The sequence below is a fragment of the Physella acuta genome, unplaced genomic scaffold (genome assembly GCF_028476545.2).
Source record: "Physella acuta isolate Inbredline_101_S28 unplaced genomic scaffold, ASM2847654v3 ptg000602l, whole genome shotgun sequence".
Lineage (NCBI taxonomy): Eukaryota > Metazoa > Mollusca > Gastropoda > Physidae > Physella > Physella acuta.
Genome location: NW_026732121.1, coordinates 59981 through 178554, shown reverse-complemented (window position 1 = coordinate 178554; position 118574 = coordinate 59981). Strand labels below are relative to the sequence as shown.

Sequence of the window (118574 nt, the reverse complement as noted above, 5' to 3'; positions counted from 1 at the left end):
GTACCAATTTTGTTGAAAACAAAGACCGTCCCACTCTAGTGTAAACTCTACCCCGACCAACTCCGAAACAGAGATGGTCCCCGTTTGAAACCTGTCTTGTTGAAAACAAAGACCGTCCCACTCTAGTGTAAACTCTACCCCGACCAACTCCGAAACATGGATTTGAAACACGCCTCGGTGAAACCCAAACTCCCCCGACGCTAGTTTAAACTCTTCCCTCATCACTTCAAAAACATCCCTGTACCAACTTTGAAACACGCCTCGGTGAAACCCAAACTCCCCCGACGCTAGTTTAAACTCTACACCAATCGATTCCAAAACATGCCTGTAACAACTTTGAAACCGGCCTCGGTGAAAACAAAAACCATCCCACCGTAGTATAGACTCGGCCCCTAACACTTCCAAAACATGCATGTACTAACTTTGAAACCACCCTCGGTGAAAACTTCACCGACCCTAGTATGGACTCTACACCTACCGATTCCAAAACACGCATGTTCCGAGTTCAAAACCAACCTTCACCGACACTAGTATGAACTCGACTACCAACAATTCCTAAACATGCATGTTCCGATTTCAAAACCAACCTTCACCGACACTAGTATGAACTCGGCTACCAACAATTCCCAAACATGCATGTACCAACTTTGCAACCTGCCTCAGTGTTAACAAAACTCCCGACCCTAGTATGAACTCGAATGCCAACAATTCCTAAACATGCATGTCCCAACTTTGTAACCTGCCTCGGTGAAAACTTCACCGACCCTAGTATGGACTCTACACCTACCGATTCCAAAACATGCATGTTCCGAGTTCAAAACCAACCTTCACCGACCCTAGTATGAACTCGGCTACCAACAATTCCAAAACACACATGTTCCGAGTTCAAAACCAACCTCGGTGAAAACTTCACCGACCCTAGTATGAAGACGGCCCCTAACAATTCCAAGGATGCATGTACGACCTTCGAAACCACCCTCGGTGTAACCAAAACACCTCCGTCCCTAGTGTAAACTCTGCCGCATCCAACTCCTAAACATCCATGGTCCGAGTTCAAAACCAACCTTCACCGACACTAGTATGAACTCGGTTACCAACAATTCTAAAACATAGATGTACTAACTTCGAAACATCCCTCTGTGTTAACAAAACTCCCCCGACCCTACTATAGGCTCGACCCCTAACAATTCCAAAACATGTATGGTCTAGCTTCGAACCCTGCCTCGGTGAAAACGTCACAGACTCGTGTATAAAATCTGTCCCAACCAACTCCAAACCTTCCCTGGGCACCCGAATAAAAATACCTCACCCAGCCCCTTAATCAATAAAAATTATTGATTTGTACTTTAGAGTGATTAGATTGTATGATATGTATGCTAACGTCATATCATATTTAGTTTTTACGTCATTATATTGGTGAACTTTAAATGTAGACATTTTAAACGGTGTGTCATTTGACACGACGTACTATAACGTTGTTGTTTTTTAAAACTCGAAGTTTATAATCTTAAGCAAATTTTTACTAAGGTGATCAAAAATTAAGATGACAATGTAAGATATAGAAAAAGAAAATACATTGAGTGGTGAAAATAAAAAATTGTAATTAGACATAACGTCTTATGTATAAGTAAACTTTCTTAAAAATTAAAGAAGTTCAAGTCAAAAAGAAGTTTGATGAAAACTGTAATACTAAAGCGAACATGGGAAGGTAATCTGCTTGAGGTTAAACATCGCCATGTTTTCAAATATCGCGATGCAAGTCACGTTCTCTCCCCTCTTACTTAGTAATCGCCTCCTCTACCCATTGTTTACAAGACTCTTACAAAGAAAAAATATCCCACCCCTCTACTTGAGACATAAACTACAAAAGTGTATTGTGCCTTGTCGTCACATGAAACAAAAATGGTGGCGTCTAATGTTGTTAACCCTTGTCTTCCTAAATTATTTTTAACTTGTTAAAGAAATTGACTGTTTAGTTAAGGATTCTGACGCGCAATTTTTTTCACAAGGGATGATACTCGTGGCTGTAAACAAGTCTGTTCTAATTTTAGAACAGTTGTCTTTCCTCTCGTTTCTCTATTAGGGAAGACATGTGGGGAAGACACGCGATACGTCTTTTAAAATGTAAACAAACGTGCACAAGGTGCACTTAAAATAAACCCCGCTGTGAAAATGGCAACGGCCTGGTGACACTTTTTGGAAAACACGCTTTCATGTTAATAAAATAAGGGTTGCTTTTGTTGTCGCCATGATAATGTATACCTATAAGTTCTCTCCGCCTTTACCGACCTAGTATGAATTTCGCGCGCGCGCGCGCGCGTGTGTGTGTGTGTGTGTGTGTGTGTGTGTACGTGTATCTCAAAAAAAGTGTATCATGTCAACACCTGGACAACCAGTCATAGTCAACAAGGCCTACTTCATTACAGATCTATAGGAAATCCCTCTTTACCTGTACTTACATTAGGAAAAGTAAACTCGTTTGAATCAAAAAAATGTATTTAAATATATAGAGTTATAGAACCTTAAAGTTAACAGATGCTGCAAAAATAAAATAAAAAATTAAAATTAAAATCCACCTCCTCACCCACCTCACTCAGGTGGTAGAGTCTTTTAGTATATATCCTTTACTCCTACTCGTGTTCCCCCCTTCACCCACCTTCTCCACCTTCACCCACCTTTCACCCTTCACCCACCTGATAAGACCGTCACCCGTCTGCTTACACCCCTTCACCCATGTTACTATAAGCGAGTATGTATTGAACATTTGTTAATATTTCCCCCTTCACCCACCTGTTCACACCGTCACCCGCCTGCTTACACCCCTCACCCATGTTACTATAAGCGACTATGTATTGAACATTTGTTAAATTTATCTGGCTCAGGGTGGTCAAATGGTGGTCAGATCAAAAGAAAATCGGAACGGTCATAAAAAACTTAATTACTTTTCCAGACTTGTAAAAAACATGTCTACCCCCGCATACCTTACGTACCAACGCACTAAGTCGCCCATGTCGCCCATTAAAAAGCACGAACCTACCGAGACCTCGTTTCGTCTCAAAACCTGATTTAACGGTGGTTGAAAGAAAATTCCGACCCTTAAATATATTTTGTTTTCGTTGACCCTCGCTATAAGCGAATAGTTACAACCATTAATCTTTCATACATAGCAAGGGACGGTTCGTAGGACATGTGGAATCAAAAATTTTTAATTTGATCAAAGAATGACCGGGCGTACGATATGTGAACATAGTTCATGGACAGTTGTAATCTAATGAAAAAAGCCGAGAGCCATGACTAATTACAGCACCAGCTGTTACCTAAGGGCTTCACGGAGCTGACAAATCGATCGGTTTTCGCTGACCTCGCTATAAGCGAATAGTTACCGATGTCGCTACACTTAACGCGGAGAGGCACTTAATGTACGTCGTAAATTACCATGACCTTTCAAACCGAGCGGGGGAAACTCGGTGAAGCATAACAAAAATTTAATTAGGTGGGACATCATGCTGTGATGGCCCCGTGGGTGCGATCAATACATTCCCATTAAAACGGGCAGCGCCGAGAAAACTTCGCGGGCGGTCGATACGTAACAGGTGTTACATGTCTGGTTAATGGATGTTATTCACAAAGTACACGCTAACGCACCCCTACCCTCAAACCCCATCATTACTCCCCCTCTCATCCACCAACACCCCTATCCGTTTAAAATCAAATAAACAGTGTCTTTTATTTTAAATACCATACATCAAAGAAAAGAAATATATCAAATAAATAAATAAACAAAAGTAATTAAAATCAAATTACGTAACTAGTTAATAATAATTTAACTAATTATAAAATAAAATAAAATTAAAAATAAACAAAATAAAAATAATTAAAAAGTAAACAAATAATCAAATTACGTAACTCGTTAATAAAAATTACACAATATAAACAAAGTAATTAAATTAAACAACAAGTAAACAAACAAATTAAACAAAATAAAAATACAATCAAAGTAATTAAATTACGTAACTAGTCAATAAAAAATTAATTAAAATTTAAAAAACTCATTAAAACTCATTAAAATGCATTAAAATTACGTAACTAGGTCAATGATTACGTCACAAGGTCACTAATTACGTCACAAGGTCACCGGAGATTACGTCACAAGGTCACCCCCACCACCTCTCCCACCCTAGGGTGGGGGAGTATTTTACTATATCTCGTTGTACCTGCGGCTCCACCACCCTCACCCACCTGCTCCCCCAGGTGGGTTAGTATTTTACTATATCTCATTGTACCTCCGGCTCACCCACCCTCACCCAGTTGGGTGAGTATTTTGCTATATGTCGATGTACCTCCACCTCCCCCAGGGAGTATTTTACTATATCTCGTTGTACCTCCGGTTCACCCGCCTCACCCAGGTGGGTGAGTATTTTGCTATATGTCATTGTACCAGGCTGGGGGAGTATTTTCCTATATAGCCTTTGTTCCACCTCCACCTCCACCTCCACCACCACCACCCCCATGCGACCCAAAAGTGACCTAATATACTACTGCTGTTGGCACAATTCTAGAGCTGTTGGCACAATTCTAGAGCTGTTGGCACAATTCTAAAGCTGTTGTGTTGGCACAATTCTAGAGCTGTTGACACAATTCTAGAGCTGTTGGCACAATTCTAGAGCTATTGGCACAATTCTAGAGCTGTTGGCACAATTCTAGAGCTTCTGGCACAATTCTAGAGCTTTTGGCACAATTCTAGAGCTTTTGGCACAATTCTGGAGTAAAGTAAATGATGGAGTAAAGTTCCCTTTCAAACTTGGCGGTCTACGGGGCAAGTGAAGTAGTGTTTCTGAGTCCACCCAACTCTGATGGGTACCTAATTCATATTCTTATGTTGAGGTCACAGAAAAAAGTGAACATTCCAGAAAATCTAAGCCAACCTCCTTGCAGTGACATTACCTGGGACATTGACGTCATTAAACTTGGAATGACGTCAACACAGGCTAGATGTTTACGTCACGTTGGTCGACACTGACGTCACACTCGACTGGACATTCACGTTATGCCTAGTCTCACGAGGCCTGCATAAGTCGCACATTGTGACGTCACTGCCTCAGGATAAAAATATAAACCAAGATTTGAAACAATGTGTGGGTCTGACGTCACTTCCCTGACAACGGTTGGTCTGACGTCACTTCCCTGACAACGGCTGTCATTAGTTCCGCCCGCCCGCATGTACAGACCAGATGAGATGAATTGTGTTGGATAAAGGCATTAATTAACGTCAGCAACATTCACAGCTGCTGGTGGAAGGGTGGCACGGTGGATGGGTGGATGGGTGGATGGGTGGCACGGTGGATGGGTGGATGGGTGGCACGTTGGCTGCGTTGCTGTTTTTAATCAACCACGTTTGTGTTGTTTGTGGGGCCTTAAAATTATGGTGTAATTGGGGCCTAAAGACTATGTAAAGTGTAGTGTGTGAGGCCTTGAGATTTAAACTCTATAGTTCTTCCCCGTTTGGTATTTGTTTACATTGTTTAACCGAGGATTAACCTCATTCATATTTTTTAATCTACAAAAAACCATATCATGAAGTACCTCGCTACTTCCAGCATTGAACCAGGAAGGTACCGATAAGTTTCCAATTAAAGCCATAGAAAATCCATTTCAAACTCGGAATAGTTTTCTGGGATATGCACACTTATAATGACGTCATGAGTCATCAACATCCGGTCAAATCATCGTGGATGTGTCCGAATGATGTTGTAATTGGTATGTGTCCATGTGATGTTGTAATTGGTATGTGTCCATGTGATGTTGTAATTGGTATGTGTCCAAATGATGTTGTAATTGGTATGTGTCCGAATGATGTTGTAATTGGTATGTGTCCATGTGATGTTGTAATTGGTATGTGTCCAAATGATGTTGTAATTGGTATGTGTCAGAATGATGTTGTAATTGGTATGTGTCCATGTGATGTTGTAATTGGTATGTGTCCAAATGATGTTGTAATTGGTATGTGTCCTAATGATGTTGTAATTGGTATGTGTCCATGTGGTGTTGTAATTGGTATGTGTCAGAATGATGTTGTAATTGGTATGTGTCCAAATGATGTTGTAATTGGTATGTGTCCAAATGATGTTGTAATTGGTATGTGTCCAAATGATGTTGTAATTGGTATGTGTCCATGTGATGTTGTAATTGGTATGTGTCCAAATGATGCTGTAATTGGTATGTGTCAGAATGATGTTCTAATTGGTATGTGTCCATGTGATGTTGTAATTGGTATGTGTCCAAATGATGTTGTAATTGGTATGTGTCCAAATGATGTTGTAATTGGTATGTGTCAGAATGATGTTGTTTGGTGTTGTAATTGGTATGTGTCCATGTGATGTTGTAATTGGTAATGTGATGTTGTAATTGGTATGTGTCCAAATGATGTTGTAATTGGTATGTGTCCATGTGATGTTGTAATTGGTATGTGTCCAAATGATGTTGTAATTGGTATGTGTCCATGTGATGTTGTAATTGGTATGTGTCCAAATGATGTTGTAATTGGTATGTGTCCATGTGGTGTTGTAATTGGTATGTGTCCGAATGATCTTGTAATTGGTATGTGTCCATGTGATGTTGTAATTGGTATGTGTCCATGTGATGTTGTAATTGGTATGTGTCCGAATGATGTTGTAATTGGTATGTGTCCGAATGATGTTGTAATTGGTATGTGTCCGAATGATGTTGTAATTGGTATGTGTCCAAATGATGTTGTAATTGGTATGTGTCAGAATGATGTTGTAATTGGTATGTGTCCGAATAATGTTGTAATTGGTATGTGTCCATAGGATGTTGTAATTGGTATGTGACCATGTGATGTTGTAATTGGTATGTGTCTAAATGATGTTGTAATTGGTATGTGTCCGAATGATGTTGTAATTGGTATGTGTCCATGTGATGTTGTAATTGGTATGTGTCCAAATGATGTTGTAATTGGTATGTGTCAGAATGATGTTGTAATTGGTATGTGTCCATGTGATGTTGTAATTGGTATGTGTCCAAATGATGTTGTAATTGGTATGTGGCCAAATGATGTTGTAATTGGTATGTGTCCATGTGGTGTTGTAATTGGTATGTGTCAGAATGATGTTGTAATTAGTATGTGTCCATGTGATGTTGTAATTGGTATGTGTCCAACTGATGTTGTAATTGGTATGTATCAGAAAGATGTTGTAATTGGTATGTGTCCGAATAATGTTGTAATTGGTATGTGTCCATGTGATGTTGTAATTGGTATGTGTCCATGTGATGTTGTAATTGGTATGTATCTAAATGATGTTGTAATTGGTATGTGTCCGAATGATGTTGTAATTGGTATGTGTCCATGTGATGTTGTAATTGGTATGTGTCCAAATGATGTTGTAATTGGTATGTGTCAGAATGATGTTGTAATTGGTATGTGTCCATGTGATGTTGTAATTGGTATGTGTCCAAATGATGTTGTAATTGGTATGTGTCCAAATGATGTTGTAATTGGTATGTGTCCAAATGATGTTGTAATTGGTATGTGTCAGAATGATGTTGTAATTGGTATGTGTCCAAATGATGTTGTAATTGGTATGTGTCCAAATGATGTTGTAATTGGTATGTGTCAGAATGATGTTGTAATTGGTATGTGTCCATGTGATGTTGTAATTGGTATGTGTCCAAATGATGTTGTAATTGGTATGTGTCCAAATGATGTTGTAATTGGTATGTGTCCAAATGATGTTGTAATTGGTATGTGTCCAAATGATGTTGTAATTGGTATGTGTCCAAATGATGTTGTAATTGGTATGTGTCCAAATGATGTTGTAATTGGTATGTGTCCAAATGATGTTGTAATGGGTATGTGTCAGAATGATGTTGTAATTGGTATGTGTCCGAATGATGTTGTAATTGGTATGTGTCCAAATGATGTTGTAATTGGTATGTGTCAGAATGATGTTGTAATTGGTATGTGTCCATGTGATGTTGTAATTGGTATGTGTCCAAATGATGTTGTAATTGGTATGTGTCCAAATGATGTTGTAATTGGTATGTGGCCAAATGATGTTGTAATTGGTATGTGTCAGAATGATGTTGTAATTGGTATGTGTCCAAATGATGTTGTAATTGGTATGTGTCCAAATGATGTTGTAATTGGTATGTGTCCAAATGATGTTGTAATTGGTATGTGTCAGAATGATGTTGTAATTGGTATGTGTCCAAATGATGTTGTAATTGGTATGTGTCCAAATGATGTTGTAATAGGTATGTGTCCATGTGGTGTTGTAATTGGTATGTGTCAGAATGATGTTGTAATTAGTATGTGTCCATGTGATGTTGTAATTGGTATGTGTCCAAATGATGTTGTAATTGGTATGTGTCAGAATGATGTTGTAATTGGTATGTGTCCATGTGATGTTGTAATTGGTATGTGTCCATGTGATGTTGTAATTGGTATGTGTCAGAATGATGTTGTAATTGGTATGTGTCCATGTGATGTTGTAATTGATATGTGTCCAAATGATGTTGTAATTGGTATGTGTCCAAATGATGTTGTAATTGGTATGTGTCCAAATGATGTTGTAATTGGTATGTGTCAGAATGATGTTGTAATTGGTATGTGTCCAAATGATGTTGTAATTGGTATGTGTCCAAATGATGTTGTAATTGGTATGTGTCCAAATGATGTTGTAATTGGTATGTGTCCAAATGATGTTGTAATTGGTATGTGTCCAAATGATGTTGTAATTGGTATGTGTCCAAATGATGTTGTAATTGGTATGTGTCAGAATGATGATGTAATTGGTATGTGTCCAAATGATGTTGCAATTGGTATGTGTCCAAATGATGTTGTAATTGGTATGTGTCAGAATGATGTTGTAATTGGTATGTGTCCATGTGATGTTGTAATTGGTATGTGTCCAAATGATGTTGTAATTGGTATGTGTCCAAATGATGTTGTAATTGGTATGTGTCCAAATGATGTTGTAATTGGTATGTGTCAGAATGATGTTGTAATTGGTATGTGTCAGAATGATGTTGTAATTGGTATGTGTCCAAATGATGTTGTAATTGGTATGTGTCAAAATGATGTTGTAATTGGTATGTGTCCAAATGATGTTGTAATTGGTATGTGTCCAAATGATGTTGTAATTGGTATGTGTCCAAATGATGTTGTAATTGGTATGTGTCCAAATGATGTTGTAATTGGTATGTGTCAGAATGATGTTGTAATTGGTATGTGTCCAAATGATGTTGTAATTGGTATGTGTCCAAATGATGTTGTAATTGGTATGTGTCAGAATGATGTTGTAATTGGTATGTGTCCATGTGATGTTGTAATTGGTATGTGTCAGAATGATGTTGTAATTGGTATGTGTCCATGTGATGTTGTAATTGGTATGTGTCCAAATGATGTTGTAATTGGTATGTGTCCAAATGATGTTGTAATTGGTATGTGTCAGAATGATGTTGTTTGGTGTTGTAATTGGTATGTGTCCATGTGATGTTGTAATTGGTAATGTGATGTTGTAATTGGTATGTGTCCAAATGATGTTGTAATTGGTATGTGTCCATGTGATGTTGTAATTGGTATGTGTCCAAATGATGTTGTAATTGGTATGTGTCCATGTGGTGTTGTAATTGGTATGTGTCCGAATGATCTTGTAATTGGTATGTGTCCATGTGATGTTGTAATTGGTATGTGTCCATGTGATGTTGTAATTGGTATGTGTCCGAATGATGTTGTAATTGGTATGTGTCCGAATGATGTTGTAATTGGTATGTGTCCGAATGATGTTGTAATTGGTATGTGTCCAAATGATGTTGTAATTGGTATGTGTCAGAATGATGTTGTAATTGGTATGTGTCCGAATAATGTTGTAATTGGTATGTGTCCATAGGATGTTGTAATTGGTATGTGTCCATGTGATGTTGTAATTGGTATGTGTCTAAATGATGTTGTAATTGGTATGTGTCCGAATGATGTTGTAATTGGTATGTGTCCATGTGATGTTGTAATTGGTATGTGTCCAAATGATGTTGTAATTGGTATGTGTCAGAATGATGTTGTAATTGGTATGTGTCCATGTGATGTTGTAATTGGTATGTGTCCAAATGATGTTGTAATTGGTATGTGGCCAAATGATGTTGTAATTGGTATGTGTCCATGTGGTGTTGTAATTGGTATGTGTCAGAATGATGTTGTAATTAGTATGTGTCCATGTGATGTTGTAATTGGTATGTGTCCAAATGATGTTGTAATTGGTATGTATCAAAAAGATGTTGTAATTGGTATGTGTCCGAATAATGTTGTAATTGGTATGTGTCCATGTGATGTTGTAATTGGTATGTGTCCATGTGATGTTGTAATTGGTATGTATCTAAATGATGTTGTAATTGGTATGTGTCCGAATGATGTTGTAATTGGTATGTGTCCATGTGATGTTGTAATTAGTATGTGTCCAAATGATGTTGTAATTGGTATGTGTCAGAATGATGTTGTAATTGGTATGTGTCCATGTGATGTTGTAATTGGTATGTGTCCAAATGATGTTGTAATTGGTATGTGTCTAAATGATGTTGTAATTGGTATGTGTCCAAATGATGTTGTAATTGGTATGTGTCAGAATGATGTTGTAATTGGTATGTGTCCAAATGATGTTGTAATTGGTATGTGTCCAAATGATGTTGTAATTGGTATGTGTCAGAATGATGTTGTAATTGGTATGTGTCCATGTGATGTTGTAATTGGTATGTGTCCAAATGATGTTGTAATTGGTATGTGTCCAAATGATGTTGTAATTGGTATGTGTCCAAATGATGTTGTAATTGGTATGTGTCCAAATGATGTTGTAATTGGTATGTGTCCAAATGATGTTGTAATTGGTATGTGTCCAAATGATGTTGTAATTGGTATGTGTCCAAATGATGTTGTAATTGGTATGTGTCAGAATGATGTTGTAATTGGTATGTGTCCAAATGATGTTGTAATTGGTATGTGTCCAAATGATGTTGTAATTGGTATGTGTCAGAATGATGTTGTAATTGGTATGTGTCCATGTGATGTTGTAATTGGTATGTGTCCAAATGATGTTGTAATTGGTATGTGTCCAAATGATGTTGTAATTGGTATGTGGCCAAATGATGTTGTAATTGGTATGTGTCAGAATGATGTTGTAATTGGTATGTGTCCAAATGATGTTGTAATTGGTATGTGTCCAAATGATGTTGTAATTGGTATGTGTCCAAATGATGTTGTAATTGGTATGTGTCAGAATGATGTTGTAATTGGTATGTGTCCAAATGATGTTGTAATTGGTATGTGTCCAAATGATGTTGTAATAGGTATGTGTCCATGTGGTGTTGTAATTGGTATGTGTCAGAATGATGTTGTAATTAGTATGTGTCCATGTGATGTTGTAATTGGTATGTGTCCAAATGATGTTGTAATTGGTATGTGTCAGAATGATGTTGTAATTGGTATGTGTCCATGTGATGTTGTAATTGGTATGTGTCCATGTGATGTTGTAATTGGTATGTGTCAGAATGATGTTGTAATTGGTATGTGTCCATGTGATGTTGTAATTGATATGTGTCCAAATGATGTTGTAATTGGTATGTGTCCAAATGATGTTGTAATTGGTATGTGTCCAAATGATGTTGTAATTGGTATGTGTCAGAATGATGTTGTAATTGGTATGTGTCCAAATGATGTTGTAATTGGTATGTGTCCAAATGATGTTGTAATTGGTATGTGTCCAAATGATGTTGTAATTGGTATGTGTCCAAATGATGTTGTAATTGGTATGTGTCCAAATGATGTTGTAATTGGTATGTGTCCAAATGATGTTGTAATTGGTATGTGTCAGAATGATGTTGTAATTGGTATGTGTCCAAATGATGTTGCAATTGGTATGTGTCCAAATGATGTTGTAATTGGTATGTGTCAGAATGATGTTGTAATTGGTATGTGTCCATGTGATGTTGTAATTGGTATGTGTCCAAATGATGTTGTAATTGGTATGTGTCCAAATGATGTTGTAATTGGTATGTGTCCAAATGATGTTGTAATTGGTATGTGTCAGAATGATGTTGTAATTGGTATGTGTCCAAATGATGTTGTAATTGGTATGTGTCAAAATGATGTTGTAATTGGTATGTGTCCAAATGATGTTGTAATTGGTATGTGTCCAAATGATGTTGTAATTGGTATGTGTCCAAATGATGTTGTAATTGGTATGTGTCAGAATGATGTTGTAATTGGTATGTGTCCAAATGATGTTGTAATTGGTATGTGTCCAAATGATGTTGTAATTGGTATGTGTCAGAATGATGTTGTAATTGGTATGTGTCCATGTGATGTTGTAATTGGTATGTGTCAGAATGATGTTGTAATTGGTATGTGTCCATGTGATGTTGTATTTGGTATGTGTCCAAATGATGTTGTAATTGGTAAGTGTCCAAATGATGTTGTAATTGGTATGTGTCCAAATGATGTTGTAATTGGTATGTGTCAGAATGATGTTGTAATTGGTATGTGTCCAAATGATGTTGTAATTGGTATGTGTCCAAATGATGTTGTAATTGGTATGTGTCCAAATGATGTTGTAATTGGTATGTGTCCAAATGATGTTGTAATTGGTATGTGTCAGAATGATGTTGTAATTGGTATGTGTCCAAATGATGTTGTAATTGGTATGTGTCCAAATGATGTTGTAATTGGTATGTGTCAGAATGATGTTGTAATTGGTATGTGTCCAAATGATGTTGTAATTGGTATGTGTCAGAATGATGTTGTAATTGGTATGTGTCCAAATGATGTTGTAATTGGTATGTGTCCAAATGATGTTGTAATTGGTATGTGTCCAAATGATGTTGTAATTGGTATGTGTCAGAATGATGTTGTAATTGGTATGTGTCCAAATGATGTTGTAATTGGTATGTGTCCAAATGATGTTGTAATTGGTATGTGTCAGAATGATGTTGTAATTGGTATGTATCCATGTGATGTTGTAATTGGTATGTGTCCAAATGATGTTGTAATTGGTATGTGTCCAAATGATGTTGTAATTGGTATGTGTCCAAATGATGTTGTAATTGGTATGTGTCAGAATGATGTTGTAATTGGTATGTGTCCAAATGATGTTGTAATTGGTATGTGTCAGAATGATGTTGTAATTGGTATGTGTCCAAATGATGTTGTAATTGGTATGTTTCAGAATGATGTTGTAATTGGTATGTGTCCAAATGATGTTGTAATTGGTATGTGTCCAAATGATGTTGTAATTGGTATGTGTCAGAATGATGTTGTAATTGGTATGTGTCCATGTGATGTTGTAATTGGTATGTGTCCAAATGATGTTGTAATTGGTATGTGTCCAAATGATGTTGTAATTCGTATGTGGCCAAATGATGTTGTAATTGGTATGTGTCAGAATGATGTTGTAATTGGTATGTGTCCAAATGATGTTGTAATTGGTATGTGTCCAAATGATGTTGTAATTGGTATGTGTCCAAATGATGTTGTAATTGGTATGTGTCCAAATGATGTTGTAATTGGTATGTGTCAGAATGATGTTGTAATTGGTATGTGTCCAAATGATGTTGTAATTGGTATGTGTCCAAATGATGTTGTAATTGGTATGTGTCAGAATGATGTTGTAATTGGTATGTGTCCAAATGATGTTGTAATTGGTATGTGTCAGAATGATGTTGTAATTGGTATGTGTCCAAATGATGTTGTAATTGGTATGTGTCCAAATGATGTTGTAATTGGTATGTGTCCAAATGATGTTGTAATTGGTATGTGTCAGAATGATGTTGTAATTGGTATGTGTCCAAATGATGTTGTAATTGGTATGTGTCCAAATGATGTTGTAATTGGTATGTGTCAGAATGATGTTGTAATTGGTATGTGTCCATGTGATGTTGTAATTGGTATGTGTCAGAATGATGTTGTAATTGGTATGTGTCCATGTGATGTTGTAATTGATATGTGTCCAAATGATGTTGTAATTGGTATGTGTCCAAATGATGTTGTAATTGGTATGTGTCCAAATGATGTTGTAATTGGTATGTGTCAGAATGATGTTGTAATTGGTATGTGTCCAAATGATGTTGTAATTGGTATGTGTCCAAATGATGTTGTAATTGGTATGTGTCCAAATGATGTTGTAATTGGTATGTGTCCAAATGATGTTGTAATTGGTATGTGTCCAAATGATGTTGTAATTGGTATGTGTCCAAATGATGTTGTAATTGGTATGTGTCAGAATGATGTTGTAATTGGTATGTGTCCAAATGATGTTGCAATTGGTATTTGTCCAAATGATGTTGTAATTGGTATGTGTCAGAATGATGTTGTAATTGGTATGTGTCCATGTGATGTTGTAATTGGTATGTGTCCAAATGATGTTGTAATTGGTATGTGTCCAAATGATGTTGTAATTGGTATGTGTCCAAATGATGTTGTAATTGGTATGTGTCAGAATGATGTTGTAATTGGTATGTGTCCAAATGATGTTGTAATTGGTATGTGTCCAAATGATGTTGTAATTGGTATGTGTCCAAATGATGTTGTAATTGGTATGTGTCCAAATGATGTTGTAATTGGTATGTGTCAGAATGATGTTGTAATTGGTATGTGTCCAAATGATGTTGTAATTGGTATGTGTCCAAATGATGTTGTAATTGGTATGTGTCAGAATGATGTTGTAATTGGTATGTGTCCAAATGATGTTGTAATTGGTATGTGTCAGAATGATGTTGTAATTGGTATGTGTCCAAATGATGTTGTAATTGGTATGTGTCCAAATGATGTTGTAATTGGTATGTGTCCAAATGATGTTGTAATTGGTATGTGTCAGAATGATGTTGTAATTGGTATGTGTCCAAATGATGTTGTAATTGGTATGTGTCCAAATGATGTTGTAATTGGTATGTGTCAGAATGATGTTGTAATTGGTATGTGTCCATGTGATGTTGTAATTGGTATGTGTCAGAATGATGTTGTAATTGGTATGTGTCCATGTGATGTTGTAATTGGTATGTGTCCAAATGATGTTGTAATTGGTATGTGTCCAAATGATGTTGTAATTGGTATGTGTCCAAATGATGTTGTAATTGGTATGTGTCAGAATGATGTTGTAATTGGTATGTGTCCAAATGATGTTGTAATTGGTATGTGTCCAAATGATGTTGTAATTGGTATGTGTCCAAATGATGTTGTAATTGGTATGTGTCCAAATGATGTTGTAATTGGTATGTGTCAGAATGATGTTGTAATTGGTATGTGTCCAAATGATGTTGTAATTGGTATGTGTCAAAATGATGTTGTAATTGGTATGTGTCAGAATGATGTTGTAATTGGTATGTGTCCAAATGATGTTGTAATTGGTATGTGTCAGAATGATGTTGTAATTGGTATGTGTCCAAATGATGTTGTAATTGGTATGTGTCCAAATGATGTTGTAATTGGTATGTGTCCAAATGATGTTGTAATTTGTATGTGTCAGAATGATGTTGTAATTGGTATGTGTCCAAATGATGTTGTAATTGGTATGTGTCCAAATGATGTTGTAATTGGTATGTGTCAGAATGATGTTGTAATTGGTATGTGTCCATGTGATGTTGTAATTGGTATGTGTCCAAATGATGTTGTAATTGGTATGTGTCCAAATGATGTTGTAATTGGTATGTGTCCAAATGATGTTGTAATTGGTATGTGTCAGAATGATGTTGTAATTGGTATGTGTCCAAATGATGTTGTAATTGGTATGTGTCCAAATGATGTTGTAATTGGTATGTGTCTAAATGATGTTGTAATTGGTATGTGTCAGAATGATGTTGTAATTGGTATGTGTCTAAATGATGTTGTAATTGGTATGTGTCAGAATGATGTTGTAATTGGTATGTGTCTAAATGATGTTGTAATTGGTATGTGTCAGAATGATGTTGTAATTGGTATACGTACGAATGATCTTGTAATTGGTATGTGTCAGAATGATGTTGTAATTGGTATGTGTCTAAATGATGTTGTAATTGGTATGTGTCCAAATGATGTTGTAATTGGTATGTGTCCTAATGATGTTGTAATTGGTATGTGTCCAAATGATGTTGTAATTGGTATGTGTCCAAATGATGTTGTAATTGGTATGTGTCCAAATGATGTTGTAATTGGTATGTGTCCAAATGATGTTGTAATTGGTATGTGTCCAAATGATGTTGTAATTGGTATGTGTCCAAATGATGTTGTAATTGGTATGTGTCCAAATGATGTTGTAATTGGTATGTGTCCAAATGATGTTGTAATTGGTATGTGTCTAAATGATGTTGTAATTGGTATGTGTCAGAATGATGTTGTAATTGGTATGTGTCTAAATGATGTTGTAATTGGTATGTGTCAGAATGATGTTGTAATTGGTATGTGTCCGAATGATCTTGTAATTGGTATGTGTCAGAATGATGTTGTAATTGGTATGTGTCTAAATGATGTTGTAATTGGTATGTGTCCAAATGATGTTGTAATTGGTATGTGTCCAAATGATGTTGTAATTGGTATGTGCTACCGTGTGGTGCTATTGTGTGGTGCTATCGTGTGGTGCTATCGTGTGGTGCTATCGTGTGGTGCTAGCTTGTGGTGCTATCGAAGAAAAAGTGCTCATATATTTGTGGGAAAACACAATCCGTGTGGCCGTCTCAATCATCGATGGTCATCAAAGTGTCGTCCAGTTAATCGTTGAAGTACAATCTTGTGACGTCCAGTAAACCGTTGAAGTACTATTTTGTGACGTCCAATTAACCGTTGAAGTACAATTTTGTGACGTCCAGTTAATCGTTGAAGTACAATTTTGTGACGTCCAGTAAACCGTTGAAGTACAATCTTGTGACGTCCAGTTAACCGTTAAAGTACAATTTTGTGACGTCCAATTAACCGTTGAAGTACAATTTTGTGACGTCCAGTAAACCGTTGAAGTACAATCTTGTGACGTTCATTAAACTCAAAGTGCGGGTTGCCTTTACGTGACCTTGAATGTTCTAGTTGATTGGATCTAATTAAAGCAATTAGTAAACGTCAAAGGACCGACAAGACCAGTGACCATACAAACAATGTGACCAAGGTCAACACACCAAGGTCAACACACCAAGGTCAACATACAAAGGTCAACACGGCTGCGACACACCCAGCACACCACAGTTAACAAAAACCTTACAACTCATCCAGGTGTATTAACAAACACGTTTATTTTTTCATTTATTTTTCCAGTTATGTTAGTGATTTATGAACAAAAAAACGATAACATTTATACAGCCACACTTGTTTGTGGAATGTTTGACTAAATCACTGAAACAAAATGGCGGCCAAAACTTTTATTTGTAATAACTTTTACATTTTCATAATCTAATTAGAAAATCGATAAATAAGTTTACAAATCAATCCTTTCAGTGGCTATAAATATTGGCTTTAAAATCCGATCAATAAATGGCGGTCACAACTCTGAACCAAAATTATCTGCCCCCTTTTCAGTGGGCTCTCGGACATGTGAGTATTTAAACTCTGTTCACTAAGGCGCACCGCGGCCCACCACAGTTCACCACAGTTCACCACTGCCCACCACAGTTCACCACAGTTCACCACTGCCCACCACAGTTCACCACAGTTCACCACTGCCCACCACAGTTCACCACTGCCCACCAAAGTTTACAACTGCCCACCATAGTTTACCACTGCCCACCACTGCCCTCCAAAGTTTACAACTGCCCACCAAAGTTTACAACTGCCCACCAAAGTTTACCACTGCCCACCACGGCCCACCACGGCCCACCACTGCCCACCACTGCCCACCAAAGTTTACAACTGCCCACCAAAGTTTACAACTGCCCACCAAAGTTTACAACTGCCCACCATAGTTCACCACTGCCCACCACTGCCCACCACAGTTCACCACTGCCCACCACGGCCCACCACGGCCCACCACGGCCCACCACGGCCCACCACTGCCCACCACTGCCCACCAAAGTTTACAACTGCCCACCATAGTTCACCACTGCCCACCACTGCCCACCAAAGTTTACCACTGCCCACCACTGCCCACCACGGCCCACCAAAGTTTACCACTGCCCACCACAGTTCACCACTGCCCACCACTGCCCACCATAGTTCACCACTGCCCACCACTGCCCACCACGGCCCACCAAAGTTTACCACTGCCCACCAAAGTTTACCACTGCCCACCAAAGTTTACCACTGCCCACCACAGTTCACCACTGCCCACCACTGCCCACCATAGTTCACCACTGCCCACCACTGCCCACCAAAGTTCACCACTGCCCACCAAAGTTTACCACTGCCCACCACTGCCCACCAAAGTTTACCACTGCCCACCACTGCCCACCACGGCCCACCACTGCCCACCAAAGTTTACCACTGCCCACCACTGCCCACCACGGCCCACCACTGCCCACCACGGCCCACCAAAGTTTACCACTGCCCACCAAAGTTTACCACTGCCCACCACTGCCCACCACGGCCCACCACTGCCCACCAAAGTTTACAACTGCCCACCACGGCCCACCACTGCCCACCACTGCCCACCACTGCCCACCACGGCCCACCAAAGTTTACCACTGCCCACCAAAGTTTACCACTGCCCACCAAAGTTTACCACTGCCCACCACAGTTCACCACTGCCCACCACTGCCCACCATAGTTCACCACTGCCCACCACTGCCCACCACGGCCCACCAAAGTTTACCACTGCCCACCAAAGTTTACCACTGCCCACCAAAGTTTACCACTGCCCACCACAGTTCACCACTGCCCACCACTGCCCACCATAGTTCACCACTGCCCACCAAAGTTCACCACTGCCCACCAAAGTTTACCACTGCCCACCACTGCCCACCAAAGTTTACCACTGCCCACCACTGCCCACCACGGCCCACCACTGCCCACCAAAGTTTACCACTGCCCACCACTGCCCACCACGGCCCATCACAGTTAACATGAGTTTACCAAGCTGAGAGAGCGACCACTAAAACCTAATCGTGTTGTCGATTCGTTCATTATTGGATTTAGTCATCTTTTAATTAATCTTAACGTCGTATTTAATATCAAATCAGGTTTTTAGAAATTATAGATTCTTGCGTTGCAGTCAGTTACGAATACGTGTGTAACGAATCGCTTGATTTTAAGGGGAGAGAATTGAGTTACAAGAGTTGACACAAAACAGAGAAAGCTAAATTAAAGCTTAGAAAAATCAGGTGAAAAAATGTCGGCAGAAGGGTTAGAAAATCAGTTCAAATGTCGGTCGAAAGGTTGACAAAAATGTAAACAAAATTTCTATCTCATAATTAAACAAAAAGCGTTTAAATTAAATTCAAACTGTTTGTAAATAGTTTCATATTTTTATACAGCGATGGTACCAAAATATCGGGCAAACATTTTGTTTACTAATTTAACAAAATGTTTGCCAGATTTTTCGATCAAATAATTGAAACGAAATGGCGTCATAAAATCCCGCGTCAGACGTAGAGGCGAGTCAGTGCCGCGTCAGACGTAGAGGCGAGTCAGTGCCGCGTCAGACGTAGAGGCGAGTCAGTGCCGCGTCAGACGTAGAGGCGAGTCAGTGCCGCGTCAGACGTAGAGGCGAGTCAGTGCCACGTCAGACGTAGAGGCGAGTCAGTGCTGCGTCAGACGTAGAGGCGAGTCAGTGCCGCGTCAGACGTAGAGGCGAGTCAGTGCTGCGTCAGACGTAGAGGCGAGTCAGTGCCGCGTCAGACGTAGAGGCGAGTCAGTGCCGCATCAGACGTAGAGGCGAGTCAGTGAGCGGGGCCTCAAGATTCACAGAGACAGGGGGGGGGGGGGGGGGGCAATCAACGAGAAACCATCAAGATATTTACAGGAAACATTTTCTAACATCTATCTCCGCGTGTGTCCGGGCAGGACAATCTAATGTCCGCGTGTGTCCGGGCAGGACAATCAACTATACAAAATCATAAGTCAGACATATATACGACACACTGTGGATACCCAGGGTAAACGACACAGTGTTAAAAAAGAATTGCTAGACGCCACTGACAATAATAAATATATCAAGACAAGTGGAGTCCATGACTCAATATGTACACGCCACTAGTAGGTTTTCTGGTTTTATGACTTCTGACTCCCGAAGTCATGTAAACAGACCTGTATAATATTCTCCCTCTGTTAGAGACGCCGGGGTACTGGCGCCCCTCTGTGAGAGACGCCGGGGTACTGGCGCCCCTCTGTGAGAGACGCCGGGGTACTGGCGCCCCTCTGTGAGAGACGTCAAATACTGGCGCCCCTCTGTGAGACGCCTCGGCTACTGCTGTAGAAGGTTGTCAAAAAAAACACATGTTGTTGTATTGTAATTACAAACCGCTGGCTTATCTTTCATGAAAGGTTAATTAAGAATCGTTAATTGGTTGGTTGACCAGGTCAGTTGATTAGCTAATCGATTCAAGCAGTTTTCTCACGGGACGTTTGGCGGGAGTCACGCACATTGGTAGATCATAGTGGGCTCACACCTGCTATAGCACGTCCAGGTGAGATGACACCTGCTATAGCACGTCCAGGTGAGATGACACCTGCTATAGCAATATCCAGGTGAGATGACACCTGCTATAGCACACGTCCAGGTGAGATGACACCTGCTATAGCACGTCCAGGTGAGATGACACCTGCTATAACAATATCCAGGTGAGATGACACCTGCTATAGCACACGTCCAGGTGAGATGACACCTGCTATAGCACGTCCAGGTGAGATGACACCTGCTATAGCAATATCCAGGTGAGATGACACCTGCTATAGCAATATCCAGGTGAGATGACACCTGCTATAGCAATATCCAGGTGAGATGACACCTGCTATAGCACGTCCAGGTGAGATGACACCTGCTATAGCACATCCAGGTGAGATGACACCTGCTATAGCAATATCCAGGTGAGATGACACCTGCTATAGCACGTCCAGGTGAGATGACACCTGCTATAGCAATATCCAGGTGAGATGACACCTGCTATAGCAATATCCAGGTGAGATGACACCTGCTATAGCACGTCCAGGTGAGATGACACCTGCTATAGCACACGTCCAGGTGAGATGACACCTGCTATAGCAATATCCAGGTGAGACGACACCTGCTATAGCACGTCCAGGTGAGATGACACCTGCTATAGCACATCCAGGTGAGATGACACCTGCTATAGCAATATCCAGGTGAGATGACACCTGCTATAGCACACGTCCAGGTGAGATGACACCTGCTAAAGCACGAGCGTGCAGATTATGGGAGCTTCTGGACCTTACAGGTGATCACACCTGACTTTCAAGCAAGATGGGTACGGCTAACCAATTTCCGGTGTGCCCGTGTTGCTCTTGAAGCTCGATGTCACGTGTTGCGGGTAGGTCCAGAGGCTCCCTTGGCCGTCAGACCTGACTCTCCTCGCTGGTGGCCGACTTCTGGCCGTCCAGCCGCTTCCTGGAGCAGAAGAGGTGGTGGCTGTGGTCCAGGGTGGGCACCGTGCGGGGCCGGATGATCTTGGAGCAGAAGCAGCGCGTGACCATGGCCCGGAACCTGCGGCCCGTGGCGCAGTAGAGGATGAAGTTGACGGAGTGGTTGAGGTACATGAGCAGCGAGCTGACGGCCGTCATCAGCACGGCCTTGGTCTGAGTCAGCTGGCTGCCGTTGATGTTGACCCAGTAGGAGACGATGTTGGAGAGGTTCGAGGGCAGCGTGGTCAGCAGGAAGCTGAAGGAGATGGTCAGCAGCATGACGGTGATGCGGATGTTCCCCGCCTCGACGGGAGAAGAGTTTCTCTGGACCCGCCCCTGGACAAGCTGGGCCCTCGAGTTGTTGGCCTTGCAGATCTGAAACAAAAACAGGGGAAACAATCCATCAAAATACTTCTAGCTGTGTCTTAGCACTTTCTAAAAAACAAAAACAAATAATGAGATGCGGGGGTGATCTCGTCTAAACTTTCTCGTATATTCTAACATAACAGTAAAGGGGAGCCACTTCCAGTGCGATAGGGCTAATGAAATACAGAAGTGTGCGGAAAAACAATTTTTTTTTAGAAAGTGAAAATGTCTTACAATATATTGAGAGTATAAAATTCTGAAGGTCTTTGAGTAATCGGAAAAAAAGCGAAATACCCAATTATAAAGCACTAATTTTCCGCTCTATTATACACACTTTAAATAGAAAAGAATCGCAAAAAAAAGAAAGCGGGAGTGATCTCCCCTAAACTTTCTCGAATATTCTTATACAAACATAATTTTTAATCAATTTTTAATTACTTAGCCTTTTTAAAATAGAATAGAATCTGGTAGAAAACACGATTGCGCATCAAGTCAACAGCAAACAATGTGTGTATAATAGTGCGGAATATTTATTAGTACTTTTAAATTCATATTCGTTTTTTTAGCAATCGAATATAGAGCTGAAACACAACTTCCGGTCAACGGAAATTACTCAAATTAGAATTAGATATTTTTACTTATATGTAAAATTTCGTTTATTTATCTGAAACAGTACTTTTGAAAAACCAAAAGTAGAATCATTTCCACTTCCGGTTACCGGAAATCGCCGAAAAGTTGAAATAGAATTAAGCTTTTGATATAAAATATATATGAAATTTCATCAATCTAGCTGTTACGGTATTCAAGTTATCATTTTAACAGACAAGGCACTCATACATACATACATACATACACACAGACATACGGACTAAATTGCAAAACTATGTTTTTCCGACTCAGGGAGGTGTAAAACGTCGAGATTTTGTGTTTTTGTACGATTACAATACTTCCTCTATACTTCGTAAACGAGAAAGTAAAAATTGCGGGCCAAAATTAATTTTTTAAAAATGATCACATTCTTATAATTTTTGTGAAATCGGAAATCTCGTGCAGTATTACTTCCGGAAACCGGAAATCACTCAAAATTTAACAGTATCAAGAGCATAAAAAGTTTTACCCATTTATAAAATTTCGCTTACCAAACCGAAATGGTAATCGAGTTATTGGTATTTTTTAAAAAGAAAAATAGAGTTAAGTACCCTTCTTGTTATTGGAGGTCATTCAAAAATCGAAAGTAATCAGTTCATGATCTTATACTTATGTATGATCTTTCGTCAACTTAACTCAAACTACTCAAGTTATCATTTTTACACGGAAATATAGTAAAGTAATACTTCCAGTTACCGGAAACAGTTCACAAAATGACAGAAACCTGCGCTTAGAATCTAAAACTTAATGTGGAATCTCGTTGATATAACGTAAATGGTACGCAAGTTATCTGGTTTTGAGAAACTGGAAGTAGAGTGAGTACCACTTCACTTACTTAACATCGCTCAAAAGTTGAAAGAAAAAACCACCAATTTCGTATACTAATAGTATATCAAATTGCGTCAAGAAAACCGAAAATGCACTCAAGTTATCGTATTCACAGACAGACACGCAGACGTACAGACCAATTGCAAATACGTTTTTCCGACTCAAGTGATTTAAAATTCCAAGATGTCAAAATGTCGATTTTCAGCACGATTACAATACTCCTCTAGACGTTGTATGATTGACGTCTCAGGTATAATGTTTCTTTAGATTTTTTATTAAACAAATGTGGGAGAGAGAGGGGGGGGAGGGGGGAAGAGAGAGGGCGAGAGAGAGGGGAGGGAGAGAGAGAGAGGGGAGGGAGAGAGATGGGGAGGGAGAGGGGAGGGAGGGAGAGAGAGCGGGAGGGAGCGAGAGAGAGAGATGGGGAGGGAGAGGGGAGGGAGGGAGAGAGAGCGGGAGGGAGCGAGAGAGAGAGAGAGATGTTTTATGTATGTACGTCACAGAAGAATGTATTTCTCTGATGTTCTGACGTTCTATGTTCTGGTGTTCTGGTGTTGTATGTTCTATGTTCTGATGTTCTATGTTCCTATGTTTATTTATTCTGATGTTTTGATGTTCTAATGTTGTATGTTCTATGTTCTGATGTTCTAATGTTGTATGTTCTGATGTTCTGATGTTCGATGTTCTAATGTTCTAATGTTCTGATGTTCTGATGTTCTAATATTCTGCTGTTCTGGTGTTCTGGTATTTTATGTTCTGATGTTCGATTGTTTTGACGGCACACGTTAGTCAATCTACCTCCAATGTTCTGTTTACCAACCACACGTCACAGACTGGGGTGGGCGCCCCCCTACACCCCCCCCCCCCCCCACCGTGGAGCGGATCTAATATGAAGCCATCAAATTCTGTTCTGATTGTGAAATGTCTAATTGTTTCCATTTTTCCCTGTCCGTATTTTTGAAAATACAATTTGATTTCGTTCAGGTTGCAAAATGAACATCTGTTACATTGTTGTGGCTATAGCCTGCTCTTATTCTCCCCCCCCCCCCCCCCCGCCCCCGCCTAAGGTTTAACATTATCAAACATTTCTACACACATTTCTAACATTATTAAAAAAAATAGTTTTACAAAATTTCTTTTATTGCGAGAGATTTTTGAATCAATAATTTAGAGTTATTTTTTTGTACTGAACAGTGAGCAATAAATGTTAGCTTTGTGAATTGGGTTGGACTAGACGACATAGCGCCATTTGTGTTCTCAAATTGATTACGTGATTTCAAATGGAAAACCTCAAATTTAAAATCACGAGTTTGTATTTTTAAAGTCATCATTTGACTTGACACATTCGGTAAGTCATAAGTTGACTTGACACATTCGGTAAGTCAATAATTAAATGAGAGAAGGTGGAGTTTTGAGGGTTGAATTAGAGAGGGGGTGGAGTTTTGGGAGTTGAATGAGAGGGGCGGAGTTATAGGAGTTGAATGAGAGGGGGTGGAGTTTTGGGAGTTGAATTGGAGGGGCGGAGTTTTGGGAGTTGAATAAGAGAAGGCGGAGTTATAGGAGTTGAATGAGAGGGGGTGGAGTTTGGGGAGTTGAATGAGAGGGGCGGAGTTATAGGAGTTGAATGAGAGGGGGTGGAGTTTTGGGAGTTGAATTGGAGGGGCGGAGTTTTGGGAGTTGAATAAGAGAAGGCGGAGTTATAGGAGTTGAATGAGAGGGGGTGGAGTTTGGGGAGTTGAATGAGAGGGGCGGAGTTATAGGAGTTAAATGAGAGGAGGTGGAGTTTTGGGATTTGAATGCGAGGGGTGGAGTTTTGGGAGTTGATTGAGAGGGGCGGAGTTTTGGGATTCGAATTAGAGGGGGTGGAGTTTTGGGATTTGAATGCGAGCGGGTGGAGTTTTGGGAGTTGAATGAGAGAAGGTGGAGTTTTCGAAGTTGAATTAGACGGGTGGAGGTTTGGGATTTGAATGAGAGGAGTTTTGAGAGTTGAATAGGAGGGGGGGGGGAGTTTTGGGAGTTGATAAGGAGGGGCTGGAGTTTGGGGAGTTGAAGAGAGGGGCGGAGTTTCGACAGTTGAATGAGAGGGGGTGGAGTTTTGGGAGTTGAAGAGAGGGGCGGAGTTTTGACAGTTGAATGAGAGAAGGCGGAGTTTTCGGAGTTGAATGAGCTCATTGCATTATGACCCTCATGACGAGATGTGCCGGATGTTCGTCACTCTGACCTCTGACCTCTGACCTCTGACCTCTGACCTGATTCAGCTCGGGACAGATTTGCATTGCGTGGGGGAAATTAAAGATAATCAGAATACTAAGAGGGGGAGGGGGAGCAGGGTGGGGGGGGGGGTGGGAGACACTACAATCTATTCTTGGTTGCGGTTGTTTATTACGATGGTCCCAATGTTGGCCGTCTAAGGGTGGCCGCACTTTCAACGGGTGATGTAAAGCGGCAGTTGAATGAACAGGTGATGTAAAGCAGCAGTTGAATGAACGGGTGATGTAAAGCGGCAGTTGAATGAACGGGTGATGTAAAGCGGCAGTTGAATGAACGGGTGATGTAAAGCGGCAGTTGAATGAACGGGTGATGTAAAGCGGCAGTTGAATGCACATAAGGTCACCCTTGAGACTTGCCACGGATGACGTTTGGCTGACCACATACATCGTTGGTTATATTCATAATGGCCAAGTTTTTGTTGGCCGTATAATTTGTAGGCCACATTCTAAAACTACTTCCCTTACCTTGTATAAAACTAATCCACCCCTTCTATCCACTGGGCCCCCTGTATCCTCTGGGCCCCCCTGTATCCACTGGGCCCCCTATATCCACTGCCCCCCTGTATCCACTGGGCCCCTATATCCACTGCCCCCCTGTATTCACTGGGCCCCCTGTATCCACTGCCCCCTGTATCCACTGGGCGCCCCCCCCTGTATCCACTGCCCCCCTGTATTCACTGGGCCCCCTGTATCCACTGCCCCCTGTATCCACTGGGCGCCCCCCCCCCCTGTATCCACTGCCCCCCTGTATCCACCGGGCCTCCCTGTATCCACTGCCCCCCTGTATCCACTGGGCCCCCTGTATCCACTGGGCCCCCTGTATCCACTGCTCCCCTGTATCCACTGGGCCCCCTGTATCCACTGGGCCCCCTCTATCCACTGGGCCCCCTGTATCCACTGGGCCCCCTGTATCCACTGGGCCCCCTCTATCCACTGGGCCCCCTGTATCCACTGGGCCCCCTCTATCCACTGGGCCCCCTGTATCCACCGGGCCTCCCTGTATCCACTGCCCCCCTGTATCCACTGGGCCCCCTGTATCCACTGGGCCCCCTGTATCCACTGGGCCCCCTGTATCCACTGGGCCCCCTGTATTCACTGGGCCCCCTGTATTCACTGGGCCCCCTGTATCCACTGGGCCCCCTGTATCCACTGGGCCCCCTCTATCCACTGCCCCCCCTGTATCCACTGGGCCCCCTGTATCCACTGGGCCCCCTGTATCCACTGGGCCCCTCTATTGATGGAGTGTGGGGACTGACCTCTAGGAGCCGTATAAAATAACGAATGCACGCGCTAGATGAACCACGTGACAAGGGTAAACTGGGCCGTCTCGTTTTGAAACCAAGTCTCGCGGTAAATTGAAGCAGTTCCGGAGCATGAGAATACTCTAAGGAAGATCTTGTCAGATCTCGTCAGATCTCGTCAGATCTCGTTCCATTGCCAGAAGTCAATGCCAGGCTGACCTCCCTTTTTAGGCTAGCCAGCAGACGCGAAAAAATCAGCAAAGTTTTTAATTGGGATCAACAGGGGTCCCACGTAGGTTGGGGTCGGCCTTTAGTGTGGAGGGGACCAGGAGGGGTTCTGTGCTTTGTTCACCTTTATCTAAACGTGCCATCATTTCTCTACACGCATGCTTGTCTGGCGGTCATTTCTTTACACGCATACTAGTCTTGGGGGTCATTTCTTTACACGCATGCTAGTCTTTGGGGTCATTTCTTTACACGCATGCTTGTCTTGGGGGTCATTTCTTTACACGCATGCTAGTCTTTGGGGTCATTTCTTTACACGTATGCTTGTCTTGGGGGTCATTTCTTATAAGAATGTAAGTCAACGTTTAAAAAAACAACTTTCAAGTTAATTTCAGCCATAACGCAAGAACCTTTACATTTTAAATGTAATTAATATACTTAATTAGTCATTCAAATGTATTTTCAGATCACTAAGTTCAACAACAACGGAAGTCGGTGAGGAAGAAGTGGACCAGGAGGCCACGAGTGACACCCCAACAGCCCCCAACCGTCCACCCCAAATGTCCAGGTTATAGATAGAGACTGAAAGCTAACACACTCAACTTTTAAAAAAATAGGCTAGCGTGAAATATTAAGTTGACTTGATAACACTAGCATGAAATATAGAACTGGATAACGTTGGCATGAAATATAAAACTCGATAACACTATTATAAAATATGAAACTGAACTTAATATCTCTAGCATGAAATATGAAATCTAAAACTAACTTTTCTCTATATCTCTAGCATGAAATATGAAATCTAAAACTAACTTTTCTCTATTTCTCTAGCATGAAATATGAAATCTAAAACTAACTTTTCTCTATATCTCTAGCATGAAATATGAAATCTAAAACTAACTTTTCTCTATTTCTCTAGCATGAAATATGAAATCTAAAACTAACTTTTCCCTAAATCTCTAGCATGAGACGAGACGTAAATCATACACTGGCGATTGACACGTGACACGCGGCTTCACATACCAGCCAATCAAATAGCAGCTGCCAACACCAGCCAATCAAACGCTTCTTATTCTTCAATGTCATCAAGTGTAAAAACAAAGATGGCCGTCTATATTTAGCTTAGTTCAATAGCGGACGGGTGTCATTTGAAGGTCTGGGTCAGTCCCTGACCTGTGTGGGAGGGGGAGGGGGAGGACATTTAAATAACTGGACGTGACTGTGTAAACATTTTGTCTGTGATCACGTGATCCGCGTGATCACTAACGTGACCACACGTGAAAGTTCACGTTGTCAGTAGACACAAGTTGACAGCGTGAGGCCAGGTGTCTAGTCAACAACAAAATCACGTGATTAAAAGATGTTTAGAGTTCCGTTATAAACTAGGTCAGGACAAATGGTCTCAGGACAAATGGTCTCAGGACAAAAGATCTCAGGACAAAAGATCTCAGGACAAATGATCTTGAGGACAAATGATTTAGGACTAGTATATTTCTGTAGGCTGTATTTAACAAAATCTAGGCCTGTCCTTTCAGCCAATCAGACGATGACGCAGCAGACGACAGCACCGTTGGTGAGCGCGTGCCAGAGGTGGGTGAGTTGCTGTCGCTACCAGCGGTTGCTGTTGTTTACCACATTAATCTAATTTTAACAACATGTTTATTTACCCCGCTCACCCCCCCCCCCCCCCCGCCCCCATGTTGTTGTCGGCTGGCTGCGGTCGTGACGGACGAACATCTCGGAGTTGGGGGGGGGGGGGGGGGGGAGTGGCAGACTTGCGGGCATCGCCTGGTCAGTGGGTGGGAGGTGGGTGGAGGGTGGGGGACTGGGGGATGACCTGATATTGGCGCTGATATTCCCAGTGATTGAGTCAGGGGCCATTAGATGGCCAAGGTCTGGGCCAGCTAATGTGGCCACGGCCAGGATATCGTTTATTTACTTACAGGCTTTCTACGCTCAATAAATCTTACCGGCACATGTTTGCACTGTACAGGTCGGCAAGACGCAGTTTCTGCTTGTTTTGCCAACACACGTATCAGGCAATATTTGCTTGTTTTACTATCACACTGCAGCAAGCAATATTTGCTTTGTTTCGTTATTTTAAGAGATAGGACTTTTCCCAAAGCACAATATTTGCTTGCTTTATGATCGTCAGGTATTGGGCAATATTTGCTTGTTTTGGTACCTCACGTTGAGATGTTGATCAAGCTCCAGAGGAAAGTGTTTGTCTAGCAGACGATAAGAGTAACCTACATTCGGTGTAAAGGTCACGTGTCCTGCTGGCGTCACGCTATGGCGCGAGACGTCGTGTGACACGTGGTGGCTGGCCTAGAGAGCTCGATGACCTTAACATGTGACCTAATGACCAGGCAAAGACCTACACCATTAAAACAACCCAAAGACCTCCACCACTAAAACAACCCAAAAACCTCCACCATTAAAACAACCCAAAGACCTCCACCATTAAAACAACCCAAAGACCTCCACCAATTCGACAACCCAAAGATCTCCGCCAACTGGACAACCCAAAGACCTCCACCAACTGGACCACCCAAAGACCTCCACCATTAAAACAACCCAAAGACCTCCACCATTAAAACAACCCAAAGACCTCCACCAACTGGACAACCCAAAGACCTCCACCATTAAAACAACCCAAAGACCTCCACCATTAAAACAACCCAAAGACCTCCACCAACTGGACAACCCAAAGACCTCCACCATTAAAACAACCCAAAGACCTCCACCAACTGGACAACCCAAAGACCTCCACCAACTGGACAACCTGAAGACCTCCACCAACTGGACAACCTGAAGACCTCCACCAACTGGACAACCTGAAGACCTCCACCAACTGGACAACCCAAAGACCTCCACCAACTCGACAACCCAAAGACCTCCACCATTAAAACAACCCAAAGACCTCCACCAACTGGACAACCCAAAGACCTCCACCAACTCGACAACCCAAAGACCTCCACCATTAAAACAACCCAAAGACCTCCACCAACTGGACAACCCGAAGACCTCCACCAACTCGACAACCCAAAGACCTCCACCAACTGGACAACCCAAAGACCTCCACCATTAAAACAACCCAAAGACCTCCACCATTAAAACAACCCAAAGACCTCCACAAACTCGACAACCCAAAGACCTCCACCATTAAAACAACCTGAAGACCTCCACCAACCCGACAACCTGAAGACCTCCACCAACCCGACAACCCAAAGACCTCCACCATTAAAACAACCCGAAGACCTCCACCAACTCGACAACCCAAAGACCTCCACCAACTGGACAACCCAAAGACCTCCACCAACTCGACAACCCAAAGACCTCCACCATTAAAACAACCCGAAGACCTCCACCAACTCGACAACCCAAAGACCTCCACCAACTCGACAACCCAAAGACCTCCACCATTAAAACAACCCGAAGACCTCCACCAACTCGACAACCCAAAGACCTCCACCAACTCGACAACCCAAAGACCTCCACCATTAAAACAACCCGAAGACCTCCACCAACTCGACAACCCAAAGACCTCCACCAACCCGACAACCTGAAGACCAGCCATAAATATAAGATTAAGGCACGGATATAACTACTAGAGAAAAAAATGCTGACCATAAGTCGATAATTACCTCACCCCTACCCCCCCCCACACCCTACTCCTCCCAATCCCCTCCCCACAGGCAGTAAATTACTTGTAACAACTTTCAAACAAATAATTAAAGTCGTTCTTGGCGAGTCTTTTTTTTACCCGTAGACTGTAAGCCTTTAAACCTTAACTCTACGGATGCTGAGTTTTCTTTCGGGGGGGGGGGGGGGGGGGGGGGCAAATGTAATCACCCAGTGACGTCACATCGGAAGTGGCATTTGTGCCAGTATAAAGAACAGACTTACAGACAGCTAGTGGTAACTTTGTGGTAACTTGTAGAAGTGACGTGGCCTCTGCTCTGCTGACGACATGTTGTGTGCAAGAAAAAAAAAGATTTACTACCGTGCCGGTTCTACCTGTTCAATTTCAGCAAGTCATGTTTTTTAACGAATCAATTTATGTCATTCATGTTTTTTTTAACGAATTAATTTAAGTCAGCAACGTTTTTTAACCACTCAGGTCAGCAAGTCATGTTTTAAGTCACCTATATATACAGAGGTAAACGCATAATACACCTACACACAAAAGATTTTTAAATAGCTACCCGGCTATACAGAAATAAAAGATCTTACAATAGCAACCCGGCTATACAGAAATAAAAGATCTTACAATAGCTACCCGGCTACACAGAGATAAAATATCTTACAATAGCTACCTGGCTATACAAAGATAAAATATCTTACAATAGCTACCCGACTATACAGAAATACAAGATCTTACAATAGCTACCCGGCTATACAGAAATACAAGATCTTACAATAGCTACCCGGCTATACAGAGCTGTAAGGAGAAGAGCCGCCAGGGGTCGCCTTCCCGTCACAGTTGAGAAAAGTAACCGTCATGCACCGCTCCAACACGTCCGCTGTCCACGCCTCGGTGGAAATATTTTGTACACACATTTGAAACTGTCCCTTGCGTTCTACAATACCAGATGCATGCCTTGTTTTTGACGGAAGGTTACTAGCGCATTTGTCCCACCCACCCTACCATCACACCCACCCCACCCCCACCAACACACCCACCCTACCTCACCTTACTCATCACACGCATACTACCCATCCCTTGTATGACCTTGGTCAGCTTATGATTATTGTATGACCTTGGTCAGATTATTGTAAGCTGCATGTTGTACAATGAAAGACATGGATATTTCATGGTGTAGATTTCACTAAGAAAGCAACGCATTAAATTTTATTGCGTGAAAAGTTCATGTGTACGTTCAGATTTCTATGAACTGAGACCCTTTTAACTGAGACCCTTTTAAATGAGACCCTTTTCACTGAGACCCTTTTAACTGAGACCTTTTTAACTGAGACCCTTAAAACTCGGACCCTTTTAACTGAGACCCTTTTAACTGAGACCTTTTTAACTGAGACCCTTAAAACTCGGACCCTTTTAACTGAGACCCTTTTAACTGAGACCCTTTTCACTCAGACTCTTATACCTCAGCCCTTTAGCTCATTTGCCTGTTTATGTCTCCCCGACCCCCTGAAAAGTACAGTCGAACTTTAGCCATGTTCACCACCCAAGTCAGCATCACACGACAACAGCATTGGCCGGAACTTGGGTTTTAATATTCACAAAAAACACATTGTTTTCGTTTCCGTTCGAAGGCAGGAAAAAGTGCTCGTGTTTCTTTCCAAAAATTTCACGGTCATGTTTTACCGCTTGGCTCTTGGATGGAATAATTGCTGTCGGTTATTGGATAAACGCGCTAGTGGCCAAATTTGTGAGACTCCTGGACATAGGGCAGTGGTGCCCGAATTTGTGAGATTCCTGGAGATAGGGCAGAAGTGCCCTAATTTGTGAGACTCGCCAGGGCATAGGGCAGTGGTGCCCGAATTTGTGAGATTCCTGGAGATAGGGCAGTGGTGCCCTAATTTTTGAGACTCGCCAGGACATAGGGCAGAAGTGCCCTAATTTGTGAGACTCGCCAGGATATAGGGCAGAAGTGCCCTAATTTGTGAGACTCGCCAGGGCATAGGGCAGTGGTGCCCAAATTTGTGAGACTCGCCAGGACATAGGGCAGAAGTGCCCAAATCTTTCATACTGTCGGAGCCATTATTGAGTCCAGAATGTTAGGCACAAACACGTAGACAGCCACAACGTGACTTTTTGTCCGTAGTGTGTGGTTTGTGTGTCCGTAGTGTGTGGTTTGTGTGTCCGTAGTGTGTGGTTTGTGTGTCCGTAGCTGTGTGGTTTGTGTGTCCGTAGTGTGTGGTTTGTGTGTCCGTAGTGTGTGGTTTGTGTGTCCGTAGCTGTGTGGTTTGTGTGTCCGTAGCTGTGTAGTTTGTGTGTCCGTAGTGTGTGGTTTGTGTGTCCGTAGCTGTGTGGTTTGTGTGTCCGTAGCTGTGTAGTTTGTGTGTCCATAGTGTGTGGTTTGTGTGTCTGTAGTGTGTGGTTTGTGTGTCCGTAGCTGTGTGGTTTGTGTGTCCGTAGTGTGTGGTTTGTGTGTCCGTAGCTGTGTGGTTTGTGTGTCCGTAGCTGTGTAGTTTGTGTGTCCGTAGTGTGTGGTTTGTGTGTCCGTAGCTGTGTGGTTTGTGTGTCCGTAGCTGTGTGATTTGTGTGTCCGTAGTGTGTGGTTTGTGTGTCCGTAGTGTGTGGTTTGTGTGTCTGTTGTGTGGGTGTGTCAATTATTGTGTGGGTGTGTCAATTATTGTGTGGGTGTGTCAATTATTGTGTGGGTGTGTCAATTATTGTGTGGGTGTGTTGATTGTTGTGTGGGTGTGTTGATTGTTGTGTGGGTGTGTTGATTGTTGTGTGGGTGTGTCAATTATTGTGTGGGTGTGTTGTGTGGGTGTGTTGGTTGTTGTGTGGGTGTGTTGATTGTTGTGTGGGTGTGTCAATTATTGTGTGGGTGTGTCAATTATTGTGTGGGTGTGTCAATTATTGTGTGGGTGTGTCAATTATTGTGTGGGTGTGTTGATTGTTGTGTGGGTGTGTTGATTGTTGTGTGGGTGTGTTGATTGTTGTGTGGGTGTGTCAATTATTGTGTGGGTGTGTCAATTATTGTGTGGGTGTGTCAATTATTGTGTGGGTGTGTCAATTATTGTGTGGGTGTGTTGATTGTTGTGTGGGTTGTGTGTCTGTTGTGTGGGTGTGTCAATTATTGTGTGGGTGTGTCGGTTGTTGTGTGGGTGTGTCGGTTGTTGTGTGGGTGTGTCGGTCGTTGTGTGGGTGTGTCGATTGTTGTGTGGGTAAGTGTGTCGGATATTGCGAGGGTAGTGTGTCTGTAACTGTGTTAGCTCTACCTTTATAGCCAGATCAACTAATTAATTAACGAGATTATTTAATGACTTAATGAACCTGACCTTAGTCACCCCCACAGAGTGTGACGTCAGCATTAATGGTCGTATGGCGGATAATGGGAGGCGGCGGTGTTAAAGAGCTACAGCATTCAGCAGGTCGTGTTACACGATTCTCTCCCCTGGGTAACATGATTCTCTCCCCTGGGTAACATGATTCTTTCCCCCTGTATGTCAGGATTTATCTCCCCCTGTGCTGTGCTTTACTTGTTTAATGAGCTGGACAAAAGGTAATGGGTTGATGACGTCATGAAGGTCATAACCGGTGTTGACGTCCTGAGAGGATCCTGGGGGGGGGGTAGTACAGTCAGTAACATGGGGGGGTGCGTAGTACAGTCAGTTACATGGGGGGTGGCGTAGTACAGTCAGTTACTGCGGTTTTGTCTGCGGTTAAAGAGGATGATTTCAAACAGCTGATTGAGTACATTGTCTCGACATCCTAAGTTGATCATCTGTCTCAACTAGCGACATCCTAAGTTGATCATCTGTCTCAACTAGCGACATCCTAAGTTGATCATCTGTCTCAACTAGCGACATCCTAAGTTGATCATCTGTCTCAACTAGCGACATCCTACGTTGATCATTTGTCTCAACTAACGACATCCTAAGTTGATCATCTGTCTCAACTAGCGACATCCTAAGTTGATCATCTGTCTCAACTAGCGACATCCTACGTTGATCATCTGTCTCAACTAGCGACATCCTAAGTTGATCATCCAGTGAGGTTGATTAGAAAAAACATCGTTATTTATCAACCTGTGTGATCTGCCACCGTTGTTGTAGTCTCAGATATTCAGGGTACGGTTTGGCGGGGTGGGGGAGGCGGGGTTGGGAGGTGGAGGTCGGGCCATGGGTGGTGGGGGAGGCGGGGTTGGGAGGTGGAGGTCGGGCCATGGGTGGTGGGGGAGGCGGGGTTGGGAGGTGGAGGTCGGGCCATGGGTGGTGGGGGACGGGGGTGAAGCTCAAATGTCTGTTAAATCCATCTTCCATTAATCACAGCAGAGATGATCCCCCCCCCCCAATCGAGTATTTGGTAAACAACTGGCCACTACCCACCCACTACCCACTAACCACCTCAGTACCCCCTCTCTGCCAGTGGAAAGTGCACGGCTCCTGACCGTTAGACTAGGTGATGTGCGGCAAGACAGCAAACATCACATGACAGACAGCAAACATCACATGACAGACAGCAAACATCACCACATCCCATGACAGACAGCAAACATCCCATGACAGACAGCAAACATCACATGACAGACAGCAAACATCACATGACAGACAGCAAACATCACATCCCATGACAGACAGCAAACATCACATCCCATGACAGACAGCAAACATCACATCCCATGACAGACAGCAAACATCCCATGACAGACAGCAAACATCACATGACAGACAGCAAACATCACCACATCCCATGACAGACAGCAAACATCCCATGACAGACAGCAAACATCACCACATCCCATGACAGACAGCAAACATCCCATGACAGACAGCAAACATCCCATGACAGACAGCAAACATCCCATGACAGACAGCAAACATCACCACATCCCATGACAGACAGGAAACATCACATCCCATGACAGACAGCAAACATCACCACAAGCCATGACAGACAGCAAACATCACATCCCATGACAGACAGGAAACATCACATGACAGACAGCAAACATCACATCCCATGACAGACAGGAAACATCACATGACAGACAGCAAACATCACATCCCATGACAGACAGGAAACATCACATCCCATGACAGACAGGAAACATCACATGACAGACAGCAAACATCACATGACAGACAGCAAACATCACCACAAGCCATGACAGACAGCAAACATCACAAGCCATGACAGACAGGAAACATCACAAGCCATGACAGACAGCAAACATCACAAGCCATGACAGACAGGAAACATCACCACATCCCATGATAGACAGCAAACATCACATGACAGACAGCAAACATCACCACAAGCCATGACAGACAGCAAACATCACATCCCATGACAGACAGGAAACATCACCACATCCCATGATAGACAGCAAACATCACATCCCATGACAGCAAACATCACATCCCATGACAGCAAACATCACATCCCATGACAGACAGCAAACATCACCACAAGCCACGACAGACAGCAAACATCACATGACAGACAACAAACATCACATCCCACGACAGCAGACATCAAAAAGCTCGACCAAAACATCACATACGGCATCCTGTGCGCCGTAAATTCTCGACACTGGCAAAAATTAAAAAGCGCCTGTCTGATGAATGGGCTGAGAGCAAATAAAAAGCTGTAGAGAGAGCAGGAGGAGAATTTATGTTCTCTGTCACTCACCCGAGGCTCACCACATGTGGTTTTACATCAACAACATCAATAAGGAGCGTGTCGGTAGGGTGGAGGTGGGGGTTGGAGGTGGGGGTTGGAGGGGGTGGAGGTGGGGGTTGGAGGGGGTGGAGGTGGGGGTTGGAGGGGGTGGAGGTGGGAGGGGATGGAGGTGGGAGGTGGTGGATGCGGCTGTAGAGGGGAGGGATGTCAAATATCACAACTGAGCTTACAGCTTTACAGCTAATATCGGCCGTGCTTACAGCTGCTAGGAAATGCTTACAGCTGCTTACAGAGAGGCCATGCTTACAGCTGCTTACAGAGAGGCCATGCTTACAGCTGCTTACAGAGAGGCCATGTTTACAGCTGCTTACAGAGAGTCCATGCTTACAGCTGCTTACAGAGAGGCCATGCTTACATCTATAACCGATTGAGAAAAATTTCACGCAAGTGTCCAAAACGGTTTCCTGCAAGTAGTTCGTCATAAAAAAAGTTTTCATCTGTGAAGTGATTGCTTGCAAACATGATTTAACGAACTTAAAAAAAATGAGTAGAGGACGGAGTGTGTGGGGTAAGGGAGGGGGGGTGTGAGGAGATCAAAGTTGAGCACTCAGGCGTTCCTCGGTTTCTAGAGGTGCAGCACTAGAGAGGCGCTCCCGGGGTCGGGACTTGTGAGGGCTCGTTATCGCTGTGATTACCTGGGCCGTCCAATCGCTGTGATTACCTGGGCCGTCCAATCGCTGTGATTACCTGGGCCGTCAAATCGTTGCCAGGTGAAGTAGATCGATGAACGACGCTAATCTACCTGCTGCTTCTGGTACAGGTGCCAGGGTTTGGTGTGAGGGTCAGGGGTTACAGGATACATTTGGTGGGGGTGTGAGGGTCAGGGGTTACAGGATACATTTGGTGGGGGTCAGGGGTTATAGGATACATTTGGTGGGGGTGTGAGGGTCAGGGGTTACAGGATACATTTGGTGGGGGTGTGAGGGTCAGGGGTTACAGGATACATTTGGTGGGGGTGTGAGGGTCAGGGGTTACAGGATACATTTGGTGGGGGTGTGAGGGTCAGGGGTTACAGGATACATTTGGTGGGGGTGTGGGGGTCAGGGGTTACAGGATACATTTGGTGGGGGTGTGAGGGTCAGGGGTTACAGGATACATTTGGTGGGGGTGTGAGGGTCAGGGGTTACAGAATACATTTGGTGTGGGTGTGAGGGTCAGGATTTACAGGATACATTTGGTGGGGGTGTGGGGTCAGGGTTTACAGAGTACATAAGGGGGAGGGGGGTTAGTATACACATTTAGATGGGGTCATATGATAAAATGTAGGGCAATGTTTGTTAATAAAGGTGAAGGTCAGGGGTCAGGGGATACAGATACGGGTTGTAGAGTAGGGGGTCACGTGATACGAATGTAGATATTGCTGGGGTCAGGGGTCACAGGATACATGTGTTGGTGGGGTCAGGGGTCACAGGATACATGTGTTGGTGGGGTCAGGGGTCACAGGATACATGTGTTGATGGGGTCATAGGTCACAGGATACATGTGTTGGTGGGATCAGGGGTCACAGGATACATGTGTTGGTGGGGTCAGGGGTCACAGGATACATGTGTTGGTGGGGTCAGGGGTCACAGGATACATGTGTTGGTGGGGTCAGGGGTCACAGGATACATGTGTTGGTGGGATCAGGGGTCACAGGATACATGTGTTGGTGGGATCAGGGGTCACATGATACATGTGTTGGTGGGGTCAGAAAGCTACACACGGCGCTACACGTCAGACACGAGAAAGCCACGAGACTTACCAGAAAGTACTTGTGAGCCAAAACCGAGCACAAAAACATTTAGCGAGCCACGTAAACACTTAATCACCGAGACTCAAACGAGGATTAAAACATTAGGTGGCGCGAAGTGCGATCATGTGTGTCTCAATAGGCTTGACTAGACGCAGCAAATGTTTCTTGTGTTCAACTAAAGCTGGCTGTACATTTACATCTAGTGCCGGCTCCTCATTTAGTACCGGCCTGTACATCTAGTGCCGGCCTGTACATTTACTGCCGGCCTGTACATCTAGTGCCGGCCCCACATCTAGTGCCGGCCTGTACATTTACTGCCGGCCTGTACATCTACTGCCGGCTCTACATCTAGTGCCGGCCTGTACATCCACTGCCGGCCTGTACATCTACTGCCGGCCTGTACTTCTAGTGCCGGCCTGTACATCTAGTACCGGCCTGTACATCTAGTGCCGGCCTGTACATCTAGTGCCGGCCTGTACATCTAGTGCCGGCCTGTACATCTAGTACCGGCCTGTACATCTAGTGCCGGCCTGTACATCCACTGCCGGCCTGTACATCTACTGCCGGCCTGTACTTCTAGTGCCGGCCTGTACATCCACTGCCGGCCTGTACATCTACTGCCGGCCTGTAAATCTACTGCCGGCCTGTACATCTAGTGCCGGCCCTACATCTAGTGCCGGCCTGTACATCTAGTGCCGGCCTGTGCATCTAGTGCCGGCCTGTACATCTAGTGCCGGCCTGTACATCTACTGCCGGCCTGTACATCTAGTGCCGGCCCTACATCTAGTGCCGGCCTGTACATCTAGTGCCGGCCTGTGCATCTAGTGCCGGCCTGTACATCTAGTGCCGGCCTGTACATCTAGTGCCGGCCTGTGCATCTAGTGCCGGCCTGTACATCTAGTGCCGGCCTGTACATCTACTGCCGGCCTGTACATCTAGTGCCGGCCCTACATCTAGTGCCGGCCTGTACATCTAGTGCCGGCCTGTGCATCTAGTGCCGGCCTGTACATCTAGTGCCGGCCTGTACATCTAGTGCCGGCCTGTACATCTAGTGCCGGCCTGTACATCTATTGCCGGCCTGTACATCTATTGCCGGCCTGTACATCTAGTGCCGGCCTGTACATCTAGTGCCGGCCTGTACATCTAGTGCCGGCCTGTACATCTAGTGCCGGCCTGTACATCTAGTGCCGGCCTGTACATCTAGTGCCGGCCTGTACATCTAGTGCCGGCCTGTACATCTAGTGCCGGCCTGTACATCTACTGCCGGCCTGTACATCTAGTGCCGGCCTGTACATCTAGTGCCGGCCTGTACATTTAGTGCCGGCCTGTACATGTGGTGCCGGCCTGTACATGTGGTGCCGGCCTGTACATCTAGTGCCGGCCCCACACCTACTGCCGGCTGGCCCAGCGCCGAAATCTCCCCTCCCTTAAGTTGTCTGCTGAGAGCTGCCACAGGATGGCATTAGCTAGGGCCTTGTCACCTGGAAATCTCCATTTCGGTGTTTAAGAAATTAATTTAGTCAAGGGAGATAATTTAGATTAGTTTCCGGTATTGGGTTATGGGCGTCGAGTTGGTTGGACACTTGTGCTCGAATAAATAAAAGTACAATTTCCGCTGTCTGACGGTTCGAGAACTCGGGCGACAGAGGAATTAATGTTTTTCTCATAAGGGAGCGGGGAAGGGGTCGGTTTTTTTCGGTGGAGCACGGGGGCTAGACTGAACCCTGAAGACTGAACCCTGTAGACTGAGCCCTGTAGACTAAACTCTACAGATTAAACCCATTCAAATAGAATCAATTTGATGAAAACAGAGTGACATTTATCGGAATTGTCTCTTGTCCGTAGATAGCTTCAAGGCTAGACGCAGCGCAAATGGAAACATGAAATCTTAAATCCATTGTAATCTGCTAGGCGGGGGTGGGGGGGGGGGGGGGTGAGAGAGGGAATGGGGGCTATTGTGATAGTTCCTGTCGTGTCGGTGTGGGGGTGATTATGGTCAAGTTGTGACGTCATTTCCTGTTCCTGCAATAAGTGACCAACTGGCAAGTTGACCGCAATGACGTACTGTGTGGTTAAACACATGACGTATTGTGTGGTTAAACACATGACGTACTGTGTGGTTAAACACATGACGTATTGTGTGGTTAAACACATGACGTACTGTGTGGTTAAACACATGACGTACTGTGTGGTTAAACACATGACGTACTGTGTGGTTAAACACATGACGTACTGTGTGGTTAAACACATGACGTACTGTGTGGTTAAACACATGACGTACTGTGTGGTTAAACACATGACATACATGGTCTAGTCTAGTCTACACTGATAATTTCAAACTCAAGATCGCTCCCCCAGACCCCAACCCCACCCCCACCCCACCCCCATTTCTGAACTCACATTGTTCTCAAGAGTAAAACTAAAATATGGATAAAGGTCAAGGTTGTCTGTCCGGAAGTAATTTTGGTCATACCCTGGTGAAAGTCCTTCAGCCCCCCCCCCCCCTCCCCCAGCTTGTCGATTCTTTTATTCCAAACTGTTCAAATTGCAGCGATTTCTCTTGGCTTTCTTAAGACTTTAGAAATGGGAAATCTTTGGAGCCTTCACTTGAAGGGATTTTACAAGACGCGTGTTTTAAACTTTTCATTTGTATCTCTCAGCCTCAAGTAAGCTGTGCCATTAACTTTAATTAGACCCACTCATAGTTTGTATGCCCTAGTCATTACCCCACTTTATGCCCTAGTATACCACTCTATGCCCTAGTCATTAGCCCACATTATGCCCTAGTATACCACTCTATGCCCTTGTCATTACCCCACATTATGCCCTTGTCATCACCCCACTTTATGCCCTTGTCATCACCCCACTTTATGCCCTTGTCATCAGCCCACTTTATGCCCTTGTCATCACCCCACTCTATGCCCTTGTCATCACCCCACTTTATGCCCTTGTCATCAGCCCACTTTATGCCCTTGTCATCACCCCACTTTATGCCCTTGTCATCACCCCACTTTATGCCCTTGTCATCACCCCACTTTATGCCCTTGTCATCAGCCCACTTTATGCCCTTGTCATCACCCCACTTTATGCCCTTGTCATCACCCCACATTATGCCTCTAACATGTTCTAGCTCTGACCATAAGCTAGCACAAACATGTTGGCATCCTTCATCTTTTAGTCTATACTAACCAGTTTACACTAACCAGTCTACACTAACCAGTCTACACTAACCAGTTTACACTAACCAGTTTACACTAACCAGTCTACAATAACCAGTCTACAATAACCAGTCTACACTAACCAGTCTACAATAACCAGTCTACACTAACCCTCCAACGCTAACCCTAACCAGTCTATATGTAGACTAGCCGGCTTTCACCCACAAGAAGAAAGTAAGTTAGTAACAAACAATTGCCGTCCGGACTACCCCACCCCTTAATCCCTACACTATTGCCTGTGTTCTCTAAATTACCTCACGGTTTCAAGCTCAGCCGGACGGATTTAAGCCGGCACGGAAGGACCGGTTGTGCCATATGGCGTGCATGGCAATACGATAGCACTGGGGGGGGGGGGGGGGGCTAGCTTTTATTGACGCTTTAGTTGGAGGATTAACCCGTTCACATATTTTTTATTTCAATCGTTGAAACACTCGGCTGAAATCGGATTAAACTTATTGTTATAAAACGGTTCAAGTTATTGTTATCAAACGGTTAAACAGATTTACCGTGTTAGCGAAAAATGTGATTGAAACACTTCAACCGTAGGTAATAACATTCGCGAATAAAGGCTGACTACCTCGCTATTTTATTCAATATAGCAGGGAAGTTGGAATTTTAGGGGCGGCTTTTGTAAGTGTGTACACAACAAGCACTATCCTGAGTTTTTGTAAGTGTGTACGCAACAAGCACTATCCTGGGATTTATTTATGGTTTCAGCACATACAATTGTTGCGTAGGTTGTGCCGTCAATATTTGCCGACATTAAAAACGTATATTTTGTTTGTGTCAATATTTGCCGACATTAAAAACGTATATTTTGTTTGTGTCAATATTTGCCGACATTAAAATGTATATTTTGTTTGTATCAATATTTGCCGACATTAAAATGTATATTTTGTTTGTATCAGTATTTGCCGACATTAAAATGTATATTTTGTTTGTATCAGTATTTGCCGACATTAAAATGTATATTTTGTTTGTATCAATATTTGCCGACATTAAAATGTATATTTTGTTTGTATCAGTATTTGCCGACGTTAAAAACTTATATTTTGTTTGTGTCAATATTTGTCCACATTTTAAAAAAAAACGATTTTTTTTATTGTATATCAATGTTTGTCCACATTTTCTAAAAAAAAACATTTTTTATGTTGTGTATCAATGTTTGTCCACATTTAAAAAAAAACGATTTTTTATGTTGTGTATCAATGTTTGTCCACATTTAAAATAAAATACTTAAAAAAAACTTTTTAAAAAACCACGTTTTTCTTGTGGACTAAAAAGTAGAAAATAAATTTTCATACATTTGATGACAAAAAACGTGGGTACGTTCACCATCAAATTTCCCGACCCATCTGCCCGACCCACGTTTTTTGTCATCAAATGTATGAAAATTTATTTTCTACTTTTTAGTCCACAAGAAAAACGTGGTTTTTTAAAAAGTTTTTTTTAAGTATTTTATTTTCTCCTTTTTAGTCCGTTGCTACACATGAAAAACGTGGTTTTTAAAAAGTTTTTTATATAGTTTATTTTCTACTTTATCTAATCACTTGATTAAGTATGACTTGACTAAGTGTTTTTAAATACACGGACTAAAAAATCTTGAGCGACCGATACGCTTTAAACAGAGAAAGGGTGTAATTTACGTTGCTGACGTGGAGATCTACTCACGAATCACGTGATCAAATCTCCCATAAACAAACAAATAAACGCGAAGCTGAGTTAAGGAAAACGTGTTTATGTGTATTTTAGCATGCCCAGCGTACCAACCGTGTCACCGTTAACAATGTGTTACCGTGTCCGTTCTCCTTTTTAGTCCGTTGCTACACATAAAAAACGTGGTTTTTTAAAAAGTGTTTATAAATACACGGACTAAAAATCTTGAGCGACCAGGATTCGAACCTGGGTTGTCGCGGCCACAACGCGAAGTACTAACCACTATACGATCACGGCCAGCGCGCTCACATCGATTGGGGCCGAAGTAACTGTGTCAATAGGCCTCCAGTCTTGTCGGTATCTTTAGAAATCATGTCCTCAATTTTATGGTCCTTGGGGCGTAATTAAATTAAGCTAATTACGGTCACTAATTGCTAGTTTTTATATTTGCATCTGAAATTGTTAGGCGAAAGTAGCATGCATGCCAAATTTCAGGTCTCTAGAGCAATCAGAAGTGGGCTAATTTTCGATGTCAATTTTAACAACAAATATCCAAACAACCAAACAAACAAACAAACGCGAAGCTGAGTTAAGAAAAACGTGTTAAAAACAAATTTTTATGTTGTGTATCAATGTTTGTCCACATTTAAAAAAACAAATTTTTATGTTGTGTATCAATGTTTGTCCACATTTAAAAAAACAAATTTTTATGTTGTGTATCAATGTTTGTCCACATTTAAAAAAACAAATTTTTATGTTGTGTATCAATGTTTGTCCACATTTTAAAATAACGATTTTTTATGTTGTGTATCAATGTTTGTCCACATTTAAAAAAACAAATTTTTATGTTGTGTATCAATGTTTGTCCACATTTAAAAAAACAAATTTTTATGTTGTGTATCAATGTTTGCCGCCAACAGCCGGCGTTGGGCAGACGACACTTATGTTTGCACTTTTATGTCATGTCACCATCGCAATCTTGTGTTGGAGGGGTGGGGCGGGGCGCCTGATGCCAAAGTTAATGGAATCAACGAAAAAATATTCCATAAAAATAGTTGCCTTTTATTAACACACCGATCTTGGTTAATGTATGTAAGTAATGTGATATACGTATGTGTATGTCAGTAATGTGATATACGTATGTGTATGTAAGTAATGTGATATACGTATGTGTATGTAAGTAATGTGATATACGTATGTGTATGTCAGTAATGTGATCTAAGTATGTGTATGTCAGTAATGTGATCTACGTATGTGTATGTAAGTAATGTGATATACGTATGTGTATGTAAGTAATGTGATATACGTATGTGTATGTAAGTAATATGATCTAAGTATGTGTATGTCAGTAATGTGATCTACGTATGTGTATGTAAGTAATGTGATCTACGTATGTGTATGTAAGTAATGTGATATACGTATGTGTATGTAAGTAATGTGATATACGTATGTGTATGTAAGTAATATGATCTAAGTATGTGTATGTCAGTAATGTGATATACGTATGTGTATGTAAGTAATGTGATATACGTATGTGTATGTAAGTAATGTGATATACGTATGTGTATGTAAGTAATGTGATATACGTATGTGTATGTAAGTAATGTGATATACGTATGTGTATGTAAGTAATATGATCTAAGTATGTGTATGTCAGTAATGTGATATACGTATGTGTATGTAAGTAATGTGATATACGTATGTGTATGTAAGTAATATGATCTAAGTATGTGTATGTCAGTAATGTGATATACGTATGTGTATGTCAGTAATGTGATATACGTATGTGTATGTAATTAATGTCATATACGTATGTGTATGTCAGTAATGTGATATACGTATGTGTATGTCAGTAATGTGATATACGTATGTGTATGTAATTAATGTCATATACGTATGTGTATGTAAGTAATATGATCTAAGTATGTGTATGTCACTAATGTGATATACGTATGTGTATGTCAGTAATGTGATATACGTATGTGTATGTAATTAATGTCATATACGTATGTGTATGTAAGTAATGTGATATACGTATGTGTATGTCAGTAATGTGATATACGTATGTGTATGTAATTAATGTCATATACGTATGTGTATGTAAGTAATGTGATATACGTATGTGTATGTCAGTAATGTGATATACGTATGTGTATGTAAGTAATGTGATATACGTATGTGTATGTCAGTAATGTGATATACGTATGTGTATGTAAGTAATATGATATACGTATGTGTATGTAAGTAATGTGATATACGTATGTGTATGTAAGTAATGTGATATACGTATGTGTATGTAAGTAATGTGATATACGTATGTGTATGTAAGTAATGTGATATACGTATGTGTATGTCAGTAATGTGATATACGTATGTGTATGTAAGTAATATGATATACGTATGTGTATGTAAGTAATGTGATATACGTATGTGTATGTAAGTAATGTGATATACGTATGTGTATGTAAGTAATGTGATATACGTATGTGTATGTAAGTAATGTGATATACGTATGTGTATGTCAGTAATGTGATATACGTATGTGTATGTAAGTAATATGATATACGTATGTGTATGTAAGTAATGTGATATACGTATGTGTATGTAAGTAATGTGATATACGTATGTGTATGTAAGTAATGTGATATACGTATGTGTATGTAAGTAATGTGATATACGTATGTGTATGTAATTAATGTGATATACGTATGTGTATGTAAGTAATGTGATATACGTATGTGTATGTAAGTAATGTGATATACGTATGTGTATGTAAGTAATGTGATATACGTATGTGTATGTAATTAATGTGATATACGTATGTGTATGTAAGTAATGTGATATACGTATGTGTATGTAAGTAATGTGATATACGTATGTGTATGTAATTAATGTGATATACGTATGTGTATGTAAGTAATGTGATATACGTATGTGTATGTAAGTAATGTGATATACGTATGTGTATGTAATTAATGTGATATACGTATGTGTATGTAAGTAATGTGATATACGTATGTGTATGTAAGTAATGTGATATACGTATGTGTATGTAATTAATGTGATATACGTATGTGTATGTAAGTAATGTGATATACGTATGTGTATGTAAGTAATGTGATATACGTATGTGTATGTAAGTAATGTGATATACGTATGTGTATGTAAGTAATGTGATATACGTATGCGTGTGTATCCATTCAAATTGATCTGTACAATCGTGTATGGGTTAAAGTAAAAGCAAAGCTGTGATAGAATGCAGGATATTGTTTCATGTTAGGTGACGTCATCAAAATCTCCACAAGTAAACCTCGGCGTCTGTTGTGTTTCGATTGTTAGGAGCTTTCATTTGGTTCACGCTGTTCGTCTGTTTGTCTGTTGGTTTGTGATCCATAGCAGCGATTTCGTTGACTCTTGTCTGATACATTCGTCTCCAAAGACAACGCTTAATGTAAATGTCATTAATTAAAACATGACTGAGGTCGGTGAAGTGCTGAGGTCAACTGCTGTGGTGAAGTGTGGTGGTGAAGTGTGGTGGTGAAGGGTGGTGGTGAAGGGTGGTGATGAAGTGTGATGGTGAAGTGTGGTGGTGAAGTGTGATGGTGAAGTGTGGTGGTGAAGGGTGGTGGTGAAGGGTGGTGGTGAAGTGTGGTGGTGAAGTGTGGTGGTGAAGTGTGGCGGTGAAGTGTGGTGGTGAAGTGTTGTGGTGAAGTGTGGTGGTGAAGTGTGGTGGTGAAGTGTGGTGGTGACAGATTGTCACTTTATCCATAGGTCACTTAGTATGTATGTCACTTTGTCCGTATGTCACTTTGTCCGTATGTCAGTTTGTCCGTATGTCAGTTTGTCCGTATGTCAGTTTGTCCTTAGGTCACTTTGTCCGTAGGTCACTTTGTCCGTAGGTCACTTTGTCCGTATGTCAGTTTGCCCGCTAGCTTTCTCACGTGATACCCGGCACATAAATTATCTATAAAATGCAGCCAAACCGTTAGGCGAATAAAAGCGACGACAAAAACATCCGATATTTTATTACCATGATCTTGAGCAGCCTCTACTTCATTTGAACCGAATGAATAGTGTTGCTTTTCTTGATATAAATATTGATGGGCTGCATACGGAGGCGAAATTGATATCGTTTTTTCTTGGTGCTGTCGTTTATCTCCGGCCATAATAAGATAACTGCACGGGATCCAAAGAGAGGCGTTCAATATGGCGGCCATCTATAAATAGATTTTTAAACGATTTCAGTAGAGACTGTATCAACAATATTTGTACAAAACTAAAACTTCTTGCTGTGACGTAATGTGACTGTGACGGAATGTGACTGTGACGGAATGTGACGGACTGTGACGTAATGTGACTGTGACGGAATGTGACAGAGTGTGACGGAATGTGACGGACTGTTAAGAATGTGACGGACTGTTAAGAATGTGACGGAATGTGACGGACTGTGACATATTGTGACAGTGTGACAGAGTGTGACAGAATGTGACTGACTGACAAACTCTAACACCGCCTTCAATAAACAAAGATGTGTTCGCGATAAATGCGCAGTACAATGTGTTTGTTCCCTTGGGTGTCGAGATCTCTAAGACTCAGGAAACAAAAACTTCAAAAACATTTGGAACTTTGCAGCATTGTCTAGACGGGTTCATTATGAAATGATGTCGGAGGAAAATATCGGAGCTAAGATTGGAAATTTTGGCTCGAAAACAAAGTCTGCTGGTGATGTGAAACGAGGTTGGTAGTGACAGGTTTTAAGTGGTTGGTGGTGGAGGTTGGTGGTAGATGTTGGTGGTAGTGGTTGGTGGTAGAGGTTGGTGGTAGTGGTTGGTGGAAGTGGTTAGTGTTAGTGGTTGGTGGTTGGTGGTAGTGGTTGGTGGTAGTGGTTGGTGGTAGAGGTTGGTGGTAGTGGTTGGTGGAAGTGGTTAGTGTTAGTGGTTGTTGGTAGTGGTTGGTGGTAGTGGTTGGTGGTAGTGGTTGGTTGTAGAGGTTGGTTGTAGTAGTTAGTGGTAGTGGTTGGTGGTAGTGGTAGTGGTTGGTGGTAGAGGTTGGTGGTAGTGGTTGGTGGTAGTGGTTGGTGGTAGTGGTTGGTGGTAGAGGTTGGTTGTAGTGGTTGGTGGTAGAGGTTGGTTGTAGTGGTTGGTGGTAGAGGTTGGATATGGGACAGTGGGTTGTGGGAGTATTCAGGTGTGGTAATGTGTGGGTGTGGTAATTTGGGGGGTGTTGGGACGTAGAGGTTGTGGAGATGTGGGTTGGTGTGAGATGTATGTTTTGTGTGGGAGTGTGGGGTGTGGTGATGTAGGGGGTGTGGTTTATGTATGTTTTGTGTGCGGGTGTGGGGTTGCTTTGATGTGGCGATATACGAAGTGTGTGGCTGTACGTGAGAGTGTGTGGCTGTACTGGAGAGTGCGTGTCGCTATAATAAAACTAATCACGTGGTGAGATACTCCATGACGTCACAGACTGATCACGTGGTTTGTCTGAAGACTTCTGTGCCACCCTGCAGCATTGTTCTATTTTTAAATCCTAGCTGATTTCCGAGAGTTGACCTCTGACATTCCTTATGCGCCACTGATCAGAAATAATACGGGATTTCAAGAACCGAGTGTCGATGATCGATATCGATTTGATGGAGAAATCTCCGCATTATGCCGAGGGATTCTTTCAAGGAGGGCGAGAGACGGAAGTAGGGAATCAAGGGATTGGGAGAGGGTGAGAAGGGGAATATCTTCGTATAGAGAAGTTTTCCATATGAGTCAAACGTTATGTGACATTGGTGTGTCACTATCATTAAGGTTATGTGACATTGGTCTGTCACTATCATTGACGTTATGTGACATATGATTGACGAGATTCAAACATTCTCAAGTGATTGGCTCAATTAATCAAAAAAAAAATGACCAAGTGATTGGCTCGATTAATCAAAAAAAAAAATGACCAAGTGATTGGCTCGATTAATCAAAAAAAAAAATGACCAAGTGATTGGCGCCCGGACGTGTGTATTGATCACAGTTCGATAACTGACCTTGCTAATCCACTGACCTCTCTGGTCCACTGACCTCTCGGGTCCACTGACCTCTCTAGTTCACTGACCTCTCTAGACCTCTCTAGTCCACTGACCTATCTAGTTCACTGACCTCTCTAGACCTCTCTAGTTCACTGACCTCTCTAGACCTCTCTAGTCCACTGACCTATCTAGTTCACTGACCTCTCTAGACCTCTCTAGTTCACTGACCTCTCTAGTCCACTGACCTCTCTAGTCCACTGACCTCTCTAGACCTCTCTAGTCCACTGACCTCTCTAGACCTCTCTAGTTCACTGACCTCTCTAGTCCACTGACCTCTCTGGTTCACTGACCTCTCTAGTCCACTGACCTCTCTAGTCCACTGACCTCTCTAGTCCACTGACCTCTCTAGTCCACTGACCTCTCTGGTCCACTGACCTCTCTAGTCCACTGACCTCTCTGGTTCACTGACCTCTCTAGTCCACTGACCTCTCTAGTTCACTGACCTCTCTAGTCCACTGACCTCTCTCGCCCACTGACCTCTATAGTTCAAGGTCGAGGTTGGAGACCCATGTCACACTGCATGTTTTTACCTGGGTTTCCCATCATGCTCACCTGGCAGATCGTCTGCCCTCCCCCCACCACACATCCCCCCCCCCATCCCCATCCTCGCCCTCTCAATCATTCTCAGCTCAGCGCTGTTTAATTAATCTAATTACATGATTGACAGCTACTTAACCCAAGTCGGCAGCACTCGAAAATATGAGGGGTGGGTCAGCCTTACAGAGGGGAACCTCACACAACAGTCAGCGCCAATGGGTGGGTCGGCCTTACAGGGGGGAACCTCACACAACAGTCAGCTCCAATGGGTGGGTCGGCCTTACAGGGGGGAACCTCACACAACAGTCAGCGCCAATGGGTGGGTCGGCCTTACAGGGGGGAACCTCACACAACAGTCAGCTCCAATGGGTGGGTCGGCCTTACAGAGGGGTACCTCACACAACAGCGCCAATGGGTGGGTCGGCCTTACAGGGGGGAACCTCACACAACAGCGCCAATGGGTGGGTCGGCCTTACAGGGGGGAACCTCACACAACAGCGCCAATGGGTGGGTCGGCCTTACAGGGGGGAACCTCACACAACAGCGCCAATGGGTGGGTCGGCCTTACAGGGGGGAACCTCACACAACAGTCCTCACACAACAGCGCCAATGGGTGGGTCGGCCTTACAGGGGGGAACCTCACACAACAGCGCCAATGGGTGGGTCGGCCTTACAGGGGGGAACCTCACACAACAGCGCCAATGGGTGGGTCGGCCTTACAGGGGGGAACCTCACACAACAGTCCTCACACAACAGCGCCAATGGGTGGGTCGGCCTTACAGGGGGGAACCTCACACAACAGCGCCAATGGGTGGGTCGGCCTTACAGGGGGGAACATAACACAACAGTCAGCGCCAAGACAGTGGAGGATCTGATGACTGAGGGGAGGGTGCGGGGGGGGGGGGGGGTGTTGGGGGTGGGGTGGAAAATGTGAACACGTTTCCCATCAACAGATAAGATTGATTTTGTTTCTGGAAGCAACTGGTGCAGATCTAGCACCGATGACCCTGTCTGTAATTGGTTGCCAGCACTCTCGTCAGATGTTGAAGTGTTTAGTGGCGGGGGTGGGGAGGGGTATCAATGACGGGGGTGGGGAGGGGTATCAATGGCGGGGGTGGGGAGGGGTATCAATGGCAGGGGTGGGGAGGGGTATCAATGGCGGGGGTGGGGAGGGGTATCAATGGCGGGGGTGGGGAGGGGTATCAATGGCGGGGGTGGGGAGGGGTATCAATGGCGGGGGTGGGGAGGGGTATCAATGGCGGGGGTGGGGAGGGGCATCAATGGCGGGGGTGGGGAGGGGTATCAATGGCGGGGGTGGGGAGGGGTATCAATGGCGGGGGTGGGGAGGGGTATCAATGGCGGGGGTGGGGAGGGGTATCAATGGCGGGGGTGTGTCCCGGATTGTAGGAAAAAAAGTCACAGGAAAAAAAAACACAGGAAAAAAAGCACAGAAAAAAGTCACAGGAAAAAAAGTCACAGGAAAAAAAGTCACAAATATATATTTGCATGATATTTGTTAATACTTTTATGTATTAAATATTTAGAGAGTGCAAATTAACTTAGGATTAATTAAATGTAATGTAATGTGTGTAGGCTGTATACGCATAGGAATTTTGATAATTCATCTAAAAATATTTATTATGAAGTATGTAGATTGTAATTATTTTAAACTTAAGATTAGTAGCATTTAATAGAATGCTCCAAAGTCCACGGTTTTCATCGTGTTTTTTTTAAATACCAACATTAAATTACCGTGAAATGGTAAGTTCATCTGACTTGCTGCCCTCAACTCATGGCAACAATAGTTATGTTTAGTTCAACCACCTTTACTGCCCACATTTATCACGCTCATTACATAACAAAACTTAGGATCAAAACAGAAAGCCGACAAGGTTCAAAGGCTGTCATTGACGCGTAACGTCAACAACACAAAATATGTTCGGACAATGCCTACTGAGGAGAGGCCGACCAGAGAATAGCCTACGGCAAAATTTGCCTAAATTTCTTTTATAATTAACTTTTCTACCGCGTATTTAACTAAATACGTAACAAGTTGAGATTGTTGTGTAAATTATCTTAGAGTATTTTTACTTACAATTGTTATAAATCATAATGCTTTTAACGTCTATAAATAATTTATGCTATCAAAAAATACAACCCACAACAATAAACATACAAAATTTTACAATTCTTAACAAATTAATAAAAATATTTCTAAAAAGATTTTTGTGACTTTTTTTCTGTGACTTTATTTCTGTGACTTTTTTTCCGATAAAATTTTTCCACTGTGACTTTTTTTCTGTGACTTTTTTTCCTAGCAAAAACTGTGACTTTTTTTCTGTGTTTTTTTTTCCTGTGACTTTTTTTCCGTTTACCGTGTCCCGCTGGTGTGTGTGTGTCCCGCTGGTGTGTGTGTGTACACTGCTGGTGTGTGTACCCTGCTGGTGTGTGTGTGTGTACACTGTTGGTGTGTGTGTGTCCCGCTGGTGTGTGTGTGTACACTGCTGGTGTGTGTGTACACTGCTGGTGTGTGTGTGTGTACACTGCTGGTGTGTGTGTGTGTACCCTGCTGGTGTGTGTGTGTGTCCCGCTGGTGTGTGTGTGTACCCCGCTGGTGTGTGTGTGTGTACCCTGCTGGTGTGTGTGTGTGTCCCGCTGGTGTTGTGGCCATTCATCTCTGTCTGATACCCGCTTGATCGACTGGAACAGTCTAGAAGGTTCCAGAAATAACTCTCACGGGCCCCCGAAGGTTCTCGCCCACTACCTGACTTGTACAAGCAAACACGTCACGCTTCAATGGCGAGCCGTCTGCTTTGTTACAACGCCAGTTAGCTAGTGGTGTCTGGGGTGGGGGTGGGGTGTGTGGGGTGTGGTGTGGGGTGATCTCATCACCAGAGTTATCTAGTGGTGTGTGGCGTGGGGTGTGTGGGGTGTTTGACGTGGGGTGAGTGGGGTGATCTCAACACCTGAGTTATTTAGTGGTGTGTGGCGTAGGGTGTGGGGTGTGTGGGGTGTACTGATCTAAGTACTTGAGGTTGTGAGTTATCTAGTTGTGTGGGTGTGTGGGGTGTGGGGGTGGGGGGTGTGCTGATCTAAGTACCTGAGGTTGTGAGTTATCTAGTGCTCGCCATGGCTGTAGAGAGGTTTACCAGCGATACCCTACCCACCCCGTGACGGGTGAGATAGGTACGTTACTGCATGGTGAGATAGATAAACATTCATGCCTACATCAAATCAAGAAAAAAAGTAATCCACCATACATCACTCCACATACATCACACCACACCACATACACCACACCACATACACCACACCACATACACCACACCACATACACCACACCACATACACTACACCACATACACCACACCACATACACCACACCACATACACCACACCACATACACCACACCACATACACCACACCACATACACTACACCACATACACTACATCACATACACCACACCACATACACCACACCACATACACCACACCACATACACCACACCACATACACCACACCACACCACACCACATACACCACACCACATACACCACACCACATACACCACACCACATACACTACACCACATACACTACATCACATACACCACACCACATACACCACACCACATACACCACACCACATACACCACACCACATACACCACACCACATACACCACACCACACCACATACACCACATACACCACATACACCACACGACATACACTACATACACCATACCACATACACCACACCACATATACCACACCACATACACCACATACACCACACCACACCACATACACCACACGATATACACCACACGACATACACCACACCACATACACCACACCACATACACTACACCACATACACCACACCACATACACCACACCACATACACCAAACCAATTACACCACACTACATACACCACATACATTACACCACATACACCACATACACTACATCCACCACACCATATCCACCACACCACATACAACACATCAACCACTCAACATACACCACACATACACCTACCCCATCGATCTAACAAAAACAGAAAGTACAATTTGTCAATCTATATTTTAATTACGGTAATTAGTTGATTAGGGTGGATTACACAAACAGATTTCTGTAAACTAGAAACATTTGTTACTCAGAACTCTTGGACCTTCTGTTTGTGTCGGTCAAGTCTGTAACACATCCCAGTGCGATTGTCAAAATTGATTTGTACAACTCGATGCGGCGAAATTACTTATGGTCCCCCCCCCCCCCCCCCCCGATCAAAAGATCCTACTTAGATGGCTGGAACGTACGAGTATCGAAGCTAGAATCTGCTAGAATAAAATTTTACGAGCAGAACAGGAAAAAAAAACAATGCTTAATGCAATTTGAGCGTGTTGGTTTACATGTTAGCCCGCGGCATTCTGGGACACAACTCCAGTCCCCGCATCAAATCTGCTTTAAAAAAAGTTTATAATTCTTGACTTGACGTTTTTAATGTGTAAACAATCGTTTGGAGAGATTTGAAAGGGCGGGTTGATCTTCAGAGAAGTTGATCAATCAGAATGTAACAACTATAATCATCTTCTTCAGTTGGACAACTGGTTAGATTGACCTGGAAATGCGGATCCACTCTCAACCGCTCTCCCCTCCCCCCCCCCCCTCCACACACACACACTCTAATGACAACACACAGAATATTTTATCGAGAAGGAAAGTTACCCCCCCCCCCCCCTCAAACAAACTCCTCTCTGTCCCCCCTCCACACCCACACACCCACACACTCTAAAACACACAGAATATTGTACAGAGAAGGAAAGTCAGGTGAGAACCTGACGAAAGACAAAATGCACTCGGTGACTTAGAGTCCTTGACATTACCGTCAGTTTGTTGACAAACAACCCATCTATTTATAGTAACTGTGAAGTGAATTGAATTGCGATTCATTGTTACTGCAAGACAACACGCTAAGGCAGACTCGTTATTGGAGTGGGATCTATGCAATGTAACTGACCCGTGCTGTGTGAGACCCGTGTTGTCTAAGACCCATGTTGTAAAACGACCCGTGTTGTGTAAACGATCTTGACTACCGATTTAAAAAATCAATCAATGTGAGGTCTAGAGGAGAAACGTTGTGCTTCGTTTGATCCGTTGACACGGTCAACTTTTTAAAGTACAAACTAATTGATCATAACTGTTTAAAGTACAAACTAATTGATAATAACTTTTAAAAGTACAGCCCCAATAATAGAATTCGTTAAGAACGCGTGTAATCCCGTGAAACTAACCATTTCATCAGTGGACTTTCAACGGCTGCCGGTCGGGGAAAACATTGCCGGCTATAGCGGACTTTCAACGGCTGCCGGTCGGGGAAAACATTGCCGGCTATAGTTTATCACGGCCAACAATGCCGGTCATACACACACGCTAGTTACAACCGGTTCCGGTCACGTCAACAACTAACGTGACCGGTTCCCATCACTGGATGATGTTGCCTGACCTTGACCCCTACCGCAAAAATTAAAATCCTCATCCAATCATGGATAAGTTAAGCTGGAAGTGTCCATGTTTTTTCTCCAGTCGATGGATGGATGGCATGAATGATGGATGGATGGCATGACTGATGGATGGCATGACTGACTGATGGATGACATGACTGATGGATGACATGACTGATGGATGGCATGACTGATGGATGTATGAAATGACTGATGGATGGATGGCATGACTGATGGATGGATGGCATGACTGATGGATGACATGACTGATGGATGACATGACTGATGGACGGATATAAAACTATTGTGTGGGCTAGACAGACAAATCTATTTATAGCAAGCTGGGTCACGAAACTAATGGCAGATACGGACGAGCTATAGTCCTGGTCGAGTGACAGATATGGACGGAGCTTAAAGTTTTCTTACCTTGAAGACGGAGCTTAAAGTTTTCTTACCTTGAAGACGATGATGAAGACGGAGCTAAAAGTTTTCTTACCTTGAAGACGGAGCTAAAACTTTTCTTACCTTGAAGACGGAGCTTAAAGTTTTCTTACCTTGAAGACGGAGCTTAAAGTTTTCTTACCTTGAAGACGATGATGAAGACGGAGCTAAAAGTTTTCTTACCTTGAAGACGGAGCTAAAACTTTTCTTACCTTGAAGACGGAGCTTAAAGTTTTCTTACCTTGAAGACGGAGCTTAAAGTTTTCTTACCTTGAAGACGATGATTGAGTTAAAGACGCTGATCAGCACGAAGGGGCCGAAGCCGTAGAGCAGGGCGTCGACCCACGGCCAGACGACCTGGATCAGGTGCTCGTAGCCCGGGTTGGGGCTGCACTCGTACCGCACGCTCCTCTTCTGCTCGCTGGCCTTGGAGGGGTTAAGGTCGACCGTGAACAGGAAGTGGAAGTTGACGAGCAGGAAGACCAGGATGATGCCGGCGATTATCTTCTTGGCTCGGCTGTCTTGGCAGAAGTGTGGCGCCTGCAGGGGGTGACTCACGATGACGTAACGCTCGAAGGTGACGGCGACGATAAGCCAAACGGACACGTCACTGCTGGTGTAGTTGAGCATGAGCAGGCCCTTACAGAGCCAGGTGCTCTTGGTGCGGATGTCCAGCCCGCTAACCTCGTCCACCCAGAGCCGCAGAAGGCCGAAGTAGAGCACCAGACTGTCGAAGATGGCCAGAGTGCTCAGGTACACGTAGATGGACTGCTGGTTCATCGACTTGTGGCGCAGGATCAAAAAACTGGGAAAGATGGACAGTTTTTTTATTTAAGGTAGGCAAGAAAGATGGACAGTTGTTTTATTTAAAGTAGGCAAGAAAGATTGACAGGTTTTTATTTAATTTAAAATAGGCAAGAAAGATGGACAATTTTTAAAGTAGGCAAGAAAGATGGACAGTTTTTTTATTTAAAGTAGGCAAGAAAGATGGACAGTTGTTTTATTTAAAGTAGGCAAGAAAGATTGACAGGTTTTTATTTAATTTAAAATAGGCAAGAAAGATGGACAATTTTTAAAGTAGGCAAGAAAGATGGACAGTTCTTTACTTAAAATAGGCAAGAAAGATGGACAGTTGTTTTATTTAAAGTAGGCAAGAAAGATGGACAGGTTTTTTTTAATTTAAGGTAGGCAAGAAAGATGGACAGTGTTTTTTATTTAAGGTAGGCAAGAAAGATGGACAGTTTTTTTATTTAAGGTAGGCAAGAAAGATGGACAGGTTTTTTTTAATTTAATTTAAAATAGGCAAGAAAGATGGACAGTTTTTTATTTAAAATAGGCAAGAAAGATGGACATTTTTATTTAATTTAAAATAGGCAAGAAAGATGGACTGTTTGTTATTTAAAGCAGGCAAGAAAGATGGACATTTTTATTTAATTTAAAATAGGCAAGAAAGATGGACAGGTTTTTACTTAAAATAGCAAGAAAGATGGACAATTTTTTATTTAAAGTAGGCAAGAAAGATGGACAGTTCTTTATTTAAAGTAGGCAAGAAAGATGGACAGTTTATTTTTAATTTAAAGTAGGCAAGAAAGATGGACAGTTTTTTACTTAAAGCAGGCAAGAAAGATGGACAGTTCTTTACTTAAAATAGGCAAGAAAGTTGGACAATTTTTTATTTAAAGTAGGCAAGAAAGATGGACAGTTTATTTTTAATTTAAAGCAGGCAAGAAAGATAGACAGGTTTTTAAATTTAAAATAGGCAAGAAAGATGGACAATTTTTTATTTAAAGTAGGCAAGAAAGATAGACAGGTTTTTTAATTTAAAATAGGCAAGAAAGATGGACAATTTTTAATTTAAAGTAGGCAAGAAAGATGGACAATTTTTTATTTAAAGTAGGCAAGAAAGATGGACAATTTTTTATTTAAAGTAGGCAAGAAAGATGGACAATTTTTTATTTAAAGTAGGCAAGAAAGATGGACAATTTTTTATTTAAAGTAGGCAAGAAAGATGGGCAGTTGTTTTTTTAAATTTAATTTAAAGTAGGCAAGAAAGATGGGCGGTTTTTTTTTTAAATTTAATTTAAAGTAGGCAAGAAAGATGGGCAGTTTTTTTTTTAAATTTACTTTAAAGTAGGCAAGAAAGATGGGCAGTTTAAATGTAGAATCTTGAAAAAACATTTTCTGATTGAAATTTATTTTTAAAAAACCTAAAATATTCTGTTTTTGTTTAATGAATGAAAATATGACAATGAACTTAAACTATGTTGACGTTCACGCTAGTTTGACGGAGTGAACTATGACAGAGCTTGAAAACATTCCTCTCTCTCAGGATTGTACAGCATCGAGCAGACGACAACATGGCGCTATTCCCAGAACTCACGAGGGAGACGATGCCAGCACACGACCTTGGCGTGAACAAGCTGGCATGACACCTGCAAACACGACTAATGAACGCCCATGTTTCTGCTAATTATCTCATTAAAAAACCAATGAAATTGATGCATTGTTTCCAACACAAATAATTCCATTTCCGGTCGGCCGGAAACGCGGCCTGAGTTGGCATTACGACCGGCATAACAACCGGCAAGGAAATGTGGAGACCGGTTTGGCATGAGTCTAGGACAGTCCAAAATGTCTGCTGAGGTCATTTAGTCATCTGTCGAAGACAGTCCAAAATGTTTGCTGAGGTCATTTAGTCATCTGTCGAGGACAGTCCAAAATGTCTGCTGAGGTCATTTAGTCATCTGTCGAAGACAGTCCAAAATGTCTGCTGAGGTCATTTAGTCATCTGTCGAGGACAGTCCAAAATGTCTGCTGAGGTCATTTAGTCATCTGTCGAGGACAGTCCAAAATGTCTGCTGAGGTCATTTAGTCATCTGTCGAGGACAGTCCAAAATGTTTGCTGAGGTCATTTAGTCATCTGTCGAGGACAGTCCAAAATGTCTGCTGAGGTCATTTAGTCATCTGTCGAAGACAGTCCAAAATGTCTGCTGAGGTCATTTAGTCATCTGTCGAGGACAGTCCAAAATGTCTGCTGAGGTCATTTAGTCATCTGTCGAGGACAGTCCAAAATGTCTGCTGAGGTCATTTAGTCATCTGTCGAGGACAGTCCAAAATGTCTGCTGAGGTCATTTAGTCATCTGTCGAGGACAGTCCAAAATGTCTGCTGAGGTCATTTAGTCATCTGTCGAGGACAGTCCAAAATGTTTGCTGAGGTCATTTAGTCATCTGTCGAGGACAGTCCAAAATGTCTGCTGAGGTCATTTAGTCATCTGTCGAAGACAGTCCAAAATGTCTGCTGAGGTCATTTAGTCATCTGTCGAGGACAGTCCAAAATGTCTGCTGAGGTCATTTAGTCATCTGTCGAAGACAGTCCAAAATGTCTGCTGAGGTCATTTAGTCATCTGTCGAGGACAGTCCAAAATGTCTGCTGAGGTCATTTAGTCATCTGTCGAGGACAGTCCAAAATGTCTGCTGAGGTCATTTAGTCATCTGTCGAGGACAGTCCAAAATGTTTGCTGAGGTCATTTAGTCATCTGTCGAGGACAGTCCAAAATGTCTGCTGAGGTCATTTAGTCATCTGTCGAGGACAGTCCAAAATGTCTGCTGAGGTCATTTAGTCATCTGTCGAGGACAGTCCAAAATGTCTGCTGAGGTCATTTAGTCATCTGTCGAGGACAGTCCAAAATGTCTGCTGAGGTTACTGTCATCTTTCGAGGTCTGGCTGCTGGGTTTACTAGGAAGAATCAACTTGGAGAGGTTGATGGGAGGTTAATGGAAGTTTAGACAGACGGACGTTTTAACAGACGGACGTGTGGACAGACGCACGATTAGACAGACGGACGATTAGACAGACGGACGTTTAGACAGACGGACGATTAGACAGACGGACGTTTAGACAGACGGACGATTAGATAGACGGACGTTTAGACAGACGGACGTTTAGACAGACGGACGTTTAGACAGACGGACGTGTGGTCAGAGGGACGTTTAGACAGACTGCTGACGTTTAGACAGACTGACGTTTAGACAGATGTATTTCTGGTGAAAATGTATTGGATGCTATTTTTGTCTGGTATTATGAAATCCATTTTAACTGGATGACACTAAAAATTGGATGAAATTAAAATTTGTTTGTCACATCCCGCTAGTTGACGTGTTCTATTTATAGCTCCAATCAGTGAGGGGAAACTTGAAACTTTTGGCTTAAAAATTAACTCAGTGGGGGACAACAACAGTGGGGGACAACAGTGGGGGACAACAACAGTGGGGGACAACAACAGTGGGGGACAACAACAGTGGGGGACAACAGTGGGGGACAACAACAGTGGGGGACAACAACAGTGGGGGACAACAACAGTGGGGGACAACAGTGGGGGACAACAACAGTGGGGGACAACAACAGTGGGGGACAACAGTGGGGGGACAACAGAGGGGGACAACAGTGGGGGACAACAACAGTGGGGGACAACAGTGGGGGACAACAGAGGGGGACAACAGTGGGGGACAACAGTGGGGGACAACAGAGGGGGACAACAGTGGGGGACAACAGTGGGGGACAACAGTGGGGGACAACAGTGGGGGACAACAAAGGGGGACAACAACAGTAGGGGACAACAGAGGGGGACAACAACAGTAGGGGACAACAACAGTGGGGGACAACAGTGGGGGACAACAGAGGGAGACAACAGAGGGGGACAACAGTGGGGGACAACAGAGGAGGACAACAGTGGGGGACAACAGTGGGGGACAACAGTGGGGGACAACAAAGGGGGACAACAACAGTAGGGGACAACAGTGGGGGACAACAAAGGGGGACAACAGTCTGGGACAACAGAGGGGGACAACAGTGGGGGACAACAGAGGGGACAACAGAGGGGGACAACAGTGGGGGACAACAAAGGGGGACAACAAAGGGGGACAACAACAGTAGGGGACAACAGTGGGGGACAACAGTGGGGGACAACAGTGGGGGACAACAGTGGGGGACAACAGTGGGGGACAACAGTGGGGGACAACAGAGGGGGACAACAGTGGGGGACAACAGTGGGGGACAACAGTGGGGGACAACAAAGGGGGACAACAACAGTAGGGGACAACAGTGGGGGACAACAAAGGGGGACAACAGTCTGGGACAACAGAGGGGGACAACAGTGGGGGACAACAGAGGGGACAACAGAGGGGGACAACAGTGGGGGACAACAAAGGGGGACAACAAAGGGGGACAACAACAGTAGGGGACAACAGTGGGGGACAATAGTGGGGGACAACAGTGGGGGACAACAGAGGGGGACAACAACAGTAGGGGACAACAACAGTGGGGGACAACAGTGGGGGACAACAGAGGGAGACAACAGAGGGGGACAACAGTGGGGGACAACAGAGGAGGACAACAGTGGGGGACAACAGTGGGGGACAACAGTGGGGGACAACAAAGGGGGACAACAACAGTAGGGGACAACAGTGGGGGACAACAAAGGGGGACAACAGTCTGGGACAACAGAGGGGGACAACAGTGGGGGACAACAGAGGGGACAACAGAGGGGGACAACAGTGGGGGACAACAAAGGGGGACAACAAAGGGGGACAACAACAGTAGGGGACAACAGTGGGGGACAACAGTGGGGGACAACAGTGGGGGACAACAGTGGGGGACAACAGTGGGGGACAACAGTGGGGGACAACAGAGGGGGACAACAGTGGGGGACAACAGTGGGGGACAACAGTGGGGGACAACAAAGGGGGACAACAACAGTAGGGGACAACAGTGGGGGACAACAAAGGGGGACAACAGTCTGGGACAACAGAGGGGGACAACAGTGGGGGACAACAGAGGGGACAACAGAGGGGGACAACAGTGGGGGACAACAAAGGGGGACAACAAAGGGGGACAACAACAGTAGGGGACAACAGTGGGGGACAACAGTGGGGGACAACAGTGGGGGACAACAGAGGGGGACAACAGTGGGGGACAACAGTGGGGGACAACAGTGGGGGACAACAAAGGGGGACAACAAAGGGGGACAACAACAGTAGGGGACAACAGAAGGGGACAACAACAGTAGGGGACAACAACAGTAGGGGACAACAACAGTGGGGGACAACAGTGGGGGACAACAGAGGGGGACAACAGAGGGGGACAACAGTGGGGGACAACAGTGGGGGACAACAAAGGGGGACAACAACAGTAGGGGACAACAGAGGGGGACAACAACAGTAGGGGACAACAACAGTGGGGGACAACAGTGGGGGACAACAGAGGGGGACAACAGAGGGGGACAACAGTGGGGGACAACAAAGGGGGACAACAACAGTAGGGGACAACAGAGGGGGACAACAGTGGGGGACAACAGAGGGGGACAACAGTGGGGGACAACAAAGGGGGACAACAACAGTAGGGGACAACAGAGGGGGACAACAACAGTAGGGGACAACAACAGTGGGGGACAACAGTGGGGGACAACAGAGGGGGACAACAGAGGGGGACAACAAAGGGGGACAACAACAGTAGGGGACAACAGAGGGGGACAACAACAGTAGGGGACAACAACAGTGGGGGACAACAGTGGGGGACAACAGAGGGGGACAACAGAGGGGGACAACAGTGGGGGACAACAAAGGGGGACAACAACAGTAGGGGACAACAGAGGGGGACAACAACAGTAGGGGACAACAACAGTGGGGGACAACAGTGGGGGACAACAGAGGGGGACAACAGAGGGGGACAACAGTGGGGGACAACAAAGGGGGACAACAACAGTAGGGGACAACAGAGGGGGACAACAACAGTAGGGGACAACAACAGTGGGGGACAACAGTGGGGGACAACAGAGGGAGACAACAGAGGGGGACAACAGAGGGGGACAACAGTGGGGGACAACAGTGGGGGACAACAGTGGGGGACAACAAAGGGGGACAACAACAGTAGGGGACAACAGTGGGGGACAACAAAGGGGGACAACAGTGGGGGACAACAGAGGGGGACAACAGTGGGGGACAACAGAGGGGGATAACAGAGGGGGACAACAGTGGGGGACAACAGAGGGGGACAACAGAGGGGGACAACAGTGGGGGACAACAGTTGGGGACAACAGTGGGGGACAAAAGTGGGGGACAACAGAGGGGGACAACAGTGGGAGACAACAGTGGGGGACAACAGTGGGGGACAACAGAGGGGGACAACAGAGGGGGACAACAGTGGGGGACAAAAGTGGGGGACAACAGAGGGGGACAACAGAGGGGGACAACAGAGGGGGACAACAGTGGGGGACAACAGAGGGGGACAACAACAGTAGGGGACAACAGTGGGGGACAACAGAGGGGGACAACAGTGGGGGACAACAGTGGGGGACAAAAGTGGGGGACAACAGAGGGGGACAACAGAGGGGGACAACAGTGGGGGACAACAGTGGGGGACAAAAGTGGGGGACAACAGAGGGGGACAACAGAGGGGGACAACAGTGGGGGACAACAGTGGGGGACAAAAGTGGGGGACAACAGAGGGGGACAACAGTGGGGGACAAAAGTGGGGGACAACAGAGGGGGACAACAGTGGGGGACAACAGAGGGGGACAACAGAGGGGGACAACAGAGGGGGACAACAGTGGGGGACAACAGTGGGGGACAATAGGGGGGATAACAAAGGGGGGACAAAAAGATAAAAAGGGGGGGAGGGACAAGTTGGTGTGGATGATTGTGGGTGAGTATGTGTAGATAATAATGTTATAGCCGTTGAGTGTCTGTGTGTGTGTTTGTTGTGGTCTACATCTGGTTATATGGACTTCGATGCGAAGTGCATCGTCTTGCCTTAAAATTAAACAATGCTATACAGACTGATACAGACTGATACAGACTGATATAAACTGATACAGACTGATATAAACTGATACAGACTGATATAAACTGATACAGACAGGTGGATACATACGGATTTAGACAAATTCAAACTCAGAAAAAGTTAGACAGACGAACTTAATCCAAAAGTCAGAAAACCTCAGAAAAACCTGAACAAATTCAGACAGATTCACTCGGACAAATCTAAACCAGTTTCTTCGAAGAATTTCCCCCTCCCCCCCCCCCCCCCCCACCTCCCGAACGAAATGAAATGTATATAGAAAGCATATACTTTTACCTCCCCCACCGGAAAATTTTCTCCTCACCCCCAAAAAATCAAGTGCCTTCTTCCCCCCCCTACCCCCACCCCCCCTACCCCCCACCCCCCCCCCCCCCCCCACACCCACCACCACATGAGAAAGAGGTCTGGAAGAAATACTGATCTAAACCCAGACCAATTCAGACAACCTCAAATAAACTAAGACCAATTTATATACTCAGACAATCTTAGACAAAGTTAGACAACCTTAAAGTACCTGAAACCAATTAAGACAGATTAAGAAAGATTAAGACAGATTAAGACAGATGCGTACATTAAATTTTCAAACCTTAACCCCAGCTGGGAAGAAGCAGACAATGAAAGCTGAAATGCCGTGTTGTTCCTCCCACCCACCCCCTTTTTATGTGAATAACTTGACGTTGATGTCATTGTCTTGACATCATTGCATCTTGCTACAGGCTGAAAGAAATTGTTTGCCCGAAGTTTTCTTTAATTCGGTTTCTGTTGTTTTTTTGTTCAAACCCAAGTTAATTATCTGGAAAAACCAGCTAGTTAACACAGACTCACAGATGTTGACATAGACACAAAGATGTTGACATAGACTCACAGATGTGGACATAGACACACAGATGTTGACATAGACACAAAGATGTTGACAGACACAGATGCTGACATAGACACACAGATGTTGACATAGACACACAGATGTTGACATAGACACACAGATGTGGACATAGACACACAGATGTTGACATAGACACACAGATGTTGACATAGACACACAGATGTTGACATAGACACACAGATGTTGACATAGACACAAAGATGTTGACATAGACACAAAGATGTTGACATAGACACACAGATGTTGACATAGACACAAAGATGTTGACAGACACAGATGTTGACATAGACACACAGATGTTGACATAGACACAAAGATGTTGACATAGACACACAGATGTGGACATAGACACACAGATGTTGACATAGACACACAATGTTGACATAGACACACAGATGTTGACATAGACACACAGATGTTGACATAGACACACAGATGTGGACATAGACACACAGATGTTGACATAGACACACAGATGTTGACATAGACACACAGATGTTGACATAGACACACAGATGTTGACATAGACACACAGATGTGGACATAGACACACAGATGTTGACATAGACACACAGATGTTGACATAGACACACAGATGTTGACATAGACACACAGATGTTGACATAGACACAAAGATGTTGACATAGACACACAGATGTTGACATAGACACAAAGATGTTGACAGACACAGATGTTGACATAGACACACAGATGTTGACATAGACACAAAGATGTTGACATAGACACACAGATGTTGACATAGACACAAAGATGTTGACATAGACACACAGATGTTGACATAGACACAAAGATGTTGACATAGACACACAGATGTTGACATAGACACAAAGATGTTGACATAGACACAAAGATGTTGACATAGACACACAGATGTTGACATAGACACAAAGATGTTGACATAGACACAAAGATGTTGACATAGACACACAGATGTTGACAGACACAGATGCTGACATAGACACACAGATGTTGACATAGACACACAGATGTTGACATAGACACACAGATGTTGACATAGACACACAGATGTGGACATAGACACGCAGATGTGGACATAGACACACAGATGTTGACATAGACACACAGATGTGGACATAGACACACAAATGTTGACAGACACAGATGTTGACATAGACACACATATGTTGACAGACACAGATGTTGACATAGACACACAGATGTTGACAGACACAGATGTTGACATAGACACACAGATGTTGACATAGACACACAAATGTTGACAGACACAGATGTGGACATAGACACACAGATGTTGACATAGACACACAGATGTGGACATAGACACACAGATGTTGACATACACAGATGTTGACATAGACACACAGATGTTGACATAGACACACAGATGTTGACATAGACACACAGATGTTGACATACACAGATGTTGACATAGACACACAGATGTTGACATAGACACACAGATGTTGACATAGACACACAGATGTTGACATAGACACACAGATGTTGACATAGACACACAGATGTTGACATAGACACACAGACTGGGTACACCTGAGGACAGTTGGAGAGTCTAGCCAGGACAGAGATGCCTGGACAGCTCTCGTCTTTGGTCTACCTTAATGTCCATTATATTATAAGACTTGTCTAAATCTAGTTAAAATAACTATTATATTTGAAATTGTGACCAATTTTTTTTGTCCACATCAAACCATTTGAGCAGACAGGATGTATATAGAGCCAGTATTTCAGAGCAAGTGAGTTTGTTTGTGTTTGTAAATCTACCCCTGCTTGATGGGAAATTTGAGCAGACAAGACGTATATAGAGCCAGTATTTCAGAGCAAGTGAGTTTGTGTTTGTAAATCTACCCCTGCTTGATGGGAAATTTGAGCAGACAAGACGTATATAGAGCCAGTATATCAGAGCAAGTGAGTTTGTTTGTGTTTGTAAATCTTCCCCTGCTTGATGGGAAATTCATGCCATCAGCTTGAGGAACGGGATTGGAAAATTGAGTTATACACGACTTTACAGGAAGGAAGGGAAATGGTTAACTGGATAAAGTAAAGATAATTAACTAATGAATCATTGGTTTAATTACAAAACACTTGTGTAATCGGCATATCACAACACTGTTCGTGGAGGCCCAACCAGACGGCTAGATCAAATTATTGACCTAATTCACGTCAATGGTGACCTAATTCACGTCAATGGTGACCTAATTCACATCAACTGTGACCCAATTCATGTCAACTGTGACCTAATTCACATCAATGGTGACCTAATTATGGTGACGTTCACAGACTTCAACCATTCAAATTGCGGAACTGTCTAGAGTTGACTGTCTGGACATTGACTGTCTGGACGTTGACTGACTGGATACTGACCTTGTATATAAACGAGACAGTCATTAGTAACGTCTGGAAGATTTCATTTAATTTGCTAAATTCATTAAAGTTTCAAATTGAATTGACTGTGGCTGAGCTCCTTGTAAAACTCGGCGATGTTTTCTATCCGTAGAAACCTTACTACGCATGTCTCACTGAGCTATCAGCTGCGCATGCGCTAGTTTAAAACGGGGCGTGGCATTGACTGAAGCTAACCAAAAGTGATTTATGCAAATTTCCCCCGACTGCTCGATCCTCTGAGCAGATTTTCTCCGGCTTAATTATGAGGCCAAAAACTTTCTCTCGGCCAAAATATAATTGGGAGGATCGGGTTGCCTACATTTTTGGCAATTCAGGTTTATAAACAGGGAAATTAGAGTAGGCTATTAAGGCGGGGCTCGGTACCAGAACGGTAACGGACATTAAGGGGAGAAAACCGTTGGTTGTTGGACCTGTCCGGACATATGGGTACAGGATATTTTGGAGCTAACCAGGTTCCCATAGTTACCGGAGATTTCTCATAGTTACCTGAGAAGATTTCACATAGTTACCTGAGATTTCCCATAGTTACCTGAGAAGATTTCCCATAGTTACCTGAGAAGATTTCCCATAGTTACTAGAGAAGATTTCCCATAGTTACCTGAGTAGATTTCCCATAGTTAACTGAGAAAATTTCCCATAGTTACTAGAGAAGATTTCCCATAGTTACCTGAGATTTCACATAGTTACCTGAGATTTCCCATAGTTACCTGAGAAGATTTCCCATAGTTACCTGAGAAGATTTCCCATAGTTACCTGAGATTTCCCATAGTTACCTGAGAAGATTTCCCATAGTTACTAGAGAAGATTTCCCATAGTTACCTGAGAAGATTTCCCATAGTTACCTGAGAAGATTTCCCATAGTTACCTGAGTAGATTTCCCATAGTTCCCATGACCAGCAGTACAGGTGGCACATACAGTAGCAGCACCTTAGCGACCTTGAACTCTGGCATGACCTTGAAGATTGGCGTCGAACGGTTTAACACGGCAGAGATCAGGTCATCCCTGCGGACAAAATGTTACAGTAAGGTGTAACAAATGTTACAGTAAGGTGTAACAAATGTTACAGTAAGGTGTAACAAAGGTTACAGTAAGGTGTAACAAATGTTACAGTAAGGTGTAACAAATGTTACAGTAAGGTGTAACAAATGTTACAGTAAGGTGTAACAAATGTTACAGTAAGGTGTAACAAATGTTACAGTAAGGTGTAACAAATGTTACAGTAAGGTGTAACAAATGTTACAGTAAGGTGTAACAAATGTTACAGTAAGGTGTAACAAATGTTACAGTAAGGTCTAACAAATGTTACAGTAAGGTGTAACCAATGTTACAGTAAGGTGTAACAAATGTTAGAGTAAGGTGTATCAGATGTTACAGTAAGGTGTAACAAATGTTACAGTAAGGTGTAACAAATGTTACAGTAAGGTGTAACCAATGTTACAGTAAGGTGTAACAAATGTTAGAGTAAGGTGTATCAGATGTTACAGTAAGGTGTAACAAATGTTACATTAAGGTGTAACCAATGTTACATTAAGGTGTAACAAATGTTACAGTAAGGTGTAACCAATGTTACAGTAAGGTGTAACAAATGTTACAGTAAGGTGTAACAAATGTTACAGTAAGGTGTAACAAATGTTACAGTAAGGTGTAACAAATGTTACAGTAAGATGTAACAAATGTTACAGTAAGGTGTAACCAATGTTACAGTAAGGTGTAACAAATGTTAGAGTAAGGTGTATCAGATGTTACAGTAAGGTGTAACAAATGTTACATTAAGGTGTAACCAATGTTACATTAAGGTGTAACAAATGTTACAGTAAGGTGTAACCAATGTTACAGTAAGGTGTAACAAATGTTACAGTAAGGTGTAACAAATGTTACAGTAAGGTGTAACAAATGTTACAGTAAGGTGTAACAAATGTTACAGTAAGGTGTAACAAATGTTACAGTAAGATGTAACAAATGTTACAGTAAGGTGTAACAAATGTTACAGTAAGGTGTAACCAATGTTACAGTAAGGTGTAACAAATGTTACAGTAAGGTGTATCAGATGTTACAGTAAGGTGTAACAAATGTTACATTAAGGTGTAACCAATGTTACATTAAGGTGTAACAAATGTTACAGTAAGGTGTAACCAATGTTACAGTAAGGTGTAACAAATGTTACAGTAAGGTGTAACAAATGTTACAGTAAGGTGTAACAAATGTTACAGTAAGGTGTAACAAATGTTACAGTAAGATGTAACAAATGTTACAGTAAGGTGTAACAAATGTTACAGTAAGGTGTAACAAATGTTACAGTAAGGTGTAACAAATGTTACAGTAAGATGTAACAAATGTTACAGTAAGGTGTAACAAATGTTACAGTAAGGTGTAACAAATGTTACAGTAAGGTGTAACCAATGTTACATTAAGGTGTAACCAATGTTACATTAAGGTGTAACAAATGTTACAGTAAGGTGTAACCAATGTTACAGTAAGGTGTAACAAATGTTACAGTAAGGTGTAACAAATGTTACAGTAAGGTGTAACAAATGTTACAGTAAGATGTAACAAATGTTACATTAAGGTGTAACAAATGTTACAGTAAGGTGTAACAAATGTTACAGTAAGGTGTAACAAATGTTACAGTAAGGTGTAACCAATGTTACAGTAAGGTGTAACAGATGTTACAGTAAGGTGTAACAGATGTTACAGTAAGGTGTAACATATGTTACATTAAGGTGTAACCAATGTCACATTAAGGTGTAACAAATGTTACAGAAAGGTGTAACCAATGTTACAGTAAGGTGTAACAAATGTTACATTAAGGTGTAACAAATGTTACAGCAAGGTGTAACAAAACTGAAGATATATTGTAAGAAAACTTACGTCAGATTGTACTTGTGACGTAAGACAAAGCTGAGCTCGTGGTGGTCCGATAAATTCAACATCATCAGGACCTTGAGGGCGTCTTCTAGAACCATCGTGGCTACTGGTCGGTCCTCCTCTAGGTCCTGCTCTATGTCCTGCGGTACGTCCTGCTGTATGTCCTGCCCCGTGTCCTCTTGTCTATCGTCCTGCAAGTCCCGCACTCTGTCGCTCCTGTCCAAAGTCATATTTGATCATATCTGACCTTGACCCTCAATACAACTCGTGTCAGTGTGACCTCACATTTTGGTGACGTAATGAGAGAAACTTCCGGTCCTGGTGCAGGGTTACATCACGTGACTTTATCTACACAGAGAGTTTGTGAACATCACTCAACATCATAACATAACACAAACATCACTCAACGCCATCACATTACACACACATCACTCAACATCATAACATTACACAAACATCACTCAACGCCATCACATAACACAAACATCACTCAACGCCAGTATCAAACTTTTGTCATTCGACGCTAGACAAAATGTCATAAACAAAATATCTCAGACAAAATATCAAATACAAAATATTTAAGATATATATATATATATATATATATATATATATATATATATATATATATATATATATATATATATATATATATCCAGGATAAATTATCTAACGGCATAATACCGTTATATTGGAAGATAGTCGATTTGTCGTCCTGAATTACTAAATAGATTATAAAAGTGTGACATTGTAAGATGAATGTATCATACTTATTAAAAGATCAAAATCCCAATTAAACCTACCTAAACAGCATTTAATTTTAAAAGGTATACTAAAAAAAAAATATAATTTTATTTAAAATTTAAAATACACTAGACTACCCTGTTTCCCGCTGGAAAACGGTCAATCGGCTTTACCGCACGACACAAACCGATATTGCCAACCTCTTCAACCCCAAATAAATACCTAATCTTACAAACTCACGATGTCCTTTGGGGTATCATTTTATGATGTCCATGAGAAAAAGGGAGGGTAGTAAACTTTAAATAGCATTGGTCCATTTTACTATTCCTATGTTAGCGAAATGCAAAAAGTGGAATTACACCACATTTAATGTGCAATGTCCCCTGGTCTCTAGGGTGTGACCTGGCTCCGTTTTGGGGTTCTCACGAATGTCACACTCGGCTATCTGCAAGCGTCACGAATGTCACACCCTGCTATCTGCAAGCGTCACGAATGTCACACCCTGCTATCTGCAAGCGTCACGAATGTCACACCCTGCTATCTGCAAGCGTCACGAATGTCACATCCGGTTATATGGAAGCGTCACGAATGTCACACCCTGCTATCTGCAAGCGTCACTAATGTCACATCCGGTTATATGCAAGCGTCACGAATGTCACACCCTGCTATCTGCAAGCGTCATGAATGTCACATCCGGTTATATGCAAGCGTCACGAATGTCACACCCTGCTATCTGCAAGCGTCACGAATGTCACAACCGGCTATCTACAAGCGTCACGAATGTCACACCCTGCTATCTGCAAGCGTCACGAATGTCACACCCTGCTATCTGCAAGCGTCACGAATGTCACATCCGGTTATATGGAAGCGTCACGAATGTCACACCCTGCTATCTGCAAGCGTCACTAATGTCACATCCGGTTATATGCAAGCGTCACGAATGTCACACCCTGCTATCTGCAAGCGTCATGAATGTCACATCCGGTTATATGCAAGCGTCACGAATGTCACACCCTGCTATCTGCAAGCGTCACGAATGTCACAACCGGCTATCTACAAGCGTCACGAATGTCACACCCTGCTATCTGCAAGCGTCACGAATGTCACAACCGACTATCTGCAAGCGTCACGAATGTCACACCCGGTTATATGCAAGCGTGCTTTATCTCGGTTTTTTCCTCTGATTTCGTCAAACCTGAATTTCGTTTTCTTGTTCGCAGATGGCACGCTACAGATGGCATGCTACTTGTCTCACGGATAGCCCATCCTCTTAAAGTTCCCCTCTTCATCCAATTTTTGTTTTTCCTCCCACATTCTTTCTTCTTCCTCCCAACCGTGTACGAGTGTCTGTTCATTGAAAGGGTATCAACTCACTTTGTTGGCCAAGACAGATCCTAAAGGAGAAGACAACTGTCCCCATTGGACGATACAACTATCATCTAGAAACAGATCCTAAAGGAGAAGACCCCATTGGACGATACAACTATCATCTAGAAACAGATCCTAAAGGAGAAGACAACCGTCCCCATTGGACGATACAACTACCATCTCAAGTCAAACAGTTGACTAATAGAACCTCATCCAACACCCGCTACTTGACGCCCCACCTCATCCAGCACCCGCTACTTGACGCCCCACCTCATCCAACACCCGCTACTTGACGCCCACCTGATCCAACACCCGCTACTTGACGCCCCACCTCATCCAGCACCCGCTACTTGACGCCCCACCTCATCCAACACCCGCTACTTGACGCCCACCTGATCCAACACCCGCTACTTGACGCCCAACCTAAATCCAACACCCGCTACTTGACGCCCCACCTGATCCAACACCCGCTACTTGACGCCCCACCTCATCCAACACCCGCTACTTGACGCCCCACCTCATCCAACACCCGCTACTTGACGCCCACCTGATCCAACACCCGCTACTTGACGCCCCACCTCATCCAGCACCCGCTACTTGACGCCCCACCTCATCCAACACCCGCTACTTGACGCCCCACCTGATCCAACACCCGCTACTTGACGCCCCACCTCATCCAACACCCGCTACTTGACGCCCCACCTCATCCAACACCCGCTACTTGACGCCCCACCTGATCCAACACCCGCTACTTGACGCCCCACCTCATCCAACACCCGCTACTTGACGCCCCACCTCATCCAACACCCGCTACTTGACGCCCCACCTCATCCAACACCCGCTACTTGACGCCCCACCTGATCCAACACCCGCTACTTGACGCCCCACCTCATCCAACACCCGCTACTTGACGCCCCACCTGATCCAACACCCGCTACTTGACGCCCCACCTCATCCAACACCCGCTACTTGACGCCCCACCTGATCCAACACCCGCTACTTGACGCCCCACCTCATCCAACACCCGCTACTTGACGCCCCACCTCATCCAACACCCGCTACTTGACGCCCCACCTCATCCAACACCCGCTACTTGACGCCCCACCTCATCCAACACCCGCTACTTAACGCCCAACCTGAGTCGGACACAAAATGTCAAGAATCTTGTTGATATGCTCTTGTTGATATGCTCTTGTTGATATGTTCTTGTTGATATGCTCTTGTTGATATGCTCTTGTTGATATGCTCTTGTTGATATGCTCTTGTTGATATGTTCTTGTTGATATGCTCTTGTTGATATGCTCTTGTTGATATGCTCTTGTTGATATGTTCTTGTTGATATGCTCTTGTTGATATGTTCTTGTTGATATGCTCTTGTTGATATGCTCTTGTTGATATGCTCTTGTTGATATGTTCTTGTTGATATGCTCTTGTTGATATGTTTATGTTGATATGCTTTTGTTGATATGCTTTTGTTGATATGCTTTTGTTGATATGTTCTTGTTGATATGCTCTTGTTGATATGCTCTTGTTGATATGCTCTTGTTGATATGCTCTTGTTGATATGTTCTTGTTGATATGTTCTTGTTGATATGCTTTTGTTGATATGCTCTTGTTGATATGCTCTTGTTGATATGTTCTTGTTGATATGCTCTTGTTGATATGTTCTTGTTGATATGCTCTTGTTGATATGTTCTTGTCGATATGCTCTTGTTGATATGCTCTTGTTGATATGCTCTTGTTGATATGTTCTTGTTGATATGTTCTTGTTGATATGCTTTTGTTGATATGCTTTTGTTGATATGTTCTTGTTGATATGCTCTTGTTGATATGCTCTTGTTGATATGCTCTTGTTGATATGTTCTTGTTGATATGCTCTTGTTGATATGCTTTTGTTGATATGCTCTTGTTGATATGTTCTTGTTGATATGTTCTTGTTGATATGCTTTTGTTGATATGCTTTTGTTGATATGTTCTTGTTGATATGCTCTTGTTGATATGCTCTTGTTGATATGCTCTTGTTGATATGCTCTTGTTGATATGTTCTTGTTGATATGCTTTTGTTGATATGCTCTTGTTGATATGCTCTTGTTGATATGTTCTTGTTGATATGCTCTTGTTGATATGTTCTTGTTGATATGCTCTTGTTGATATGTTCTTGTTGATATGCTTTTGTTGATATGTTCTTGTTGATATGTTCTTGTTGATATGCTCTTGTTGATATGTTCTTGTTGATATGCTCTTGTTAATACGTTCTTGTTGATATGCTCTTGTTGATATGTTCTTTTAGAAGTGACACGGTTGAAATAACAACACCGGACAGACACGGCTGAGTACACTTCACGTTCCGGTCGACCCTGATTGCATAACGAGTCAAGTGCGCCGCACGCAATACCTCGACCAACCCACTGACCAGAACGACGGTATTATCAGCCCCATTCTTCTACTCATCAGGAAACCGACCCAGCTAAGCCCCGCTCTCAAGATCAAAGATTCGCAACAAGAATAGAATTCATCCCCGCCCTGAGCTACCTGAGGCGGTGAAACAAAGGGCAGATAATCAAGAAAACAAATTGGAATAAATCGACCTCGTCTGCAAAATCTGAATTCCGCCCCTTGTGGTGAAAATCCCACCTATGTGGCATAGCAACCACTCTAATTAGCCAACCACAGTTACCCAACACTCTAGCTAACCAACCAGTCAAAAACACTCTAGCTAACCAACCAGTTACCCAACACTCTAGCTAACCAACCAGTTACCCAACACTCTAGCTAACCAACCAGTTACCCAACACTCTAGCTAACCAACCAGTCAACCAACACTCTAGCTAACCAACCAGTCAACCAACACTCTAGCTAACCAACCAGTTACCCAACACTCTAGCTAACCAACCAGTTACCCAACACTCTAGTTAACCAACCAGTTACCCAACACTCTAGCTAACCAACCAGTCAACCAACACTCTAGCTAACCAACCAGTTACCCAACACTCTAGCTAACCAACCAGTTACCCAACACTCTAGCTAACCAACCAGTTACCCAACACTCTAGCTAACCAACCAGTTACCCAACACTCTAGCTAACCAACCAGTTACCCAACACTCTAGCTAACCAACCAGTTACCCAACACTCTAGCTAACCAACCAGTTACCCAACACTCTAGCTAACCAACCAGTTACCCAACACTCTAGCTAACCAACCAGTTACCCAACACTCTAGCTAACCAACCAGTTACCCAACACTCTAGCTAACCAACCAGTTACCCAACACTCTAGCTAACCAACCAGTTAACCAACACTCTAGCTAACCAACCAGTTAACCAACACTCTAGCTAACCAACCAGTTACCCAACACTCTAGCTAACCAACCAGTTACTCAACACTGTCTTTAGCCTGCACTTAACTCTAGACTTGCTGTAGGTCACTGTCATTAGGTCATTTAGGTCCCGACGCTCTTAATTGACTGGAAGCTGCTTGGTTTATAAATAGATTCATCTAACCGTGCGACTTAATTAAACCAATATTTCATTTCATTCTTTATTTGTTTACTTGCACATCTCATTAGACCAGGATTTTATGAACATGCTATGTAAGTTATGTATCTTGTTTCACATGATTGTAAGTTATGTATCTTGTTTCACATGATTGTAAGTTATGTATCTTGTTTCACATGATTGTAAGTTATGTATCTTGTTTCACATGATTGTAAGTTATGTATCTTGTTTCACATGATTGTAAGTTATGTATCTTGTTTCTGTTTAGACAGACCTGCATTGACTGTTTGATCTGCCTGTATTTTTGTTCTCAACCTACGACACTGAACTAGACAGTAATTCATTTAAAATAACCTATCCTGGCCCCGGCCCATGTTTTAACACTGTATGTTTCTCACCCCTAGATGTATCCATTTCCTATTGGACGGCAGGGGCGTAGCGAGGGGGCGGGGGGGGGGGGCGGACCGCACCGGGTGACACCATTTAGGGGGGTGACACCAAGGCAAAAATTAGCAAAATATATAGAGAAAAACTTGAGGTGCAAATCGAAAGTTTGAAGGGGGGGGGGGGGGTGCAAATCGAAAAGCTGAGGGGGTTGCAAATCGAAAACTTGGAAGTTTGTCCCCGGGAAGGGTCGCAACGCCTCTGGGGGGTGACACCATTAAGTGCCGCACCGGGTGACACCCGACCTCGCTACGCCACTGTTGGACGGTATGACGTGTTTTAAAATAGTAACGGCATACATACTGTAAAGACTAAGATAGATTTTAATTGTTCTTTGCATGGATCTTTCCAATGCACTTAAACATATTTTAGACTTGATTTTTTTCGTTACGCTGATGTATTTGACGATGAAAGGGAATGTGACGGTAAAAATGTTTTAGAGGGTGTAAAGGTAAAAATTCACGTGACAAGAGTTCACGTGACAAGTACCTCGACTGCTAACACCCCTCCCACCCCCCCACACTCTGCCCCACCCCCACTGCATATGTCTCTGATGTAGAGTTAACTGATGTCAAAATGGTATCTGCTCAGATAAAGCGTGTAGACAGTAGATTGAAAGTCTTTGGTCGTTTAAGGTCTTTGAAGGTCCCCAAGTTAAGGTCCTTGAAGCTTGTAGGTCCTAACTAGGGATGATTTTGTTTTCTTTGGCGGAACTTGAGATGACCTCAAATCATCATGACCTTGCGGTGACCTCAAACCATCATGACCTTGTGGTGACCTCAAATCATCATGACCTTGAGATGACCTCGATTCATCAAAGACTGGACGCGCGAGGCGTGGTAATTAGATCTCTCCCCGCCTGACGACCATTTAGGAAGTGTGTGTGTGTGTGTTTATTTGTGTGTGTGTGTGTGCGGAGCTAATTAAACGATCCGACCGTAGGACTTTTAATCTTGCTGGGCAGCGGGCATCAAAGAGTTGGGCAGCGGGCATCAAAGCTTTGGGCGAACATAGACATCAATCTCAACTACATCAGTTGGCTCGTCACGCATCAGTGATTGATCAAAAGACAATCAATGCTGCTGTTGTCGTTTGCTGTTGGTATTTGGTCAGTGGTTGGTCAGTGGTTGGTCAGTGGTTGGTCAGTGGTTAGTCAGTGGTTGGTCAGTGGTTGGTCAGAAGTTGGTCATAGGTTGGTCAGTGGTTGGTCAGTGGTGGGTCAGTAGTTGGTCAGTGGTTGGTCAGTGGTTGGTCAGTGGTTGGTCAGTGGTTGGTCAGTAGTTGGTCAGTGGTTGGTCAGTGGTTGGTCAGTGGTTGGTCAGTGGTTGGTCAGTGGTTGGTCAGTGGTTGGTCAGTGGTTGGTCAGTGGTTGGTCAGTGGTTGGTCAGTGGTTGGTCAGTGGTTGGTCAGTGGTTGGTCAGTGGTTGGTCAGTTGTTGGTCAGTCGTTGGTCAGTGGTTGGTCAGTGGTTGGTCAGTGGTTGGTCAGAGGTTGGTCAGTAGTTGGTCAGTGGTTGGTCAATCTTACTTAGTTTCTATAAATAGCTGAACAGCCTATTCAAAAATCCATGAGCTAACATGAGTAGTTCCTCATAATTTCCTTCAGTCGCAGTATAGGCCGAGTTATGAACTAAAGGCCGAATCTAATATATAAAGCTCAATTCTGTATGTAAAAATAAGTTTGTTTGTCGTTGACATACTTCTATGGATTTAAGTGTTAGACTATTATCGTGCTCATAGTCTAAATTTGTGAGTTAAAAAATTACTATTGAAAGTGTTGGGAAATAATTTTCATTTTTCAAACTGATAGTAATAATTGTCGGGATGTTCATTAAACACAATTTTTAAAAAATAACAAAAATTCTAATTATGTCTGAAAATTATTTATATGAATAAGTTGGGGTACTATAGTCGATTATTAAGCTGAAACAGGCGATTCTGTCCCGGGCTAGACTGTGAGCACTTTGCGTTTATGTTCGCGTTAGTGTTTTCTTTGTGTTTAGGTTGGGTTTGTGTTAGTGGTTGCGTTTTGATTTGGTTCGTTTTTGTTCTTTCTTTTTTCGTTTTCGTTTGTGTTTTTTCTTTGTGTTTGTGTTTGTATTTGTGTTTGTGGTTGGTTTTGCGTTTAGATTTGGTTTGTTTTCGTTTGTGTTTTCGTTTGTGTTTTTTTCTTTGGGTTTGTGTTTGTGGTTGGTTTTGCGTTTGGATTTGGTTTGTTTTCGTTTGCTTTTTCGTTTTTTTTCTTCGTGTTCGTATGGTGTTTGTGGTTGTGGTTGGGTTTGTTGTTAGGTTTTTGTTTTCGTTTGCTTTTTTGTTTGTTTTTTCTTTGTGTTTGTATTGGTGTTTGTGATTGTGGTTGGGTTTGTTGTTAGGTTTTTGTTTTCGTTTGTATTTGTAATTGTGTTAGCGTTATGTTTGCGTTTTGTTGTTTTGGTTGGTTGTGGTTTGGGTGGGCAAACACACAGGTAATGGTCTTTAACAGAAAGGTTTTTCACAGAAGCCAGAGCAGGGCCTGGCCGGGACGGCTAGTCTAATATATAAAGCTCAATTCTGTATGTAACATGTAATAAGTTTGTTTGTCGTGGACTTACTTTGATGGATTTAAGTGTTAGATTATTATCGTGCTCATAGTCTAAATTTATGAGTTAAAAAATTACTATTGAAAGATTTGGGAAATAATTTTCATTTTTCAAACTGATAGTAATAATTGTCGGCATGTTCATATAAACATAATTTTTTTTTAAATATCATCTTTTACAAAAATTCCAATTATGTCTAAAAATTATTTATGTTTAGTTCTTTAGCACTTACTTCCCTTTGATAAATTAGGAAAACACAATTACTTCCCTTTATAAACCATTGCATTAGTGGAAAAGAATTTACTTTTTATTACTTTGTTTTGGTGTTGGGAAAAAAATAATTACATAATTAGCGGGGATTGATCAAGTGCAAATGTTGTAGGTATTTTACGGTTAAGCTTGGAGTATTATAATTGTTCATTAAATTGAACCAGGCGCGTCCGCCGGCGCCCCACCAGGGTTCAATTTGGCGCTCTGGGCTATCCTGTGAGCGCTATGGTGCATAATTTCGCTTTAAACAGTGCGATAGAGTATGGATAAGAAAGGTTACTATAGTCTTTAAGTGAATCGAATCCGGGCGTCCTCTGGTGCCCAGACAGGGTGCTATTTGGGGCCCCGGGCCTCCCGTGTTCGGTTTGGCGCCTACGTTCGTTTAAGTGAGTGCAAAAGACTATGAATAAGTTGGGGTACTATAGTCGTTTATTAAGCTGAAACAGGCGATTCCGCCCCGGGTTAGACTGTGAGCACTTTGCGTTTATGTTCGCGTTAGTGTTTTCTTTGTGTTTAGGTTGGGTTTGCGTTAGTGGTTGCGTTTTGATTTGGTTCGTTTTTGTTCTTTCTTTTTTCGTTTTCGTTTGTGTTTTTTTCTTTGGGTTTGTATTTGTGTTTGTGGTTGGTTTTGGTTTGGATTTGGTTTGTTTTCGTTTGCTTTTTCATTTGGGTTTTTTTCTTTGGGTTTGTGTTTGTCGTTGGTTTTGCGTTTGGATTTGGTTTGTTTTCGTTTGCTTTTTCGTTTTTTTTCTTTGTGTACGTATTGGTGTTTGTGGTTATGGTTGGGTTTGTTGTTAGGTTTTTGTTTTCGTTTGTATTTGTAATTGTGTTATCGTTATGTTTGCGTTTTGTTGTTTAGGTTTTGGTTGGTTGTGGTTTGGGTGGGCAATGCCGGGTTTATGATGATTAATAAACACACAGGTAATGGTCTTTAACAGAAAAGTTTTTCACAGAAGCCAGAGCAGGGCCTGGCCGGGACGGCTAGTTATGAACTAAAGGCCAACTTATGAACTACAGGCCAACTTATCAACCAGAAGCCAACTTATGAACCAGAGGCCAACTTTTAACTAGAGGCCAACTTATGAACCAAAGCCAACTTTTGAACCAAGGCCAACTTTTGAACCAAGGCCAACTTTTGAACCAGAGGCCAACTTATGAACCAGAGGCCAACTTATGAACTAAGGCCAATTTTTGAAATAAGGCAACTTTTGAACCAAGGCCAACTTTTGAACCAAGGCCAACTTATGAACTATTGTTATACGCACGTGAAGTTTTCTAGCTTTATCAAATGTTTGTAAAACACAACAACATTCCCCACAACCCCTCCACACACACACACACACACACACACACATCTAAGCACACTGACACACAAACCTACTGCCCCCTCCCCCCTTGCTATAAAGCCTTATAATAAACTTTTATCCCCAGAAATTAACGCATTCACCAAATCAATCTCTACCAGTGCAGGACGGAGACAAATTATGGGCTGCTCTCTCCATACAATTCCACAAATTGCCTCTCGGACATACAGGCCATACATTTCCTCGCCAGTCTCTGGGACACACAAGCAGAGTTTCTTCCAGGCATCTCTTCGGCGCCCCCCCCCTCCCTCGAAGAGAGTCTACCGCCTCCCTCCCCCCGAACGAGATGGAATTTATTAAAAAAAACATACTTTTACAAGTGCCCACCCCCCTCCCCCCCCGAGAAAAAAAAGTCTGGAAGAAACACTGCATACAGGATATACATCTCCGTCTTTCACATAGAAACCCAGGACAGAATATGGCGCTACCCTTTTACGCTTTTCCCTAGTAGGAAACAACTTTTATCGCATTGTCATTGAGAAGAAAGACGCAATTACATCATTACATCATTACATTTTTACATTGTTACATTCTTAAATCATTTCATCATTACATATATAAATTTATACATATTTATACCGTAACACCATTACACCACAACATACTACAGCATCCTTACACGAGGATACTACTGCCACACACCAGTATACCATCGAAATGTCCACTATTTTAAAAATGAGTTTAACGAAGAATCGAAGGTTTGATTCATCAAAAGTTGACCTAAATTACAAACCCAAAACCTAACGAGATTAAGAGGAGACAAATTAGGTCAGTGGCGCGTGGAGGAAAAAGGTAGAATTTGGCGAATGAAAGCGGAAACCTGAGATCTAGTAGTATTTAATCAACGACGCATGCGCGAAAGGCGTAGACAGATAAGCGGTAAACAGTTTGACTTTTAGACCGGCAATTTACGGCATCGTATTTTTTTTTCGCCGGCAATTTACGGCATCAGGCTTTTTATGCCTTGAAGCCGGAAATTTAAAACTTGGTTGGCAAATCAGAGATGAGTGAGGCGTTATCGGCATCTGGTAGTTTTAACTGCAAGCAGGAATTCTGGGAATTTACGGGTAAGTAGGTCAGAATAAATAGCTCGACGTTATTTTTGAAGGTAACTGGAAGAGTTGGCGGTCAAAGTAAGAGAAGTGGATCCCTGTAAATCTGGGGGTCATCGGAAGATGGGGGTCCCTGTAAATCTGGGGGTCATCGGAAGATGGGGGTCCCTGTAAATCTGGGGGTCATCGAAAGATGGGGGTCCCTGTAAATCTGGGGGTCATCGGAAGATGGGGGTCCCTGTAAATCTGGGGGTCATCGGAAGATGGGGGTCCCTGTAAATCTGGGGGTCATCGGAAGATGGGGGTCCCTGTAAATCTGGGGGTCATCGGAAGATGGGGGTCCCTCTAAATCTGGGGGTCATCGGAAGATGGGGGTCCCTGTAAATCTGGGGGTCATCGGAAGATGGGGGTCCCTGTAAATCAGGGGGTCATCGGAAGATGGGGGTCCCTGTAAATCTGGGGGTCATCGGAAGATGGGGGTCCCTGTAAATCTGGGGGTCATCGGAAGATGGGGGTCAGAGAGAAGAGGGTCCATGCATGACAGGGGTCCTACGTGGGTCCTACAGGGGTCCTACGGGGGTCCTACGGGGGTCCTACGGGGGTCCTACGGGGGTCCTACGGGGGTCCTACGGGGGTCCTACGGGGGTCCTACGGGGGTCCTACGGGGGTCCTACAGGGGTCCTACGGGGGTCTTGTTAGGGACCCTACAAGGCTTAGAGTGAGTTAAGACAGCACGATGTATTGATCAATGGTGAGCCAGAACGGGTTGTCCCTCTTAGTTTTTGTTGCATCGATTGTCGTAAATATCACGACTCGCATGGTTTATAGAACTGGTTCAAAAATATAAGATGAGAAGTGATATATGACCTGATTCAAAAATATAAGATGAGAAGTGATATATGACCTTATTAAAAAATATAAGATGAGAAGTGATATATGGCCTGATTAAAAAAAAACAGAAACTAAAAGCGGCATCAATCTGTTTGGTGAGACCCGAGTTATGATTGGAAACCCGAATCAACGGCGGGCTGCGGCTAACTACGGTAACAGCCACCGGCTATCATCGGTGATTGGAGGCAAACTCCCATCTGCTAGGGGGTGGGGGGTGGGGGTGGGGGGAAGTAGAACGGACACACAGGCAGGCATTCAAACATCAAAACTATACAGTCCTGTTAACATTCCCTTCACTACAATCTTACAGAAAATCTTATCATTACAATCCTGTTGAAAATCTCATCAATACAATCCTGTTGAAAATCTCATCATTACAATCCTGTTGAAAATCTCATCATTACAATCCTGTTGAAAATCTCATCATTACAATCCTGTTGAAAATCTCATCATTACAATCCTGTTGAAAATCTCATCATTACAATCCTGTTGAAAATCTCATCATTACAATCCTGTTGAAAATCTCATCATTACAATCCTGTTGAAAATCTCATCATTACAATCCTGTTGAAAATCTCATCATTACAATCCTGTTGAAAATCTCATCATTACAATCCTGTTGAAAATCTTATTACAATCCTGTTGAAAATCTCATCATTACAATCCTGTTGAAAATCTCATCATTACAATCCTGTTGAAAATCTCATCATTACAATCCTGTTGAAAATCTCATCATTACAATCCTGTTGAAAATCTCATCATTACAATCCTGTTGAAAATCTCATCATTACAATCCTGTTGAAAATCTCATCATTACAATCCTGTTGAAAATCTCATCATTACAATCCTGTTGAAAATCTCATCATTACAATCCTGTTGAAAATCTCATCATTACAATCCTGTTGAAAATCTCATCATTACAATCCTGTTGAAAATCTCATCATTACAATCTTGTTGAAAATCTCATCATTACAATCCTGTTGAAAATTTCATCATTACAATCCTGTTGAAAATCTCATCATTACAATCCTGTTGAAAATCTCATCATTACAATCCTGTTGAAAATCTCATCATTACAATCCTGTTGAAAATCTCATCACCTTTCACTCTCCAGGTGGACGAGTGTGAGCTACAGGTTCCCACTGTCTATCAGATCCACGGGTCACGTGATGAGGTGGCATGATCACGTGATGAGGATATGCCCTGTCGGCGTCACGTCACACTACTGAGGCTGCCAAGAGCTACGTGACAAACTGCTCATCAACGTGATCCGACCTCCGAACGTGACAAACTGCTCATCAACGTGATCCGACCTCCGACTTGATTACACAGCAAGCATGAGCTGATCTTAAAGTTTAGAAACTATCCGGCTATCGTCAAGGTCAGATCTCAAGGTCATAGGGTCAAGGTTGCTGGAAGATGGGCTTTCCTGGCGAAACAACAATATCGTCCACACGGACACACAGACAGTGTCGGTGTATTCGATTATGGTAGGCTATGTCGGTGTATTCGATTATTGGAGGCAGTGTCGGTGTATTCGATTATGGGAGGCTGTGTCGGTGTATTCGATTATTGGAGGCAGTGTCGGAGTATTCGATTATTGGAGGCAGTGTCGGAGTATTCGATTATGGGAGGCAGTGTCGGAGTATTCGATTATGGGAGGCTGTGTCGGTGTATTCGATTATGGGAGGCTGTATCGGTGTATTCGATTATGGGAGGCGGTATCGGTGTATTCGATTATGGGAGGCTGTGTCGGTGTATTCGATTATGGGAGGCTGTATCGGTGTATTCGATTATGGGAGGTTGTGTCAGTGTATTCGATTATGGGACGCAGTACGGGTATATTTGATTACGGGAAATTATGTAAACGATACGGTCACACAATACCCTCGTGCAGTTCTTTCCCACCCCCCATCCCCCCACCCCCCACCCCACCCCAACGACGTTTCACGCAGTCTATTTTCTGGGTTTTCACTAGGTGTCATCTGGGTAGGTTTAGTTGGCCGTCTGGGTAGGTTTAGTTGGCCGTCTGGGTAGGTTTAGTTAGCCGTCTGGGTAGGTTTAGTTGGCCGTCTGGGTAGGTTTAGTTGGCCGTCTGGGTAGGTTTAGTTGGCCGTCTGGGTAGGTTTAGTTGGCCGTCTGGGTAGGTTTAGTTTGCCGTCTGGGTAGGTTTAGTTGGCCGTCTGGGTAGGTTTAGTTGGCCGTCTGGGTAGGTTTAGTTGGCCGTCTGGGTAGGTTTAGTTAGCCGTCTGGGTAGCTTTAGTTGGCCGTCTGGGTAGGTTTAGTTGGCCGTCTGGGTAGGTTTAGTTTGCCGTCTGGGTAGGTTTAGTTAGCAGTCTGGGTAGGTTTAGTTAGCCGTCTGGGTAGGTTTAGTTAGTCGTCTGGGTAGGTTTAGTTGGCCGTCTGGGTAGGTTTAGTTCAAGAAATGACTGACCTAGAAGGTTACATCTCCCCCCCATCCCTAAAGCTGATGACGGTCTTACTTCAAGTAATGCGTCCTCAGATGATGTAATTTAATTAATTAGCTAACGGTAAAGCTGTAATCAAATTTCATCAAGTACCTGATCCTCTATTACATAATTGCACAGTGGATCAGGGGTCAATTAATCTAATTAACTCGGCTAGACAGTCTAATTTGGTATTGCTTACAAATACCACTAGGTCCGAAAGATAATGGCTCCAGTGAACTGAAGTCTAAACTGGGATGTACCCGCTAGTACTAGACGATGTACCCGCTAGTACTAGACTTAAAGATGTACCCGCTAGTACTAGACTTAAAGATGTACCAGCTAGTACTAGACTTAAAGATGTACCCGCTAGTACTAGACTTGATGTAACCGCTAGTACTAGACTTAAAGATGTACCAGCTAGTACTAGACTTAAAGATGTACCCACTAGTACTAGACTTAAAGATGTACCCACTAGTACTAGACTTGATGTACCCCCTAGTACTAGACTTAAAGATGTACCAGCTAGTACTAGACTTAAAGATGTACACACTAGTACTAGACTTAAAGATGTACCCACTAGTACTAGACTTGATGTACCCGCTAGTAATAGACTTGATGTACCCACTAGTACTAGACTTGATGTACCCGCTAGTACTAGACTTAAAGATGTACCCACTAGTACTAGACTTAAAGATGTACCCGCTAGTACTAGACTTAAAGATGTACCCACTAGTACTAGACTTGATGTACCCACTAGTACTAGACTTGATGTACCCGCTAGTACTAGACTTAAAGATGTACCCGCTAGTACTAGACTTAAAGATGTACCCGCTAGTACTAGACTTAAAGATGTACCCGCTAGTACTAGACTTAAAGATGTACCCGCTAGTACTAGACTTAAAGATGTACCCGCTAGTACTAGACTTAAAGATGTACCCGCTAGTACTAGACTTAAAGATGTACCCACTAGTACTAGACTTGATGTACCCGCTAGTACTAGACTTAAAGATGTACCCGCTAGTACTAGACTTAAAGATGTACCCGCTAGTACTAGACTTAAAGATGTACCCGCTAGTACTAGACTTAAAGATGTACCCGCTAGTACTAGACTTGATGTACCCACTAGTACTAGACTTGATGTACCCGCTAGTACTAGACTTAAAGATGTACCCGCTAGTACTAGACTTAAAGATGTACCCGCTAGTACTAGACTTAAAGATGTACCCACTAGTACTAGACTTGATGTACCCACTAGTACTAGACTTGATGTACCCGCTAGTACTAGACTTAAAGATGTACCCACTAGTACTAGACTTAAAGATGTACCCGCTAGTACTAGACTTGATGTACCCGCTAGTACTAGACTTAAAGATGTACCCGCTAGTACTAGACTTGATGTACCCGCTAGTACTAGACTTAAAGATGTACCCACTAATACTAGACTTAAAGATGTACCCACTAGTACTAGACTTAAAGATGTACCCACTAGTACTAGACTTGATGTACCCGCTAGTACTAGACTTGATGTACCCGCTAGTACTAGACTTAAAGATGTACCCACTAGTACTAGACTTGATGTACCCGCTAGTACTAGACTTAAAGATGTACCCACTAGTACTAGACTTAAAGATGTACCCACTAGTACTAGACTTGATGTACCCGCTAGTAATAGACTTGATGTACCCGCTAGTACTAGACTTAAAGATGTACCCACTAGTACTAGACTTGATGTACCCGCTAGTACTAGACTTGATGTACCCGCTAGTACTAGACTTAAAGATGTACCCGCTAGTACTAGACTTAAAGATGTACCCACTAGTACTAGACTTGATGTACCCGCTAGTACTAGACTTAAAGATGTACCCACTAGTACTAGACTTGATGTACCCACTAGTACTAGACTTGATGTACCCGCTAGTACTAGACTTAAAGATGTACCCGCTAGTACTAGACTTAAAGATGTACCCGCTAGTACTAGACTTAAAGATGTACCCACTAGTACTAGACTTGATGTACCCGCTAGTACTAGACTTAAAGATGTACCCACTAGTACTAGACTTGATGTACCCACTAGTACTAGACTTGATGTACCCGCTAGTACTAGACTTGATGTACCCGCTAGTACTAGACTTGATGTACCCGCTAGTACTAGACTTAAAGATGTACCCGCTAGTACTAGACTTAAAGATGTACCCGCTAGTACTAGACTTAAAGATGTACCCGCTAGTACTAGACTTAAAGATGTACCAGCTAGTACTAGACTTGATGTACCCGCTAGTACTAGACTTGATGTACCCGCTAGTACTAGACTTGATGTACCCGCTAGTACAAGACTTAAAGATGTACCCACTCACCCCATGCGTATTGTCTCAACGACAAAAACGTTGAGTTTCTCTCCAACAGTGTTGATGAGAATAAGACCCTTCCATTCGTTCTCAAACGAGACTGTCGTAGAGAATTAATAAAAAACTCTAAACTCCGAAGACTCTATATTTTATGGTTAAAAAAAAAGAAACGAAACGAGAAATGTAGCTGAAGATTCCAGCCATTTTGTTTTGACGAGAGCTAGTCCAGATCTAGATCTAGATCCTCTAGATCTAGATCTACTTGATCAACGATTTACACTGATGTATAACCTACGTAAATCTGCAAGATCTAGATTTAAAATTAGATCTAGAATCTAGAAATCTACATTATTGACTAGAGAGAAAAGTTAAAAGTATGCCTAGTGCCTCGTAAGTAAATGATAGATCTAGCTAGATCTAGACTCTAGATCTAGAATCTAGATCTAGTAATTTTTCAGTAGCACTAGAGATCTAGATCTAATAGATTCTAGATCTAGAATAGAAAGATAATCATTTCCGTGGCATAGCTGTCGTTTTGGATCTATTCAATTTTAAATCTCTTCTATTTCAAATTGTTTGTAGATCTAGATCTGTATGTACAAGCTTAGGCTTAGGCATTAGGCCTATACATTATTCCTAAACTCAATGGAACATGGCTAAAATTCACTGAGCATTGTTGCACTTGGCGCTTAAGACTTAAACGTAAGGCCTAAATACTAATACTAAATAAAATTATTACGTCTACGTTAGCTTAAGTAAGACCTAGATTCTCTAATTTTCGTGACAGCTTTTTTTTCTTTTTTTGCCCTGCTTTATTTAAGTCACTTTTATGTGCTGGTAGCTTAAAATAAAACTTGTTCAGGAAGTTAATTTCTTTCTCCCTTTCATAATGCTGCAAATATGAGTAAGACGCATATTATTAAAATTAAATAGCTGCGATGAATAATCATTTGCATCTTTTTGGGGGTATTTCTTTTCCATGAACTGTGAAAGCCACAGAATATGGTATCTCAAATTTTGCTTGTAACTCAAAGCGATTACTCACTCAACTGCGCGTATTTTAAAAATCTCGTATGTCGAGGCACTAGAATGTTGAGGTACCACAGGATCTACTATGTATTGAAAGAAAACATAAATTAATTATAGAATAATAGGCCTATAATATAGGCCAATATAGTAATAAAGGATAGCTTTAGATTTTATTCAGCCTACTAATAAATAATTAAATAGGCCTAAAGTAGTACTAGATATTAGATAAATCACTAGTTCAGATTGAGAATCATGAGCAATGAACAAAAATGTCATGTGTGTATTGTATACATTGTATAGGCTTATTTTTATTAAAAAAACAGATCATATCTTATACATTAAGGGCTCAATAGAATAAAAATAATTTATTTAGGACCTAGGCCAGTTATGTATTGGAGATCTAAAATTCTAAATGAAAAATAAATTATTAATTAGACCAACAATAGGCAGAGTAGTATGATAGTAGGCTAAATCTATTTTAGTATTTAAATTTAAGGCTCAGCCATCTACTAAAAATATTATAATTGTCATAAGTTAAAACTAGACCAAGCCTATTTTATTAGTAGAAATAGTATTAGCCATTAGAGTTAAGATGTTATAGCCTTATGTAAATTAATGTAATCAGTGTTCGATATTATGATATCGAGAGCATATATTATATAATATCGGATAGGGGCCTGCACTCTCTTAGTCATTAGTCTATTAGGTCTTACAAGTAGTTTAGCTTATTTATATATTATATAGGCCTAGGCTAAGTTATTAAATTAGGCCAAAGGCTTATTAGGAAAAGGCTTAATAGGCTTTAGTTTTTAATTAGGCAACAAGGCAGAGGCTTAATGTTGCTGTAATAGATTGAAATAATTGTGAGGTCAAGGGAACTCACTCTTCTGTATTAGTTATATTTATAATATTGTTATCTTGAGTGATGTCCCTTGGGTACTTCCTCCCGTCCTCTCTGTGTGTTACCATCGTGATGTAGTTAGACCCATTAAACGTGTTATATACAACCACAGGCTTCTGTCGTCAATCTATTATAACTGGCGACGAAGGATAAACATCTACTAGAAAGAGCACCTACTTACGCAAAAAAGAGGTTTGCTAGAGCTTATTAGCTAATTATTTCTAGAATAATGGCGCTGTATGGCCAAATAAAAGAATTTGATGCGAATGATGAAATCATTCAAGATTACCTAGAGAGGTTAAGCTTTTACCTAGAAGCAAACAACGTGACGATAGAAGCCAAAAAGAGAGCTGTTTTGTTAACAGTCATAGGGCCTCAACAATTTAGGCTACTAAAAGACTTATGCACACCAGCTGGTCTAACTACCAAGAGCTTTAACGAGCTGAGCAAATTGCTAACAGACCACCATGCGCCTACCCCATCAAAGTTTCTATGTCGAGCTAGATTTGACAGTAGGACTCGTCAACCAAACGAGTCAATATCAGAATATGTTGCTGCTTTACGTCATTTAAGTAGATTTTGTGAATTCGGCGATACGCTGTCTGACAGACTATGTGAAAAGTTTGTGACAGGTGTAAACAGCCCTGATATTCAAAGAAAGTTGCTGCTCGAGTCAGATCTAACATTAGAAAAAGCAATACAACTAGCAACTTCATTCCAGCAGTCATCTGATGCGGCGAGATCTTTAGCACCTTCAGAGATCCATGCAGTAAACAGCAGGTTAGTCAATAAACATCAACCCCATCAGAGCATTCCAACTTATGCTAAACAGCCTGCTCGTTCAAATCCTAGATCTAAATCTAGTAATAATTATCAAAAATGTCATCGATGCAAAGGTCCCCATGCATCTCATCGGTGCAAGTTCAAGTCTGCAACTTGTTATAAGTGCAGTAAGCAAGGTCACATTGCCAAGGCCTGCTTTGCAAAGTCTTCGTCTGTTGCTAAATCTAGCCAGTCAAGACAGTACCGCAACCAAAGGCAGCACTATGTTAACTCTCACCAAGACTACCTAACCCAACCAATGAACCACTCTACCAGTGAAAATTCTCAAACTGATTCGCAGCCGGATTTCAACCTGTTCTCTGTTAAATCAATAAGTCATGCTCCCATCAATGTACAAGTTAATATCAACGGTAAGAGCATCAGCTTCCAACTTGACACTGGAGCATCTCTAACAGTCATAACAAAGAAAGATTTTGACGCTGTCACAGGAGGATCAGTGCCTCTACAGCCATGTCACAAGTGTCTAACAACATACACTGGTGACAATGTTCCGGTAATAGGAGAGTGTATGGTTCATGTAAGTTATAATGGTCAAAGTGTTAAACTTCCTCTTCTTGTGGTTGAAGGAAATGGACCGCCATTACTAGGTAGGAACTGGTTAAGTGATCTTAAGTTAAATTGGGAGAGTATTTGTTCATTGAAGAATGTAAAAGAATCTAGTCTTACTTCACTAGATAAAGTAATATCTGAAAATAAATGTGTTTTTGGTAATCATGGATTACTAAATGATAGAACAGTGAAGTTAAGCATTAAAGACACAAATCCAAGATACTGCAAAGCTAGAGTTCCACCTTATGCAATGAGGAATAAAATTGAAAATGAGCTAAGTAGATTGGAATCTAATGGCATTATAAAGAAGGTAGACTATTCCGATTGGGCGACACCCATTGTGCCAGTGTTAAAGAAGGATGGTTCTATAAGAATTTGTGGAGATTATAAAACTACACTGAATAAGCAAATAGAGCTAAATAGGTACCCTATACCTAACATTGAGGAAATCTCTTTGAATTTGGCAGGAGGAGACAAATTCACTGAATTAGACTTTAGTCATGCTTACACTCAACTAGAACTGCATCCAGATTCAAAAGTCTATACGACAATAAACACACATAAAGGACTCTACCAATATGAAAGACTATGTTTTGGCATATCATCTAGCCCTGGAATTTTCCAAGCGGTCATGGACAGTATTTTTAAGGATATTCCAAATGTTTGTGTGTACTTTGACAATGTGTACATAACTGGTAAGAATGACACTGAACATCTTAAAACACTTGATAAAGTATTGAAAATTGTTGGTGAAAAAGGTTTAAAGATAAACAAAGATAAATGTCAATTCATGCTGACAGAAATTAGTTTTCTTGGTTATATATTGAGCAAACAAGGCATCAGACCTCAACCTGAGAAAACAAAAGCCATTAAAGAAGCACCCAAACCTGAAAATACCCAACAACTAAGAGCTTTTTTGGGCTTGATAAATTACTATGCAAAGTTCATAGGAAATCTGTCTGGTAAACTATCACCACTGTACAAGCTGCTACAGAAAAATGCAACTTGGCACTGGGGTAAACAACAAGAAGCTGCTTTTAATACAGCAAGAGGCTTTGTCTGCTGACACCTTACTAACTCACTATGACCCAGGGAAAAGACTTATATTAACATGTGATGCTTCACCAGATGGTGTAGGAGCAGTCTTGTCCCACATGGATGAGAAGGGTGACAGACCCATTGCTTTTGCCAGTAGATCTTTGAATCAGGCTGAGAAAAATTATTCTCAGTTAGATAGGGAAGGCTTAGGCATCATTTTTGGTGTTAAGAAATTTCATAAGTTTCTGTTTGGTAGGAAGTTCACCATCTTTACAGATCATAAACCATTGCTAGGTTTATTTGGAGAAAACAAAACCCTACCTGAGCATGCCTCACCAAGAATTCAAAGATGGGCTATCACACTAACTGCATACAATTATGAATTGAAATACAAACCTGGATCTGAGAATAGTGCAGATAGTCTTAGTAGATTACCTTTAAAAAACCAAAGCCTGAGCTATGTACCAGAAGATGTATTTGTTCTCTTCACTATCATGGATAACTCCAATATAAATGTGAATGATATTAAGAGAGAAACACAAAAAGATGAGTGCTTAATAAAAGTATATGAGTACTGTAAGAATGGTTGGCCTGAAGAGTCTGTGAATGATGACTTAAAGCCATATAAAATAAGAAAAACAGAGTTAAGTCTAGAAGATGGATGTATACTATGGGGGTCAAGAGTAATTATCCCCAAAATGTTACAAAAAGAAGTTTTAAGAACTTTACATGATACTCATCTTGGTTCTTCCAAAATGAAGAGTCTAGCAAGATCATGGTTCTGGTGGCCACATATGGATGCTGATATTGAAAAATATGTAAAACTTTATTCAAGCTGTGCACAACATTCAAATCAACCAGCTACAGCACCTTTGCAAAACTGGGACTGGCCAATTGAACCATGGAAACGTATACATATAGATTTCGCAGGACCTTTCATGAACAAAATGTTCTTAATTGTTATTGATTCACATTCTAAATGGTTAGAAGTTAAAATCATGAACACAATCACTGCAAATGATACCATTATAGAACTTAAGGAAATATTTTCAACTCATGGATTACCAGATCAAATTGTTTCAGATAATGGGCCTAGTTTCACAGCTCATGAGTTTAAACTGTTTTGTGTGGCAAATGGTATTGAGCATATAACCACATCCCCCTATCATCCTGCTGGGAATGGTTTAGCTGAAAGAGCGGTAGGCATATTCAAAACCGCTATGGTAAAAATGAATACCGGTAACAAGTTTTCTCTTAGAGAAAGAGTAAACAGGTTCTTAACCAAATACCGCACAACTCCTCATATAACAACAGGTGTTGCACCATGTGAATTGCTATGTGGTAGGAAAATTAAAACTCATCTTGACCTACTACATCCAACTGTTCAAAGGTCTGTTTCCCAACATCAACATACACAAAAAGTAAATCATGACAAATCATCCATTGAAAGAGAATTTGCAGTTAATGAGAATGTGTATCTAAGAAATTATGGGAGAAAGGAAAAATGGATACCAGGTCAAATTGTTCAATGTACAGGACCTGTGTCTTATAAAGTTAAAAATAACTTGTGCAGATAATAAGTGTGAATCTGTCAATCCCACCAAGTCTGATCAGTTCACACCAACTCAGTTTGTTCCACAACCAAGTTCTGTTGATATGAGTGAACCAAGTTGTCTGGAGTCAGAAAATGTAAATTCTGGAGTTAATGATTTAAATCCTAGACCTCCTGAGATAGAGAATCCAGATGGTCAGAATCTTGAGTCACCAAATCAAAAGCCACTGAGAAGGTCAAGCAGGACAATCAAAGTCCCAAATAAGTTAGACCTATGATTCTAAAGGTCAAAAGGACTTTGACATTATTGTTTTGTATTTTGATTATGTTGTAGCATATTGTGCATTGTTTGTAAGGATGTAATCTACCATAGTGTTCATGTTACAATATAATTGGTGATTTTAGGATACTATCAATTGTTCTATTGAGAGATGTGTTATTGTGTTCTAAGGGTAAAGGGATGTAATAGATTGAAATAATTGTGAGGTCAAGGGAACTCACTCTTCTGTATTAGTTATATTTATAATATTGTTATCTTGAGTGATGTCCCTTGGGTACTTCCTCCCGTCCTCTCTGTGTGTTACCATCGTGATGTAGTTAGACCCATTAAACGTGTTATATACAACCACAGGCTTCTGTCGTCAATCTATTATAGTTGCGTATAGATTTAATTTTAAATTATGATTATATGCTACTCTGCGGTTATCACTATAGAGTATATTATAGCCTAGGCCTATCTAAATAAAATAATTCAACTCACTTAGCTTACCATAATTTTTAAAAATGTTTTGTTAAGTATTCAGCTCTCTATGTCAGCTAAGGCCCATAATTGTAATTATCCTACTGTTAGATCTATTAATTATTTAATAATTAGTAGGCCTAATTATAGGAATTAGGTCTGATACATTGTCCTATACATTGGTCGTAGAGTAATACTATTGGGCTAGTAATTATATACAATATCTATACAAGCCTACTTATCGTTAATTTGGAAGTCTTTGCATTGACCTTAGTTTTCAGATGTAGCAGCCTAATAACTTTATATAAATGTATCTTGAATTTCAACTGGAGGTAGTTCTGATAACTATTAGTATTCTGAACATTAAAATAGGTAGACTTAACATAAATTTGTTCTGAAAACATATTTAGAAATTGGTTTTAAAAAATGAGGTTAGGATTGGGGTGATAACTAGTTGAGGATTAGATATGAAATTCATTGTGTTTATGCATGTTGTAATTTCTCTTTTACAGGTTCACCCAAAAAAAGGGAAGATCTCATTTTTACCTGTAATAAGACTACAGCATACTAAATGACACAAGATGTTCTTTCTCTATTACCTCTTACATTTGACATAAAAGCAGGAAAAGGTATGACAATTATTAATAAGCTGCTTTAAATTTTATAATTTGTTTTTTTTATAACTTAATTGTACCACTTTTATTTCCAATGATGATAAATATAATTTAGTGTCATTTATTTTTTAAATATTTATATTATACTTATACTAGATATAATTTACTTCTATAATATTACTATCCAGGTTTAACAGTCTATGCCTACAACATGGATCTCCAGGACTAAAACTGAAAAAATTTGCAATCAGTATATCACAAGTGTTACAATACAAGCATCTAATCTGCTTCAGTGGCCAGAACTGGGTGAATCCTCTCAAACTTGAATCAGGTAAGTTATCACAAGTTTACTTTGGTTTATTTTGAACATGACAGTTGATTGAGATAGATTTTTATTTGTATAAATATTGTATTTAAAAAATATTTTACCTAGTAAGACCAAGTCATTTGTGATGATTGATACAATATGTATTTTTATAAATAATTCTATATCTTTTTAAATATTTGTTTTGCAAAATATGCTGATTTGCAGGCAGGATATATATATATATATATATATATATATATATATATATATATATATATATATATATATATATATATATATATATATATATATATATATATATATATATATATATATATATATATATATATATATATATCTTACATTATCATTTAGTGGTTTGTCTTACAAATTTGAATTATTTACTTAATTTGTCTTAACTGCTCAACAGGAACTAGGCATACCTAATGAGCGTCAAGCTGATACAGTAGATGTACAGATGAGTTTATACACAAGGTAAATATTGATACATTTTAAGTTTTCCTTTTTTTAGGGATACATGTAGTGTTTTGGGAGAAAGGAATTAAATTATTTAAATTAGGCCTAATAGTTTATTTCTCTAGCTTATGTTTCACTTAAAAGAACTTAAATTTTTCCCCCTTTATCACTAAAGCAAAACTTTATAGATATCTATGCCATGATTTATCCCATTCAATCACTTTTTTGTTTTCTTTTTTTTTGCTAATTTTATTATATCAGATGGATGATTAAGAAAATCATTTTGTTTTGTTTCAGGAAGTGAAAAGTGATGTAAAAGGCAACTAATACTTCCATCTACCATAGTTAAACAAGAATCTGCAAATGGCAATAATTGCAATAATCCTGATATATTCATTTTTGGCTTTATATGCATAAATAAATTATTTGGCAAAATTTGATGTATTTGGTTTTCTTACTGTGTACATAAGATGCGAGTGATTGAAAGCTGAAAAGTGTAGTATGTAGTTATAGTATTCCCAGCACAATTTGACATTAAAACAGTTGAAGCCCTTTAAAAAAAACAAAAAATAAATAAAAATAAAACAATCTAGGAAAGCTGTTTCTATTAGCTGAGCACATATTTGGAAAATAACTTAATTGTTTACCAGAGAATACTGTGACCCAGTTTGTACTCCAGGCAAAAAGTGCCTATGTTTATTATTATTAAGTTAAAGAAAAGTATCAAACAAACAGGATAATATTAATATAAAGACCTCCACACTAGAGAAGTATGGAATGAGTGTTGCATGGAATCCAAATCAACTTTGATGTTGCTAATTGCTACACTGGCCATAATTGGCCTACATTGACTTTTGCTGAGGTAGGCAACTGTTTTTGTTTAACTTTAGATGTCGACTAAATAAAGAAGAAAACTGACACGCCAATACCAAAATCAAGAACTTGTAAAGTTCGTGGTTGCTAAACCGAGAAGTCCTGAGTTCAATCTCCCGTGTAGATGAGGCTCTATAGTTGGGGATAGCAACCTATCTTGGGGATACAACACTTGTTCTTGGATTGACAAAAGATAAGAAAAGAAATCCAGAAAGAAAAGCAACTGAACGAAGAAGAAAAAGGCTGGATATATTCGGTATCAACTGTACAATTTTAACAGACACACATTTCAAACTACACATGCATTTCAATGACAAAGTTCAGTGAAGCCATAATGTTGAGTTTGACTGAATGAAGAACGATATTGTTATTTCAAGCAAAGTTAAGGTTTATTATCTTAAAGACATTGTCGTGGATTGATTTAGACTAAGGCTTCCCTGTTAAATAAGCCGACAACGATGGCTCTTCTTATTTCTCGTCTTTGATGTTGCTTTCAAGAACTTGTATGAGATTAGATTACCTACATAAGGCTACAAAGTTTGGAATCTTGGCTTTCTAATAGTGGACCTGGCTACATGACATTACCCCCACCCCGTCAATTACCCCCCCCCTCCCGTATTTACCCCCCGGGGCAATTACCCCTTGTCAATAACCCCCCTGGAGAATCCCCCCCCCCCCCGGCCTCAAGTTATGATCCTAACTCAAACTCTATACCTATGTACTATGTATTTCCTTAATCCTAATCGATAAAAAAATGACCATGACCAAACCCTAAGCATTCACCTCAGCCTAAAACTCAACACATAACCAAAACCAACTCTAGACTTAGGTTTCAGCCTAACCTTGACATAACACTAACCCTAATCCTAGCCTTAATCCTAACCCTGACCATAACACTAACTCTAATTCTGAACCTAACCATAACCTTAGCCCGAACGCTAACACTAACCTTAGCCCGAACGCTAACCCTAACTCTAGCCCTAACTCTAACCCTAGCGCTAACCCTAACCATAACCCTAACACGAACGCTAGCCCTAGCCCAAACTCTAACTCTAGCCCTAACTCTAACCCTAGCCTTAACGCTAACCCTAACCCTAGCCGTAACCCTAACCATAATCCTAACCTTGGCCAGAACGCTAACCCTAACTCTAACCCTAGCCCTAACCCTAGCCGTAATCCTAACCATAACGCTATTCCTAACCCCAGCTGTACCTTAAGAGGTGTGTCCGTGGGGGGGGGGGGATGTCCTCCTTGGCGGGGGGTAAATGACAGGGGATAATTGCTTCAAGGGGGGGGGGAGGAGAGAACTAATAATCTGTAAGTCTTACTATTCAATACATTTGGTTTAACGAAATGTCGTCACACATGTAAAACAAAATAAGCAGTGTTTTTATTATTTGTATCCTTAAAAAATGCAAAATAAATGCTACGCCATTAACTCAACCCTCTTTTTTCTCGTTACATATCGTCACATAAAGCCACAGCCCAAAATGATGGTGACGTCAATATACAATCATAAAGTGGTCACCCATTAACGACGACTCACTCTTCAGACGATTTTGCACCCAACCCCCCTTCTCTAATTGTAACACATTTTCACAAAAAGCCAGATCTTCGCTCCCCCCCCCCCCCCACCACCACTCTCTTTAAAAACACCACACCTCAACACATAACCCCCTCCGCCGTTCCCCTGAAACTGCATTTTTACTTTCTCGTATATACGAAGTATAGAGAAAGTCTTGTAATCGTGCAAAAAAAAATCGAGATTTTTTTTACAAATCTCGACGTTTTACACCTCACTGATACGGAAAAACATAATTTTGCTATCTTGTCCGTATGTCTGTGTGTCTGTGTGTGTCTGTGTGTAAACACGATTACTTGAGTACCGTTACAGCTAGGTTGATGAAATTTCATATATAAGTATTTTATCAAAATCGTAGATCCGTATAAACTTTTGAGCGATTTCCGATAACCGAAAGTGGTACTTTTTCTACTTTGAATTTTTCAAAAGCCTATAACTTGAGTACTATTTCAGATATATAAATGAAATTTCACATGTAAGTAAAAGATCTAATTCTCTGCCTTCTGTCAAATTTTGAGTAATTTCCGTTGACAGGAAGTACTAATTTACGCTATTTCCGATTTCTAAAAAAACGCACGTAAATTTATAAAGTACTAATAATGTTGCGCACTATTATGCACATCTTTATTTGGCGTTCACTTGTTCTACTTTTCAGTAATTCATAAATTGTGAATTCGACAGTAACAATGCTGCCACTGAAAATATTTGCTTTAAAACACTATCAGTAGCTCGTTAAGGACGATAACCTCCCCCTCCCCACCCTCCTTTCCCACAAACCCTACCCCCCCCCCCCAGTGAAAGCAGCCCCCTCTGAGTTACCTCCACTAAGTTTAAAATCGTTTCAAACTAAATTATCTGCCCCTAATAGCTGTCACTAAACCCGGCTCTACGATTGTAAACATTTAGCTTGAACCACAGCTCACCAGACCATGTAGGGATCGGGGTGGTAGGGATAGAGAGAAAGAGAGGGGGCTGCTAGGGGCGCTTACCGCTTGGTGTTTTCTATGGTATCCATGAAGAGAATTATTTATTTAGAAGAAATATATATTAAACCAGCGTACTCGTCCCGCGCGTTGCTGCGGTCTCAGAAGACAGACTGACGCAATATTTTAAGAGGATTCCATAATTACATTAGCAATCACGTATTTTTTTACGCTTGACATTGATTTCTAAATCTAAACAATTTAAATGTAATCAAAGCCGGTGTTATATTGCTTTCATCATAGTTGTTGAGGCGCAAATTCTACCGCACACAGTAGCCCATTGTATCCATAATGTATCGCACTCTTTAAAACGAACGTATGCGCAATACTGTTTATGAGGGACCCACACAGAGGCGCTAGACCACACGCCAGTGGTGCAGTAGACAAAAGGGCGCTCTTTTAAAACTCATAGTGTTCCTCCCGAAGCCAGGGGCGCACCGGGTCAAACGAATTGTCATCGAATGTCGTGTGCCACAGAGTCAATATTGTAGAGTGCTCTTTAACACAACCTTAGGATATCCCAGGGCGCCAAATCGCATCCTGCCGGGGCGCCGGCAGACGCGCCTGATTCCACATAGTCAACAATTATTGTTGACCATCGTGTCTTTAGTGTTTACATTAAAAAAAAACGAACGTAGGCGTCATAGTGTTCACATGGTAGCACGGGGCGCTTCGGGTTACGTAATATCCGGGGCGCCGGCGGCTGCGCCTGTTGTTGCTTTTTTACCTTAGCCCCCATGCAGAAGGCTCAAGTTTTAATATCGCCGCCCTGGATTTTCGGGCGCCAAGCCGTTTATTAACAAAAATCGCACCCTCCAGGGAAACGCCCATAATAAATTTTAATTTTTGTTTTCGCAGAAACCTTCTCGTGAGTGTTTTCATTAACTCTCGAAAGTTTAACGGCACTCAGATGAACGATGTCAAACAGCATCCGTTTTGTTTTTTACAAACTGTGTAGAGAAAAATTGCACCCTCCAGGAGCGCCGCCCTGTTAAAATAAAAAAAAAAGAATTTCTTACTGAAACCTCCCCTGAAGTTTTATGGCGAGCGGATATACGGGATTAAACCGCAATCTACTTTTTCGTATATATACCCTATATAGGGAAGAATCGATTCACGCCCTGCTGGGGCACCGCGCTTGTGAAATATATCCAGTGGTATTCTTAACTTAAGTTGCATGGCCATAGGATGATAGATGTAGTGCTGCATAGAGGACATAAACAAACCCACAAACAAACAAGCAAAACTTTATTATATATATACATAGAGAGAAATATATATATAATTCTACATATGCATATATGCATATATATATATATATATATATATATATATATATATATATATATATATATATATATATATATATATATATATATATATATATATATATATATATATATATATATATATAGCTACATTTGGTGACTTCCCATTTTCCCCAATGGCGTCAAATTTTGCACATAATCCACCTATTAATTCATGTGAAAAAAAGCATCGTTTTCATCGTAAATTATTAGATTTTGGTATCAGCCTCTCTCCGGTCGTCGCTTAGCAAATATGTTATCCAAAAATTCAACAAGCATGTATTCACCTGTACATTTTGCCGTTTGTGTCATCTCCCCTCACCCCCCCCCCCCCCCCTGGGTGATAGTTTTTAAACGTGCACAGTTAATTGTATATTTTTTTATCTGCAGTCAGTTATTAGTACAGTTAACTCTCATTAGTCATTTATTGAACTGGCAAAATGCTTACTTCTTCTATATATTTTGCTATTTTTCGCCATGGTGTCACCCCCGAAATTTTGCCACCTTGCGCAGTCCTCAGCCCCGCCCCCCACCTTGTGACGCCTCTGGTTAGGGGTACTACTTGAGTACAGTAAATATGTATATATATATATATATATATATATATATATATATATATATATATATATATATATATATATATATATAGGCCTATATATATATATATATATATATATATATATATATATATATATATATATATATATATCGGGGGGTATAGCCCCTTGGCACACCTTGTACCAACGCCACTACATAATCATGTTCTTAAGATTATATAGCACATTCTATGTATAAATTCGATAAAAATAGCTATTACGTATTCTACAATTTTATATTTGTAATAACATATTGTAAACGAAATGAGTCTTAAATTCGATTACAAATTGGGCCTTTATATTATGTATTTTTTCTATTTTGCAATCATATCATGTATTACTTGTTGTATAGCCTAGATTCTATAATAATATACTAATATATTCTATATTACATAATCCTATATTATATCATTTAGTAATCTCTACCCTAATGTTTTCTATACCGAATAATCAATATTCTGTAATTCTAATTGTGTATAAATTAATCATATAATCTCTAAAATGAATCATAACTATGATCACAATTAAATTCAGCAATCCACTGTATTAATTTATATTGCTAAAAATAATTTAATTTTCAATTTTAAAGACAGAAGATACATTTTTATAATATTAATTATTATTAGCTCTGTAAAATGAATGGTTGTTTAATTTTTCTTATATTAAATATTTTAAGCGATTAATTAATCGAAATGGTTTTATTCCGTTAGCTAGTTTTTACAGTTTATAACTATAATTAGAGTCTCAACGACAGAATCAAATAAAAAAAAATCTATAGCGTTATTATATACCGACACTGTTGATAAGCCACTCAACGACAGTGTCGTTGAGAATAGTGTATGATCGGCTGACCCACTAATACTAGACTTGATGTACCCGCTAGTACTAGACTTAAAGATGTACCCACTAATTCTAGACTTGATGTACCCGCTAGTACTAGACCTGATGTACCCACTAGTACTAGACTTAAAGATGTACCCGCTAATAACAGAGGCTTAGCGACCCTTCCCGGCGCCCGGGGACAAACTTTCGATTAGCACCCCCCCCCCTCAAACTTTTGATTCGAACCCCCCATCTCAACTTCGATTTGCACCCCCCCCCCTCAAACTTTCGATTTCTTTTTCCAACCCTTTTTGGCGCCCCCTAAGATCGGCGCCCGGGGACATATGTCCCCCACCCCGCCCCGTCCCCCGCTACGCCTCTGGCTAATAGTAGACTTGACGAAGTTTTTCGTTGACTGAAGTTCAGATTTTTGTTGTTTGGGTAGAAAGATTTTGTCTGCCCAACTGTCACCAGTTTGATCAAAAGTCTGCTCACCTTCGCGCGAGCGTTAAACAGGGGATCCATGTAAGCATGTTGTAAATCGATCTTGAAATCAATGGTTCGATCAAACATTTGTAGAAACTACAAGTGAGCCACATAAAGAGAGGGTGGAGGGTGGGGACTGGGAGGGTGGGGACTGGGAGGGTGGGGACTGTTCCTTTAAACTGGTATACAGACAAATGATACTCGGCTAAGTAGGTGAAAACTTGATAATATGGGACGTAACCAACAAAACTTGATGTCACCAAAACAAATTTGATGTCACCAACAAAACTTGATGTAAACTACAAAGCTTGATGTAACCTTCAAAACATGATGCAACAAAACTTGATGTGACAAAACCTGATGTAACAAAACTTGATGTAACCTACAAAACTTGATGAAACATACATACAAAACTTGATGAAACCAGCAAAACTTGATGTAACCTACAAAATTTAATGTAACCTACAAACTTGATGTAACCTACAAAACTTGATGAAACCTACAAAACTTGATGAAACCAGCAAAACTTGATGTAACCTACAAAACTTGATGTAACCAGCAAAACTTAATGTCACGAGCAAAACTTGTTGTAACCTACAAAACTTGATGTAACCTACAAAACTTGATGTAACCTACAAAATTGATGTAACCTACAAAATTGATGTAACCTACAAAACTTGATGTAACCTACAAAATTGATGTAACCTACAAAATTGATGTAACCTACAAAACTTGATGTAACCTACAAAATTGATGTAACCTACAAAATTGATGTAACCTACAAAATTGATGTAACCTACAAAATTGATGTAACCTACAAAACTTGATGTAACCTACAAAATTGATGTAACCTACAAAATTGATGTAACCTACAAAACTTGATGTAACCTACAAAATTGATGTAACCTACAAAATTGATGTAACCTACAAAATTTAATGTAACCTACAAACTTGATGTAACCTACAAAATTGATGTAACCTACAAAACTTGATGAAACCAGCAAAACTTGATGTAACCTACAAAACTTGATGTAACCAGCAAAACTTAATGTCACGAGCAAAACTTGTTGTAACCTACAAAACTTGATGTAACCTACAAAACTTGATGTAACCTACAAAATTGATGTAACCTACAAAATTGATGTAACCTACAAAACTTGATGTAACCTACAAAATTGATGTAACCTACAAAATTGATGTAACCTACAAAATTGATGTAACCTACAAAATTTAATGTAACCTACAAACTTGATGTAACCTACAAAATTGATGTAACCTACAAAACTTGATGAAACCAGCAAAACTTGATGTAACCTACAAAACTTGATGTAACCAGCAAAACTTAATGTCACGAGCAAAACTTGTTGTAACCTACAAAACTTGATGTAACCTACAAAACTTGATGAAACCAGCAAAACTTGATGTAACCTACAAAACTTGATGTAACCAGCAAAACTTAATGTCACGAGCAAAACTTGTTGTAACCTACAAAACTTGATGTAACCTACAAAACTTGATGTAACCTACAAAATTGATGTAACCTACAAAATTGATGTAACCTACAAAACTTGATGTAACCTACAAAATTGATGTAACCTACAAAATTGATGTAACCTACAAAACTTGATGTAACCTACAAAATTGATGTAACCTACAAAATTGATGTAACCTACAAAATTGATGTAACCTACAAAATTGATGTAACCTACAAAACTTGATGTAACCTACAAAACTTGATGAAACCAGCAAAACTTGATGTAACCTACAAAATTGATGTAACCTACAAAACTTGATGTAACCTACAAAATTGATGTAACCTACAAAATTGATGTAACCTACAAAATTTAATGTAACCTACAAACTTGATGTAACCTACAAAATTGATGTAACCTACAAAACTTGATGAAACCAGCAAAACCTTATGTAACCTACAAAACTTGATGTAACCAGCAAAACTTAATGTCACGAGCAAAACTTGTTGTAACCTACAAAACTTGATGTAACCTACAAAACTTGATGTAACCTACAAAATTGATGTAACCTACAAAATTGATGTAACCTACAAAACTTGATGTAACCTACAAAATTGATGTAACCTACAAAATTGATGTAACCTACAAAATTGATGTAACCTACAAAATTGATGTAACCTACAAAATTGATGTAACCTACAAAATTGATGTAACCTACAAAATTGATGTAACCTACAAAATTGATGTAACCTACAAAATTGATGTAACCTACAAAACTTGATGTAACCTACAAAATTGATGTAACCTACAAAATTGATGTAACCTACAAAATTGATGTAACCTACAAAATTGATGTAACCTACAAAATTGATGTAACCTACAAAATTGATGTAACCTACAAAATTGATGTAACCTACAAAATTGATGTAACCTACAAAATTGATGTAACCTACAAAACTTGATGTAACCTACAAAATTGATGTAACCTACAAAACTTGATGTAACCTACAAAATTGATGTAACCTACAAAACTTGATGTAACCTACATGACTGTTACAAAACGAATAACGACATGACTAAGCGACTAATCCTGACCTGGATGCTGTGTTGAGTCCCCTGCGACCAATCAAATGGTACTAGACCCGGCCGCCTAATGAACTTTTAATGACTTGTTTCCCATCAGATGTTTGGTGTACACACAATACACATCACATAGGTCAAAGCTTTCAAAACTCGTGTACTACCTGGGGGGGGGGGGGGAGGGGGGAGGTGGTTTCTCAGGTAGAACGATGCAAGTGTGGGAGGTGAGAACCACATTCATCAAATGTCGGCCCCGCCCATAAAAAATGACTCCGCCCATAAAATAACGGCCCCTCCCATAATATGAGGACCCCACTAGGTTTACAACAAACTGTCAAAGAAATGGCCCCACTACCACAAACTGTCAGAGAAATGGCCCCACTACCACAAACTGTCAGAGAAATGGCCCCACTACCACAAACTGTCAGAGAAACGGCCCCACTACCACAAACTGTCAGAGAAATGGCCCAACTACCACAAACTGTCAGAGAAATGGCCCCACTACCACAAACTGTCAGAGAAATGGCCCCACTACCACAAACTGTCAGAGAAATGGCCCCACAAACTGTCAGAGAAATGGCCCCACTACCACAAACTGTCAGAGAAATGGCCCCACAAACTGTCAGAGAAATGGCCCCACTACCACAAACTGTCAGAGATATGGCCCCACTACCACAAACTGTCAGAGAAATGGCCCCACTACCACAAACTGTCAGAGAAATGGCCCCACTACCACAAACTGTCAGAGAAATGGCCCCACTACCACAAACTGTCAGAGAAATGGCTCCACTACCACAAACTGTCAGAGAAATGGCCCCACTACCACAAACTGTCAGAGAAATGGCCCCACTACCACAAACTGTCAGAGAAATGGCCCCACTACCACAAACTGTCAGAGAAATGGCCCCACTACCACAAACTGTCAGAGAAATGGCCCCACTACCACAAACTGTCAGAGAAATGGCCCCACTACCACAAACTGTCAGTGAAATGGCCCCACTACCACAAACTGTCAGAGAAATGGCTCCACTACCACAAACTGTCAGAGAAATGGCCCCACTACCACAAACTGTCAGAGAAATGGCCCCACTACCACAAACTGTCAGAGAAATGGCTCCACTACCACAAACTGTCCGAGAAATGGCCCCACTACCACAAACTGTCAGAGAAATGGCTCCACTACCACAAACTGTCAGAGAAATGATCCCACAATGCAGGCCACGGTAAAGAAAATCAAGCCTGTACTATTCCAATGCGTGGCTAATGCAGCGTGCGTGATGTCATCAATTCGATTTGCCCGCTTCTGTTCAGCTGGTTGGGCGGTTTCTGGGAAAATTTAATTGGCTTCTTTGGACTCCTTGCTTTGTACTGTTGGACATAGGACGTCAGTTGATGTTTTGTTGAGCTTAGGACGTCATTTGATGTATTGTTGGGCATGTGACGTCATTTGATGTATTGTTGGGCATGTGACGTCATTTGATGTAAAGGGGTCGGCGTGGTCGAGTCGGTAAAGCTCATGGTTGCTAAACCGAAAAGTCTGTAGTTTACAGAAGTGCTGATGTTGCTGTAGTTTACAGAAGTGCTGATGTTGCTGTAGTAGTTTACAGAAGTGCTGATGTTGCTGTCGTTTACAGAAGTGCTGATATTGCTGTAGTAGTTTACAGAAGTGCTGATGTTGCTGTCGTTTACAGAAGTGCTGATATTGCTGTAGTTTACAGAAGTGCTGATATTGCTGTAGTTTAAAGATGTGCTGATGTTGCATGTTGTAAGGACCAAGATTTAAGTTAAGGCTAAACATAATGACGTTGCACAATGTACTGGGGTAAATATAAAACGTTCACACTAAGCTCACGTGTAACATTGGTCACACTAAGCTCACGTGTAACATTGGTCACACTAAGCTCACGTGTAACATTGGTCACACTAAGCTCACGTGTAACATTGGTCACACTAAGCTCACGTGTAACATTGGTCACACTAAGCTCACGTGTAACATTGGTCACACTAAGCTCACGTGTAACATTGGTCACACTAAGCTCACGTGTAACATTGGTCACACTAAGCTCACGTGTAACATTGGTCACACTAAGCTCACGTGTAACATTGGTCACACTAAGCTCACGTGTAACATTGGTCACACTAAGCTCACGTGTAACATTGGTCACACTAAGCTCACGTGTAACATTGGTCACACTAAGCTCACGTGTAACATTGGTCACACTAAGCTCACGTGTAACATTGGTCACACTAAGCTCACGTGTAACATTGGTCACACTAAGCTCACGTGTAACATTGGTCACACTAAGCTCACGTGTAACATTGGTCACACTAAGCTCACGTGTAACATTGGTCACACTAAGCTCACGTGTAACATTGGTCACACTAAGCTCACGTGTAACATTGGTCACACTAAGCTCACGTGTAACATTGGTCACACTAAGCTCACGTGTAACATTGGGGGAAAATGTATGTGACATTGACGACAAAGAACGATAACACTGGAAAACTTTTACCAAACTGACGACAAAGATTCACAGAGGGAAACGATGCCATGTATGCCACCATGTAAAGAAGATCTAGATCTAAAATTAGAAACTCGTCTGAATCAGCTGGATCTATGGGTCTTAAATGAAATCCGAAAATGGAAAAGTTTGATGAACCGAACAAAGGCTGATGAATTAGTATCTAATTATTAGGCAAATAAGAAGTAAACGGATGGGTACAAACAAAAAGTCTACGCCCCCCCCCCCCCCCCCTGACATATAAAGTGACTTTCCCCCCCCCCCCCCCCCCCCCGGAAAAAAAAGACAAAAGTCTGGAAGAAACACGGATGCAGAGCCCAATGGCCGACCATTGTGGTGCCACATAGTGAAGAAATTCGTGAATAAATAAAAAGCTCATTTTAAGTTTCAGTATTGATGGAAGTTTAGAAAACAGACTGGCAAGGCTTTTTGGACCTTTTAGACTGTTGACTACCCAAGTGAAAATTGTAATGGTACTGTATCGGGTAAAAAGCGTGGGGGTGAGGGGGGAGTCAACAGTTTCATTTAAAATATTTTGTAGCCTATGATCTTAATTTTTCTACAGCCGATTGTTTTTAGCGCAATTTCCATTCTGGAGAATTGCGTTTATTAACTCGTCATTTCTGGGAATGGATGGATGAATGTATGGATGTGTGTCCGGGCTTTAAGTCGTATCTCCTCCTCAATGAAGCAATATCGATGACTAGTTACAAAAGCAATTATGTTAAGCAAGTTACGAGGATGAGCATAGGCCATAAAAATTCCGGGTTTCTTTCATGTATTTCCCGGAAAAGCCAAAAAAACTCGAAAAAATGCAGTTTTTGGCCCATATCTCGGCAACCAGACCACTTAGCGACTTGAAACATGTACCAATCGATTCCTGCCATAATTTAGAACAATATTGCCGAAGAAAGTTTTCAAAAATATCCTCTCGTTCGGTCACAAATTTTAAAATTACATAAACACCTACAAACCGATCGTTCTTCTAGCTTGAACGCAACCCAGCATTATACGTCAGAGCTATTTTTAGATAACATAAGGAAATTGCGCATAAATGTCACTAGACTTTTTTAATTAACTTGTTTAATGAAGTCGAGCTGATTATGGGCAACATCGTGTGGTAACATTACGTATTATACTGCTACAATGATTGCTGCCATCATCAACAACATTGTGTGATAACATTACGTATCATACTGCTACAATGATTGCTGCAATCATCTGCAACTGCTTGTGTACTAGTAGTTGGCCCAACTTGTTGTACGTTTTTAGACAACACACAATGCAGGTAGTTTTTTGTGACACACAAACCTAACACTTTATTTACACACTTGAATAGATACTGTCATGAAACAAATCAAGTCGTACAAAAATCACACTGACTGACTCACCGTGTGTAGGCTATGTGAGGCGCGCAATTCCAAGTTCTTTATAACTTTACCAAATATAGGCAGCCATTATAAAAATAGTGAATTAAAGATTAGATCTAGGTTTAACTTGGTATTGAGCATTAGAATAAGTCACTTGTGTTTTATCTCCGCTCCTCCACCAAAACCTTCGCATCAGTTGTGCACTAGATAAGCGACGTACTTGGCTAATCGATACCGTGGAGTTACTGCCCCTTTTGTTATTGTAAAGAAGGGTCGTCCATTTATGACGTCCACAAAAATTTGGAATGTTAGACCTTCAGCCCCCCCCCCCCACCCCCCTCCCACCCCCTCCATGTGGACGTCCACAAAATTTAGTAAATTTCCCAAATCGTGCTGACAAATAACGAATTCAATAACACGCTATGCGTACCTCGCTATGGTATAAATGTGATACTTTTGGCAACATCTTTAAAGTTAAAGCACAGAAGTGTTGAAAGAAATTAGTATAATTATTTTATTTTAAACGGCTTAGTATAATTAGGCCCAATATGTTAAGCGCTTGCTTTTTTTATTACTTTTTCGTATATACGAAGTATAGAAAGTCTTGTAATAGTGCACAAAAAAATAGAGATTTTTACGAATATTGACGTTTTACACCTCACTGATACGGAAAAACATAATTTTGCAATCTTGTCCGTGTGTCTGCGTGTGTGTCTGTGTGTGTGTAAACACGATAACTTGAGTATAGTTACAGGTAGGTTGATGAAATTTCATATATAAGTATTTTATCAAAATTGTAGATCCGTATCAACCTTTGAACTATTTCCGATAACCGGAAGTGGTACTTTTTCTACTTTGAATTTTTGAAAAGCCTATAACTTGAGTACTATTTCAGATATATAAATGAAATTTCACATGTAAGTTAAAGATCTAATTCTCTACCTTCTATCGAATTTTGAGTAATTTTCGTTGACCGGAAGTATTAATTTACGCTATTTCCGATTTCTCAAAAAACGCATGTAAATTTATAAAATACTAATAATATTGCGCACTATTATGCACCTTTTGTTTTGGCGTTCGCTTGGTGTGCAATTCTTTTTTCTACTAGATTTTATTATATTTTGAAAAGTTTAAGTAAACAAAAATCATGTCTATATTCCGCGTTGACATCCCACGTAGTGTTATATTAGAATATTCGAGAAAGTTTAGGGGAGATCACTCCCGGTTTATTGATCGCACATTGATGCTGTGTACCTCTAGATTTTGCACAGCTATTTTTCCTAAAGGAAGTCAGAGGTTGGAGGCGGTCATCAAATATTTTTGATTAAAGAGGGTGGGTTAGTGGGGCTGTAGATCAAACTATTTGATGTCATTTGTGGCTGTCTAGCTGTTAATGACGATATGGGTTGAGGTAAAATTCGTCCAATCAACGTGACGTCGTATTACTTTTACTCAAATTTTACGGACACATCTCGGTACACGCGTTGCCATAACAAACCACCTCTCCATCTTTTTTTCGTGAGCCCTACACACCTGCAGAGTTTCTTACAGGCATCTCTTATATACTTTTAACAGTGTCCGCCCCCCCCCCCCCCGAAGAAAGTTTACCGCCCTCCCCCCCCCCCCCCCCCCCCTCCGAAGATTTCAAGTGCCACCCCCCCCCCCCGGAGAAAAAAGTCTGGAAGAAACACTGCACACCTGACCACGTGAGCCCTACACACCTGACCACGTCAGCCCTACACAACTGACCACATGAGCCCTACACACCTGACCACGTCAGCCCTACACACCTGACCACGTCAGCCCTACACACCTGACCACGTGAGCCGTGAGCCCTACACACCTGACCACGTGAGCCCTACACACCTGACCACGTCAGCCCTACACACCTGACCATGTGAGCCGTGAGCCCTACACACCTGACCACGTGAGCCCTACACACCTGACCACGTGAACCCTACACACCCGACCACGTGAACCCTACACACCTGACCACGTGAACCCTACACACCTGACCACGTGAGCCCTACACACCTGACCACGTGAGCCCTACACACCTGACCATGTGAACTCTACACACCTGACCACGTGAGCCCTACACACCTGACCACGTGAGCCCTACACACCCGACCACGTGAGCCCTACACACCTGACCACGTGAGCCCTACACACCTGACCACATGAGCCCTACACACCTGACCACGTGAGCACTACACACCTGACCATGTGAGCACTACACACCTGACCACGTGAGCACTACACACCTGACCATGTGAGCACTACACACCTGACCACGTGAGCCCTACACACCTGACCACGTGAGCCCTACACACCCGACCACGTGAACCCTACACACCTGACCACGTGAACCCTACACACCTGACCATGTGAACTCTACACACCTGACCACGTGAGCCCTACACACCTGACCACGTGAGCCCTACACACCTGACCACGTGAGCCCTACACACCTGACCACGTGAGCCCTACACACCTGACCACGTGAGCCCTACACACCTGACCACGTGAGCCGTACACACCTGACCACGTGAGCCCTACACACCTGACCACGTGAGCCCTACACACCTGACCACGTGAGCCCTACACACCTGACCACGTGAGCCCTACACACCTGACCATGTGAACTCTACACACCTGACCACGTCAGCCCTACACACCTGACCACAGGAGCCCTACACACCTGACCACGTGAGCCCTACACACCTGACCACAGGAGCCCTACACACCTGACCACGTGAGCCCTACACACCTGACCACGTGAGCCCTACACACCTGACCACGTGAGCCCTACACACCTGACCACGTGAGCCCTACACACCTGACCACGTGAGCCCTACACACCTGACCATGTGAACTCTACACACCTGACCACGTCAGCCCTACACACCTGACCACAGGAGCCCTACACACCTGACCACGTGAGCCCTACACACCTGACCACAGGAGCCCTACACACCTGACCACGTGAGCCCTACACACCTGACCACGTGAGCCCTACACACCTGACCACGTGAGCCCTACACACCTGACCACGCTTACACATTCTAGATGAGCCGTTATTTAAATTTCTAATTTTAACGCGGTTATTTTGAGTTTATTACTTGAAACAAATGAGTAGATCTACGTCGTCTTAGGCTTTGACACAAAATGCAGATGAAGGCCTACTAGGATTTGGTTGCACGAACTATTAGGGAAGTCTAGATCTAATTGTTTTTAAACTTAGGTTTCAATTCTTTGAAAAGTTTAAAGATTAACTTAAAATACCTTGATTTGTTATAGAAAATTGCCGGGGGTCCGGGGGTCAATGCGTGCGCCCCACCCTACCCTCCCCCTCATTGTGCTTCTAGCAATTTGCCTTGCCGCGTTTTTTTAGTCGGGCGGTAACAGTGCCATCTCTGATACATGTATTCACCCGTTAAGCTGCTGTTTTTAACACGAGAACAGCCGATTTAATGCATACATTTTATATGCAGTTTTTTATTTATTTGTTTTAATTTTTCAGATTTCCGATGTAATTATTTTGATGTAAAAGTCAACTTGTGGGCGTCCAATCAAGTTGTGGGCGTCCATATTGATCCGAACACCCAGTCCACACGCGTCCACAAAAGCTGATTTTTTTCGGACCCCCCCCCCCCTCCCCTTATGGACGTCATAAATAGTGTCTTATGGTGTCCGTAGTGCCCTTGATGCCCGAGGTGCTAGTGGTGTCCTTGATGCCCGGGGTGAAGATCTATTCCCCACCCCTACCCGCCCCACTTGGGTATGAGAACCAACAGACCCGTGTAAATAATGGACAAGACACCACGTGACGCGGGTCAGCTGTCACGCTCCGCCGCCTCACGTGCTCCGGGGTCACGTGATCAAGGGCAGCCAATGAAAGCTACGGGCGCCCCATGAGTCGTCAATTATTGAACTCACCTAGAATACAACATGTCAACCTCACACGCACGCACGTGCCCAGACACCTACAGCAACACATTAGTACGTGTTTAGCTACAGCAACACATTAGTACGTGTTTAGCTACAGCAACACATAAGTAGTACGTGTTTAGCTACAGCAACACATACACACACACACACACCAAAAGACGCCACAACAGGGTAACACCAGCACAAGCTGAATAGACGTTCAACTGAAACTGACAGTGGATGAAATACTTGAGGGGAGATGTCGTTTTACAGACTTTGCAGTGTCACCATCGTCCCGTGTCACCAGTATTCCGTGTCACCATCGTCCCGTGTCACCATCGTCCCGTGTCACCATCATCCCGTGTCACCATCATTCCGTGTCACCATCATCCCGTGTCACCATCATCCCGTTTCACCATCACCCCGTGTCACCATCATCCCGTGTCACCATCGTCCCGTGTCACCATCATCCCGTGTCACTATCGTTCCGTGTCACCATCATCCCGTGTCACCATCATCCCGTGTCACCATCATCCCGTGTCACCATCGTCCCGTGTCACCAGTATCCCGTGTCACCATCATCCCGTGTCACCATCGTCCCGTGTCACCATCATCCCGTGTCACCATCGTCCCGTGTCACCAGTATCCCGTGTCACTATAATCCCGTGTCACCATCATCCCGTGTCACCATCGTCCCGTGTCACCATCGCCCCGTGTCACCATCATCCCGTGTCACTATCGTCCCGTGTCACCATCATCCCGTGTCACCATCATCCCGTGTTACCATCATCCCATGTCACCATCGTCCCGTGTCACCATCATCCAGTGTCACCATCATCCCGTATCACCATCATCCCGTGTCACCATCGTCCTGTGTCTCCCCATACCAAGTCACCACTGTAAAGTAAAATACACACACCACCACCACCACCAACACCACCACCACCACCACCACCACCACCACCACCAACACTATCAATATGTAAACTGTCTAAAAACAACCTCAACACCTTGTTGATTTCTTTGGATTATTCTTCGAGTCATTTTTTTAAATCACTAACTTGTCCAGTAATGTATGTGAATTACTAACGGATCTAGTAAAGCTCCCTATTCAAACCTGTCGGTCTATAGGGCAAGTAAAGTTCACTTGTTTCTGTGACCTCGGCATATGAAGAGATAGTGTGGTTTAGTAGTTTATGTAAATCATCAACCTGTCTAGTAATTTATGTGAATTACCAACACAACAAAAATTACTTTCTTTTAATTTAACAGCGCAACAGTTTTTATAAGGCTTTGGTCCCTGATAAAATGTTCTATTGGTTCAGAGTTTCTTCAAGGCATCTTTTCCCGTGGGTGGTGGGGGGGGGGGGGGGGGGGGGGGACAGAAGAAACACTGATTTGGTTGCAAAAAAATCTTAGAATGACCTACTTCCACCAGTACTGAATGACCTACTTCCACGACTCACCTCCACTAGTACTGAATGACCTACTTCCACTAGTACTGAATGACCTACTTCCATCAGTACTGAACGACCTACTTCCACCAGTACTTGAGTACCCTGAGAGTGGTTTGTGAAAAGAAAATGTAATCATTTGTAGGCCGAAAGATATTAACTAGACCTGTCTGTTTCAAAATGGCTTATAGTCTAGATATTATAGTGACACTTTTCTTTATTTTCTTTATAAGTTTATTAATTCCGTTATAAATATTAAATAGGTTTACATTGTAATTTTTTTTTAAAACGCAATTTATTTTCAACTTTTCAATGTTTAAAAATTGTGTTATTTTAAACTTTTTTTTATTTCTACAGAACATTTGTTGAGCTACCTGTAGCTACCTTTTATATTTCTACAGAACATTTGTTGAGCTACCTGTAGCTAACTTTTATATTTCTACAGAACATTTGTTGAGCTACCTGTAGCTACCTTTTATATTTCTACAGAACATTTGTTGAGCTACCTGTAGCTACTTTTTTTATTTCTACAGAACATTTGTTGAGCTACCTGTAGCTACTTTTTTTATTCCTACAGAACATTTGTTGAGCTACCTGTAGCTACTTTTTTTATTTCTACAGAACATTTGTTGAGCTACCTGTAGCTACTTTTTTTATTTCTACAGAACATTTGTTGAGCTACCTGTAGCTACCTTTTATATTTCTACAAAACATTTGTTGAGCTACCTGTAGCTTTGTTATGCAGCTACTTCTGTAACACCTGTCACTCCTGCTCCTGTCTCCTAGACTCACCTGTATGTTGCACCTTTACTTATCCTGACCGTCTGACATGAGTTCAGAACTCTTAGAGCAAATTGAAATTTTGTAATCCGCTTTCCTTTTCTAAATCCAATGAATTTTAAAAAATGCAGTGAATTTACACAATAAATCCGATAGTTGAATCCACAGAATTATCCCCTTTTCGCAAATTTTAATCCACAGAAATATCCACTTATTGCCAGTTGTTAATCCACAGATCCAAGCGAGGCAACTCCCGTCACACAAACAGGGCCTGTAACTCTCGCCGTCTTCCCGCTCGTTCTAGGCTGTCATGGGGAGCACGCGCAGGGGATGCTACCCAGTTACGTCACTCTCTTATCGCCCCTGAGCAAGGGGCAACCACCCCTGCCGCTTGTAGTCGGGACAAATCTCTCAAGCCGCCCCGCCAACACACTACTCGCGGCTTTTTAAAGAGCAGCAGAAGTAAGACAACGGTCGTCTGCTAATCAAGGGAAGTCATCCTGCACACCGATTCACCTGAAATGAAATCCATAAAACTAACAACCAGTCTGTGTATCTTGGCTTCTAGACGGGAGTCATGTGACTCGCTTCAAACTTCAGTGCAAGTAGACGGATCGCCTGCCGACCTCGCCGTAACGGTTTCCGGTAGCTAATTACAGCTGGTCACGTGATGGCCGAGTCGGGGCAACAGTTCCAGAATGAACCACCTCACCCAACCACCTCACTCAACCACCTCACCCAACCACCTCACTCAACCACCTCACTCAACCACCTCACCCAACCACCTCAATAAACCACCTCAATAAACCACCTCACTCATCTCACTCACCTCACCTCACTCACTCACCTCACTCAACCACCTCAATCAATCACTCACCTCACTCACCTCACTCAGTCACCTCACTCAACCACCTCACTCAACCTCCTCACTCAACCACCTCACTCACTCACCTCACTCACTCACTCACCTCACTCAACCACCTCACTCACACACTCACCTCACTCAACCACCTCACTCAACCACCTCGACCACCTCACTCATCTCACTCACCTCACTCACTCACTCACTCACCTTACTCACTCACCTCACTCAACCACCTCACTCAACCACCTCACTCAACCTTCTCACTCAACCACCTCACTCAAACACCTCACTCACTCACCTGTCTCACCTCACTCACCTCACTCACCTCACTCAAATCACTCAACCACCTGACTCAACCACCTCACTCACCCCACTCACTCACCTCAATCAATCACTGACCTCACTCACTGACCTCACTTAACCACCTCACTAAACCACCTCACTCACTTCACTCACCTCACTCACCGCACTCACCTCACTCACCTTACTCACCTCACTCAACCACCTCACTCAACCACCTCACTCACTCACCTCACTCACTCACCTCAATCCCTCACTGACCTCACACACTCACCTCACTCACTCACCTCACTCACCTCACTCACACACTCACCTCAATCAACCACCTCACTCACTCACTTCACTCACCTCACTCAACCACCTCACTCACCTCACTCACTCACTTCACTCACCTCACTCAACCACCTCACTCAACCACCTCACTCACACACTCAACCACCTCACTCACCTCACTCACACACTTAACAACCTTACTCAACCACCTCACTCACTCACCTCACTCAACCACCTACTCACTTACTCACCTCACTCAACCACCTCACTCAACCACCTCACTCACTCACCTCACTCACCTCACTCAACCACCTACTCACTCACTCACCTCACTCACTCACCTCACTCACTCACCTCACCTCACTCACTCACCTCACTCAACCACCTCACTCAACCACCTCACTCACTCACCTCACTCCCCCACTCACCTCACTCACCTCACTCAACCACCTCACTCAACCACCTCTCTCACACACTCAACCACCTCACTAACTCACCTCACTCACTCACCTCACTCACTTCACTTAACCACCTCACTCACCCACCTGACTTAACAACCTTACTCAACCACCTCACTCAACCACTTTACTCACCCACCTCACAGAACCACCCCACAGAACCACCCCACAGAACCCCATGAACGTCAAAGTTCAGCATTCCATCAAAACATTTTTATTAGCTTGTTATATTTAGTTTATAGCGGCTGTGGGTTTATGGCACATTTTGTAACTCAATTTTTACCAGTGTTATTCCAAACATTTTTCTCCGGGGGTGGGGTGGGGGGGGGGGGGCACTTGAAATTAAGTAGGGGGAGGGGACTATAATTTCGGGGGGGGGGGGGGCAGACAATAGGAAAAGTATATATTTTCTGTATAAATTCTATTTCGTCGGGGGTGGGGGGGTAGACTTTTGTGTGGTAGCAGATCCCCCCCCCCCACCACCCCCCCCCCCTCACCCACCAAACAGATACCTGGAAGGAACACGACCCACTTCTTGTGCAGCTATTTGGTTAAAGCTGTAACAATACATTCGTCTCTGGAGAAAAAGCAAGAATCCTGTTCATTACATTGGTCAGCTGTTGGTCAGCTGTTGGTCACCTGGTCAGCTGTTGGTCAGCTGTTGGTCACCTGGTCAGCTGTTGGTCAGCTGATGGTCAGCTGTTGGTCACCTGGTCAGCTGTTGGTCAGCTGTTGGTCAGCTGTTGGTCACCTGGTCAGCTGTTGGTCAGCTGTTGGTCACCTGGTCAGCTGTTGGTCAGCTGATGGTCAGCTGTTGGTCAGCTGTTGGTCACCTGGTCAGCTGTTGGTCACCTGGTCAGCTGTTGGTCAGCTGTTGGTCAGCTGTTGGTCAGCTATTGGTCAGCTGTTGGTCAGCTGTTGGTCAGCTGTTGGTCAGCTGTTGGTCAGCTGTTGGTCAGCTGTTGCCTGTTGGTCAGTTATTGGTCACCTGGTCAGCTGTTGGTCACCTGGTCAGCTGTTGGTCAGCTGTTGGTCAGCTGTTGGTCAGCTGTTGGTCACCTGGTCAGCTGTTGGTCACCTGGTCAGCTGTTGGTCAGCTGTTGGTCAGCTGTTGGTCAGCTGTTGGTCAGCTGTTGGTCACCTGGTCAGCTGTTGGTCACCTGGTCAGCTGTTGGTCACCTGGTCACCTGGTGAACTGTTGGTCAGCTGTTGGTCACCTGGTCAGCTGTTGGTCAGCTGTTGGTCAGCTGTTGGTCAGCTGTTGGTCAGCTGTTTGTCACCTGGTCAGCTGTTGGTCACCTGGTCAGCTGTTGGTCAGCTGTTGGTTACAGGTGGTTGGTTTCAGGCCTAGGTGCGGCGACGGGCGATAACAAGGTCCTACTGTTGTCTTGTAAATGTATAGATCGCCAGCTAATGATCGATTTCTAAAGCAAATATTTTTAGTCGTATGTGCCGTTGTCTGCAGTACGAACGATTCGCTAAAATGCGAAAACAAATAAAGCAAACATGTTATTATATTAAGCTTTTAAATTAACTGAACTTTTTAAATTAATTAAACAAACTTTCTTTAATAAAAGCATAGGTTGCTTATGAGATCTGTAACACACTTTAGCGATCGATGTTTTTACTCTACTTTACTAAAGAAAGCAAGTTTGTTTTATTTTTTTAAATTTTCAGTGCGTTAGAAACCTTTTTTTTTTTATTTGTATTTTATCTCGACTGATCACACAACTGTGTGAGGTGTAGTTGCGGTCTGCTGTAACGGCCTGGGGAGGACGGAGGGGTGTCAAGTATACAGCGATATCATGGGGACGGAGGGGTGTCAAGTATACAGCGATATCAGGGGACGGAGGGGTGTCAAGTATACAGCGATATCAGGGGACGGAGGGGTGTCAAGTATACAGCGATATCAGGGGACGGAGGGGTGTCAAGTATACAGCGATATCAGGGGACGGAGGGGTGTCAAGTATACAGCGATATCAGGGGGACGGAGGGGTGTCAAGTATACAGCGATATCATGGGGACGGAGGGTTGTCAAGTATACAGCGATATCAGGGGACGGAGGGGTGTCAAGTATACAGCGATATCATGGGGACGGAGGGGTGTCAAGTATACAGCGATATCAGGGGACGGAGGGGTGTCAAGTATACAGCGATATCAGGGGGACGGTGGGGTGTCAAGTATACAGCGATATCATGGGGACGGAGGGGTGTCAAGTATACAGCGATATCATGGGGACGGAGGGGTGTCAAGTATACAGCGATATCAGGGGACGGAGGGGTGTCAAGTATACAGCGATATCAGGGGGACGGAGGGGTGTCATGAAATGGATTATAAAATATGACATGGATTGTAAAATATGATATGTATTATAAAATATGAAATGGATTGTAAAATATGACGTTTTATAAAATATGACATGGATTGTCTGAAGTACCGTACCAAAGCCCCGGTTGCCAGGCTTATGCCGGGTACGTGTAGTTGCTGAAAAATCTGGCAACACTTAGAAAACAAAGTGAGACAACTACTTCACGCGCCCAGGGAATCAAGCGAAAGTTTGTTACTTTCATCTCCGGCAGGAAGTAGCTTCCGTGTAATATCTTCACCTGTACAGTCTCGCAGGTCATTACCTGATGTTTTGACAGACGATCGCTACAGCATTTTCCCCATTATTTTTCACATTAACTGGCTAATGT

The 118574-nt window shown here is 42.1% G+C and overlaps 2 protein-coding genes across 2 annotated transcripts; one reads left to right on the top strand and one right to left on the bottom strand.

The window, feature by feature from the left end:
* The first annotated feature begins 17488 nt into the window (after window positions 1–17488).
* Window positions 17489–18846, top strand: LOC131947636 (uncharacterized). The gene is made up of 2 exons (XM_059308870.1): window positions 17489–17548; window positions 17917–18846. Exons 1-2 carry the CDS (start codon window positions 17489–17491, stop codon window positions 18844–18846), a joined length of 990 nt encoding a protein of 329 aa, XP_059164853.1.
* Window positions 18847–21460: 2614 nt separating this feature from the next.
* On the bottom strand, window positions 21461–69907 carry LOC131947635 (putative G-protein coupled receptor 139). Its single transcript, XM_059308869.1, has 4 exons — window positions 69681–69907; window positions 67677–67814; window positions 55917–56451; window positions 21461–21901 (listed from the first exon to the last, which is right to left on the bottom strand). Exons 1-4 carry the CDS (start codon window positions 69905–69907, stop codon window positions 21461–21463), a joined length of 1341 nt encoding a protein of 446 aa, XP_059164852.1.
* Between the last annotated feature and the right edge of the window lie 48667 nt (window positions 69908–118574).

Excerpts from the sequence above, each read along its gene's own strand:
- LOC131947635 (XM_059308869.1), bottom strand. The coding sequence starts at position 69,907 with ATGACTTTGGACAGGAGCGACAGAGTGCGGGACTTGCAGGACGATAGA. Across the intron at positions 67,815-69,680 it reads CGTCACAAGTACAATCTGAC|GGATGACCTGATCTCTGCCG; the intron begins GTAAGTTTTCTT and ends TTTTGTCCGCAG. Across the intron at positions 56,452-67,676 it reads ACTATGGGAAATCTACTCAG|TTTTTTGATCCTGCGCCACA; the intron begins GTAACTATGGGA and ends CATCTTTCCCAG.
- LOC131947636 (XM_059308870.1), top strand. The coding sequence starts at position 17,489 with ATGGCGGTCACAACTCTGAACCAAAATTATCTGCCCCCTTTTCAGTGG. Across the intron at positions 17,549-17,916 it reads TTCAGTGGGCTCTCGGACAT|TTCACCACTGCCCACCACTG; the intron begins GTGAGTATTTAA and ends TGCCCACCATAG.